At 38.6% G+C, this 144,179-nt stretch overlaps 2 protein-coding genes across 2 annotated transcripts; one reads left to right on the top strand and one right to left on the bottom strand.

Moving 5' to 3' along the window:
- Positions 1 to 36,079: 36,079 nt before the first annotated feature.
- PDHX (pyruvate dehydrogenase complex component X) lies at positions 36,080 to 107,857 on the bottom strand. The gene is made up of 11 exons (XM_043909162.1): positions 107,609 to 107,857; positions 87,869 to 87,949; positions 72,337 to 72,437; positions 61,924 to 62,123; positions 60,321 to 60,419; positions 52,454 to 52,628; positions 50,697 to 50,844; positions 46,254 to 46,312; positions 44,763 to 44,921; positions 39,756 to 39,820; positions 36,080 to 37,140 (listed from the first exon to the last, which is right to left on the bottom strand). Exons 1-11 carry the CDS (start codon positions 107,766 to 107,768, stop codon positions 36,882 to 36,884), a joined length of 1,506 nt encoding a protein of 501 aa, XP_043765097.1. The 5' UTR covers positions 107,769 to 107,857; the 3' UTR covers positions 36,080 to 36,881.
- Positions 107,858 to 107,921: 64 nt separating this feature from the next.
- LOC122698320 (APAF1 interacting protein) lies at positions 107,922 to 133,499 on the top strand. Its single transcript, XM_043909176.1, has 7 exons — positions 107,922 to 108,169; positions 120,634 to 120,734; positions 126,259 to 126,307; positions 127,418 to 127,535; positions 129,216 to 129,351; positions 132,465 to 132,632; positions 133,197 to 133,499. Exons 1-7 carry the CDS (start codon positions 108,113 to 108,115, stop codon positions 133,294 to 133,296), a joined length of 729 nt encoding a protein of 242 aa, XP_043765111.1. The 5' UTR covers positions 107,922 to 108,112; the 3' UTR covers positions 133,297 to 133,499.
- Positions 133,500 to 144,179: the final 10,680 nt, after the last annotated feature.

Genomic DNA, 144,179 nt, shown 5'->3' with positions numbered 1-144,179 from the left:
CAGTATAAACCCAAAGAGTTCCATACCGGACGCATTGTAGTTAAAATGACAAAAATTAAAGATAATCTTAAAAGCAGTAAGGGAAAAGCAACTAATTATGCACAAGGGAACTCCCTTAAATCTATCATTAGACTTTTCAGCAGAAACTCTGCAGGCCAGAAGGGAGTGCCACAGTATATTTAAAGTGATAAAAGAAAAAACCTGCAACTAAAATTACTCTACCCAGCAAAGCTATTATTCATATTTTATGGAAAGACATAGTTTTACAGTCAAGCAAAATCTAAAAGAGTTCAGCACCACCAACTCAGCTTTACAAGAAGAGTTGAAGGGATTTCTCTAGGCAGAAAAGAAAAAGTGACTACTAGATATATAAAAATTACTAAAGAAAAAAATCTCATTGGTAAAGGCAAATATATAGTAAAGGTAGTAGATGAGCCACTTATAAAGCCAGCAGGCAGGTTAAAAAGCAAAAGTAGTAAATATTATCTATATCCACAATAAGTAGTTAAGGAATACACACACACACACACACACACACACACACACAGTATGTAAAATATGACATCAGAAATATTAAATGTGGGGATGAGGAAGTGAAAATGCAAGGTTGTTGAAATGTATTGAAATTTAAGAGATCAGAAACTTAAAACACACTCACACCTCATGGTAACACAAACTAGAAATCTATCATAGATACACAGACAAAAAAGAGAAAGGAATCCAAATACAACACTAAAGATAGTAATAAAATCACAAGCGAAAAGAGCAAAAGAAGAAGAAACAGAAAAGAACTATAAAAATCATTCCAAAACAATTAACAAAATGGCAAGAATTATATACCTGTCAATAATAAATTTAAATGTAAATGAACTAAATGCTACAATCAAAAGGGGCAGAGTAGCTGAGTAAGATCCATCTATACAGTGTCTACAAGAAAGTCACTTCAGATCTAGAGACACACAAAGACTGAAAGTGATAGGGTGGAACAAGGTATTCCATGCAAATGGAAACAAAAAGAAAGAGGGGATGGCAGACTTATATCAGACAAAACAGACTAAAATAAAAACTGTAAGAAGAGACAAAGAAAGACATTACATAATTATCAAGGGATCAATTCAAGAAGAAGATAAAACAATTAAAAATATATATGCACCCAAGATAGAACCTTCTAAATACATGAAGCAAATATTTACAGACATAAAAGAAGAAATTGACATTAACACAATAATAATATGGGACTTTAACACCCCACTCATATCAATGGACAGATCATCCAGACATAAAATCACTGACCTTAAACAACACATTAGACCAATGAGCTTAGTAGACATAGATCATTCCATCCCCAAACAGCAGAAGACACATTCTTTTCAAGTGCACGTGGAACATTCCCCGTCCTTCACTATCTCCTGGACTTTGCCCAGACTCATGTCCATTGAGTCAATTATGCCATTCAATCATCTCATCCTCTGTTGCCCTTTCTTCTTCTGCCTTCAATCTTCCCCAGCATCAGAGTCTTTACCAAGGAGTCAGCTCTTTGCATCAGGTAGCCAAAATGTTACAGCTTCAGCTTCAGTCCTTCTAATGAGTATTCAGTGTTGATTTCCTTTAGGTGACTGATTTGATCTCCTTGCTGTCCAGAGGACTCTCAAGAGTCTTCTCCAACAACACAGTTCAAAAGCATCAATTCTTTGGCACTCTACCTTCTTTATGGCCCAACTCTCACATCCATGCATAACTAATGGAAAGACCATAGACTTGACTGTACCGACCTTTGTTGGCAAAGTGATGTCTTTGCTTTTTAATACACTGTCTAGGTTTGTAATAGCTTTCCTGCCAAGAGGCAATTGTCTTCTAATTTCATGGCTGCAGTCACCATCCGCAGTGATTTTAGAGCCCAAGAAGAGGATATCTGTTACTGCTTCCAACTTTCCCCCCCCATTTGCCATGAAGTGATGGGACCGGATGCCATGACCTTATTTTTTTTAATATTGAGTTTTAAACCGACTTTTTCCACTCTCCTCTTTCACCCTCATCAAGAAGCTCTTTAGTTCTTCTCCACTTTCTGCCATTAGGGTGGTGTCATTTGCATATCTGAGGTTGTTGCTATTTCTCCCAGCAATCTTGATTCCAGTTTGTAACTCATCCAGCCTGGCATTTCCCATGATGCGTTCTGCATATAAGCTAAATAAGCAGGGTGACAGTATACCACCTTGTTATATTCCTTTCTCAATTTTGAACTGTCTGTTGTTCCATGTAAGGTTCTAACTGTTGCTTCTTGATCCACATACAGGTTTCTCAGGAGTGCTAAGTCACATGTGTTAGGCCACAAAACAACCCTCAGTAAATTTAAGGAAATTGAAACCATATCAAGCATCTTTTCTAACCATAAAACTGTGAGAGTAGAAATCAACTACAGGAAAAAGAAACTTCAAAAAACACAAACGCATAGAAGCCAAACAAAATGCTACTAAACAACTAAAGGGTCGTTGAACACATCAAAGAAGGAGTTTAAAAAAATACCTAGAGACGAAAATAAAAACACAATGATACAAAACGTGTGGGGCACAACAAAAGTTCTAAAAGGAAAGTTTATAGTGATGCAAGCTTGCCTCAGGAAACAGGAAAATGTTCAAATGAAAGAAATGAGTGGAAGAACAAGTGGAAAAAATTAAGTGGGAATCAGTGATTTAAGACAAATCATGATCGTGACACATCTGAGATCCAGCTGCAGGAGATGCTGCCAACACATGGAGGTCAGAGGCTTTGTGCCAGTGGAAGTGTGACTTGGAGCAAAAGGCTGAGGAGAATGGTCAGGTAACAGTCCTGCTGGCTCAGAAAATGACCAACAGCCCATGCCCATCTGCAGACTTGACTGAACAACACTTGAGGCTAACTGGAGAGGGTTTTGCTTTTCTCTCTTTTTTTTTCCTAAGAAAAAATAGTCTTCAGGAAAATATTCTTCTGATAACTTTCATCACTGAGCTTACTAAATTGACCTTAAAATTTCAAATAGAAAAGTAATAAGGATTTCCAGATTTGGGCAGAGAACCCATAATGTGAACTTTTCATTATAATAAATATGAAGAGAATAATACCCAGCAGTTTCAGATTGGAGGTTACTTGGGATGGGATAGAGTGATAAAGAACCTGTCTACACTTAAGACTTCAGCTGGCTTGGTTTTTAAAGTGTTCCGTGGAAGGATAACCCTACACACTTATTTTGATGTTTGGAATATATCATAATAAATTTCCATTTGTTTAGGATTAATTCACATGCAGAAAAGCACAAAAATCTTAGCTGGCCAGATTGGTGAATTTCTATATAGGTGTACCCCAGTGTAATCCACTCATATTAAAATATAGAACATTTTCAACTCCAAAAAAGGAGAAAATTATCCCCAAATCACTTACAAAAATCAGTTTTGTTTCTATACACTAAAAATAAATTCAAAAGAAAAGAAAATAATTTCATTTGCAATAGCATTGAAAACAATAAAATACTTAGGAATAAACTTAACCAAGGAGGCCAAAGATTTATACACTGAAAATTACAAAATGTTACTGAAAGAAATTAAAGACACAAGTAAATAAAAAGACAGTGTTCACAGATTAGAAGATTTAACATTGTTAAGATGTCAATACTATCCAAACCAATCTATAAATGCAATGAAATCACTCTTAAAACCCCAATGATATATTTTCCAGAAGGAGAAAAATCCATCTTAAAAAAAAAAAAAAATTCCTATGGAATCTCAAAGGACCCTAGAGAGCTGAAACAAATTTGGAAAAGAACAATGCTAGAGGCGTCACAATTCCTGATTTCAAACTCAGTAATCAACAGTGTGGTTCAGGGATACAGACAGATGGCCAATTTAATAGAGTACAAATATGTCAAATGACTTTTGACAAGTGTACCCAGACCATATAGGGGGAGAAGAACAGTGTTTTCAATACACGGTACTGGGAAAACTAGGTTTCCACATGCAAAAGAATTAAGTTCCACCTTTTCTTACGTCACCTATTAAAAAAAAACCTCAAAATGATATATGATCTATATATAATAAATATAAGAGAAAACTATAAAGCTCTTAGAACAAAACATAGAAGAAAATCTTCTTGACATTGGGTTTGATTTCTTAGATACAACACTAAAGCCACAGACAACAAAAGAAAAAAACAAATTGGACTACATCCAAATTTAAAACTTCTGTGCATCAAAGGACACAGAGTGAGAAGGCAGCTCTCAGGATGGGAGACAATATTTGTAAATCATATACCAGATAAGGGGTTAAGATGCAGAATATAGGAAAAAAGCCTACAATTCAATAACAAACAATCCAATTAAAAGAATAGGCAGAGGACTTGAATAGATATTTCTCTAAAGAAGATACAAAAATGGCCAATAAGTACATGAAAAGATGTTCAAAATCACAAGTATCATTGGGCAAATGTAAATTAAAACCACAATGAGATACCACTTCACATCCACTAGGATGCTACTACGAAATTAAAACAAAATAGAAAATAACAACTGTTGGCAAGGATGTGGAGACATTGCAACCCTGTGGGCTGTTGGTGGGAATGTAAAATGGTGCAGCCACTCTGGAATCTGTCATGGCAGTTCCTCAAAAAGTTAAACACAGAATTACCATAAGATCTAGTGATTTCACTTCTGGGTACATACCTAAAACAATTGAAAGCAGGGGCTCAACAAGATATTTGCACCCCCATGTTCATAGCAACATTATTATTGAGAGGGTAACAGGCAGGAAGGCCAGGGGTCTCCAAATGGAGGAAATAGGCTGCAAGTACCAGACATTTTTATCTCTCTTAAGCGGCAGGAGGAAACAAACTAGCGATATTTTTTTCCTTCTCTATACAAATTTAAAAAGGAGGTTTCTCTTAAAATACTGTGTTGTCATGACACCTAGTTTCACCTGAGGCTAACTATTCTCAAACCTTGAGTTAACCAATACATTTTTTTCTTATGGAAATGTTTGTCTTAAGCTATGTTAATGTGCTATGCATTTACCCCAGACTCTGTCTTCAAGTTGGTTCCGCCAACCTACTTGACAAATCAGTATGTTATACTCAGATATTGTTCACCTAATCTATGTAAATGAAACTATTAGTATGGTAAACTGCCCTTCTACAAGATTCAAGTCAATCATTTTATGGCCTGGGATGAATTATCTGGTGCCATTCTGAGTTTTAAGACATTCCTTTCTTTCATTAACAGACTGCTAGTGACTATGTAACACCCAGCTGAAGACTAGCAGGGGGTGCTCTTTCTGCCCCCTTCTGATGCCTATGTCAGAAGCTTCCTCTATCTCCTTTATACTTTAATAAACTTTATTACACAAAAGCTCTGAGCGATCCAGCCTCGTCTCTGGCCCCGGATTGAATTCGTATCCTCTGGAGGCCAAGAATCCCGGCGTCTTAGTGTTCAGCAAAAACCTTTCATTATCAAGTCAAAAGATGGAAGCAATGTGTTCATGGATGAATGAACTGATAACAAAAAAAAGTGATATAACATGCAATAGAATACCATTCAGTCTTAACAAAGGAAGGAAATTCTGACACACGCTACAACAGAAATGAACCTTGGAGACATTACGTTGAGTGAAATAAGTCAGTCAGAAAAGGACAAATACTATATGAATCCATTTATATGAGCTATTTTGAGTATTCAAAATGCACAGAGACATAAAGCAGAATGATGGTTGCAAAAAGCTGGAGAAAGAGAGGGGAACAGGGAGTTGTTTAATCAGTATAGAGTTTCAGTTTTGCACACTGAAAAGCATTCTGAAGATGGATGATGGTGATGGTTGCACAACAATGAAAATGTACTTAATATCATTGAACAGTACACTTAAAATGGTTAAAACGAAAAAAAAAATGGTTAAAACGGTAATTTTTATGTTATGTGTATTTTACCATCATTTGAAAAAATGTCCAATATACTCCACAGAAATGTCATTCAAGAGGTGTTTTGTTTGCTTTTATTAAAAGTATTTAATAAAGAACATCTTTGAAAACTTAGAGCATGGCACAAGAAATAGATGTTCATTGTAGAAAAAATTTTAAAATATGGGCAAAATAAGAAAATATATTTAAAAATCACCCATAATTTACCATCCAAAGATAACTATGGCTAACTTTTTGGTGTATATCCTTTAAATACATGTATCATATGCATATGTATATGCTTGATATATATATATATATATATATTTATTTATATATGTGTTACACAGAGAGAACAAAAATTTTATTTATCATAAGATATTCATTTATAAAATGAAAAGATATCACAGGATCTACCAACACTGGTCCTGACACTCTACTTATAATCACAGTAATGTAATATTGCCTACATTTATACTGACATCCACACATATTCATAAACAGTATTACCAGTGAGAATTGTTGTCTGTGGATACTGATAGGATTGAACAGATGAAAGTGACCCTTTCTACTACTGTACACAGGTAGGCTGTTTTTTCCCTCATTTTACTATGAACACTTTCAAACAAACAGTAAATTTGAAATAATTTCCTAGTGAACACTGTGTTATCTACCACCTAGGTTCTACCATTGACATTTTGCTATGCTTAGTTTATCCCATCCATCTATCTATCTTATTTTGTAAACTGCACATGCCAAAACATTGTTGTTGTTCAGTCACCCAGTTGTGTCTGACTCTTTGCGACCCCATGGACTGCAGCACGCCAGGCTCCCTGTCCCTCACCATCTCCCAGAGTTAGCCCAAGTTCATGTTTATTGCACTGGTGATGCAATCTCATCCTCTGAAGCCCTCTTCTCCTTTTGCCCTCAATCTTTCCCAGCATCAGGGACTTTTCCAATGAGTTGTCTGTTTGCATTGGATGACCAAAATACTGCAGTTTCAGTTTTAACACCAGTCCTTCCAATGAATATTCAGGGTTGATTTCCCTTAAGACTAACACGGACATTCACTGAGATTTGACAAATGAAATACAACTATTTAATCCAAACCTACCAGGCTGTAGTATATTAACATCACCCCAGAAAATTTCCTCATGCCTCGTCCCAATCACCTCTGTCCACACTCCCCGCGGGCAACAAATGCTCTGATCTTTTTTCATGAAATTTGTAGAATTTCATGCAAGTGGGATCATGCTTCCACTCAGCATATTTAAGCCTCTTACTCATGAGCTCAGATAGAAGAATTTGGGAACAATTTACTTCCTTCTGGTCTCCAGTGTGATGAGTCACTCATTTGCTGCTGCCGCCACCCTGCCGGCCACTTGATGTAGCGATCCTTTCTTTAATTGCCATCACCTTCCTCTCCTGCAGGTTATTTCCCTCCTGGCCTCAGATTTCCCCAAGTAGGGGCTCATTTGCATTTCCTTATGCAGTTCATGCTAGTGGACACACAACGGTGAGTCTGCAGGCAAATTTAACAAACTGGCGGGAGAATTTATTCCAGATTCTTCTGGAGTAGCCTGGTAGAGTAGGGTATTTTATTCGCTGCTAAATCCGTGCAAACACTAGCAGCTAGTTTTGTGTGGTCTTGCCACAGTCTGTGAAATTGATGATAATGCCAGGCCACCATTCACTGGGGTCAGAGGAAAATGGAAACCATAGGCTAGGTATTTATGAAATGCATGCAGAAAACAAACATGGCCCAATCCTACTGGAGAGTACACAGGGAGAAGTCAAAATAGGCTTGCCCTGTGGTTTTTGTTGTCACTCAGTATAAATCTATGACCATCTTATTTTGTACTTATATTACAATAAATCTTGTAGGCAACAATGAGCCAATTTTTTTTCAAAACTAAACTGAAAGTATACATTTAGTGAACAATTAAATACTATGCTTCTATGTCTCAAGAGAATTGATAAGTATAACGTACACAAATATGTTTGGCAAATACTATCAAATCCCTCATTCAGTTCAGTTCAGTTGCTCAGTTGAGTCCGACTTTTGGAGACCCCATGAACCGCAGCACGCAAGGCCTCCCTGTCCATTACCAACTCCTGGAGTTCATCCAAACTCATGTCCATTGAGGCGGTGATGCCATCCAACCATCTCATCCTCTGTCGTCCCCTTCTCCTCCTGCCCTCAATCTTTCCCAGCATCAGGGTTTTTTCAAATGAGTCAGCTCTTCACATCAGGTGGCCAAAGTATTGCAGTTTCAGCTTTAATATCAGGCCTTCCAGTGAACATTCAGGACTGATTTCCTTTAGGATGGACTGGTTGGATCTCCTTGCAGTCCAAGGGACTCTTAAGAGTCTTCTCCAAAACCACAGTTCAAAACCATCAATTCTTCTGCGCTCAGCTTTCTTTATAGTCCAACTCTCACATTCATATATGACTACTGGAAAAACCATAACCTTGATTAGACAGACCTTTGTTGACAATCCTCACTACTAAGGGTAATATCCCTTTTAATTAGGGTGTCATAGTGATATCACAATTACTTGAAAACCAGAAGGTACAAATCTGCTGCAGAAGAACCATCGTTACCTACTTAATCATAAGTGGATATTTTTAAAATTTTTAATGGGAGGATAATTGCTTTACAATTCTGTGTTGGTTTCTGCCATACAACAATGTGACTCAGTTATAACCATATATTCCCTCCCTCTTGTGCTAAGTGGATATTTAAACCATGTGTCTGTAGATAATGACTGCAGCTACAGAATGTACATTTATACATCACTTTATGAAGCATGGCTTTTCCACTTAAATCAATTGAATATTTTTCTAAATTAATTTCACTTATTTTTATTTTCAGATTTCTTATGCACATTTAAAATTAGTGTTTTGAAACTGTAAGGGGAAAAGTGGGAACTTTGCAAACAGTTAAATAATTCCAATTTTACCCACCACTGTCACTTGATACTTCATATAGAGAATCAGTTGTTTTCTGATATTAATTTGCTTTTTGAAATCTAAATTTCCTGGTGGCTCAGCTGGTAAAGAATCCACCTGCAATGCTGGAGACCTGGGTTCAATCCCTGAGTTGGAAAGATCCCCTGGAAAAGGGAATGGCTACCCACTCCAGTATTCTGGCCTGGAGAATTCCACGGACTGTATAGTCAATGGGGTTGCAAAGAGTTGGACTTTCACTTACAAGGAAAGTTTTGGAAGTTTATCCTGTTCATAGTGAAACACTTAAGGTTTTTTTGAATGTTTCTATAAATTCAAGTGAAATGTTTACCAGTGATGAAAAATTTATTTGCTTTTCCATTAATATAAAAGCAAATTTTGGTGAAGCATAGTCATATAGTAAAAACAGTGTTCTTATTAAATAAAAACAGCTTATAGAGTCAAATCACAACTTATGGGTAAACACATAAGCCATAATTTTATACAAACAAGTCACAGTATTTTACCAATTAAAAAAAAAAGAAGCTAGAGCTGTCAAACTATATGTACACACATACAAAAACTAAACTATCAAATTTTGTGACAAGTTTAATGTTGAAAATGAAAAAAAACCTCAAACATTGGCACAGTAATATGAGCTTTACTTCCTTGCTGCTCATAATCAATCAGATATAAAACATTTTTAGGTCTTTCAATTTCTATTTTGTTTATCAACCTGTGTGTGCTGTGTGCGCTCAGTCGCTAAGTCATGTCTGGTTCCTTGCGACCCTATGGACTGTAGCCTGCCAGGCTCCTCTGTTCATGGGATTTTCCAGGCAAGAATACTGGAGTGGGATGTCATTTCCTCCTCTGGGGGATCTTCTCCATCCATGGACTGAACCCATGTCGCCTGCCTGCATGTCCTGCAAGACATTGGCAGACAGATTCTTTATCACTTGAGCCACCTGGGAAACCCAAAAGAGAACAGTATTTAGCTCTTTTTCAAAGAGCTATTAATATTGGAAAGCAAATGGAATGAGTCCTCCAAAATTTGGATGTTGAAACCAAACCCCCTAATATTACAGAATTAAGAAGTAGGATATTTTGATGGTGATTAAGACTAGTGTCCAAAAATACATCAAACTTCTGTTTATTTATTAAGAAATGAGAGCTCTAAAACTTGGTTGAATTTCATTTAAAATCAGTTGGAAATCTTTAAAGTATGCAATGAATGGAAAGCCTTTAAAGTGCAGTTTTTGGAATTTGGGGGGAACTGCCATGAATAAGGTAAAGCTTGCCAACAAGGAGATATTGAAATATCTTCTTATTAAAAGAAAGATGGAACTAAACTAGTAAAATAATGAGCATTCAAACAGTATATGAGATTTGATTTGGAAAATTGGTAACCAAGTTTGGAGTATCTCAACGTGTAGGAAGAATAATTTGATGGAGCATCTATTTTTTCTTAGATAATTTGATAATGTGTGCTGGAGTGAAGTAAAAGTAAAAACCATATGATTTTTCACCATTTAAATTTGATGAAGCATTAAAAATAATAATAAATATAGGCAAAGTTTTTTAAAAAGATATTTATTTTTATTTACTTATATATTTATTTGGCTGCACCAGGTCTTAGCTGCAGCATGTGGGATCTAGTTCCCTGAGCAGGGGTTGAACTCAGGCCCCCTGTATTGAGAGTGGGGAGTCTTAGCTACTGGACCATCAGGGAAGTCCTAATAAAAGCAATCTTTATGGTAAATTTTGTCTTTAAAAAGATTTGTAGAAAAAAGTTACTTCAAATTGAAGCTGAAAGATAGTATCTAAAGTATTCAAGCTGAAATATTTAGCTATTTCAATATAGAAAAATAGTTTTGAGAATATCCTTCATCTAACATAAATCATCCCGATCTTACCGGCATCTGTATCTTATTTTCTCAATTAAAAAAAATTTTTTTTTACTACAAATAAGAGTCAATTGAATACGTCAAGAATTTTAAATTAGCCAGAAATTACAATTTGACAATCTCAGAAATTTTAAGGAAAAAAATCCACACAAAAATAGAAATATACTAAAAAATTCTTTGGAAAAATAATAGTGACACCATTTTAGAGTTAAAAATGGCTAACGAAGAGGTGGAGCACAGATGATTTTTAGGGACGTGAAAATACTCTGCCTGATACTATAATGATGAATACATGTCATTACACAGTTGTCCAAACACATAGAATGTACACGACCAAGAATGAACCCAAATATAAACTATAGACTAGGTGGTAATGGTGTGTCAGTTCAATAAATGTACCACTCTGGTGGGAGATGTTGTCAATGGGGGAATGTGTGCATATTGGGGGGAAGGAGGTGTAAGGACAATCTCTACACTTTCAGCTCAGTTTTGCTGTGAATATTACTCAGTCATGAAAAAGAATGAAAAATTTGCCATCTACTACAACATAATACCCTCCAGGGTCAAAGACAAATTCTCCATATTTTTGATTATATGTGAAATCTAAAAAGTTAAAACAAATGAATGACTAAAACAAAACAGAAATACTCACAGACAGAGAACAAAGCAGTGGTTACCAGAGGGGACAGGAGTGAGGGGGTGGGGCAAGGCAGAGGAAGGGGGTCAAGAGGTACACACTATTAGGTATAAAATAAATAAAATACAAAGATATAATGTGCAGTGCAGGGAATATAACCAATATTTTATAATAATTTTAAAGGAAGCATAATCTATAAAAGTATCAAATCACTACATTACACACTTGAGAGTAATATAATGTTATAAATCAAATATACTTCAACAGAAATTTATATTTTAAAGGATAAAAGCTACTAAGAAACTGAAGAACAAGGGTGAGTACCAGGATTAACTATTCTAATTGCTATTTTTTAATGGTCATATAATCAGTATCTAAACATTTAAAGTTTTTGCACATATATATGTTACATTCAGTTTATTAGAAATAATTTTTGAAAATGTTTTTGAATAAAACAGGAGTTTTTGTCATTCTGTCAATGTAACAAAACCTTTCTCAGTCAATAAATACTTCAAAAATATATAACGAATTACTTTAGCACTCCTTTCTCCTCTGTAAAGTGTGTTGCCATCATACTTTTGAGGGTAGTTAAAAGAATGCCTCGTGTTCTGAAAGCAGTTCTAAAAAGTGAGTCACAGCGATATTTTCAGCAAAGGCAATGGGATAGCCATGGCACTTCTGAAGGAAGACACTTGATGAAGGACAACAATTGCGTAGAATACCTAGCATAAAACAAAGAAAAACTCAGTTCCATTGACTCAGTTCTCCTGTCTGTAAAAGGAAACTTTGTCTTACAGTAGATCCTACAAACCAGAGTGTAGGAATCAGCTGGAATGCTTTAAACACTGAACCCATATCTCCCTGAGTGATGAAGAAAATGCAGAAAGCTGAATTTTCAAAAGCTCCCAGGAGATGCTGAACTGGCTGGCTGGCACATCTGAGTGACTTTCTGTGAATCCATAAATATCTGCTCTACAGTGTCTTGGAAGAGCCAGGACGCCGCTGCCGTTCAGCTCTGCTGAGCCCCTGCTCTGCGTGAGATGTTTTACCAACTACACTTCGTCCTGCCCTTATGCTGCTCGAGGCAAGGGGTAGGAGACTTGCCTGTGGACAGCTGCCCTTTCCTCCTGAAGCTTCCACTCCTCAAAGCCTTCCTTGGGGAGGAAGATTGGTCTAGACTCTTCACTGCAGAAGCTGCAGGACAGCCAGAAGTCACTCCTGACCACCTCAGTGGCTGTTCTCAGAGAGGTGTTGTGCTCCTCATTTGTAAATTAAGCAATGAAACCTGAGACATTCCATCACTAGAAATGGTCCAGCTGTCACATGTAGGTGTGTATCCATTTTTCTTTTCCTCTTGACCCTTAAACATTGGTGTATATTCATTTTCTTTTACTCTTGATCCTGAAACATTTATTGTATTTTATTCTCCTGGCAGTCTAGGGATTAAGACTTCACCTTCTAACGTAAGGGGTGTGGGTTCGATCCCTGGTTGAGGAGCAAAGATCCCACATGTCTGTGACCAAAGAAAACAAAACAAGGGCTTCCCTTGTGGCTCAGCTGATAAAGAATCCACCTGCAATGTGGGAGACCTGGGTTTGATGCCTGGTTTGGAAAGATCCCCTGGAGGAGGGCATGGCAACCCACTCCAGTATTCTTGCCTGGAGAAGCCCCATGAACAGAGGAGCCTGGCGGGCTATAGTCCATGGAGTAGCAAAGAGTCAGACAGTTGCTCAGACTGAGCAACTTTCACTTCTCATTCTAAACTGGTTATATAGGCTTGATACAGAGAAGTAAGAAAACACAGAAAAGTAAAATCTAATAAAAGTAATCTAAAATACTATCTTCAAGAGAAAATTAGTGATTATGAATATTCTGGTTTGTATATTCTTCTGGTGTTAATTGCATTTATACATTTTGTTTTAGATAAAAGTGGGATTATATTACAGTGTTGATTTTGTAAAAATAAACATGGTGAATGTGTACAAGGAGTGTTTCTTCAGCTGCCCTTTCTGTTGCCACTTCTCCTGGAGATTAAAGTCTCAAAGTAGACGTATTAATTTAGCAGAGGGAGAGTTAAGATGTCTCATTAAACCTTGGATGAACTCCCTCGGTCATAGCTTATTTATGTAAGTAGCTTTCTTAAATGGAGGAGGAAATGGCAACCACCCCAGTACTCTTGCCTGGAGAATCCCATGGACAGAGGAGCCTAGCAGGCCACAGTCCATGGGGTCACAAGAGTTGGACATGACTTGAAAGACTAAACGATGATGATGAGCTTTCTTAAAATCAACGGCTCTCACTAACAAGACATCCACATTAATGTCCCATAGCCATTTAAATAGCTGCCCCTTCATTATGTGTGTGTGTATATATATAATATATGTATATTTTATATGTATAAAAATATATAATATTTTTCCTAATATTGGTAATTTGTGTGGCTTTTTTCCCTTGATAAATCTTGCTAGGGGATTAAAAATCTTATTCATCTTTCAAAAAACTGATTTATTTTATTCATTTTCCCTATTTACTTTGTATTTTATTGGTTTCTGCACTCAAGTATTTCCTTTCTGTTACTCCTTTTGGCTTTAATTGACTCTTTCCTCCCTTATATTTTGCACATACAACAAACATTGGCTGAGATGTGTCAGCTGCTCTGAAGGGCAAGATTAAAAAATTAAACTTCATTTATAATTTCCATGAACCCCCAAAGAGAAAAAAAAATCAAAGCACAACCATCCGTGTCACATTGAACTTGGAAGGAAGTATAAATAAAATATGCTTTGAACAAAAGCTGCTGGAATATGGAAAAATCTTTCCTAGCCAAGGATCGCCTTTGAGGTTCACTCCAAAACCAGGCAACCACTAGAGATAGTTGGTCCATAATTTTGAGTGTCTAAAGTGCAGCAATTCCAGTTCATGAGTTCATAATTTGTGAAAACAACGCATGCATCACTGGCATCAAACTCAAAGCTTAACAAGATCTCTCTTCTCCCGGAGTGTATTGTTGGCTGATTGCTCTCAGTCATTAAGTTGGAAGAGACAGGGAGGATGTTTTGGAGGAGCACACAGAACCAGGTGATTTAATTATTTCTCACATTTCTCTCTTCTTGGTAGCTAATTAGCAAACATTCCTTTCTCTCCCTTATCTCTTTTGAGGTTGTACCAGCAATTATCGTCCTCCAGTTCATGCAAAAACTACCTGAAGAGCTCACAATGCAGAACTTATCCGCTTTCTTCCATTTCCTTTTGTCCAAGAATGATTAATAATGAAATATTTCAAACATACAGCAAAATAGAGAGGTCAATAAAACCACCCAGATTTAACAGCTGGTAATGCTCCACTGCACATACTTAATACATGCTTAATAAAGTTCTTCAGTCATCCCTGCCACGTTTACAAGAATATTTGGCCTTTTGCTATAACATGTCTTAGGCACACATCTTTGTGCATCTCTCTCTGAAGCAGCCTCAGAGCTGTCAGCTCCACGGTCTTTATTGTTGTAGAATGGCCAGCTCCACAGGGCAGGGTTGAGACACAGCGGTGCGGTGGTTGCAGTATAGTTTGGGGGCCGTACAGATCTGAGTTCCAAACCCTGTCAACTAGCCGAGTGAATGTGGACAAATGTCTGTACCTAGTTTCTCATTTGTAAAACAGGAATAACGATACCTCCTTGTAGAGATGTTGGAAGGTGATGTAAGTAAAGCATTAGAAGAGTACGCAGCACGTGGTTAAGTGGTTGTTATCAGCTTATCTGTTGTATACGTACTGAACAATCCTCATAAAGCTTGCGTCCATATCCAACTGAGACTATATTTACCAGGAACTAGCCAACCACTATCCAGATAATTAACAATTCCTTACCTGCAGACTAATACATGTCACCTTGGCATGTGAGGCCAGATACAGCCCAGTGAAATGGCACTCTTTTCCTGTAATAGATGGAGGTGGCTTTTTCCCATGCTTTTGATTTCAATAACAAAATAGAATTTTATAGTTTTACAGCACTTACTTTGATGTAAAGTCAAATTAGCCCACGAGATAAGGCGGAAGATTATAAAAGGTGCCTTATGATCATGGACAGTATTTCATTGTCTTTTTTAAAATTTATTTTATTTTTTAATTGAAGGGTAACTGCTTTACATTTGGTTGTTTCTATTTCTATAAGATCTCCTATTTGTATCCTTAGGCTTTTTTAAAATTATTTGTCATTAAAGTAAATTACCCTTAAAAAAAAAAACAACTACATTTTTAAACTCAGTTTCTCAACAACGGCTGAGGCTCAAAGGCACCTGTTATCCATCCCAAAGTCCCCACCCAAGACACACTGGGACTCTCTGGGAGTGATGAGGGTGGGGAGAATAAGATGGATGGGATTAATGTTCCATTCAAGCAAAGCTGTTGTAGACCCAGAATTGAGAATTGCACTGGGTTGACTACTTGAAATGGTACCTATCTGAAGGGCAGCATTAGATTTTGGAATTAATCAGAAAAATCCTTCTATTTTTTTTCCTTCAATAGCTCAGCAAGGATGCTGCTATCCCGTCTTCTGTTGCAACTCACGTCCTCCATAGGAATGAAGGGCATGCACGGTCCATCCAGGCACAGCGTAAATCAAAACACATGTCAATCTCTGGAACAAAAGTGTTCGGACCATTTAACTGGATTCCACTAGAATGAGTCTAGTGGAAGTTCAATTACGCTGAAGTAATTGAAAACCAACCCCTCTTTAGGATAGCCAAAACATACAAAAAACTGGATTTAACTCAATTTTCAAAAAGAAATTGCTTCTAATTGCATAATGCACATATCATATCCTTCTGCAAACAAAAACACACCAAATGTCAGAACCTGGCCTGAGAGTACACTGGTTTCCAGCCCTGAATGTGTTGCCTATTCCTGCCAAAGCTCACCTTTCCTCTCCCCCTTCTTTATTCCCATGAGCTGCATGCTCTGAGGTAATCGGACAGAAAAGTACATCTGAAGATGGAGACCATTAAGAAATCACGCTTCTCTTTATTTATTACAGTCTCCATGGCAAGAGCAAAATAAAAGAAAACTGTGTTTCAAAGCAACAACAATAAAGGAAGTAGCGTCTCTCTCAGGCAGGCAAATCTCAGAAACTACACTGCTGGGTGGCAGACGATGCCACGTGCCCTGCCCCACATGGAGATGCATGACTTCCCGTGGGGCTGGCCTTGTGTAGACACACAAACTCCAGAGACCCAGAACCCACAATACTGTCTCTGGGGATCGGGTTGCTAAGCTTCTCTTTCAACTGACTTCCAGATATCAGATGTGAAATCTCTGGGGCTTTCCAGGCCACCTAATTCAAAGTAATCAGGAACTTGAGTAGGGTCAGAATGCTGGCTGACCTCTTTGAACAAACAGGGACCTAGACTTTGGGCTGCTGAGGCAGCGACTTCTATAGCTCTGGCCAAGAGTCAGCAGATAACATGTTTTCTAATGCTTGAGGCAGGCAACTCCAAAGCTTGGCCCTCTCCCTCTAAGAAATTGGGGCCACCAGACTTTTTAGTAACGCAGTAGTATGCTCCCGCAGTGCAGTCTCACCCTTATTGTGTCACTTTGGCCGTGTCTTCAAGTCCTTTGACCCATATCAATTGCAGCAAGTTGCTTCCCCTTTAATAAAGGCTCTGAGTAGCTAATCATGAATTTCCTGAACCATCTAACCCAGTGACAGTATTCTCCCTGGTTAGCTTCCAAGAGTCCCCACCGCCTCTCCACTCTACCCCAGAAGAAAGTGGAAAAATAGGCACAGAGAGAATGGTGAATGCAGTAGTTTCTAATAGTTTGCTTGCTTTTTTTCTTTTTTTAAAGGGAGGAAATTCCCTTTGTGGATTTACTTAGAGCAAAAATGCTATCTCGGCTTTGGACTTGCCCCTACATTCATTAATGTTGGTACTTTTTATTCAGTTTTGTAGGTTCCCTTTGCTTAAAAACCCAGGGGAAAAAACCCAACTCTTTAATTTACTCACATCCTGCTGGGCTTTCTCAGGCTAATCATTTTCACACCAGCATTAACTGCAACATCCTAGTTAGAAGGAAAGGGGGAGACAGGTCTACTGGAGGTGGCCAGACCTCAGAGGGAAGGAGGTCCGTGCCTCTTGCCGGAAGCCAACACCAGGGCCACCCTCAACTATTTCAAAGGTCAGCAGGCGCAGTCCTAAAAGAAAACACTATACTTACTTCTCAACCTGCAGGGCTCAGGGAGGCATAAAGATTCCATTAAGTAAATTAACTGACAGCATGTGGTACCTGCCAGTTCCTGAGAACCCAAGAGATAAACAGTAAGTTATCCTCACCCTTCAGGTGATTGAAGAATCTATCTTGATGCAACAAAAATAATTACTTTACAACATTGTGATGGTTTTTGCCATACATCAATATGAATCAGCCATAGGTATACATGTGTCCACCCATTCTGAAACCCGCTCCCACCGCCCTCCCCACCCAATCTGTCTAGGTTGTCACAGAGCACTGGCTTTGGGTGCCCCGCACCATACAGCAAACTCACACTGGTCATCTCTTTTACATATGGTAATGTATATGTTGCAACGCTATTCACTCAAATCATCCCACCCTCTCCTTCTCCCACTGAGTCCAAAAGTCTGTTTTAAATAAATAAAATTTTTTTAAAAGAATAGGAAAAAATAAAGGAAGCGTGTGCTCTGCAGACTTGGAGAGGAGCTCTCCTCCTCGTCCTGGGGTGTGACCCTGTGTCCCTGGCTCTGGGAGACCACTTGACCAGCCAGCAAGGTTGCCAGCTGCCCCCTACCCTGCTCACCCCTACACAAAAGCATACCCTTTGTAACCATGGCAATGTAAGCCTGTGGACTAGTTTTATCCAAAGGGTGACTTTTCTTTCCTTCCTATCATGGCAGTTCACACTGCCTCATCCTGATCTTTAGGCTGAGGTTCAGGCACAATGAAATGGACGTTAAGGGTGGTCAAGAAGGAGCCAATGGGGGAAGATAGCAGAAGAGGCAGTCCAGAGGGGCCCTGCTCTGGTTGATAAGGACGGTTAGGATCTTGGGCAAGAGATGGTAAGAATATTATGTTAGTACTGTGTGAGAGAGGATTAGATAATAAAAGATGCCCATTTTACTGCCTGGTTGCCCAACTGAATAGGTTTATGAACCACAGGTCTCTTTTCTAAGTCCTGGCTGGCAAATCCACCTTCCCCTCCTCCTGTGCAGCCCCCCTTGGTCCCCATAAAGTCATCAGTTCCCACCAGAGTCCCAGGGCCCTCTAAGTAGGGGTCTTCTGGCCCCTGGCTATTTGTAATTTCGTCCTCCGAAATCCTTGTGTCTCCTCCTGAGTTTGCACACTGACTCGGGCATTATATTCTTAACCTATAAAGTCGTCCCCTTTATGCCCATTCAGAAAGCCTAAGCAGATAAGTCTAGTTCATCTGAGAAATAGCCAACTTGCTATATGGAAATCTGATCCTCTCACTGCCCACAAACCATGGGCCACTAAAAAGATGCCTCAGTTGGCAGGGCTCAAATGCTTGACTTCCCTCTATCCCTAACAGCCATGTGACTTTGGGAAAAGTTTTGCCTTTTCTTTGGATTTAAGTTTTCTCCTTTATTAAAAACGGGGAACAACCAGCCCTACCTCTTTCAGCTATAAATTCTACGTTTGGAACTGCAAGGGTGAAGAGCTGAGAATCTGCATGCCAAATGGGCTTAAAAATAACAGTACCTAACACTCAAGTACTTTACAAATATTAAGTCATTTAATCCTCTCCAGAACACAATGAGGAAGGTATAGTGGTGACCCCAGGTTTTCCAGATGGGAACAAGTCAGAGAGGTTGAGCAGCTTGCCCTGTCACACAGCAGTGGTGGAGTAAGGGTAGGAACTCGGGCAGTCTGGCTCGAAGGTAAGTGCTTGTAACCACCACGGATACAGGGTAACAAGCAGATCGGAGGTCTCAACTTCCTCTTCACATGCTTAGCTGAGAGAGGAAGTGTGAAGATGACAGTTTACCTGAAAGTCAACAGCATGAACAAAGAGCCAAGAGGAAAGGTAGCCAGTGCCTGCTCTCTCTGCCTACCACCTGCAAGATTTCCCTGCATTATTTAGTGTACACATCACCATAGACAAACAAGCACTTCACGGCAATGGTGTAAATTAGGATGATCCTGGCAGTAAAGCCTAAAATCATTAAAAAAAAAAAAAAAAAAAACCACAAAACATCGATCAGCTTGGAATCTCTTTGCCACCTACCAGTGCATTGAAATAGTCAAATGATATGGATGAGGGAACACAAGAGGCCAGACCAAAGAGAGCCGCTTTCAAGACTAGTTTAGAAAAATAAGCTGTCTCTAGAGGTCTTTCAAACAAAGCCACTGAGGTTCTGACTGCCCTATTCTGAACTCCCAGCTTTAGGTTCCTCAAAAGCAAGTGCCTTTCACTGAGCCCAACACCAGTCCAGCAATATCTTTGCAGAGGAAAAGACAACATGCTTGACCATTTATAAAAACAGGCACAGTAAGAACCCCAAACCCTACAAGACTCTCTACCAGGAAAGTTCTTGCCAAGTCACTGCAGAATGATACTGATGAGAATTCATAATACCATCTTGATTCTAAGCTTATAGCACTGCGGCCCGAGATCCTGAATTCAGCCTCTTTTCAATGCTTAATGACTACAGAACAGTTTCATTAAAATGAGTGTTGTTTGGTTCTGTGCCCTTCAGGTTTTTTCCATCATTAATCCTTTTGGAGCAGGGTGGGGCTGGGCTGGGAACAACACATAACTCTGGTTGCAGCTGTCCTTATGCAACATAGCACATCCACGAGCTACACATGACCTTTTGGGGGAAACCAACACAACTATGCTGTTTTATGCAGCTTTAGGCTGCTAAGTGGTCCTTGATATGTACTACCATCAACTTGGAAAGTATATTGATACTTTCTTTGACCTTATCAACCAAATGGCTGTGTGGCATATGTGCTGTCAAGCTGAATGAAACACCTCTCTTCCCCTGAGCTAAAGGCACACTGTATTAAGAAGCTGCAGATTCTTTACTACCACGTCATTGATTTACCTACTGGACTTTGTTAACCCAGGAGAGCTATGAATCACCCTTCTTACCTTTCCATTTAATAAAATAGGTTTCCTTTTGATACAATCTCTTCTTTATCTAGATTTATTTGTTCTGAATCCTGAGGCATTCTTATGGCATTATTTCTTACCAAAGACAGCTCTCCCTCAGTGTTTGTTTAACCATAATTTTTATTTCAAGCTCTTCCTGACTGGTATGTTTGCCCTCTCTCAAGGCTTTATATTCCTAGGAATACTTGAGTCACATGTTGTTGGACTGCCAGCCCACATCAATCATAGGCGGGGGTCACTCACACAGGTCACAGGATGGTGTTAGAATTCTTTAAGAGTTGAGCTGAGAGACAATCTTTTTTCTTTCTTTTCTCTTTTCATATTCATTAATTTTAATTCCCAGGCATGCAACAGGTCATTCATTCATTCAACCACTAGCTGAGGAATTACTATGTGTCAGGCATTTTTGTTGGGTGCGGGAGACAGAGTTGAACAAACATGGTCTGCTTTTAGAAAGCTCACAATATGGCAAATAAGAAAGGTCATGATTAGATAAAGCTAGAAGTGTCCTAAGGAAAGATCCACAAGGCATTTATAGGTGTGCAGAGGGCTGTTTGACTCTACCTAGGAGATTCCAGAATACATCCCAAAGCCAAGAAGTGATGCTTGACCTGAACTTTATTTTAAAAGGCAAGCAGTGGTCATTTTAGGGGAGGCCAAACAACAGATGGATCCACGTGGATGCATAAGAGGGACACGATTAAGGGAGAGGCTGGAGAGTCATGGCCAGGTCAGGAAGGGCTCTGTTTCTTGAAAAGTCAGATTCTGTGCCCATTAGCTCCATCTGGCATTGCTTCTTGGCCCCAGGGACAGCATACAGAGTATGCAGAGGCTAGTCAGGGGTTAGTGCCAGTGCAGGGCATCAGCCTACTCCTCCAAGGGACCTACAGCAGTGACCTTAGGCTCAGCGGTGCTTGTTCTGTAGTCTGGTCTGCAGACGGCTACAGGCTGGTGATCATCCCGGAAGCCTCCCTGGAACAGGATCTCTTTGCAAAACGTCATGATATGAGGGGTTCAGGTGGCAAAGAGCAATGTAAATGGCACTTGTAGACAGGAAGATAGTGGGTGCCCAGGGGCAGAGACACGGGTCAGTAAGCCTCACATGTGACCCGTCAGGTAGACGGGTAGGGGAAGGGGTGTGTGCATGCTGCGTGCTAAGTTGCTTCAGTGATGTCCGACTCCACAACCCCATGGACTGGGGCCCATCAGCCTCCTCTGGCCATTGGATTCTCCAGACAAGAATACTGGAGCAGGTTGCTATGCCTTCCTCTGGATATCTTCCCGACCCAGGGATGGAACCTGGGTCTCTTACGACTCCTGCATTGGTAGGCGGGTTCTCTACCACTAGCGCCATCTGGGAAGCCCAGGGGAGGAGGTAGGGGTCAGATCTGCTGGATCCCTTTGTGCCATGAGCATGCTGCTGCACAGATTATTACAGGTTTCCAAGTCAGAGCAGCTAAGGTAGAAGAAAACAAGAGTAAATGGTCTTGGCACAGACGTGAAGCACTACTAGAAAATTAGTAAAACAAATCTCCTGGTTTGCTTGCTTCTCTTTCCAATCTCTGTTCTCCATGTCCAACAGCAGCCTGCCTGTCATATCAAGTTAGACATTCTCTCTTTGAAATTATACATTCATACAGCTTAAGGAAGCTTTTAGATAGCAATGTCATTACTTAAAAAAGATAAAAATAAAAACTCAAGTAATGCCCTAATCATCTCCTATTTTTGCTTCTATCTGTAGCATAGCTCATATGCACTAATGTACTTAATGCTTGTCAGGAGACTTGGAAATTGCTCAGGAAAATGATCTGACTTCTAATGAACCCTGAAAGATCCCCACCTCCATCCCCAGGCACTGGCTTTTTAAATTCTCCATGAGAAATTCTGGGTAAAATGATTAAATAAACAATAGAATTTTATGAGTCTATGCAATTTTAGGTTTATCTGATTTCATGCATTGGCCTCTCTGCTCCACAACCCATAAATTTTTCCCCTATATATATGCTTTATGATGGATATTTCAAGAATTTAAAACTTTCACTCAAGCTAAGGTTCCTTAATTCTCATGAGTAATTTCATTGGCCAGGATGTGTTATAGGGACAAAAAAGCAGTTTCAAAATTGCTGGCTCACTCCTGTTGCCTGCAAATTACTCTCAGTCTAGCAAAGAAAAAGGTTATAGTGTTTTGACTGTTGCCAAAGACACTTAGGATAGTATGTAATTCCCCAATTCTCTCCCCAGCTCTGTCCCAATTGGCCCATATTTTCTATTGCACAGTTATAAGAAGATAGGGGCTTCCCAGGCGGTGCTAATGGTGAAAGAATCCACCTGCCAGTGTAGAGAGACATGAGAGGCAGGTTCAATCCCTGGGTTGAGAAGATCCCCTGGAGCAGGAAATGGCAACCCACTCCAGTATTCTTATCTGGAAAATCTCATGGACAGAGGAGCCCAGAGGGCTACAACTCATGGGATTGCAGAGTCGTACATGACTGAATGTGCACACACACACAAGAAGACAGGTTCTGGGTACTGCACAATGAATATAGGTTTAGTCTGTTTAATGCAATAGGAGTATTTCTACTATTACATATATCAGGGAGGATTTTGCAAGCACCATTTAAAATTATCTGAAGGGTATTTTTTAGGTGACTTTCTGTTTTTCATAAAGCAAAAGTCCTGTTGAAAAGATGACATCATTCCCCACCTCCTATGTTCTAATTTCAGGTTTTCATGAATTAATTTCAAAAAAAGGATGGAGGCTACTGTTCTCTTACATTTGTTGAACAGCCTACACACCAACACAAGAGCCAATCAAGCTTTGCTGCTAAGGTTTACTAAACAAAGACATGAAACTATGGGCTACAGGCGATAGAACTTACCCATGAGTCAGTAGCCAGCCAAAGATCTTAGTTCCAACTAATTAGCCCACAGCCTTTCATATCTGGTTCTGCTTTTTCAGTATTTTCTAAGAGTCTGATTTCTAGTCAGGAACTGAGAAAGTGGGGTAGATTCTACTTCTGTAGGATCCACAGGGGTGCTAGCCAAGATTCCCTGTGTTAACAGTGGTAGGAAAAGTGGCTGGGCCCCAGGATCCTAAACACGAGACCTCATTCTCCTCGGCCTCCATGCTTTCTCTTCTCTCCACCACAAGATTCTGAAGGGACATAATACACGAGCAGAGAACAAGGCGAGGCAAAGGCAGACACGACTGTTAATGGGACTCCTGCTGCAAACCCTGACCTGATGGATCCTGGTGAGCTGGCTTGAACTGTAAGCACTCTTGCCAGAAGAACGGTTCTTAAATGTGGTCACACATCACAATCACCCAGGGAGGTATGGCTTCATTCTATAGTTTCAAGTCTCATCTCAGACTTATCTCCAGGGGTGGGGCCCTGGACTCTACTTTAAAAAGCATGGTGTACCGGCATGTCTTCTCCTGTTCCCAGCATTCTTAGTATTAGGGAACCACTGATTTGAGTTGTAAAGTGTAAGGTCAGTGGTGTGTTGAAGATGGCTTGTATCAGCTCACCAAGGCCGACTGTTTATTACTAAATGTGTGTGTGCTCAGTCGTATCTGACTCTTTGCGACCCCATGGATGCCATGGGACTTCCCAGGCAAGAACACTGGAGCGAGTTGCCATTTCATACACCAGGGGATCTTCCCGACCCAGAGAGTGAACCCGTGTCTCTTGGGTCTCCTGCACTGGCAGGTGGACGTTTTTTTTTTTTTTAAACACTGAGCCACCAGTAAATTATATCAAAACCAAAGCTAATATGCAAAGTTCATTATGTCCTAATCACTTACTACATTTAACTGTTCTCTACGTTCTTGAGATTTTTACATCTGTTGTCTATACACTGGTGGGAAATGCAATCAAACGGCGCAGAGCCATGCATCTCTTCCCAACGCCACTGTCAGTGACAACACATTGGTGGCTGGAGATTAGAACATTTTATCGTGGAGATCAGCAAATGCTAGAAAACTGGAAATTGATATATTGCTGTCTCTAGACTTAAGAAAGTGAGAGAAAAATGCAAATAATGCAGATTAAACTTAAAAGTGTCATGCTTGTAGCTGGTACATTGTGAAAAAGCACAAAATTTGAGGAAATGTTAATAAGTATTTAACTGTCTGATTTTAGAAAACATGTTACTCTCTTTATTGACAAATTCCAAAATATGACATCTTTGTTGTTTTAACTATCATCTTAACTTTTTTTTTTTTTTGGCCATGCCATGTGGCATGTGAGATCACACATACCCCCTGCAGTGGAAGCATGGAGTTTTATCCACTGGACTACCAGGGAAGTCCTTTACCTTACTCTTTCATGTTAAGAAAAACATCAATCAACATTCATGTTGGGAACCACTTACTCATCAACTGCATTCAACGAAAGCATTCTTTGAGAATCAGTGAGCTATATAAAATTCACAATAAAGAGTACTGTATGTTCTGTGTGTAAACTGTATACTTTTATTGAATTCTTACTGTATTTATACATGTACTGTATTTGAAGCACAAGCTGGAATCAAGGGGAGAAATATCAATAACCTCAGATGTGCAGATGACACCACCCTTATGGCAGAAAGTGAAGAGGAACTAAAGAGCATCTTGATGAAAGTGAAAGAGGAGAGTGAGAAAGTTGGATTAAAACTCAACATTCAAAAAATGAAGATCACGGCATCCAGTCCCATCACTTCATGGCAAATAGATGGGGAAACAATGCAAACAGTGACAGACTTTATTTTCGTGGTCTCCAAAATCACTACAGATGGTGAATGCAGCCATGAAATTAAAAGACACTTGCTCCTTGGAATAAAAGCTATGACTCACCTAGACAGCACATTAAAAAGCAGAGACATTACTTTGCCAACAAAGGTCCGTCTAGTCAATGCTATGGTTTTTCCAGTAGTCATGTATGGATGTGAGTTGGACCATAAAGAAAGCTGAGTGATAAAGAATTGATGCTTTTGAACTGTGATGTTGAAGACTCTTGAGATTCTCTTGGACTGCAAGGAGATCCAACCAGTCAATTCTAAAGGAAATCAGGCCTGAATGTTCATTGGAAGGACTGATGCTGAAGCTGAAACTCCAATACTTTGGCCACCTGATGTGAAAAACTGACTCATTAGAAAAGACCCTGATGCTGGGAAAGATTGAAGGCAGGAGAAAGGAACAACAGAGAATGAGATGGTTAGATGGCATCACTGACACAATGGACATGAATTTGAGCAAGCTCCAGGAGTTGGTGATGGACAGGGAGGCCTGGCATGCTGCATTCCATGGGGCTGCAAAGAGTCGGATACAACTGAGTGACTGAACTGAACTGCATTTGTATTTAATGGCATTGTATATTCTATTAAATTTGCAAATTGTATATATTATCTTTTGTGTATCAGTAACATTTCTAATAGACTCAGTTTTGATTATATATGTATATACATTTGTTTTCCAGAGAGCTGACTGTTCAAACATTTGCCAGCGCACTGTGGCCTAAGTCAAGAGCAAAAGCAGGTTGAACGGCTTTTGTGCGTTCTCTCCTACAGGCCCACACCCTTATCTCAGCCCTTCAGTTTACCATTCCCCAGCCAAGAAGTACACAGTGAATTGTCCAAGAACACAAGTCAAAAGCAAATGAGATTCTCCCAAAGATGCAAAGCAGATAACTGAATCTGCCTAATTCAGCCCTTCCTAAGGAGGCTGTCATCCAAGTAGAGACAGCTTTAGGCTGACCTGACCACACCTGCCATGTGGAAAAATAAGGGAGAATTCTAACTGATGGCAGGCAGTCTGGACACCATGGCCTAACAAACGTCCTTCCCCTTGAATCCACATCAATGTCTCATTGGGAGCAGAGGACAGGTGGGTAGAGGTGTTGAAGTAGTAAATCAAGAGTTTGATCTTTTTGTCAACACATTTGGTACACAAGGGTCAGTGAGCATCTTCACCGTTCACCAAGAAAAGTGTACACGAACATCATCACTTCTTATACATTTTGTCACTGCTTATGGTTTAAACATGTCTTTCTAAAGGTGAAATAAAATGCAATTATCAAACCAAGCTGGCGCTAGTGATAAAGAACCTGCCTGCCAATGCAGGAGACCTAAGAGATGTGGGGTTTCATCCCTGGGTTGGAAAGATCCTCTGGAGTAGGGAGTGGCAACCTACTCCAGTATTCTTGCTTGGAGAATCCCCATGGACAGATGACTGTAACTGGAGGGTTATAGTCCATGGGGTCACAAAGAGTCGTACACGACTAAAGCGACTCATGTAGCACTCATGCATCAAAAAGATGTATAGAAATTTTAAAAATTCTGTTGCTTGGTAATCTGATTGTTTTGAAACTTCAGGCCAATGCCAACAGCCAACACTCACCACTAAGGAGTTTCCTTCAGTGCTGAGGGGAAACTGCAACGAAACGTTAAAGTTTTCTTTTAACAAAATTTGTTCCTAATCGAATCAGATTTCTGACTGTCCATGTTACTTGTGTGTCCTAGTCCACTAATCTATTCAATACACGAGTACTTTTCCATTTGTCACAATCTTATCCTCCCTCTAACTTCTTAATTTTTCTTTAAATACAAAGAAGCAAAAGTCCAACAAATATCTGTTATTTTTATGAGTACCAGGTGGCAGAAACTTCTGCTAAAGAGTCATTCAATTAAAGTGTAATTTTTTAATTATTCAAAAAACACAACTGATGCAGATAAGAGGTCTTCAGGTAAACTGCTTTTGAATGTCTTGCGATGTTGAAAATATAAAAGCACAAAAAGACCTTTCTGACCTCCTAATTAAAGATGAGTCAATGCTACCATCACAAAAATGTTCACATATTTACCCACCATAAAAGGGAAACTGGCCTCAGAACATCTTAGAGAAAACACAATGTTATGGGCTAGTCCCGACAAATGGTAATATTTTCACTTAATCGGTATGTTCTTGAAACCTAGGTACAGAACTGCTCCAACAAGATTCCCCAGGTCCTTAACAGAGGAATGTGTTTGGTAGGTAAAGGTCAGACTGAACGCTGAGGGATGGCGAGGGATGAAGAGTGGGAGAATCTCAACCAGCCTGACACCCTACAAGATATGAGCCTCGTGTTATATTTTACAAATTAATAACTGCATTGGTGATGGTAAGGATGAAGGGTGGAGAGGCGATACATGTCAAGGAAAAACACATTCAAGATACACCTGCAAAACAAGCTGGGGAAGATCAAGGAGCTATTTCTACATACCAAGCTCTGGTATCTGCACAGAAAGAACATGTACTTTCAACCACAAAGACATTTATTAAGTTAAAAAAATTATTAGACATTTCTTTTTCCATAGCTTATTATCTCATAGCAAAACTAAAGAATTTTTTTTGGTCCTCAGCTAATAACTTGCCCTCTAACTAAGAACCTGAGGTGTTTTTCTGGTGGACCCTTAATTATTAATCCACACCATCTACCACCACTCATGAATCAGAACGTTAAAGGAATAGATCATTCATTACTTTCATTACTGTTCAAATCCAGAGGACAGTAAGATTGCTGTGGCTTTGGCTACAGACTTATTTCTGTAATATTCTTACTTCTATAGTCCTGCAGCAGGTGCTACCTGGAAGTTCAACCAGTCGTTTTCACTACGTTAACAGGCGTTTTCCCAACTCATAAGTCTTTAATGTGCTAACCTCCAGGATTTACTGCTAAGTTGGTATTTTTTGAGAGAGGAATCTCTTAAGAGGCTCTGGGACCAAGCTGCCTGTCTTGAATCCTGTCACTGAAGTTACTCAACATGTCTTTAGTGAAATGGTGATAATATGAATACTGACCTTACGAGATTGTGATGAAACTTAACAATATTTACATTTAAAAACTGAGAACAATGACTGAAACACAATAAGCTAGCTATTAAATAGCTCAGGGTGAGCATATGTATAGTTTGAAGAAAAGGTCTGTATCTTAACGGGAATGAAATTAACTAGGTAATTAGAAAATTATATTGAAGTATCTACCTAGAAAATAGGCTTCCCCTGTGGCTCCGCTGGTAAAGAATCCGCCTGCAATGCGGGAGGCCTGGGTTCAATCCCTGAGTTGGGAAGATCCCCTGGAGAAGGGAAAGGCTATGCACTCCAGTATCCTGGCCTGGAGAATTCCATGGACTATACTGTCCATGGAGTCACAAAGAGTCGGACACCACTGAGAGGCTTTCAGTTCACTTTGCCTAGAAAATAAGAGTCCTGTAGAGACTTTCTCAAATGATACTTTTAAAACATGGTTTATTTTTTACCAGTTTTTCCATTTTTAAGGCTTTTTAGGAAGCCATTCCTCCTAATACTTTCCAAAGTTGTGGTGACTCATTCCGGAAACAAGAAAATACACAAAAGACCTGTACGCGCTGAATACTAAGTTTCCAGTTTTGCCCCATTCATAGGCTCATATACGCTCAGCTGAAAGGAATAATGACTCTAAGTTTTTTCTAAAAAAATGACTAAAATTGAAAAATTTTAAAAGGCAGAGTTTGCTCTCAAGAGCAGCTACATTTATAAATCCTAGCGTCCATTTCCATTCTGAAGCTGCACGAAAGCATAGTATAAAGAGAATACCTTGGAACTCTTATTCTGCTTAGTATTTATTTAACAGTTGAGATAAAGTATATTCTTGCTAATTCAACAATAGATAATAATTTAATTTTGGTGTCAAAATGATATACCCACAAATAGTATGTTATTTAATAAGGAATGAAACCTAGTTAACTCTGAGAGCTGTGTAACATGGGAAGAGCTACATGGTGCTGGAAGATGAAGAGTTGGCCTCAGCTTTGCTAACATTCATTTTGAACACTGAAAGGACAAACTAACTTGATATTTGGCATTAGAAATACCAAACTGTAAAAGTAAAACTTGATTTTTACCTGCTCCTATAGTTTTGCTGTCTGCTGGAGAGCAACTATTGCAAATGTAAAATGGTTATCTGAATACAGAACTATCCCAGCTGCAACAACACACCTAGAAAGTTATATACTGCAGTGTGGGGAGCTTGAATTTTGGCACTGCAAAGACCTAGGTTCAAATCCCAGCTGTGGCACTTCTGAGCTGCGTGCCACAAACAACATAATCCCTGAGTTTGTTCCCCTGGTCTGCCTTGCGATGATGGTTGTAAAGTAGCATACACCTACCTCATAAAACTGAGATTAAGCAAGATAAATAACTGTAAATGTGATTCATTTTCCCTCTTATTTCTTCATTTTATAAGTAAGAGAATACTGAGGCACAGAAAAGAGGTTTTTTTTTTTTTACCAAAAGCACAGTAATTTACAGATCAAGTTGAAACTAGGCTTAAAATATTCTTGATTTAAGGATGCAAATGTGGGAAATGATGTACTAAAGACCAGTAGCTCCGCTGAGAAGGATGGTAATTTAATAAGTACCATCTTCTCTGGTGGCTCAAACGGTAAAGAATCCGCCTGCAATGCGGGAGACCTGGGTTGGATCCCTGGGTTGGGAAGATCCCCTGGAGAAGGAAATGGCAACCCACTGCAGTATTCTTGCCTGGAGAATCCCCATGGACAGAGGAGCCTGGCAGGCTGCAGACCACAGGGTTGCAAAGCGTCCAACACGACTGAGCGACTAAGCACACACACCTTACAGCTAAAATGCCATTTGAAGTGTAGAACAAGTGTAATTCATGTGGTTAAAAATTTAACATGTTTATATAATACTCTATGCTTTATAAAGTGCTATGACTAATATAACTTAACCTGACCACAACAGCCTTGTCTTTTAAAGACCCATTTTTTTTTTAGTTATAGGAGTAGTAATTTCATAAACTAAGAAATCTCAGAAAAAATAAATTACTCTAGGTGTGAATAAAGAAAAATCAGGAATAAGCAATGATTTTGCTAATAGTTTCTCAACTTTTAATAAAAACCCAAGTTTCTCTTAACTGTATATACCATATATGTTATATGTATATATGTATATACCATATATGTTAAATTAGAGGTTTAAAAAGTAGCTATTGACACTTTGCTAGGAAGGAAAAGCCTGCTTGGATTTGTTGCAAAAAATATAGATAAGGAACTTCCCTAGTTGTCCAGTGGCTAAAAGTCCAAGCTCCCAGTGCAGGGTTCAAACCCTGGTCAGGGAACTAGATCCCACTTCCGCAATTAAGAGTTTGCATGCTGCGACCACAGATACTGCCTGCGGCAATGAAGATCAAAGATCCCATGCGCTGCAGCTAACACTGGCACGGACAAAAAAAAAAAAAAAAAAAAATTGGTAAGTGATAAAATGTCAAAGTAAATTTTATATGATCAAAGAAATAAAAGATTGCTACTAATAGAAGCTAATGGTTTTTCAAAATACATCTTTATACCTTAGATTTCAATTAAACAGTGTCTTCAATATTACAAGTAGCCAAACCATGCTTCCCTTAAAACCCAGCTGTTCCCTTCTCTTGAAATCAATACAGATGCTAGAAAACAAATTTTAAAAATCCACAAAAGTATTTTAAATGATTTTAATAGAAGATTGCTGCACTTCCCATTTATAAAAAGTCAACATGTCTCCTGAAACATAGTATTTGCTGTACGTAACTTATCAGAATCTTAACCATTTGTACACTGGTGATGAGGGCCATAGAAGATTCTGTTTTGGACTGGGAAACTGCATCCTGGTTACTGCATTACTTGACAGCACACACCCACCCCACCTGTTCATAATGCTGTTACTGTTTAGTCACTAAGTCATGTCTGACTTTGCAACCCCATGGACTGCAGCACACCAGGCTTCCCTGTCTCCTAGGGCTTGCTCAAACTCATGTCCATTGAGTCAGTGATGCCATCCAGCCATCTCATCCTGTCAGCCCCTTCTCCTCTTGCCCTCAATTCTTCCCAGCATCAGGGTCTTTTCCAATGAGTTGGCTCATGCATCAGGTGGCCAAAGTATTGGAGCTTTAGCATCAGCTCTTACAACGAATATTCAGGGTTGATTTCCTTTAGGAAATATTCGTAACATCCCACCGCAAATGAACATGTCGAATATTCTTAAGTTCTCCGTTCGTTAAAGCCCCTGACCTGGCAGAAAATCTAATCAATGGATCTTATATATTATGGCCAAATTAACTTGAAAGTGATTCGGCACTGTTACTTCCTTTTCCAAAAGTCAACAAGTTTCCTATTAATAGCGTCACATTTAAAATAATGGCTAATTCTTAGATGAATGGATAAGGAAGCTGTGGTACATATACACCATGGAATATTACTCAGCCATTAAAAAGAATTCATTTGAACCAGTCCTAATGAGATGGATGAAACTGGAGCCCATTTTACAGAGTGAAGTAAGCCAGAAAGATAAAGAACATTACAGCATACTAACACATATATATGGAATTTAGAAAGGTGATAACGATAACCCTATATGCAAAACAGAAAAAGAGACACAGAAATACAGAACAGACTTTTGAACTTTGTGGGAGAATGTGAGGGTGGGATATTTCAAAAGAACAGCATGTATACTATCTATGGTGAAACAGATCACCAGCCCAGGTGGGATGCATGAGACAAGTGCTCCGGCCTGGTGCACTGGGAAGAGCCAGAGGAATCGGGTGGAGAGGGAGGTGGGAGGGGGGATCGGGATTGGGAATACATGTAAATCCATGGCTGATTCATATCAATGTATGACAAAACCCACTGGAAAAAAATATAAAAAAAATAAATAAATAAAAAAAAATAATAAAATAATGGCTAATTCTTACCTGCAACACACTTCATTCTTTTATTTCATCACTTCATTTGATCACGATGCAATGTGTAATGAGGACAAATTTTCCTTGAAAACTAAGAATGGTAATTTTTATTTTTCTCCCACACTCTCAGTACAATATATTAACTCACAGCACCACCTATCTTTGAATAAAGGTTAGGAAACTAGTTTTACTTTTAGCATAATGCCCAAATATCTGGCCTTTACAATTTAGGGTGAAATTAAGTCCAAAATGCCAAAAGAAAAAAAAAAAAATCTAAAAACAGAAGTTCCATTTGACATGTACACTCAGACCAGTACATATCAATTTCTTAGCAATGTTTCAAAGGAGTCTGGCCAGCAGCATACTAAATTAGATTTTAATCTGCTACAAAATAGTCAGTGAGCAAACTGTGCCTGAAAATGTTAAGTACAAGTTTAAGTCAGGGAGAAGCAGGGCCATTTTGACTTATCAATTCTAATACTCACTGATATTTTCATGCCCAAGTGTTAACTAGAATTTGTGTTGCCTTTTCCTTAGCAGTCTTCTCAACATTTTGGTCATTTCCCTTATTTAAATTAGAAAGGAAAAAAAAAACAACACAGGTATAAAGTTTCATTTTCACATCCTGTCAGTACTATAAATAAATTTAAAATGTGAAAGATAGCCTGCTCTTATAGCACACAGTTCATTCTCTGTAACCATCCCAATCAAGGACACCATACCTCTTTCTCAAATTAGTATTATTCTCTGACCCTTCATTTTTTTTTTTTACACTTTTTTTTTTATTATTATTTTTTTTTTCCAGTGGGTTTTGTCATACATTGATATGAATCAGCCATGGATTTACATGTATTCCCAATCCCGATCCCCCCTCCCACCTCCCTCTCCACCCGATTCCTCTGGCTCTTCCCAGTGCACCAGGCCCGAGCACTTGTCTCATGCATCCCACCTGGGCTGGTGATCTGTTTCACCATAGATAGTATACATGCTGTTCTTTTGAAATATCCCACCCTCACATTCTCCCACAAAGTTCAAAAGTCTGTTCTGTATTTCTGTGTCTCTTTTTCTGTTTTGCATATAGGGTTATCGTTATCACCTTTCTAAATTCCATATATATGTGTTAGTATGCTGTAATGTTCTTTATCTTTCTGGCTTACTTCACTCTGTATAATGGGCTCCAGTTTCATCCATCTCATTAGGACTGGTTCAAATGAATTCTTTTTAATGGCTGAGTAATATTCCATGGTGTATATGTACCACAGCTTCCTTATCCATTCACCTGCTGATGGGCATCTAGGTTGCTTCCATGTCCTGGCTATTATAAACAGTGCTGCGATGAACATTGGGGTGCACGTGTCTCTTTCAGATCTGGTTTCCTCAGTGTGTATGCCCAGAAGTGGGATTGCTGGGTCATATGGCAGTTCTATTTCCAGTTTTTTAAGAAATCTCCACACTGTTTTCCATAGCGGCTGTACTAGTTTGCATTCCCACCAACAGTGTAAGAGGGTTCCCTTTTCTCCACACCCTCTCCAGCATTTATTGCTTGTAGACTTTTGGATAGCAGCCATCCTGACTGGCGTGTAATGGTACCTCATTGTGGTTTTGATTTGCATTTCTCTAATAATGAGTGATGGATTGGAAGAATCAATATTGTCAAAATGGCTATTCTACCCAAAGCAGTCTATAGATTCAATGCAATCCCTATCAAGCTACCAACGGTATTTTTCACAGAACTAGACCAAAGAATTTCACAATTTGTATGGAAATACAAAAAACCTCGAATAGCCAAAATAAGCTTGAGAAAGAAGAATGGAACTGGAGGAATCAACCTGCCTGACTTCAGACTCTACTACAAAGCCACAGTCATCAAGACAGTATGGTACTGGCACAAAGACAGAAATATAGATCAATGGAACAGAATAGAAAGCCCAGAGATAAATCCACGAACCTATGGACACCTTATCTTCGACAAAGGAGGCAAGGATATACAATGGAAAAAAGACAACCTCTTTAACAAGTGGTGCTGGGAAAACTGGTCAACCACTTGTAAAAGAATGAAACTAGAACACTTTCTAACACCATACACAAAAATAAACTCAAAATGGATTAAAGATCTAAATGTAAGACCAGAAACTATAAAACTCCTAGAGGAGAACATAGGCAAAACACTCTCCGACATAAATCACAGCAAGATCCTCTATGACCCACCTCCCAGAATATTGGAAATAAAAGCAAAACTAAACAAATGGGACCTAATGAAACTTAAAAGCTTTTGCACTACAAAGGAAACTATAAGTAAGGTGAAAAGACAGCCCTCAGATTGGGAGAAAATAATAGCAAATGAAGAAACAGACAAAGGATTAATCTCAAAAATATACAAGCAACTCCTGCAGCTCAATTCCAGAAAAATAAATGACCCAATCAAAAAATGGGCCAAAGAACTAAACAGACATTTCTCCAAAGAAGACATACAGATGGCTAACAAACACATGAAAAGATTCTCTGACCCTTCAATAAACCTAGGCAGTAGAGATATATTAGAGAAAACACTGTTAGTCAGAATGAATGAGCATCTATACCAACAGCTGAGAACTCAAGCCATGAGAAGCAACTGATTGTAGGAAAAGCTTGGCTATGATGTCCATGAAGAATTAAAATGTCTTCAATTTATGGAGCATCTCTTCTGTGAAGGCAGGACAGCTCTGAAAGGCAGGCGGGGCCAAGTATCATCACCCACTTCACCTACCAGGAAAGAGACATGACTACAGATCAGTGTAGTGACTACTTGATCAGACGTGACTACAGAAGAGTGTCAGTCCACTGGCAAAGCAGAACTCCAGGCCAAGGGTGACTTATGGCTGCCTCATGAGCCATTCCTCAGATATAAAAATTAGAAGAAAAAAAAAATTCAGTTAAAATGAACTGAAAATAATGTGACTTATGAAAGTTATTTTGAAAATAGCATTTGGTTACAATTTTTAGTATAACTGTTAAAATGACAAAAGTTTTGAAGACTATTTTTAAAGAATGACTGAGTAACTGAATTAAGCATCTTAGCAATTGATACAATGGGGCTCTAATTATTTTAGAAAGCTCTTTTGTTATAGCATAAGTAGTTCATCACGTCATAGCATACAGCTTATACCACAGGTAACTGGTAGTCACTGGTAAATTAAATCCATCCAATTCCAGTTACAGTTAATTTGTCAACTGTAGCAGAGTTGTTAAAAGAAGTTCTTCTAATCTTTACAAGAAGTAGTCAAACTTTCATATTACCAATGGAATAAAAAGGATAGTTCTTACTTGCTTGACACGTCTTCTCTTCTACTCTTTCTGAAGTTTTACATCCACATCCATTATTTTCCTAATGTTGTTTTACAGGTGACCCCAGAACAACATGAGTTTGAACTGTGCATGTCCACTTAACATATGGAATTTTTTCAGTAAGTACCTACTATAGTACTACCCAATCCCCATTTGGTTGAATTCCCGGATGCAGAACCAGGGATACGAGGATAGACTGTAAACTTAAACACCGATTTTCAACTGCATGGGCCATAATTACCTACCTTGGGTTGTTCAAGGGTTAACTGTAATTTTAAATTCCCTTTCTCCTTCTGTAGGATCTCGTTGAAGCCATTCCAGGGAAATTACTAATCTATTTCAAGGTACTAAACTTATGTGCCCTAACGTTTAAAATACAATAGAAATATTTATATTTTCTTATATTTTATTGCATAATATAAACTTGATTAAAATGTATTAACAACACATTGTGTTCAAATCAACACTAAATTAAAATGTTTGGCAGGAAATCACATGATTTATTTTAATATATTCCAACTCAGTACGAAGGTGAGCGAGCAGTTTATTTCTGAAGTTTTAGGTATTTTAACTATAATTCATTATCAAAACAAATATTTTGGTCTCTTTCTTCATCTTTAATTTTTTAAAAAATTCTTCTTAAGTTCACAGTGTCATGGAAGTGTAAAATAAGATGGATAAAAACCACTTTAAAACATATGGCTTTATATACATAAAAAATTCAATAATGTTGCCACAACCCCTAATGCAGTGCGATTCTTATTTATTTACTAGTATCCAGAATAAACTTCTGTACATATTAAATTGTTCAAGTATATCTAGAGCAGTGCTTGTAAAAATGAGGTCCCACTGCAACAATAATGGGTATCTCTTTGAAGACCACTTCTAATTCCAACACAGTTAAGGTAGAGTTCTAAAATTTTTTGATTTTACAGTTTATCATACATCCTCAAATATCCTAAAATGCTCCACTGAGCCAAACACTAATTTAATTTACATCTAGTTTAACATCCCTTTAGTACAGCACCAGTGGTTAAACTAAAAATGCATGTGACTAACCAAATGTTTTCATTCTTCTATTAGTTACAGTTTGTTATTTACTTCCATAACATCAAACCCAAATGAAAATGAAGACAACTCAGGTCAAACTCCTTCACCTTAAATAAATACACATTTCATCCACTTCATACTTAAATACCTAATTGTTTTCCTATAGTGTATGTTTCTCAGTAACAGCAATACAATTAACTAAGCCAAAGACCAACTTCTTATCTTTGAGGATCAGGCAAGTCGGAGAGGATTCTCCAGGTTTGCTTTAAAACTTTCCAGAAACCTGGTGGCCAGTTCATCGTCTACCACCCGGCTGTCACTGGACATGGTGACCGTTATGAGCTGACGCTGCTGCAGCTGGGCATTCCCCTCTTCATCCTGAGTGAGCTTCAGCACAGGTCGGAATCTCCCTACAGCCAAAATGCAGGCCTGAGGAGGGTTGATCACGGCAGTAAATTCATCGATGCCAAACATCCCCAAGTTGGAAATACTAGGGGAAAACAAAAAGCTCTGAAGGCAGTATGTCTTTAACCAAAGAACCCTTTCCCTGAGTCATACATTTTTACTTTGCTGAAAAACTGTGCCCAGTTACCCAAAGACCAAAGACAAAGAATACCATTTACTATAGTATCAAAAAGAAACCAGGTAACAACACACAAATACTGTATCTAATATAAACGTATATTCAGCATTGAACTGTAAACCCCAGGCAGAGAAATATGGCAAGAAAAAGAAATAGAAAAAAAAAAAAGGAAATAGAAGAGTATAAGGGTTAGAAAAAAGAAATAAAACTTTGTTGGCAGATGAACTGACTGTGTACAAAGAAAATCTAAGCATCTACAGATAAACGAGTAAGATAAGTGAATTTAGTTAAACCACTAGATAAGTCAATGTAAAAATCTGTATCTATATACAAGTTGCTTTCATTAGAAAAAACTAAAATAATATCATTTATAATAGTATAAAAAAATCTAAATCTAATAAAACATATATATGATCCCTAAACAAAAAATTACAAAACAGAGCTGAAAGAAATCAAAGAACTAAGTGAACAATGGTTTATACCATGTTCATTCACTGGAAGACTCAATGCTATAAGGATGTCAATTCTCCCTAAACTTAAATCGATCAAACAATTCAGTGCTATCCCAACAAAATCCCAGCAAGATCACTGCCATGTGTGTATGAAAAAAGACAAGCTGATTTAAAAATTTATTTGGAAATATAAAGCCAGGAAAGACAATCTTGATGGTGAACAAAACTGGAAGACTTTCACTGTCATAGATCAAAAATTATAGTTAGTTTGTATTAAGCAAGCAAAGGACAAACAGACCAACTGAAAAGGAGATAGAATACAGAAAAGAACCAAACATGGTTACCTTCTCAGTGCTATAGAGCAGTAATGGTATCAATAACTGACATTTAGTCAATTAATTATCCAGATGGGGGAAAAAAAGAGAACTTTGACCTTTACCTCCATATCACAGACAAAATCTGATTTCAGATAGATAGTAATTTACATGAGAGAAATTATAAAGCTCTGAAGATAACACAGAAGAATAAAACTTCATGAATCTGGGATAGACAATAATTCCTAGTAGGAAAAAAAAAAGTACTAACAACAAAGAAAAATACTGATAAATAGGATTTTATTAACTCAGAACTTCTGTTCATTAAAAAACACCATCAGAAAAGTTTCAAAGGCAAGGTACAAAGTGGGAAAAGTATTTGAAACAATATATATCCTAAAAAGCCTGTGTATCGGGAAAAAGAAACTCCTATAAAACATTTTAAAAAACAGTCACAAACTTCAGCAGGTGTTTTACCTGATAAGTAACCAGATACCCAAATGGCTGACAGATAAATGAAGACAGTATTCAACATCATTAATTTTCATTTCCCTTGGGCTTCCCAGGTGGTGTCAGTGGTAAAGAACCTGCCCGCCAAAGCAGGAGATGTATGAGACACAGGTTCAATCCCTGGGTCGGGAAGATTCCCTGGAGGAGGGCATGGCAACCCACTTCAGTATTCTTGCCTGGAGAATCCCTTGGACAGAGGAGCCTGGTGGGCTACAACCCCAAGACTCACTAAAACCTAATAATACCAAGAGTTAACAAGAATACAAAGCAACAAAAATTCTCATACACTGTTGATGGAAGCAAAAAATGGTAGAACCATTTTGAAAAGCTATCTGGCAGCATCTAGTAAAGATATAAACCCAGCAATTCTACTTTCAGGTTTATAAAAAAAAAAATACATATATATAACCACAATAAGACACTGATAAGAATGTTCATGGCATCAGCACCAGCATTTGTAAGAGCACTAAACTGTAAACAACACAAATGCCCACCAATAGTGAAATGGACACTAGCGTATTTATACAGAATACTACAAAATGCTACAGTGCAATAATAAGTAAATGACTTTCACACAACATAGTTCATCTCACAGACATTAATGCTAAATGAAAGAAGTCAGACACTGAAGAATATGTATTTATATAAAGATCAAAGTTGGCAAAACAAAAACATTGGTAATAACTTTCAGAATTGTGGTTACCCTCTAGGGGGTCAGAATTAGGAGGGATAAAGGGAGGCTTATGACATGGAGGTAATGTTCATAGTCTCGCTTTCTCGCTTTGGTCGGTTACACAGATTTCTTCACTTTGTAAAACATTCCAGCTACATTCAGTGTACTTTACTGTATGTACGTTACACTTAAGCAAGAATAGAGCTGATGATAACTCAAGAGTCACAGTGTTAATATTTTACCCCGAGGGACCTAACCCCAACGGACCTTAAAATAAATCACAAGTAGAAAAAAAAATAGTTGAGGTTTATAAACCTACTTACTATACGTCAGAACCTGAATGTCATTCTATGAACATCTGAATGGGCTAACCAGCTAACCCTAATGGCTTTCTACTAGCTTTGATACGAAAGCTTAACTAGTCTGAAGAACATTTTCACATATTCTCTTGTCTAAAGTACGATATTTAGCTTAAATTTTAAAAAAAGTTTCAGAAAATAAAACAGGTTGACAAGTACTTTATAAATCTTATGTCTGTTTCATGCTGCCAATAATTAAGAGTTTAAATTTTACCTAAAAGATCCTCCTTGATATTCTTCAGGTAACAATTTTCCATCTCTGGCTTTCTTTGATAGAGCCTGAGAAAAATATAAACAGAGCATGATAACCAATACTACATTATATAGCTGATTTTGTCACTTTAAATATTTTTATAGGGTACACTCTCATCTTTTATAGGCCTTGACTTTATGAGAGTATACGTACATATACATGTACATATACATTTAAAAATTATATATGTATAATTTTCTCTAACACACTTAAAAATGAGTAAGTTAGAGCACAGTTAATCCAAGAAGCTATAAATCTGTGAATCAAAACTCTAGAAAAATCATCTCCCTTTAAAAACTGTTCAAATATTGGAATTATCTTGTATGCTATGCAGAATGTTTCACTGTTCTTTATACATACAATGCAACTTTCTGCTTTGCCTATAAACTTTTTTTCTTGCAAGACGAAGTATTAGAAGAGCCCTTTTTGTTAATCTAGTACCTTTTAAATAAAGTATTCAATGGCAACAATCTCAAAACCAGCGCATCAATTTTCATCTTTCAGCATTTGCTTCTCTTTTACCCATAACAGACTAATTTCAAATAGTTGTTAAAAAAAACCAGAATTTTATATTTACTTCACAATATTATAAGCAGCTTCAGTGTTGTTACTCCTTATAACTGATTTTTTAAATGTCTGTTTAACATTCTAAAGATTGCATCTGCCACAATTCAGTCATTTTCCTAGTCAGATAATTTGGTTAATTTGTTTCTTTTGAATTATTTCATATGATTTCTCAGAAGTGGAATGACAAAGCCCTAGAAAATGGACTTTTTGTTGTCGTTTTTGATCCTATAGCTAAAGCATTTCTGGAATGAGCTAGTCTATTCTACGCTGCTACAATGGATGTAAAAATGTAGTCATTTCATATCACCCTAAAGCTGATGTCTAAAAACTTACAGAAGGAAAGACAGACAATACTCTGAGAACGAAAAGCAGTTGAATTTTCCTCTACTTGTACTTGCAATTAATCATACTTCTCTTAATTTTTATTTTTCAATGCTTCAAAAGCAAGGGGACATAGACTGAATCATTGCATATGAATAATAAAGAATTATTTTAGAGAGTAGGGATAAATGAAGCTATTGTCATTGGGTAGATGATACAAATCTAGGGCTTATTCAATATGATGTATTATATAGATAACAAAGGTATATTTATAATTATCACTGATAACTATTTAATTTTAAATCATGGATGATTGAATTTTTGAAAAATAAAACATTCTTTAAAAATCTAAAAATGATCTCATTGTGACTTACTGCCAAATGCATCAATTACAGATTTATATTATTAGCATACAGTTACTTACAAAACTATATAGATCTGGAATGAAAAATTAAGAGATGAATTTAGACTTGTACTTGGAATACCAAAAATAGAACAATATTTTTTCCTGCCTTAAGCAATATAACTTCACATGATCTGAACAACAAGCACATATCATATGAACTTTAAAAGCTTTTCTCTAAAGGCACATGATCACAGCACATCCTGATGAGTTACCAGGCTAAAAGAAACAAAAAACATTTATTATTAAAAAAAAAAAAAAAGACTGCAGCATACATAATATACTTTAAAAAAATCTCTATAAACCCAAAACATATCAGTAGGATATTCATATCAATGAACTCAAGAGACAGCACGGAGTAAGGATAGATTCTGATGAGGATCACTGGTTCTAAAAGTAACTAATTCTCATTGGGATTTCCCGGTAATGTGAACTTAAAAATCAAAGCACGTGTTCCTTGAACCATCAAGTTGACAGGATATAATACAAGCTAACTAGCAACTATTTCTAAAATTACCTCCTGCATGCATGCTAATTTGCTTCAGTCATGTCTGACTCTTTGTGACCCTATGGACTGTAGTCCACCAGGCTCTTCTGTCCAAGTGGATTCTCCTGGCAAGAATACTGGAGTGGGTTGCCATGCCCTTCTTCAGGGGATCTTCCCAACTCAGGGATCGAACCCGTGTCTGCTGCATTGCAGGAGGATTCTTTACTGCTAAGCCACCAGGGAAGCTCAAAATATATCACATGCCTTACTAATTCATTCAAAAAATTTACTGGCTACTAATGAGGTAAACTTTGCTTCTGTCTCTTAAAACTATTGTAATTAATGAAGAATAGCATGGAATTTAAGCCTTGTTACTGTATTACTTTATTTAGGAAATATAAACCTGAACTTTGCTGAGGCAGGCCTTCAGTCCCACACACTGACAACCTCGCGATTCTTAAGCGTCAAGAAGTACTTAGAGCAGGCATTCTTAACTTGGAATCCATGGGTAGACAGTCACAGTCTAACAAATTCCTTGAAAAACTACTTCCAACAGAATAGTTTTTATTGAAAACTTTTTTTTAAATAAATTCACTGAGCAACTAGTATCTTCTAAGCACCATCCAGAATTAGATATACGGCAATGAACAAGACAGTCAACATCAGAGTGTCCGGAACATACAGGGGTCGACAAATAAATAAACAAGGTAAATTCAAAGACTTATAAACCATACAAAGACAATAAACAGGGTAATTGTTTATTTAGGAACCTACCTTAGCTATGGAAGCCACAGAAGGCCTAAGAAAGTGGCATCTGAACTGAGAAATGCCTGGGTTTAAACAAACAACTTCTAGTGCTTTCTAGATGCAACACTGTGGGCAAATTTCTTAAAGTTTGTGCTAAATCTCAGTTTCTTCAATTTGAAGTTAAGGTTCCAACTATGATATAAAGCTATTAAGATTGAGTGAAGTGCTTAGCCTATTGTCTGGTACATTATAAGATAAGATAAGGAAGTGATAAGTCTCAGTCGTGTCCAAGTCTTAGAGACCCCACGGACTATAGAGTCCATGAAATTCTCCAGGCCAGAACATTGGAGTGGGTAGCCTATCCCTTCTCCAGGGGATATTCCTGACCCAGGGATCGAACCGGGGTCTCCTGCACTGCAGGCAGATTCTTTACCAACTGAGCTATGAGGGAAGCCTTAGTGGAGTGTTAATCAGCGACCTTGAAGCAGGAGAGAGGCAGGCAGAATGGGAAGCTCAGAAAGTAGCCAGAGCGAACAGACCCAGGAGCTGCTGGGAGTTACAGGAAATGCTCAAGGATCACCAGAAGCCCTGGGATATTCCCGAGGGCTGGGAGGGCCCTTCCCACTGCTGGGAGGCGTGTGACACCGCTTCCTCACCACCTCAACTTAGTTTCTCTTAGGATGCAAGGAACAGCGAATGCTAACATAGCTGCTTTAAGAATCATATTATAGGGCTAAAATTGATAAACTGGTTAGAATCAAGGAAACTTCCCTGTAACAGTTAATTTTTAACTCTATACGTGGAAGTGGAGTTGCTCAGTCGTGTCCGACTCTCTGCGACCCCATGGACTGTAGCCTACCAGGCTCCTCCAGGCAAGAGTACTGGAGTGGGTTGCCATTTCCTTCTCCAGGGGATCTTCCCGACCCAGAGATTGAACCCAGGTCTCCTGCATTGTAGACAGATGCTTTACCATCTGAGCCACCTATAGTTAAAGGAAATTCTAACTCTGTTTAATCTAATCTCATATGAACACCACAAAAACACTAAAATTACATGTATTTCACTGCTGCTGAAAACTGTTCATGAAAAAAAGGTGTGCAGCATCTAAGTAATCCAACCTTTATTACTTTAACTTTTGAATACCACCCTTCAATTTAAAAAAAGTTCCTTTTTTATATATATAAACACTCTGCAAATCTTTCCAAAGAGGAGGGAAAAAGATCTAAGTATGCAAATTCCACTAAGGTCACCTTTAATTATATTTAATTCAAGATCCAAAACTATGCATTTTAAAGTAGATTACCTTCCATTCACTGGGGCTTCACTGGGAGCTCAACTGGTAAAGAATCCGCCTGCAATGCAGGAGACCCTCGTTCAAGCCCTGGGTTGGGAACATCTGCTGGAGAAGGGATAGGCTACCCGCTCTAGTATTCTTGGGCTTCCCTGGTGGCTCAGCTGGTAAAGAATCTGTTTGCAATGCAGGAGACCTGGGTTCCATCCCTGGGTTGGGAAGATCCCCTGGAGAAGGGAAAGGCTACCCACTCTAGTATTCTGGACTGGAGAATTCCATGGGTTGCAAAGAGCTGGGCATGACTGAGCAACTTTCACTTTCCATTCATTTATTTATCTGGGATAAGTAGGTCTACATACAGCTCCATAAAGAAGTCTTACATTCTACTTTTTAATCCCCCTTATAACTTGTTTTACATATATATATATATATATATATAATTTATTTATTTACTTATTCATCCATTTATCCTTGATAAATGGAAAAAGAATCACTTATCTAAATGAATCTGAAATTTTCAAAGGTAACACCCTCAAGCCCTGGGATACTTCTGCCAAAAATTACCCTTGGAAATTAATTGAGGCTATCAAAGCTGACCTATTGTGTATGTTCCTGCCTATTCAATGCAGTAATTTTGGTGAGAGCTGATGCTTACATATTAGAGCCCAGGGGGAAAAAACAAAAATTTTGCTTCTGGAATACTAAGTACTTTCAGTGGTCTCAACCCTAGAGAGGAAATGAATAAACTTTTAAGAATAAAGTGCTGTGAAAAGTGAGCACTTTAATAAAAATACAGTTTCAGCTTTAACTTTAAAATCTATCTAAGATATCATATTTAGGGTCAAATTACGGACTTTGGGAAATAAAGCAGTCATCTGTAGCTTGAATGCAGCTGGCCCTAAATATGCATGTTATTTCTGAATGTTTGAATGCAAAATAATCTTAAAATATATTTGGATCAAAACTTAAAAACATATATGCATAATTGATAATCATTTCAAAATACCAAAAATCTCTCTAGCTTTCTCTCTCTCTCACACACACACATACACACACACACATATCTATCTCACAATGTGACCAGATCATGTCAAGTCTTTTCCAGAAAGTAAATTCCAACATTTTGCGAGTATAGTATCGCTTAAGACCTACCTTTACAGAGTCAGCAATCTCCTGTAGACCCTTAGCAGCAGCATCTTTTATGACTGGTGTAATTAGACCTCTATCTGTTGCCACAGCCACTGAAATGTCAATACAGGGCAGTTGCTTTGCACCCTCTCCATCCCAGCTTGCATTAACACTAGGCATTTGCTAGAAGGCACAAGTAGAAAAAACATGTTATTCAAGAAGGAGCTTTAGACTAAGGTTATTAGAGAAAAATAACTAATGCTATGCATTTTTTAAAGTGAATATAGCTAGACTGAAGGAAAGAAAGAAAAATTTGATTTGAAAAAAGTGGTTTGGACTTCTATATTAAATAACTTTTATGTTTGGGAAGAATAAACACTATCTTTTTTGAAGCAAGCGTAAGGAAATTCTGATGATTTATACATGTTTTGATCTCTTTATATCATGGTTAAGAAAAAGACTTTTGTTCTTAAACCTAATTGCTAGGGAGTATTTAATATTTGTGAGCCTTCCTGCCTCATATGATGACTGACATGACTTGGAGGAGAAGAGAAGAGGGTAGAGGGGTAGTGACATTCAACCGCATTATTCCTGTGGCGTAAAGAAACCTGACTTCTCAGTGGAGCCCTGGGAGATATTAGCAGACCCTTAATAAATGACTTCCTATTTAACAGAGATTTCCTAGGCTTCATTAACATACGCTACATACTATATATGGGGCTTCGCTGGTGGCTCAGGGTAAAGAATCTGCCTGCTAATGAAGGAGACATGGGTTTGATCCCTGGGTCGGGAAGATCCCCTGGAGAAGGAAATGGTAATGTAGCAACCCACTCCAGTATTCTTGCCTGGGAAATCCCATGGACAGAGGAGTCTGGCAGGCTACAGTCCATTGGGTCACAAAGAGCCAGACATGACTTAGCAACTAAAACAGCAACATATACTATATATGAGCATGTACATATTTAATATACACACAGCTACACTGAGGATGAAAAAAAACAGAAAAAATTACCAAATGCCTGGAAACAGTGTGTATTGATAATATTGTCAACTATCGCAAGAGGAAATGATGCTGAAAATGGATATCAACAACTAATTTCTTTTAAAAATTCATTGCTTTCTGCCAAGTTTGATCCAAGCCTCCCAGCACGTCATTTAAGGACAGCAATCCACAATTTGATTCCACCCAATCTCTCTAATTTTATTCCTGACCACTCTCCTAAGATGAATTTTCACTTAGGTTTCTCACAGTTATGCTACACTGATTTCCATTTCATCACTGTTCAACTACTCATTTCACTTCTCCATCTTTCAAGGCTCAACTCTTTTATTCAACAATGCCACTATGTCCAAATAATAAAGTCTCAACCCCCAGAGGATTTTAAATTCTTCAGAGATAATAATGAAATGAAAGAAGAAAATAAATCAAAACAAATCCTCACAAATGAAAAATGTCTGACCCCAAAAATTAGAGACTACTTTAGAAGCCAAAATTATCTGGGCTTTACTACTTACTTTAAGTGTAACAGCTGCTGCCTTGATAATAAAATCGTTTACTGATACTTTAATGTCATCTGAAAGAAAAATAAGCATATGATAGTTAATATTCAAAATAAAACTTTAAAATGAACAATTATGATTTCAAACTTAAATTATGAACTGTACTGACAAACAATGGCAAAAAAATACTACAGGTCTTTGCTTAGTCATAAGGTTTCCTTGAGTAGAAAAATTTGTGTTATATGAGGTCTTGGATAAATAATATTAACCATGAATGTAAATGTTTACTCCTAGTCCTGATTACAATTCTTCTAAATTGCTCAGATATCATACACAAGTACTTGAAAGATACATGACAACCATAATCAGAAAAAAAAAGAAGCAAGTCCTGTGTCTCTAAAAAGAAAAATGGTCTGTCCACAGCATGTATAGTCAGGAAGTTTACAAGACGATTCATTTTCTTCCAAATCCTTTTCAAATGTCTGTATCCTGTGTACTCTTTATAATATACTGATTATATTGAACAATCACCTTAAAAAAACAAGTATATATATAAACACACACATATATATAAACACACACACACACACAGGCAGGGGGCTGGAGTTTTCAGAAATTTCTTTTTACTAACAAGGCATGCAATGAAAAAATTTTAAATTACTACATTAAATAAGAGCTGACTTTTAATTTAACCAAACAGGACATAGTAAATGCCAAAGATGAAGCAATGCTGGCATGGATCCTAATGCAATGAATGATATGAGGTCTCTCACTAGTTTTATGGTGAATTCAATTAAATCAATGTTCTTCCAGTATACATAATGATTTTAAGATAAAGCTGGGGTCCCCTCCCTTCCCAAAGGGCTGATCATAACAAAAGCATTGGGTTTATACCTCTGCTTTACCAGTGCGTATGAAAGTGTTGGAAAATGGAAACTATATTTGATTCTTTATTGCATGGGCTTCTAGAAAAAGACTTTAAGATCAATATCTAGTCATGGTATGTGGAGGATACACAAATCCAGTTACTATAGTATCATGGAATTTTACATGCACAACAGTTCATTCCAAAGGCATGCTAAGATTTCAGAAAGGGATTAGATGTATTACCATAAACCGAAGTACTGCCAAACTGTCACAGTAACTGTCAGCTGCTTTTCTAATACACAGCTCTTATAATTCAGATTTCCAGAAATACAGACATCTTTGTTTAAAACTCCTTTAGGAGCAGAAAAATAAATGGATTTCCAGTGCTGAGAGACTTTTATCAACTCACTGTGCTTATCTCTCATGTATCTCAGCATCCTTCCAATTTTACCTACTATTCATAGGTGTCCCCAGTGAAGACTTCCCAAATCACCTACCAGCTGATGATTTCCAAATCTAGGGCCCTAGTGGGCAGTCTTCACATGATTCCCCACCCTCATCATACTCCTATATTTCACCACTTTCTTCATCTTGAAACACGTTCTCTTTCTGGTATCTGTGTTACAGACTCTCCTGGTTTTATTCCACAATCTGCTCACTCTCTTTCAGTCAGATACCATTTATATGACAATGAGTCCTTCAAATTCTATCGTAAATCCTTCCGTATCTGGAGTTTCAGTCTCAAACACACACTTTCTCACATGACATTTTCACTTATATTTCCGATAGGCATCCCAAACCTAGTATGTGGAAAGATGTTTTCCCCAAATTCCTTTCAAACATATGGAAAGGATACCACTGCTAACATTTTATTAAGAACAGAGTAGGACATAACTGGAAAATTCTTAAAGAGATGGGAATACCATACCACCTGACCTGCCTCTTGAGAAATCTGTATGCAGGTCAAGAAACAACAGTTAGAACTGGACATGGAACAACAGATTGGCTCCAAATTGGGAAAGGAGTATGTCAAGGCTGTATACTGTCACCCTGCTTATTTAACTTATTTGCAGAGTACATCATGTGAAATGCCAGACTGTTTGAAACAAAATGGAATCAAGATTGCCGGGAGATGGAGGAGGAAATGGCAACCCACTCCAGTATTCTTGCCTGGAAAAGTCCATAGACAGAGGAGCCTGGCAGGCTGCAGTCCATGGGGTTACATGACTGAGCATGTGTGCATGAGGGTGGAGGGAGATGGGTTGGTAGCAATAAAGTGGTAGAACTAAAAAAAAAAAGAAAAAAAGATTGCCGGGAGAAGTATCAATAACCTCAGATATGCAGATGACACCACCCTTACAGCAGAAAGTGAAGAACTAAAGAGCCTCTTGATGAAAGTGAAAGAGGAGAGTAAAAAAGTTGGCTTAAAACTCAACATTCAGAAAACTAAGATCATGGCATCTGGTCCCATCACTTCATGGCCAATAGATGGGGAAAAGATGGAAACAGTGAGAGACTTCATTTTTTTGGGCTCCAAAATCACTGCAGATGGTGACTGCAGCCATGAAATTAAGACGCTTACTCCTTGGAAGAAAAGCTATGACCAACCTAATCAGCATATTAAAAAGAGACATACTTTGCCAATAAACGTCCGTCTAGTCAAAGCTATGGTTTTTCCAGTGGTCATGTATGGATGTGAGAGTTGGACTATAAAGAAAGCTGAGTGCCGAAGAATTGATGCTTCTGAACTGTGGTGTTGGAGAAGACTCTTGAGAGTCCCTTCGACTGCAAGGAGATCAAACCAGTCCATCCTAAAGGAAATCAGTCCTGAGTATTCATTAGAAGGACTGATGCTGAAACTGAAACTCCAATACTTTGGCCACCTGATGTGAAGAACTGATGCACTGGAAAAGACCCTGATGGTGGGAAAGACTGAAGGCAGGAGGAGAAGGGGACGACAGAGGGTGAGATGGTTGGATGGCGTCACCGACTCAATGGACATGAGTTTGAGTAAACTCCAGGAGCTGGTGATGGACAGGGAGGCCTGGCGTGCTGCAGTCCATGAGGTCTCAAAGAGTCGGACCCTACTGAGCAACTGAACTGAACTGAGTTGGACACAGACTGTGAGGGAATATCAAATACTCTCATTTGCATATTGTTACAAAACAAAGTGTGAAACATGCTTATAGAATGTTATAGATTGTAACTTCATATAAGAAAGAGGAGTAGAGATGCATGGATAATGTGGGCTTTTTGAAGACTCAACAGAAAATCCCTAATTGAAAGGAAAAACCACATCTGGGCAATGCAGATACTATATGAATCCATACCTCCACTGAAATAGTACTGCTTCCTATCTCATGAGAGGAAGGAACTAGGAAAATTATTTCCACAATAACCTCTACGTCATACAAAACTAAGCAAGTTTGATTTGAGACCAAGGGGAGCTTCCAGGGTTAACTTTCTGACTATTGATCACTCTGTCTAAAATAGCTTTCCATTTGGTTCCTTGGACTGTTAGAATCTGTCAGGTTTGAAAGTCCATACCTAAACTGATTTACCAGTCCTGCTTTCATTTAGGATGTAGAAAGCCATAAGAGAAAGCTGTGCCCTTCAGGGTGAGAGGCAAAGCAAGATAAACTACAAAATCGTAACTTTCTTGAGCCCAGTAGGGAACTGAGGTTATATCTAAGCTTTAGAATTATGTCTATAATTATATGTCTATAATTGTTTATATATGTTTATATATATGTTTATAATTAGAGCTCAAAGGAGAAAAAAATATGAAGCAGAAGATATAGTTACAAATAACTGTATCTAGAAGTTTTCAAAATTAATTAAAGACACAAACCACAAAACAGATAAGCTAAGAGAAACCCAGACAGGATAAATGCAGTAAGTCAAAAAAAAAAAGGGAAATAAAAATCTTTAAGCACGTAATAGTCATACTGCTAAAACATCACATATATAGGATAACAAAGAAAAAGAATGGCAGCCAATATTCTGTAAGTCAGAAGATAATAGAATGATATCTTTAAAATTACTGAAAAAACAAAAACAAAATTAAAAAACCATACCTGTTTATTTAAAATTCTACACCCAGCAAAAATATCTTTCAAAAATGAAGGAGATACACCCATAAAATGACTACTATCAAAAACACAGAAAATAACATTAGTTTATACTAAAAAGTTTATGTCTCTCAGCAACCTTAGTTTTAGTTGATTTGGGAGAGAAACAATACAAATTTAAAACCATGAAAGTACATTTTAAATATGAACTAAAAAATTAAAACATATAAAGAAGAGTGATATCTTAAGATATCTTTAAAATATTCTTAAATCAGTTTTGGATATTTTTATGTTCTAAAATGTTAAGAATTGCTTCTTCAGATATTCCAAAAAGTATGATGTATTCAATACTATGGAATCAATTTATTTCTTATAGGAAAAGAGAATTCTTTTCTAATACTAAAATATGTCCAGATGATGAAACTGAAGTTAAGAAGATACACAATGTACATTTTATAAACAAAGGATATCATATTAGTTTAGCATGTTTATGACATTAAATAAACTCAGTTTTACTAACCTTTGACCAGATTTTGTCTAGCTTTTAGGACAGCTCCAAGGTCACAGTCAGTAGTAGCATATGCATGAGGTATAGTACTTTTAGATTCAGTTAATCTCTTGGCAATAACCCTTCTAATATTGCTAGCTGGGATTTCAGTGAATGTGCCCTGCAAAGAATGATAACATGTCCATTAAATCATAAACAGAACTGAAAAAAACAAGCAAATAAACTGTATAACAGAAATCTGATCTCAATGACCTAACTTAAGAAAATAAAGTTTAATACAGGAAAGCCTGTGTGCCACAACAGAGAGACCTTGAGCTGCAATGAAGACACAGCCCAGCCAAAAGTGGCTGTCAGGAATAAAGACCACACTTTCTTAAAAAAAAATAAAGGAAACATACCAAATCATAAATAATTCCCTAATGGGTGTGCTTACCGAGATATTACCTATAAGCTTGTAAGTAGCTTTTGTTACAAACATCACTTCTTAAAACTCAAAGAAATCAATATATCAACAAAACAACTACAGGGAATTCTTACTTATTAAAATGGCATACATGAGAAAAAGATAATCCAAAATACTAGATAATCTCCCAAATTATTTCTATTTTGGTTTGTAATTAAGAATAAAACAAAAAAAAACAAACAAACAAAAAAAAAAACAAAAACAAAAAAAAGAATAAAACAAATCACATGAGATCTTATTTTCAATAAACTCATAAAGTATGAATGAAATGAGAAAGTCTTCCTATAACTTTACTGTTGCTTTTCAATTCTGTTCCTTGAACCTCTAACAAAAACATGATGGGCCTTAAATTATGGCTAATTTCTTTTTTGTCCGTCATTCTGGGGCAGGATTACAATCACTTAGGATAATAAAAAAAAGTCAAAAGTACAGCTGATTTTTTTTTACAAATGCTTTCTAAGAGAATCAAACATTTTATGCTAGCAAAACACTTGATCAAATAAAATAAATAATGTTTATATCCTGAAAGAATTTTAAAGTTTATCTGCCAAATTTGAATAACTTATTTTTTAAAGAAATAAGATCTGATTACTCATAAACTGCTGTGTATGTAGACATGAATCATTAACATACATTTCAAAAATCTGTTTCTCATGAAACTTGTACTGTTTCTAATTCTTTGACAATATTACATTTGAATATATTTCTCCATCAGAAAAGGCACTGTAGGTTTATTTTTTTCAGTGCCCATTCAACTTTAAACAAACATGATTATCCTGCATTTCTTCTGATGGGAAGCAAATGACATAAAAGGTACTAACAAAGGGAGACAGAGAGGTAAAACGGAGTAATTTGAAAACAGAAAAGGGCATGTATCCAAGAGGGCGAGAACAACTAGCTATACAATTTCTACAGGTTTTTCACTGTAAGCCTATCAACACTGTTAGTCAAAAAATAAAACATATCTACAGAAGGGAGCTGCTGTCAGCTATTGGTAACTAGTAGCACACCCAAGGGAAAAAGACATGGAAAGTATCATTATTATAGGGCAGATACATGGCACGTACACTGTGGAACTTGTGGCAAATTTAAATTGAATCATAATTCTATTTGGAAGTTAGCACTGTATATACAAATTTTGTTTACAGAAATGTGCAAAACAGAGTGTTTCTGTCTTTATCACTTTGAGCACTACTAGTAGCTCATAACAGACTAGTAAAAGAACCCATTAAATGTTAAGAGTAATGGTTCTTATTTTTTCTCTCAGTTAAATCTGAAAAATAAAAATCTATTCAGATGACATTACCTCTACATTAGGTTGTCCGGGAGTGGATACAGGAGGGATCATTGGCCGGGGATAAGATGGAGTGGCTGCAGCCTGTGGGGGCAAAGGCGCTGTGGGAGTGGTTGGCAGGGCTGGGGTGGGTCTGGGTTCAGTGATCTTGCCCGTCTGTTTCAACTGGACCAGTTTGAGAGCATCCCTGGAGATAAAAAGGGAGTTAGATAACCATGATTAGCAACCAGGACTATAAGAAGGTTCAGAAAATGGAGGCTACATGTGAAGGGAAGATAGAGGAAATGAGTATTTTTTTCGGGAGGGAGGTGTCTTTTGGCAGATGAGCAATTCATAAAGTAAGCCATACCCTCATTCTTGGTACTTGTGAAATAATTTTCACATAGCATTCAGAGAGTGTTAAGCTTATTGTACTTATGACTTTCATTAGGAAGTATTGGTGCAAATTCAACTATTTATGGCCATGAAATCATACCACTTAAAATTATGCTCAAATGCTATCAGCACAATCTAATGTAATAAATCTAACCCATAAAAGCATTTAGAATGAAAAATAACTAAACAAGTAACAGATTTGCCTTTGTATTATTCTGCAAAACAAAGGTGTCTTTGTTTATTAAAAGGATATAATTAGACTACCATGTCAAGCTCTCAATCCATTCTAAGTTATAGTGGCATAAAGTCATGTATTTCCTTATACAAAACAGCTTTTTTGAAAATTTTAATCTGACAATTCAAAAGTACTTAAAAATGTCTTACATTAAAAATGTTTTAAACCTAATTTTTTTTAAATAAAAAAGATTTTACATAATCTAAAAATGACTTGAGGGTGATACAAATCCAAAGGCAAATTATAATTCTGAAATTTCTTAAATGCAGTTAGTGATCTGGTATTATCACATGGTAGGAAGAGTGTTAACTCTGAGACAGCCCAATGTTGCTGTTCCTGGTGTATACATCCCACATCATCTCTCTTGAGTGTAGCTGGGCCTGTATACATGATGGATGTCACTCCCATGATTAGGTTGCCTTTGAGGACAAAGTGATGGATTTTGTAGACATATCCATTAAGGTCCTAAATCAGTGACACTGAGTTAATCAAAAGGCAACCTATCCAAGGTTCAGACATATCAGGTAAATTCTTTAAAAGGAAGAGAAAATTCCTAAAAGAAATCCTAATGGAGAAAAATTCTTTTATTTGCCTTGGAGAAACAAACAGGCATTTAGGAACCGTCTATGGAGATGACCATATAGAAAAGATTTGAAGGAGGCCTCCAAGAGGTGAGAGCAATCCCTGGATGAGAGCTAGCAAATAAACAAAGGTAAGAGTTCTACTACCCAAGGACCTGAATTCTGCTAACAACCATGTGAGCCTGGAAGAGGGCTCCAACCTGCAGATGAGACCCTACTCCTGGCTGACACCTTGATTTCAGTCTTGTGAGACCATGGTTCAGAACCCCAGCCATGCTGGGTCAGGATTTCTGATCCACAGCACTGTCAGACAGTAAGTAGGTGTTGTTTTAAACAGCTACTAAGTTTGTTGCAATTTGTCATGCAGCAATAGAAAAGTGACACAGATAGGAATGCTCCAGCCTGGGGGACATCACGGGAGGGATCTCCCGAAGTGTACATGAACATTTTTAAGGAAGGAGAGGCCATTCTTTTTACATCAGGTCCAGAAAGGGATACATGAACTTAACATTAAGTGCAAGTAACTTACTTGCTTCAAAGTTAAAGAGTTGACATTTAAGATAATCGGTCAGACTGATAAAGAAATTTCAAATCATCCTCAACCTTTAGGTTAGGAAAGAGGGAATAAAAGTGGCAAAATGAGCCTCCTGTGTAGGTAGTGTGGTTATGTTAATTACGTAACCCTACACCACCCATGTGAGAGGATATTACTCCCAATCTATAAATAAGTAAGTAGGTTCAAAGAGGTTATAGCACAGGGAACTCTACTGTAACGGACTATGTGGGAGAGGAGTCTAAAAAAAACTAGATATGTGTGTATGTCTAACTGACTGACCTTGGTGTACACCTGAAACTAACACAGTACTGTAAATCCACTATGCTCCAATAAAAACTAGAACAAACAGCTTCCATTCCATTTCTAAGTCAGTACTTGTCAAGCACCTACTATTATCCTAGGTGTTGAAAATACATGGACGCGTCACATCAAGGAGCGTTATTCTATAGGAGAGTCAACATTAATCAAGTAAACAAATGAATAAGATAGTAAGTGAAGAAAATAAAGCAGAGCAATGAGGTTGAAAGTCATGGGTGAGAGGAGGTGTTATTTTAAAACAGGGTGGTCAGGGAAGGCCTGAGGACATATTACTTCTGTGAAGGACATGAAGGAACAAGTCTCAAGAATAGCTGGGAAAAGCATGTTTCGAGGCAGAGAACAGCCAAGTGCAAAGGCAGGGAAATTAGGGCTTCTCAGAACAGACAAAACCCAGTGTAGAAGGAGTGCAACGAACACAGTGGAGAAGCTTTACAGAAGAAGCTGAAGAGGCAGGCAGCTAGGAGCTGCCAGGGCTGGGACCAAACCTTGGTATGACCAACTCCAAAGCCTCTGTATTTTCCACTACTTTTCTAGTATCTATGCAGAGTATGCCAACTAAACTAAGGCAGAGTCAGAACAAATTTTTCTCATAAGAAAAGACTAGACTAGAATGAAATAAGCCTACCTCAGACTGGCAGCAATTCTGGGACTGAGGAGCCTGCGGGCCACAGACCATAGGGTTGTAAAGAGTCAGACACGACTAGTGACTGAGCATGCATGTGTGCTGGGACTGAATGAAGAAATGTTTTTTATCTACCTCGTCTATATATGGAGCTAAAAGTAGGCCTTTGTCACTCCTGACAAAGGCCCTCCATCCGTCACACGAAATTAACAGGAACATAACTGGAGGCAATGCTGGTGCTCCAAGGTTGAGCCACACCATGGTGGTGATGACAGAAAGACTGAGCGTCCCAGGGAATGAGCTTATGTACTCTTAAGGCTTTTGACCACAAGCTTACTCTTTGTGTTTAGAAGTTAACTTTTAATTTACCCTGATAGGTCAGTTGGTAAAGAATCCGCCTGCAATGCAGGAGACCCTGGTTCAATTCCTGGGTCAGGAAGATCCACTGGAGAAGGGATAGGCTACCCACTCCAGTATTCTTGGGCTGCCCTGGTGGCTCAGCTGGTAAAGAATCTGCTGGCAATGTGAGAGACCTGGGTTCCATCCTTGGGTTGGGAAGATCCCCTGGAGAAGGGAAAGGCTACCCACTCCAGTATTCTGTCCTGGAGAATTCCAGGCTGTATGGTCCATGGGGTTGCAAAGAGTCGGACAAGACTAAAGGACTTTCACTCACTTTAACTTACTTATGATATTTATAACCAGAAGTGCCATTTTTCCAGTTAATTGTGACAGTTTATATGTGAAATAAATGACTGCCCTATATTTGCTAGGGATATATGTCATGAACCAAAACTTTGGCCACATAGATGAAAGTGTGAGCACTGATATAAAAGAAGACCTTTTATTGATTTAAAAAAATGCCTTTAACAAAAGATATTTTGCTTTTAAGAGTTCTTACAAGTCACAGTCTAACATTACTAGTCCCTTTTCATCACCTAAGGTAATTAAATACGTCTCTCTAACAAAATCTATTATTAATCTGGGTTTTAAAGTTCAGCATCAGAATAGCATATATAAAACACACTGATTTTCTCATTCAGGGATCACTAGTGCACTCTCAGGAATCAGTTAAAAACAAACAAAGCAACAATAACAACAAAAAAACATGAATACTTGAGGAAACTAAAAAAATCTAAAATAATGCCTAAATACATCTACTTAAAAAAAAGGTTGGTCAGACTAGATAGATACACTTTTATTTCACTATCAGCATAACTATTACTATTATTTTTTCAAGAAAAGGCAGTTTAGGTTCATCTATAAGAGTCATTAATCATAAACAAGTAGCAGAAAACCAATTCTGGCCACAGGCTCACAGTAAACTTTTGTTGCTAATTTTATACTTATAAACCTGATAAAGTATGAATGGTAATCATTGGTTAATAACAGCCAATAATTAAGTTTCTGTCATGCAGAGAATTACTTTAATGATTTCTATCCATTAAATAATCAGTCTAAGCTTGAAGAATTAGGTGGACATTAAAAAAATTAAGAGAAAAACTGATACATCACCCACTTCTGCAGAAAGGCAGAGGAAGCTTAGGGCATTCACTTAGGGTAGAACCTTCTCTGCTTCTCTACCAGATCCCTTAAGTCTTCTGGGTGTGCTAAGAATTAGTTCTAAAAAGAAATATCACTGAAAACATACAACATGAGTGTCATGCCTACTATACTGTATCTGTGACGCTGACATGAATATAAGCATTAGCTGCCACTATGATTTAAGACACAGATGCCCCAAAGAAGCTAGGCTGCAGGCCAAGACTAAGTGTGTTCTGCCTCCAGCAGCGTCCTTGGCACTTGTTTTCTTAAAATTATGTTACATGTGTAGGCAAAGTCAAGTCTATATGCTTTTGCACAATACATATTCTGAGCAATATGTTTGCTTAATGCAACATTAAAACAGCAACCATGACACTTTGATTTTCTTCATAAACACAACGGATCAGAAGTAACTCCTTCTTTTCTCCTCTATTTGAATTTTTAGTTGACAAAGTAAGGAGAAAGGATGCCCCTCACTATTTCAACAATGTGTAATAAGATATTTGGGGGGCAGCTTATGCCAAAGCCTGCAATTTCTCAGTCTTACCAGAAGATAACCTTTCTGAAGATGACATGAAGACAAAATTTTTTCCAAAGCTCACCTCAGTGTTTAACTCAAAACATAGGCATCTTTAGTGGTATACAAGCATGCTTTAAGGATCCATTTTTCTCATAAAATCCTTTGTAATATGTCACAGTTTGAAGACTGAAGGTTTTGAGTTTCTTATGGTAGAGAGTTAAAGAATAAGGGCAAGGAAAGGATCAGGTAATAAGACAAAGATGGCAAAGATATAAAAAACATAACTCTGCAATAGTGCTTCCTTCAGGGTACCCAATAAGATAACACCATTCTATCCTCCTTAGGAAATGTCAGACCTACTATGATGACTTTCAACTTGGGTTTAAAAAAGATCTTTATTCATCATTTATATATTAAACACACACGGAGAGAAGGGAAAGAGGAAGAAAACTCTACTTCTTTATCCCACTGCTCTCACCCACTCATCTGCCCTCTAAAAGTTCACTAATCACCAACTTCAAGAGCCTTTTCTCCCTTCCTCCTTGACTTACATTCATCTCCTAGATGCCCTCCAACACAGAAATCTGTGCCTTTTAAAATGTTTCCCAACTGATTATCTCAGTCATAACTTTATCACTTTATTATCAAACCTACATCTCTAGTCCCGAACTGTCTCCCGAGACGCATCTTCACCTCAACGACCCTGATATCTACAATCTGGCTTGTCAGCACTGACAATAAACTTCAAACCAAACACATTATTCATCAGTTACTCCATCAAGACAAGTGGTTCCACCAATCCCTTATTTCTATTTATGGGGCCAAGACATCCCCTGGCCCAGGATCCTAAGCACACTCCTTGAGTCGTTGCTCTCCCGCTCCATTCTCTACAGGCTTCTGGATTTTCTCCTTGTAATGCTGTCTCCATCACTGACATTCTCATCTGTGTTCAGGGACTCATTCTCTCCTACCTGGACCACTTTATGAGCCTATTAACTTATCTCCTTACCTCAAGTCTTCTTCTGTTCCCGTTTATCTTTCACAAATTTGCAAAATTGATTTCTCTATGGTACACCTATTACTACTTGGCATTTCATCAAGTCTTCAATATTTGATGAATTAATATAGACTCTTTATCTTCTTCAGATATACAGGTAAGTGTATCATGTTATAAAGAAAGCTGTTTTGACCCATTTTTACAGAGACTTTTTACTAAGGCATAGGTTGGTAGAAGATTAACAAAATTAACATACAAGTAGCAGATATTAAATAAGGATTGATGTGGGGAAAGACCTAGGCTTAACTACCTATCAGGATTCTTTAATTTTTAATGGTTAAGTGAAACTTGTTAGTTGTTTAACTAACGATTTACTGTTGCCTTTCAGGCAGGGGTCAGAACAGCTGATTTCCAACTCATGTATGAGTATGGCACAAACTTCACATTATGTGCTTAAGAAACCAATCAGTAAGGCTGACGTACAGATAACAGGATATCTGAGAACGAAAGCCATACAGCTTTCATTAAAAGAAATATCCATCAATAAACTGCTTCAATGAAGAGTAAAATAATCCAATGAAAAGAAAGAAAAGTCACCTGATCAGGCAATGCCACTTAATAATTTAATAACTTTGCTCTATCTCAACTTGTAACAAGTTTTAGCCAACATTACTGATCATTTCTTATCAAATATTAGATAAACTGAGAAGAGTTTATTGCTTCAAAATGCTAACTCAATTTGAAAATTTAATATTACTCTAATAGAAATGTGGCATACACTACTATGGCAATTTCACATTAGTTCATATGCCTATTTGATTAATCCTTGTCTTCCCCACTAGACTAATTTTCAATAGAGCAGGTGCCATCTAGTTCAATATATTCTTGAAAGATACAAAACTTAAAATTAATCTAAAATATGATATAGTCCCAATAAAAATATCATAGTCTTCCTGCCCAACCCCGCCAGTGGGGCTAGATAAATTATTTAAAAACCATTTGGAAGAACATAAAGAAAAAAAACAAGAAAACTGGTTTATTGAAAAATAAGAGAAAGGATAGCGCTATCAGATTTTGTTTTTTTGGGCTCCAAAATCACTGCAGATGGTGATTGCAGCCATGAAATTAAAAGACGCTTACTCCTTGGAAGGAAAGTTATGACCAACCTAGACAGCATATTCAAAAGCGGAGATATTACTTTGTCAACAAAGATCTGTCTAGTCAAGGCTATGGTTTTTTCAGTCGTCATGTATGGAAGTGAGAGTTGGACATAAAGAAAGCTGAGCACCGAAGAATTGATGTTTTTGAACTGTGGTGTTGGAGAAGAGTCCTGAGAGCCCCTTGGACTGCAAGGAGATCCAACCAGTCCATCCTAAAGGAAATCAGTCCTGGGTGTTCATTGGAAGGACTGATGTTGAAGCTGAAACTCCAATACTTTGGCCACCTGATGTGAAGAACTGACTCATTGGAAAAGATCCCAATACTGGGAAGGATTGAAGGCAGGAGGAGAAGGGGATGACAGAGGATGAGATGGTTGGATGGCATCACCGACTCAATGGACATGAGTTTGAGCAAGCTCCGGGAGTTGGTGATGGACAGGGAAGCCTGGTGTGCTGCAGTCCTTGGGGTCACAAAGAGTCAGACACAACTGAGCAACTGAACTGAACTGATCAGATTTTAAAGCTTACTGTAAAATATTTCTAATTAAGAGTGTGGTTCAAAAAAACAAAAATGAGGTACTAATTCATGGATAGACTGATCAATGGAATAGAAAAGAAAATCTAAAATGAGATGGAAATTGCTTTGATCATACACATGTGATTGCATCATTAGCTCACATGAACTTAATACAAAGATTCACCACTCTGCTCACTAATTTTCTCAATTTATCCTCATTTCTAAGGTTCTGGCTTAGCTATCAAATTAGAACTGTTCTTCAGTAATGCTGCAATTATTCAAAAAAACAACCCTTGCATAAAATACTATTTTATGCTGACAAAAGCAATTAAAAGTACAAAAGAGCAGTGAATTTCCTTTTAAATCTTACACTGAATAAGTCCTTCTTTAAACACTTTCAAAAATAGATGATCATATAAATACTGGAACTGGGTATTACAAAAAGCACACACATACTCTTTAGTGAATATCCCTCGAGGGCCAGTGGCTGTGCCCTGGTTAGCATCCAGTGCGTGCTTTTCCAGAATATTGCGGGCAGCTGGACTTAAACGGAACCTAAGAAGAAAATATAAAATCAAAGGAACCAATTAACACTTACATTTGATTCTAAATGTCAACAGCTTTGCTGATAATTAGAAAAATAAAAATGTATAATGAAGCTAAAACAACTCCTACAGACAGTGACAGTCAAATAAGTTAATCTGTACTAACCTGGTTTATTTTACTAATAAGACATTTTCACACAAATTTAATTACTATTCTAAAATATGATAAGAAACTATATTGTTCCTTCATGTACTTTTTATTATAGTAAGATATGTGTAAAATTTATCATTTGAAGCATTTTTAGGTGTTTTTATTGAGTGGATTAAGTAGAGTAACAACAGTCTGCAGCCATCACCACCATCCATCTCCAGAACTTTATCATCCTCCCAAAATGAAACTGCACACCAATTAATAACTCCCCATTCCTTCCTTCCACCAGCCCCTGGCAACCATCACGGCACTCTCTGTCTTTACTAATTTGACTACTCTAGGTAACTTGTAAGTGAAATCATTCATTATTTGTCTTTTTGTGATTGGTTTATTTTACCTACACATCTTCAAGATTCATCCATATTATGTGTCAGCATTTCTTCCCTTGTTAATACTAATATTCCATTGTGTGTATATATATGTGTACAATACACATATATATTGTATATCGAGCTCTAATACCTGCCAGAAACTCAAATGCAGGGTAGTTAGAAATGTGTGTTAGAATTCTAATTCCATTTTATATCAGTTATACATTTGAAATTGGAATTCACATTACAGTAATTAGGATTCCATAAATAGGAACACAATATGAAGTTTGGTACACTGAATTCCATTCTGGAATCTTAAAACCTAACTCAGGAATTCAATGCAGACACTAAATATTTGCTTTGCTCTCCACAGGATGTATAGGGTCTTCACAGTACTTGGAATATTTAGGTATTCAATACTATTTGTCTGTGGAATAAACAATGATGGTAAAATTCCTAGATCTCAGTCTCCTAAGAGAAGAAAGGGAAGATCAGCAACTTCTTACTTAATCTACGAAGATGTTTTAAATAGGATAATGATTAAAATATTCCAAAAGTTATATAATCTTTAAAAAAAAAATTATTCAAATAAGTGTCCCTTGTGGCTCAGATGGTAAAGAATCTGCCTGCAATGTAGGAGACCTGGGTTCAATCCCTGAGTTAGGAAGATTCCCTGGAAAAGGAAATGGCTACCCACTCTAGTATTCTTTCCTGGAGAATCCCATGGACAGAGTAGCCTGGTGGGCTACAGTCCATGATGTCATAGAGTCGGACACGACTGAGCAACGAATACTTACCATGTTCACATTTAGATCAGAAAACAGATTTAAGAAAGTACCATTTTGGAGAAAGGAATGGCAACCCAGTCCAGTATTTTTGCCTGGAGAGTTCCATGGACAGAGGAGCATGGCAGGCTATAGTTCATGGAGTCTCTAAGAGTTGGACACGACTGAGTGAATTTCACTGTCATTTATTCAAATAAACATACTCACTGCAGTTTTCCTGGTGTGTGTTCCTTCTTGACAGGGGTAGAAATCTGTGGTTCCAGTGAGGGGGGAGGCACTGATGGTTTTGCAGCTGGTGGTGGAGGACCTACATCTTTAGGAATTTCAACATGTTTCCAATCTTCTCCTTCTTCAACTAGCAAACCAATCAGTGAACCCAACCGTATATTTTTAGATCCTTCTGCCACCTATATTTAAAAAAGAAAATAATTGCAGAGAAAGATTCATGATTTCGTGAAGTAGTTTATTCTTTGGATAATTCTGTACCTGTTAGAAATCTCTCTTAAAATGAGCTAAAACTGATATCTGAGCTAGCCTACCTCCTCCCTTCCACTTACCATGTTCCTTGCCTATGTTCCCTCACTTACCCCTTCCTTCACCACTCTCCTCCTTCGTTACTAATGCTAACTCCTGAAATTAAAAAAAAAAAACAGAGAAACTCTCCTCTTTCTGACAGGCTTCAAATACATAAGAGCTACCATTACTATCTTCCTTTTGATGTCATTCAGTACAAATCTAAAATAAGAGTTGTAGTTACATATCTTAACTATTTGTCTTTCCCAATAGTTTCCACAATGGCTTAGGAATTCCAACACCTCATAAGGGATTAACTCCTTCAAATAAGTTATATGCACTAAAATTAAAGTGAAATCTTTTCAGTAAACTTAGTCTTTGAAAAAAAGTGTCCCATTGTATGGATGGAATTGGTTATTTACTTTGGTTAACAGTAAGTGTGTGTGTGTGTGTGTGTGTGTGTGTGTGTGCGCGCGCGCGCACGTGTGCGCTTAGTCTCTCAGCTGAGCCCAACTCTCTGCGACCCCATGGACTGTAGCCCATCACGCTTCTCTGCCCATGGAATTCTCCACGCCAGACTACTGGAGTGGGTTGCCATTCCCTTCTCCAGTGGATCTTCCTAACCCAGGGATCAAACCCAGGTCTCCTGCATTACAGGCAGATTCTTTATCATCTGAGCCACCAGGGAAGTCCATAATAAGTGTCCTTTCCACATTTCTCTTTCCCTTGTATGTATAATTACAAAAGCTAAGACATAAAGTAAAACCTCATGGATTTTCTGTAAGTGTATGAGAAACATGGTAATGTCTTAGCTAACCATTCTTTCATAGATAATGTCAATTAAATGCGTAAAGAAAGACAAGATGATTTTTTAATGCAAATATATTTTAAGCATTGTGGCAGGATTAATTTATAAAGAAAAGGTTGCTTCTTATTTAATTATTAAAAGAAGTCCCTAAGAATCTTCAGATGATATTATACATTCAGTACTGGAAGAAAATGTCATTCCTTTAAAATGTTCTATTATTCTCTTTCAATTACTTTAAATAAGGTTCATTAGAGACATACTTTAATGAATAATATACTGTAGGATGTTCACTAATATAGTAATTATAAATAAAAGTGTAACAGAATGGGGTTGACATTTCTAAGTAACACTAATTTTCATGCTTATTAGTATGTGCACTATTAAAATAATAAGTTTTGAGAGTTAGGAAGCTTCCTAAACTTACTAATTACTGATGGAGCAAAATACATATAAAAAACTGGTATATAAAACTAAATAAAGATGTTTAATGAATAGCAGCTGAGGAAAAATGATAAACAATCTAAGAACAATTTGTTTGTCACATACTAAAAAGTTTTACTTCTTTGGACTGCTCATTTTTTTAAACTATGTCAAAAAGATGAGTTAAGATTATTAATAGGTTAACATTTTTTCTTATTTTAAAAATGTCTATTTGTTTGCTTATGAACTGCTAACTCAAAATCACAAAGTAAAATGACCAATTTTCTTAAAAAATTGATAGAAGAAAGTATTAAGTGATATGAAGTCCATCTGATGTTCATTCCTATCAAAACTGAACAAGAAACAGGATCAATATCCAAGTTCAAAGAACATCACTCAAATAAAAAGCATGTTTAAAAAAAGGGGAAGGTTTATCCTAGAGATATCAACAGGTTTCTGAAATCAGATATTATACTGAATCTGAAACTGACACCTCACCTTCTGCTTCGTTTATTGCAATAAATCATAAAAATGATTCTGTACATACCCTACCAATTTATATCTTCAGAAGTAGGCAATGATGAGCATTTAGTATCATTTTTCTTTTCACCATATCTAAGTATTAAGTAAATTTTATTTTTAAGTACTCATATTTTTCCATTAAAAAATGACATGATGGAACATGAAACACTAAATGCAATGAATAATGGTATACTACCACACAACTTGAATATATTAATAGAAGGTCAAATAAAACAATGTCTATTATAGTTCCACTTAAAGCCACACTAAAGTTACTACACAAACTTAAAGATCACTTCTCTTTTTCTGTTCCCTTAGTGCAGTAAGAGATCTTTTAGAGGTGTGCTAGTTTCCTGTAGATATTTGCTGACGTTGTAGTCAGCAAATATTTAAAATTGATGAAGACTCAGTAACAAAAGAATAAATTATGCTCTTTTCAAAGCTGTGTTGAGAAACCAAATGAGTCTTTGTTACTGCTCCCTGAGTTAGGACTGTGGATGTGCTCTGCTCTATGACAGAATCTGGAGTTTAATGACACCTCGGAGGCCCAGGTCTTTTCCCAGGCACTTGACTTACTTGATCAAAACTCTCTCCTACTCTTGTGTCACTGATTTCTTAATACTAAAAGAAAGAGTTTTACACTTAGTTCTGCTAAAACAGCTCAATAATGCTCAAATATTGGATCTAGAGTCTGTCATTTAAATTAATAGGCTCCCCTCATAATTTTTTACAGGTTCCTTGGGTTTCAATGCTGGCTCTGCTACTGACGAGTTATGTGACCTTGGTGAGGTTTATCTCACCCTGCCTGCTTCTTCATCTGTAAAATGGAAATAATAATAGTAACTACTTCACAAAGTTATTATATGAAGTAAATGAGTTATATATAAGACACTTAGAATAGTACTAGACATCTAGGAAATGCTACATAGATGGGAAAGATGCTATTATTATGATTACAGTGATGTCTTTCTCCAAGTTTTTTTTTTTTGTATAACATATATATATATATGTATTTAAATTCATACCTTATGTACATATAGATGGACATACTTATTTATTTCTCTCCATTTTTTTTTCAACTTATTGCCCTCAAGGTCTATCTGTGTTGTTACAAATGGCAAGATTTCATTCTTTTTTAATGGCCAAATAGTATTCCATTGTGTATTTATACTCCAGTTGCTTTATCCATTCACTCATTGATGGACACTTAGGTAGTTTCTGTATCTTGGCTGTTGTAAATAATCCTGGAGGAAACATGGGACTGCAGATATCTTTTTGAGTTAGTGTTTTCTTTTTCTTTGGGTAAATATCAGAAGTGGAATTGCTGGATCACATGATAGTTCTATTTTAAAATTTTAGGAACCTCCATACTGCTTCCCACAGTGGCTGCACCACCAACAGTTTACATTCCCACCAACAGTATACAGGAGTCTCCTTTTCTCCACATCCTCACCAATACTCGTTTCTTATCTTTTTGATAACAGCTATTCTAACAGTTGTGAGGTAATACCTCATTGTGGTTAGGTTTGCATTTCTCTGATGATTAATGATGTTGAGCATCTTTTCATGTAACTGTTGGCTGTCTGCATGTCTTCTTTGAAAAAATGTCTATTCAGATCTTCTGCCCATTTTTAAATTGGATTGCTTGCTTTTTTTTTTTTCTATTGAGTTGTATGACTTCTTTATGTATTTTGGATATCAGCCCCTTATCAGATACATGCCTTACATATATTCTCTCCCATTTTGTGGGCTGCCTTTGCATTTTGCTGCTGGTTTTCTTTGCTGTAGAGAGCTTTCTGTTTGATGTAAGCCCAACTTGTTCATTTTTGCTTTTGTCGCTTTCACTTTTTTGTGTCAAAAAATCATAGCTGAGACCTATGTTAAGGACCTTACCAAGTTAGGGTTAGGGTTATTTTAAAACAAAAAATATACTCAACATGGATCAAGCAGGAACTACAGGGAAGTGCCCCTCATTGCTAAAGGTTGGAAATTCATACAAAAAGGCCCAGCCATGAGGCTGGCCACACTAGAGTGTAAACAGCAGCATGTGAGACACAGAGGTGGTGATATGTATTTCTCAATAAACATACATACACAGAGTCTGAATTCCATCCCTAGGCCCAGACCCCTAGTATGAGTTCTCTTTACCAGAGACATCCCCACAAGCTGAAATGTATTATCTGCAAAAGTGTTAAAAAGACAGCCCCTCTGGTAAGCTCACCAGTATACCCAAGGATATGAGATACTGAAGACACAAAATACCTAGAGCAGTACTTGCCAGGAGAGAAATTATCTGAGGGGATTCATGCCATTAAAGGTGCTCATAAGTACTGCCTATTTTGATTCTGACATTAAAAAATAATCAGTAAGTTAAGAAATTATTTAAATAGTTTTCTTCTTTAAAACAGAACAGCTTGAGAGTTGCTAAGTGAGGACTGAAGGAGCACACACAATGGTTAGCAGAAATGAGTTGAGTCACATGACTGACTTAAAAGCTGGTTTAAAACCAGTCCAGATTTTCCCATCATAGTTTGAACCATTATACAGTTTGAAATTTTTGTTCTTTAATATATATATTTAACTTATATACATAATGAAGAGTGGTTTAAAAGGAAGATACGTAAGAAACAATGAAGCAGAAAACAAATCAACGACAATCTAAGATGCAGAGCGGAGAAGAAACACTTAAGTCCTTGAATACCAGTTTGCCTGGCACTCAAGCTGGGCACTGTTCTTACACAGTATTAACTCATTTAATGCTCTTAAAAACCTTTTGAAGTGCTATTATTATTCCCACATATAGATAAGGAACTGAGGCTGAGAAGGAAAGGCTAAATAACTTGCTCAAGATCCCAGGGCTAGTAAGTCAGGAGTCAGATGCAGTGTGACAATAGAGACAACATTCAATATGATCAATGCCGTGTCTGTAAATTATATTCACATGATCAAAACGATCACATAGCACCTCAAGACAGTGCTATTTTTACAAGGAAGCTTAAAAAAGAATAGTAGATGATAAATGATTTAGTTTTTAGTTCATGGGAAACACAGACTCATTTACCACTTTAATGTCATTTATCCATTTCAATATTAAAAAATTTAGAACTGAGACTATGTCCCATTTAGTAGAATTTGCTCTGAGCTTTGAGAGGGTATTTTCTCAGTTAAAAATACAGTCTATGAAGAAGAATCAACTGAAAGGTTTCACAACTTCAAATTTCAACTGATAATTTTCAAACTACAAAAAGTAATTTTGAAGAAGATTGCAAGCAACTTAATAAAAAATAAGGGAGGGTAGGAGGGAATCTAACAGTAAAATAAAACCATGGTGAAAAAATCCATGGTTTTTCTTTAGAAAACACCAGTGACACAGTACTGGAGGGAGATATAGCGAAGACATTGATTGAATTAGAGGAACAGTACCAAAAATAATTATGGTCTGTTGTTGTTTTTCTAATAGGTTTCCCAGGTGGTACGAGTGTAAAGAATCCACCTGCCAATGCAGGAGATGCAAGAGACACAGGTTCAGTCTCTTGGTGGGGAAGACCCCCTGCAGTAGGAAATGGCAACCCACTCCAGTACTCTTGCCTAGGAAATGCCAAGGACAAGAGAAGCCTGGCAGGCCACACAGTCCATGGGGCCACAGAGAGTTGGACACGACTGAGCACTACTTTTTGCAATGTTCAGATAATCAATAAAGGAATTAAAAAAATCTGTTTTAATATATATAGATGTTAAAATTTAGAAAGAATTCTATTTTTGAAAATTGTTTTGAAGAGTAAGAGCCTACCCCAAAATAAAAATCAATAACTGTATTGCCAGTCAATAAACTAAAATTTTAAAAAATTATGTTTAAATATATCCTAACATCTTACATCTTCTTCACCCTCAAAAGCATCCTGACTTGTATGACAAATTATATAGTAACCCTAAATATATTTGAAGCCAATCTTAAACTCTTCAAAAAAAGTCATCTTAATATTCTATTTTATTGTTATTTAATCACTAAGTCATGTTCAACTCTTCGTGACCCCGTAGACTGTAGCCCGCCAGGCTCCTCTGTCTACAGGATTTCCTAGGCAAGAATACTGGAGTGGGTTGCCATTTCCTTCTCCAGGGAACCTTTCCAACCCAGGGATCGAACCTGTGTCTCCTGCATTAGCAAGCAGATTCTTTACCAATGAGCCACCAGGGAATCCCCTCATTTTATTACTTTACCATTTAAAACATCTGCTATCTAATTTGCTGAATAATAAATTTAAGACTAAACTTATGAACTGATACATGTGTAACAGTTTAAGGTTTTTACATGACAATTTACCAGTGTGATTAAATGAGAATTTAATAACTCTCCCATTAACTTAATTGGAAATAAATCATAAAATTATCTATACTGGCAGCAGTTATTCTTTATTAATATTATTAAGAGTGTCTAAGCTTGTTTTCTGGCTCTAAATGAGCCACCAGGACTTCCCTGGTGGCTTAGATGGTAAAGCATCTGCTTACAATGCGGGAGACCTGGGTTCAATCCCTGGGTTGGGAAGATCTCCTGGAGAAGGAAACGGCAACCCATTTTCCATCAAGAATAAGAACACAGTATTCTTGCCTGAAAATCCCATGGACGAAGGAGCCTAGTAGGCTACAGTCCACGGGGTCGCAAAGAGTCGGACATGACTGAGCGACTTCACTTTTCTTTTCAAGCTTTTTTTCTGGCTCTAAATGAAATATAATAATTAATATTTTATATTTAAAATGGAACTCAGATGTAAAAATTATGAGTACTAAGAAAAGAATCAAATCGGGGTTGGGGAGAAAATAAAAAACTCTCGAAGACTATGGAATAAATCCCTATGAAGAGCAAAACAGGTTGTAATTCCTAATCTTTCAAACATGTGGGCAAACTAAAAACTGGAGTTTTATATCATCAGTTCAGTTCAGTTCAGCTGCTCAGTTGTGTCCGACTCTTTGTGACCCCATGAACCGCAGCAGGCCAGGCCTCCCTGTCCATCACCAACTCCCAGAGTCCACCCAAACCCATGTCCATCGAGTCGATGATGCCATCCAACCATCTCATCCTCTATAGTCCCCTTCTCCTCCTGCCCTCAAGCTTTCCCAGCATCAGGGTCTTTTCCAATGAGTCAGCTCTTCGCATCAGGTGGCCAAAGTATTGGAGTTTCAGCTTCAACATCAGTTCCTATGCAATATTGCTCTTTACAGCATCGAATCTTGCTTCTATCACCAGTCCCATTCACAACTGGGTGTTGTTTTTGCTTTGGCTCCATCCCTTCATCCTTTCATATCATCACCTGCCTTTTAATAAGCTCAATTAACCAATTCCTTGATTCTGAAAGTAAGATTCTCTTACATGTACTCCTATAAAAATCATCTTATTATGGGTGCTAATACGAGAATTATTCCAGAATGAAAGACAAAGTTCTAACTTGCGAATGGAAGGTTAAGAAAGGAGGGGGGTAAAAGGCTTTTAAAAATATCAGTAATACCACCTTAACTTCCCTCCATTTTTCCCCCTATAAAATTGCACACTGTGATATGAATATACTCCCATTTCTATTATCCAAAATGCATGTGGAATAATAATAAAGCCACAGAGCTCTAAAGCACATACACACAGCCTTTGGCAAGCAAATAGCTATTTGTACAACTAAAGCTGTTATCAATCATACCGCCTCACACCACCTTTTCAGAGCTTTCGGGCCCAGGTGAACAGGTACTCCTGACCTAAGACATCATTATTAATCTGAAATGTATTACTAAGCACCTGAGTGAAAAATATTATCAATTCTGGAAGACTTCCATAGCCAAACAATCCAGAACTGAGGCCAAAGACACAGCTTGCCAAAAGTACACACAGCTGGGCTTATTACATGTGCTAATTTAAACAACGTTTTTCCTTTTCAAAATGCAGCGTAAATTAGTGAAAGAAACTATTTTTGGTAAGAACATTTACTTTTTTCTAGTTAAAAAGGTACAGAACTTTTTAGTCTTGCATTCATATTTCCTCTTAGGAAGTATTTTCAATAATGTGTTTTAACATGGCTATCAATAGGGAAGACGACAATTGAAAGGAATTTTGACAAATTAGAATGCAAAAAATAAAATATTAAGTATGACATCCCAAAGTACAGTCTCTGGACACAATGTACGAAAGAAGGCATTATATCCATGGTCAAAGTGGAGGTGAGCTGGTGGCTCAGAAGAGAGACCACATAAAGGGACTACTAAGAGATGTGCAGCGTGTCTGTGTAAACCACGCTACAGAGGCACGAGTGGATGCTTAATGTCCAGTCACAGAAACCAACACAAATTATGAGACAAATATACAGGCTGAAATGGGGGTAGGGTCACCAAGACTGATCGAATAAGTGTAATAATAATGGGAACGGTGATGTTTACCAACACTTGGTGGGTGACAGGCCTTGTAATGGGAGACGGAAATGGCAACCCACTCGTGTTCCTGCCTGGAGAATCCCAGGGACAGAGGAGCCTAGTGGGCTGCCGTCTATGGGGTCGCATAGAGTTGGACACGACTGAAGCGACTTAGCAGCAGCAGCAGCAGCAGGCCTTGTAATGAGCATATATGCATTATCTCAATCTCTACTATTACCCCATAACCTACAGTATTACAGCTACCTCCACTTTACTAGAACGCTAAAGAATTTGCCAATCATGACATAACTAATAACTAGCAGAATTGGTCATCTATATGAATCGGGTAACAGTGTGATTCCAGAGCCTGTAATCTTAGCTTCTATACCACACTATCCATTTACTGTCCTAGAAGGTCAGAAACAAACACGCCCTATCAGTGAGTATACCATGTAACCAGAGACAGGCTTTATGCATTTTATTTCACTTACTTTTCATATAAACTCTAACATTCCACTATTTAAAAAAATGCCTATTATAGAAAATTAAGAATAGAGAGAAAAACAGAAAAAAAGAGCAGGAGAATCATTTAGGTCTACTACCCAAAGACAAACCTCAAATTTTTATAACACTTCATTCTAATCTTGTTTATATTTGTATTTTTATTTAAAGTTCTATAAGACTGTAATCACCATCTATATATAATTATAAAAGTGTTTTTCCAAAATTTTTTGAATTTTTGTTAACTTATAATGAAATCACATTTTTTCCTAGGAATTATTTTTTAATGGCTACATGATATTTCCTTCTGTTAATTAAGTAACCTCTCTTGTATTGCTACACATTTTTCTTGAAGGGCTATACTAACTTCAGCATTTAATAATACAACTAAAGTTTTCCAAGTAACAGCTTCATATTTTTAATTAGTTATAAAGCAAAGACTGTTCAGAGAAGTTTTCAAAATTACTACAGCATATTAAAACTTAGATCTAAAAGGAAATGACTTTGGTTTTACTAGACCCACAGCATATTTTCTTTTGCTCATGTAACAGAAAATATGCTATCAAAAGATATGACTGTCAACAACATGCAGTGAAATATTCCACATACATATCTTTTTAGGGCTTCCCAGGTAGCTCAGTGGTAAAGAATCTACCTGCCCAGGCAGGAGAGACAGGTTTGATCCCTACGTCGGGAAAATCCCCTGGAAGAGGAAATGGCAACTCACTTCAGTATTCTTGACTGGAAAATCCCATAGACAGAGGAACCTGGTGGATTACAGTCCATGGGGTCACAAAGACTCAGACACGACTGAGCACATAATCACAGATACATTTTTATGCAATTACATTTTAAACAATTGTAAAAATATAAAGGATGAATAGAACTGTAAGGATGAGGAGGTATCAGGAAACTTAGTGTGGCTATGAAACCCACACGCAAGACTCTGCATAGGACAACTTCACACATTCTTGTCTAGTGGAAGGAGATGAGCTGACTTTATACACTTTCCAGGCCTGGAAGTCCTGAGGATAGACGAAGATAAGATTTCTCGTTTTCATGAGATTGCAGTACAACATTTCTTTAAAAAAAAAATTTACCAATTACAAACTTGGAAACTGCAAGCTCAAGCTTTAACTATTGTTCTCTTTGTCTTTAAATTTCACCTTGAGCACTTCTCTCATCCCTCAGGTCAGAATGCTTCTCACTTTCCACTAGAGAACCCAAAATACTGAGCATCTTTATCACAGATGAAATAGTTCTATGTTGTCTGATCATCACTGATTATTATTAGACATCACACTGAAATATTTTAAACATCTGGATTTAAAATGTATATGCAGATAAAATACAACACACAACCATAACAACATAAACAAAGAGGTACAAATAAACACTAACTCAATTTCAAAGAACTTGACAGTTAAGAAACCTTCACCCTGTTGAAGACAATGAAAATAAAAACTTACCACTATTCTGGCCAAGATGCCATCGTCGCTCGCATCTAGGGTAACCACAGCTTTGTCAGTCTCTATCTCACATAAGGCATCTCCAGCACTCACAGCTTCCCCTACAAAACAAGACTGGGTTGGTTTTGTTTTTTAAATATGAGTACTAGTTATGAGAGTTGGTGGGTGTAAAGTGTTTAAAACATGATAATAAGTATCAAAATACTCAACAGCTATTTCTGGGCTGTGGACTGACAAGTAATTCTCATACTGTGTGTATGTTTCTGTGTGTTTCCGTTTATGTGTATATGTATGATTTGTCACATTTTCCAAAAGCCCAATAATGACATAAGTTATATCTCTTATAATAAAAAGTGATTACAGAGATTGTTGAGCAAATATTAAATCACATTTTATGGAGAATAGTAGGGGATGCATATCCTCCTCTGAACAAATCAATTCCAGACCCCACAGTCCTTCCTTTTGAATATATTTTGACTATTATTCCTTAAGAAAACAGTTTTACCATTAATTGTACCTCTTTAACATCTTAAGCCAGTTCAGAAACCCTGCTGGCACAGAGCAAAAATGAATAAAAACATATGAAGCATGATGAGAGAAAATCAAAGCCACAGCTAAGGTCAAATAAGAAACGTTTCTGTGCCACAGAAATGGTATGGATATTCAAACATGCTGAGCAGAAACTGACCTGCTGGCTTCTGGATCTAGAAGCAGGTGGTACAGAGGAAGGGTGATGTATAGTGGTTTTCTCTGGCGCAAAGGGAACTAAAAGCAGGGATCGATTCTCACATCAATTCTCTCCTTAAGGCTAGGGCTGGATCATGGCTCTACTTGTAACAGGAGACTGATCAAACAAGGAACCCAAACCTCTGACTAGAACTATGGCTTTAAATCAGAAGTGTGGGTCTGATAAGGTACTAACAAGGGAACGAAAACTACCTAAAAACCAGGAACAGAGCCAAGCCACCCTCTGGTTCCATTAGTGCATCTGCCAGTATACCAAATAACAACAAAATCCCTAGATTGAGGGTGGGAAGGGGAGACTCAGGGAACAGGTGGGAAGACATTGAAACTAAAACAAAAACATTCTCGTCAAAAGTAAATGGCAAAACAAAGTTCCAAAACATGAAGAAATTTAATGCCAAGAAGGAAAACCACAGAAATCAGGAACTGACTCAGAAATTCATTTCAGATGCAATCCGTTTAGTGCAACCCACCAAAGATTTTAAAATAAGAATCTTAAGGATGTTCAGAAACAGAAACAAAGGTATAAGATCCATCACATGAACAAGAGATTAAAAAAGAAAATTAATGTACAGAAACAAAACATTATCAGGTTGAAAGGGGAAAAAAAACTAAACTGGAAATTTAAGGTATGAAAAATAGAGTGAATGAAATCTTATTAAAAAAAAAACAGTTAATTGATATATTCTACAGGTGAGGTAGTGAAAGAATGATTTAGTAAATTAAAGATAGCTTCAATGAACTACCTGGACCTTAATATGAGCAGACAAAAACTTAAGTAGAAAAGAGCAGTTGTGGACATAAATTGAGGCTGCAACGTTTGTCCAAGGAGTTCCAAGGGAAGAGATGGAAGAGAATAGTGGAGAAACAGTAACTGAAGAGATAATTGCTGAGAACTTCCTAGAACTGAAAAGAGACATGTATCTTCAAAATGAAAGAATACTGAATGAGTTTACAGTGTGGTGATCTATGATGTATTGACTAGGAGGGGACACAGGGAGTCTTGGAACTTGCTGGAAATATTCTGCATTGTGACTAGGTGTTGGTAACCTGGATACATGTGCATATAAAAATTAACTGAGTTTACACTTTGTGCAGGTAATACCTTGATAAAGAGAATTACTGCATACACATGACTCCACATTGTAGATACACTGTATCGAAGTTGCATACAGTCAACAATAGAAACACAATCTTAAAAGCTATCAGAGGGAAAAAAAAGAGATTACCTCAAGGAATGGCAGACTGAGAGCACACTTCTCAGCAGCTGCAATAGAGATCGGAACACAATGGAGTAATATCTTCAAAAAGCTGAGGAAAAACAACTGTCTAGAATTTTATATGCAGCCAAACCACCATTCAAGAATGAAGGGAAAGTATTCTTTAGATACACAGAGGCTAAGAAAATTTACCACTTATTGATGAGCTACTACAAAATGCAGTTTATCAAAAAGAAAAGTAGACAGAGGGGACTCATGGTCTATGCAAAACAAGTTAGCACAGGAGAGGATAAACTGTTAACTACTAATCATTTAAAAGGTAATTTCTGAGGGGTTAAAAAAGTTTACAATTCAAACACTAAAAAAATAGTAAGATGGATAAGGTTATTTTTGGCTTGATAAAACATACAGAACTTTGATATAGACAGGAGAAAAAGATACTGGATAACTCTACATTCCACTGGCAAAATAGAATTAAATATGTATCCTAAAAACGTGTATGCCAAAAAATATAAAAATGGAAATACAACCTACAGCATTCATAAAAGCAGGAAATATAGAAAATAACAGAATGTATTATCTAATTAAAGGCAGATGCATGAAAAGAAAAAAGCAAAGAATAAAAATAGAAAACACAAAAATGGCAGAAGTTCAAACATACCAGTAATTGCAATTAATACAAATGGATTAAAGCCACCTACTCAAAGTAAGATTATCAAAACAAATTAAAAAAACAAAATCTGTGTAAATGTTGCTTATAAGAAACAGACCTAAAACAAAAATAGAATAAAAGGAGAAAGAAAAATATAAAACAGAAACACACCCCCTTGCACACACACCAAAAATAGCTGGCATAGCAATATGAATAGGCATTCTCAATAAAAGAACATGAAGGAAAATCTAAAATGCTGAAATAACAAATATGCTCTAGAAGTTCACTGTACTAAAACTCCTTCACTGTATACCAAGATTTTCACATAGATGGTTATAATATAACTCAGTTAAAATAGTTCAGAACAACCAATACAAACTATTTTAATGAAATAAACTGTTAGGTATTTACTGAACACCTAATTGGCGCTCTTTGTCTAACCCCAGAGAGATTTTCCTACTTAACCAATATTTATTGAAAACATATTACGGCACTGAGGATTCAACAGTGAGGGGAAAATAAAAAACAAAATGGTTAAGATTTCTGACCTCATGAAGCTTCCTTACTATCTTGTGACAAATTAAGTGGAAATTACAGTGGGATTAGGGGAAGTCAGGATGCTATGGTAACAAGAGGGGCATCTAATTCAGTTTTTGGTAGGTGAGAGAAGGCTTTCTTTAAAAAAAAAAAAAAAAATCTGAGCCTGAAAAGATGAGGAGGAGGCAATCCAGTAATGGGGCAAGTGATCCTGGCAGAAGGCACAGCAGACCCAAAGCCCCTGAGGCAAAAGAGAACAGGGAACTTCTAAGGATCTGGCTAACAGTACCTGAGAGAAGCAACAAGAGGTGAGGCTGGTGAAGTAAGCAGGAATCAGACCCAAAAAGCAATCTTGTCTGTCACTCAGAGAAAGCTACTGTGCCAGATTATACAATCTCACATTACTTCTTTATCTGACACATTTCAGGGTAGTTAGGACAGGTTACATTGCAAAAGGAAAGGAATCACATCCTAATACATTTCTGTTGTAACCATGGAAAAAACAACTAAAAGAGCAACCTAGCAGTTAAATCCTTCTTTTAGACACCTAGGAAAGAAATTCTTCCCATAGGAAAACTATAAAATAGTGTTTAGTCATTTGCGCTTGCCTGTTTCAAATTCCAAACACCCTTTGAAAATCGTTCACAAATTGTATCTCAGCCATATATCAACCTAGATCATTTTGTTCCTATTCCTGAATCCCTAGAGTAGTTGTAATTAATCACAAGTTGCACTATGAAATGTTATGTTCCTGCTATTAATTATTTTTTAAAAATGGGTTTTCCTCTATTTATCAAACTATGAACTTCACAATAGGAATAGGACGCACCTCAGGTGTTTCATACTCTGCCTCATTTCCTAGGACTCCAGGTAGTGCCTCATACATAATGAGTGTGAGATTAAAACATGTCAGGAAAAAATTGAAGTATTATCACAATTCCTCATTTCCTTATAAGGTATTCATCAATCTGTCCTTTAAACAAAGATGAACAGTTTCTTTCAGTTCTACATTTGATTTGTAGCATGTTTCTGACATTTAAAAACTTATGTATCCTGTCTCCTTTTTATTTTAATTAAATGTACACCCATTCACAAAAAACAGACATATATATTAGCTCTATGAGAGTCCTGAGAGGGAGATAAAATTTAAAGAAACACAGAGAGAAGCATCTAATTATGTGGTGAACTTTCCCCAGGAACCACAGCAAGGTATAAAACATTGTATTATTATGTAAGGCATATTACCCCTAATATCACACAACTAAGGTTCAACATACACATCAATAATCAAAGATAAAGTGAATGCCAAAGAAAGATTTTGAGCCATGAGGATTCCAAATATACTCAGTTTCAGCCTTGGTCAACAATTTAGTGCTATAACTCGAGAGCCGGCAAGGCACAGGAGTTACACAGAGCTCTTCCAACACAGACACAGGTTTATTCCAAGCCCTGACACTTACTGGTAATTTTGACCAAGTTACTTATTCATCTCTCTCTGACTCTAAGGAAGATTTTGAATGTACAGCCATTAGGAAAAAAAAAGTCATGAAACTGCCAATGTTAACTCTTCACATAACCTCTTCAAAAAGCACTTCACAACATCTTTAGATTAAGAAGTTAGATATGTTATGAACGACCATTGGAACCAAAATTCATTCCAGCTCCCTACTGTGTGCGTACTGTTATCATTTCAGACAGATCGTTCAACACACATTTAGTACATAAGGCATTCATCAGTAAGCAAGGGGTGTAAACGCAGCAGAAAGATGTGGCTCTGTCCACACGAGTTCAGGGTCTGGAGAAGCCTGAGAGGCTAGTACAGAGCATCACGGCCGGCGCCAGGCGACAGAGGCTCCTCAGCTGCCGCGAGGAGGAGGCTGACTGTGGACGGAGCCGGCAGCCTCGCGTGTTCCTGCGTGTCCCTGCGCCATCGCCTCGCCGCGCGGGTCAGCAGCCGAGGTGGAGCGGGCCCGGAGCGAGAGTGCGGGCCCCAGGAGGGGCCAGAGCAGAGGCCCGCCCGGGGGCCGCTCCCCAGCACCGACGCCAGCATGGTCATCATGCTGAGCCTGTGTCCCGGTGGGCGGCTGAGGACTGGAGTACACGCAGGCGTCCCTTTCTCTCTCAGATTCTGGGTGTGTCCAGACCAGACAGTTACCGGTGATCTGTATCAACTAAGCACATTCTGTGACTTTGGCAACGTAATGCTGTTCGCCGAATGTTAAGAAAAGGCGTGTGTGGTGGTAGCGGTGGGAGCCCGCGTAAGTCACATCTACATGAACATTAAAGAAAACACCTCGCCTTAGTGTTAAATTGAACCATGATGACAACTATGATGAGAGACAAAAATAATTGTTTATCAACACAAATATTTACTAGCTGCCCCTATGGGAATGACACTGCGCAAGGCCTGATGGTAAATAATAATAAAACAGACCTGCTTTAAGAAGTTTCTAGTCTGACTGAGGAAGAAGACTAACAAGCAGGCCACGAAGTCCCACCCAGTCAGTGCCCAGGCAGCGCAGGAGGACGGAGAAGGGGCCCCTCCTCAGGGTTTGCCAACTCTTTCCATCACACGTGAAAAGACACCATTTGTATGCCCCAGGACCCCGGCCACTCAGCTCCTAGGCCATCTGAAGTCCTACTCTGAGGGCTTGAAGGCATGCCTAGTTGTTTGAGAAGGAAACTGCTAGGCAAAGCTAACCTCCCTTACATCCCCTGGCTCTTCCATTGTACTGCAATGCCCATCACACATGTGGCTAGTGGCTATTACACTGGACACTGCAGACACACAACACTTCCATCACCACAGAAAGCTCTGTTGAATAACATAATCTGTAATTCCACTCACCAACTCTAGAAGTCTGACATAACAGAAATATTAACTATAAATGTGAAATGCTATTCATAATGATGAAATGTGATTCAGCAATAAAAGGAATGAATTGCTGATACATGCTACAACATGGATGAACTGCAAATTCACGCTAAATCGAAGAAGCCAGTCACAAAAGGCTTCATAAAACATGATTCTATTTACATTAAATGCCCAGAGAAGGCAAATTTTTAGAGACAAAAGCAGATCAAGATAGTGATAAGAGAAAGAAGTGACTGCAGTCAAGCATTAGGGAGTTTTTTGGGGTGATAGAAATGCTCTAAAACTGGATTTTGATGACGGTTTCAGAACTCTATATATTCACTAAAAATCACTGAATTATGCATTTAAAATAGGTGAAGACTACAATGTGTATATTATACCTCAAAAGCTGTTAAAATAGTAGTATATTGAAACAACAGTTATTTGTGAAACACATATTTAAAAAATTTTCCATTTTAGCATCCAAACATGTATACAAATCCCCAGAAAAAAACAGAAACCAAAGCCATCTACAATAAAAGCCAGAGACCCATTTAACTTTCCAGTAGCACCTGGTAATAACAATTCAGTGATCAACTCATCCAAGACAGTTTTATTTCTGAATTCTATACACTATATTAGTTAGGTACAGTCTAAGTTCTGCTCAAAAATTGTTTGAAATATTCAGGATTCCCAGTCACATGACAGAAGGAAAGCCCACATAAAATGACAGTTTCTGACAGATAACAAGCACCAAGAGCGGCAGCAGTACCATGGCGGATGAAGCAAGTTCTACGTGGGTTCCAGATGCGGCCAAGTATCTCACCCAAGTGTTAGTATCTCAGCCTAGTTTTGTTCCAGTGTTTCAGGATATGCTCTTAAATATCTCAAGAAAGAAAACAATGCTTTTCATACCCTTAAATATGCTCTCACAAGAGGAGGGAACAAGATTTTCCTCCTTTGCTGTTTTAACAGACTTGACCAGTTCAGTTCTATTCAGTCGCTCAGTCATGTTCAACTCTTTGCAACCCCATGATTTGACTTTTAAATTGATGAAAAAATAATCTACATACACTTTAAATAAAAATATCTGATGCACACTTCCCCCATCAAATAACAAGCTTGTAATAAAAATGTGGAATTGCAGTACAATTCACCTTTCAGCAGATTTTTGACCTTTAAATTGATGAAAAAATAATCTACATACACTTTAAATAAAAATATCTGATGCACACTTCCCCCATCAAATAACAAGCTTGTAATAAAAATGTGGAATTGCAGTACAATTCACCTTTCAGCAGATTTTGAAATTGTACATGTTACCTAGCACTTTTGAACTGTTTTCTCTACTAACTTAATGATGCATATTCTTTACTTAATCCTCAGACTGAAATTAAGTATTGTAATATTCATTATGAAACTACTTTTCTAACACTCATTAGACCAACAAAGTGGGAATAATTTATATGCGGTATTATTGCATGTTTCCATGTGATGATAGTGGTTATCAGGAGGCTGTGACCACTTGGCTGTACAAGAGTGAACAGAAGTCCCTCACCCACTCCCTGTCCGTGAAATGTGCACTCTGCTTGCCTTCCCAGCCCTAGAAGTGCCCACAGACATAGCCATGAGATAGAATTCTGGTGCTGAGATCACCTGGACAGTGTATGTGACTGAGCCCAGTCAAGGCCTCTGTATACTTTTAAGATTCTTGCTGGTGGTGTGGGATTCAACCCAGCCTGTGGCCTCTCATGAAAGTCCCCTTGCTTATTAAACTTGCCACGTTATCAACCTGGAGCCTCTTTCTTCCATTTCTTCCTACCCTTCATGTATGAAGCTGATTTCAGATGGCATTCAGGAAACTCCTGAAAAGGTTATGAAACACTATGACTTCAAAAAAGAAAAGGAAACTGAGTTATCACAGAACTCTGAAGTCAAGGATTTATCTTAGATATCATCTAGTTCAACTCACTCCCAGATATTTCATGGCAGAGTGGGAACCCCAAAGGACAAAAGGACAAATCCAGGCCAGAGTTTTTTCCATTGCACCCTTATTGCCTTGGTTTACCACACACACACACACACACACACACACGCACGCACATAACAGTTGTGAATGACAGAGTCTCCGATTTTCAAGAAATGCCAGTTTGTAAGACCCAACTGCCATCCACAAAAGGTTATCAGATCATTAGCCTTAGCTTAAAAATAAACTAGATTCAAAATTACATACATTATTCTTTTTCATGAAAAAAAAATTCAATCCTCTTAAATGTCTGAAAGTTTAAATGTGTTTTAATTAACAGTAGTCATACAATAAAGATCTCAATATAAAAATTTTTCTAAAGGTAGCTAGTAAGAAAAAAGTATATAAAGTTTTCTTACAGAATATAAATGCTTTTAATACATAATGATAGAACCAAGTTGTGTATCAAGCACTAAACACTATATATAGTGTTATATAATCCATATATAATCCTACCCATGTGTACAATACATATGTATAATGTAAAAGCCATATATAATCCTACCCATGTGTACAATACATAAAGAACTAAATTATGCTCACACACACCAAAAAAAATTCACAAAGGTGATGAACTTAAAAAGAAGCCAGTGAATTACGGAGAACCAAGGATTTAGACTTCTATTACTTATGTGTACTGGTAAACATTTTTCCTCAGTTGGCAGAACACAGAATTTTAAAAGCAACCATCAAGGAAAACAGCCTCCAAGGGCTTCAAGTACATCCTGGCTTGTCCCATATGAAAACAGCACGTGTAACCAAAATTAAAAAAGAACAGAATGATGAAACCATTGTCTCCTGGCTCTTCATCATACTCACCATATTCTAATGGCTGTGAAATCAGCTGAAAGACCAAGAGATAAATGTGGTCCAAAGAACCCTCTTATCTATTAATACTTGCCCCTCAGGTCTCCAAGTGTGAAGAAATTTAATCTTTTTATAATAATCTTAAAAGGCTGGTCTGTGTCTGAATCATTATTTAATGACACCAACACTCTGTCATGCTGAATATGGAAATAGCCAAAGCTCTGTAATTCATCAGGAAAAAAGAAAGTTAAAAATAGATTCCAACTGACTGCATTATTAATAAAGGTGGAACTTTCTTAGACACTGATAATTATTCTAAAAGGTGGCAGCAACCCTGCAGAGCCAATGGCTCAAAATACTTCCTAATGAAGCACTGGTTCTTTCATTTACATGACATTTGTCTTTCTCAAATTCCAGAAAAGTCTCTCAGTTTTTTTTTGGTTATTACCTCTTCCTTTCTCTTTTTGTCCATGTGGAATTCTTCCTATTGGGTTAGTAGAGGATTCTCATTCTATTCTTCATGTCTCAGCTTCTCTTTTATATTTTCTACTGCTTTATCTCATTGCTGCATGCAGAATAATTTCATCAGGTTGGACTTCATGAAACCTTTGGTCAATCACGTCTACACTTTAACCCAAACCTGAGTTTTACATTTTCTAATTTTGGAGACAATATTTTTCATTCCTAGAAGTTCTACTTGTCCTTTTCAAATCTGTCTGGGTTGTGTTTGTCTTTTTTCATAGTTTCAATTCCTTCTCTTACAAGTTTCATCATTTCAAACATATGTTTTGATATATGCAGTAATTCCAATTAACTGAAGTTCTTGGAGGTCTAATTCTGCTGCTTGTTATGTCTAATAATTTTTGCTCCTAAAAGGCAGCTTCCATGTCAATTACTAAATTTGGAATTGTGAATTTGTGGTTAAAGTGGGACTTTATCTGGGAATCTTGTGTGAACTGGCTTAGAGACTATGTTTTCCAGAACAATGGCATCTGCTAAGTAACCCAGGAAGATTATCAGTCCAGGATTGCTTCACCTCTACTTGTGTGTTCCCAGAAAATGCAAATACTACAAATCTGAACCCCCAAAGCCTCATGAGAAGAGGCCTATGAGAGAACATTTTCAACAGAGTAGGCATTTTAATTCCAAGTCAAACAAATATATTTGTCTGTTAGCATATGGCTTTAAAGGGCTTCCCAGGTGGCTCGGTGGTAAGGAATTTGCAGGAGACCTGGGTTCTCAAGCTGGGTTGGGAAGATGCCCTGGAGAAGGAACTGGCAATCTACTCCAGTAGGCTTGCATGGGAAACCTCATGGACAGTGGAGCCTAGCAGGCTGCAGTCCATGAGGTCACAAAAGAGCCTCCTTGTGTCATACCTCCCATCTCCTATACTGGCCCAATCCACAGATCCAAACTCCTGCTGCAAGGCCCATTCTATCATTTATCTTATTGCCTTTCTAGCACCCCAGTCCTGCCCCTTACCCACAAAAACTGGGTACTTTTCTCTCGTACTTCCAAGCTTGTACTTCCACTTGCAGCCTTCTTCCCAACCCCAACACTTGCCATCACTGCCATGAATGGCTCATTTCCTGGAATCGCAGCACAGCCCTGTCATACTCTGAACTCCTGCCCACCGCCTAAACTCTCTCTATACCACTTCATAAGCACTAGGCTGGACCATTCAATACCAGCATTTGTCTGGGTGACATCTGTGCCCACTGAATCACACAGGGACCCCAGAAGTCGTTTCAGGGCTACTCTCTGGGGTCAGTCCTCCCAGACCATGTCCTTCATTCTCGGCTCACTCTTTCCTCTTCTCTTTCCATGTTTAATGCTTGGTTTATCATTTCTCAATCTGAGGCATAATAATGGCCATGAGGAACTCATTTGGTCAATATCTCTATACATCTGTTCAACACACCCTAGTGGAAATTCAACTCCCCAGAAGTTTACTATGTTGCAGGAGTCAAGCACAGGGAGATGGCTAAAAGAAGCCATCCCACAGTCAGTACCTGGTACATGGCAATGACAACAGAAAGGAAAAAGGAAAGAGACCAGCTGCCAGAAAAATAAAAAGTCTCCTTCTCCAACTTCCTCCACAGTAATTTCTCCTCTGTTCTTTTGTACCATGAGCACTGCAGCATCCTCATCTCTTTGGCCTTCATATACTTAGTCTTCTTTTTTTAAGCACCATACTAAGTATTTAAAATCTGGCAAAATAAGTATTTACAATAATTATTGTAATACTTAAGTTGTATGAAAACAACCTATGTGATCATCAACAGATAAATGGATAAAGATGTGAGATATATACTTAAATACATTATTTAATGGAATACTACTCAGTCATAAAAAAGATGAAAATTTTGCTATTTGCAACAGCATGGATGGACCTTGAGGGTATTATGCTAAACGAAATAATTCAAAGAAAAATAAATACTGTATGATTTCACTCATACACAAAATATAACAAACAAAACAAATAAATCAACAGATCAAAACAAACACACAGCCACAGACAACAGAGTAGTGGTTACCTAGTAATCAGGGGAAAGGGGACGGGAAGGAGGAGAAGGCAAAATGGGTAAAGAGGATCAACCACATGGTGACAGATGGAAACAAGTTTTTGGTGGTGAGCACACTGCAGCATATAGAGAAGAAATGTGAGTTTGTACGCATGAAATATACAATGTTATAAATCAGTGTTACTTCAGTAAACAAATTTTAAAAATTCTGGTAAAATGGTTGCTATAAGTAAAAGATTAATACAGCTTCGGTAGTATTATAACAAATATTCTCTTACTAACAAGATTTGAAATTCACACTGAGCTTATAAAAAGCTGAGGCAAGAGTAGTTTCTCACTCCAAGTTATATCCCAAAGGCTACAGATTGTACAACTTTAGAAAAGATTAGCACAAAAATCTCAGAAGTGATGTAGAGAGTTAATAAGCCAACTTAGAAACTTTTATAACTGTCAATTGACTCATGAACAACTTTACTCATCCTCCCACCAGAGGTATTTTGAAGTTAATGCCAGACATACTGTCATTTCATACATAAATATTTCAACTCGTATCTCTTAGACATAAAATTTTCAAAATGATTATTACTGTATCATTAAACCTCTAAAATGATTAATGACTTAATCTCATTAAACATGTAATTTTCAAATGTCCCCAAATGTTTTAGTTACTTTAATCATAAATAAAATAAGGTCCCTACATTGGAACTGGATTATGCTGATATACTCCTCATGGTGCCACTGAATACATCCTCTGTATCTCCTGGAAATTGGTGTTAGAACTATAAGCTTGATCACATTTGGCTCAAGTTTCTTGCAAGACAATCTTAGAGCTGGTGGGGTGTACTAGCTGGTTTTCACTCTTTTTGTGATAATAGCACACCATTGATGATCACTGGCAATATCCTTTAATTCATTAGAGTTTGCAAAACTGTGATACAGTGACATTCTATCATTCCTCCATCTTTTAAGAATTGGGAAATATGCCACTAATTAGAAATTTCTTTGCACCAACTACATGGTTACTTTGAGCTACAATTCATAGAAGAAAGGCAAGGACAATATTTGAGTCTTTCCACTTATCATCACTTTTTCAAAATGAGTTACTTTATTGGCATTCCCTACAGGAGACCAACTACTAGTGTTTTTCTTTAGTATTATTGAAAGCTTTGAATTCAAATATATTTAATGTGTTTCAAAATACACCATAGATACTATTCTTACTGATCCTCAAATTGGCCCATTTTTGAGTCCTGAGTCCATTAAGATGCCCTCAGGAGTTTTTGGGGAACTTAGCTTGAAAGGTTTCCCCAGTGGCTCAGACAGTAAAGAGTCTGTCTGCAGTGTGGGAGAACAAAGTTCAATCCTTGGGTCGGGAAGATCCCCTGATGAAGGAAATGGCAAACCACTCCAGTATTCTTCCCTGGAAAATTCCATGGACAGAGGAGCCTGGGAGGTTACAGTCCATGGGGTCACAAAGAGTCAGAGACGACTGAGTGACTTCACTTTCAGGAGTTTTTGATGACTGCTTTGCCTTCTAAATTGACAGTAAGTTCAAGCAGGAGATCCCAGTTCGATTCCTGGGTAGGGAAGATTCACTGGAGAAGGGATAGGCTACCCACTCCAGTATTCTCGGGCTTCCCTGGTGGCTCAGCTGGTAAAGAATCTGCCTGCCATGCGGGAGACCTGGGTTCAATCCCTGGGTTGGGTAGATCCCCTGGAGAAGAGAACTTTAGTGCTCTGGCCTAGAGAATTCCATGGACTGTAGAGTCCATGGGGTCGCAAAGAGTTGGACATGACTGAGTGACTTTCACTTTCATGTTCCATCTTGTACGCTGCCTGCCACAGACCTGGAAGCAGCTATTTTCCAAGAAGATCTGGTTAACTTTAGTAGGAAATGGCATTTAGAGACTATAGTCTCACTGTTAGGGGTGCTCATTGCTAGCAGGTTTGTCGTTTTTCCAGGCCCTGCCACGGAAAAGAGCTAGAAAATTAGTCATCACAGGATGTTTCCTTAACCCTACCTATCTTTCCTATGTTTTCCTTTAAAACACACCCAAAGGCTGGGTTCCCAATAGTATCAGCTTAATCACTCAACTGCTTTATCCCATAAAACACATTTTAAAAAACCTTAGAGTAGCAAAGATAACCAACATGACCACTATAATACAATTACTCTAAACAGTTTATATTTTTAGAGATGTCATTGTCTTTCAATTACAATTCAGTAGGTATATATAGTCACATTTACTGACATTTGAAATAGCCCCTCTCTGCACGGTTGTTGTATCAGTTAGTCAGTATATAATTAGGCCCTTCTGCTTCATCTGGTTTCCAAGGTTAGGAGTCTTTTAAAATTAAATTGTGTTAAAATTATGCAAAATACGTGTATATTCTAAAGTTAAGAAGACAAACAAGATACATTCAGAGAAATCTAGCTTCTACTTTCTCTCTCCACTCACCACACTGTTTCCTCAACTGCACTACAGATAACCACTTTTTTTGTTAATTTTTTTTTGTTTTAAAATTTCCAAATATTAGTACTCCTATCTCTTTTTTTAGTGAATGATACATATTATATCTACCAGTTTCCACCTTGCTTTTCTGCCCTGAAGATCACGCTACAATAGTATAGAGAGATACTCTTCATTCCTTTTATAGCTGTGGATATAGTATATGTTATTCATCAAACTCTGTGTTGACCACAGCTGGACTGTTTCTACCTTTTGCTATTACAAACACTGCTATAATAAATAGCCTCACATGTGTGTCTTTTCTTAGTTTTGCCTTGAGATAGGGTCCCTAGAAATAGAACTGCCTGGCGAAAGGGTAAATATAAATGTGATTTTTCTAGGTATTGACAAATTTTCTTCCCTGGCATCATCGACTTAATGGACATGAGTTTGAGCAAACTCCAGGAGACAGAGAAGGACAGGGAAGCCTGGTGTGCTGCAGTCCATGGGGGTCGCAAAGAGTCAGACATGACTGAGCAACTGAACAAGGACTTATACCGTTTCGCATTTCCTCCAGCAGTGTTTGAGAGTGCCTGCTTCCTCCCATTCCCTTTAGTCTCATCAACAGGATAACTTATCAAACTTTTAAATTTCTATTAAAAAAAGTGATTGGTAAGAAATAATAAATCAGTGTAGTATTAGTTTGTGTATTTATTAACACAAAATATTAAGTAGCTTTTCACGTGTTTTAAAGGCAATTTATAATTCTTTTTCTGAAAATCATCTACTCCTATATCTTGTCCATTTTCTTGCTGAGCTGATAGTTTTCTTATTCTATACTTTTTAGAAATATTAATCCTCTGTGGTTAAAAACTGCAACACCCTTCTCCGATTTGTCACTTTTTTACTCTATTTATTATGTTTTCAGCTATACTAAAGTTATTATTTTCACTATCAAATTATCTGTAGCTCCTTTATTGCATCTGGAGTTTGAGTTGTAGTTAGGGTAATTATCTACTTCCAGAGGAATTCACCAGCTTTTTTCTCCTAGTACTTGTCTGGTTTCATTTTTGTAGATTAAGTGACTGAGTCATTTGTAATTTATCACTGACACAGCACAAGGACTAAATCTAGTATCATCTTCCTTCACTATTTAAACATTAAATAATGGTGTGCATCTGTGTCTATTTCCTCATTTTCTATTCAGTTCTAGTAGTACGTCTTTTTATGCACCAATACTACAGTTTTAATTATAAAGGCTTAATAATGTGTTTCAAAATCTAGTAGGTCTACAACTCTCCTCTGCTGCTTATAAGTTTTTTTTTTTAGTATTTTTACTTATGTGTTCCTTCCAATGAAGTTTGTAATCAGATTGCCTAGCTACAGGAAAACACACATACACAGAGCTGTTATAAAGTAACAAACTAACTTGAGGGAATTGACAATTTTATGATGCTGAAACTAAAGGAAGTGTTAAGAACTAAAACTTGCAAAAAAGCCTTAAAATAGCTGATCATTCTCTGCTTGCTTGTGAAAAGATACAGGCTAACCCCATAAAACCTCTGCTACATTACCACAAGAAGTTTTTATTTAAACAGTAGAGGTTAACAAGCATAAGAACGGATCATTTTATGTACATCATGTACTGTGTAAACCAGCAGATTAGGGAAAACAAAAACGATCCAGTAACACAGGCATTAGTGATGCACTTACTCACCTTCCTTCTTCAGCCACTTCACAATGTTCCCTTCCTCCATTGTAGGAGACAGTGACGGCATTAGGATCTTAATAGGGTCAGCTGGAATTGAAAAAAGGAAAGATCAAACACAAAGAGTAATACACCTCATGAGGCATCAGCAAAAAGTTCAAGTAAATTAATATGAAATTCAATCTGAGGAAAAAAATATTCCAGTCTGAAAGACACCCAACTGGTCAAACTAAGTGTTCAGTAATCTTTTCCAGAATATTTTCGATTCCTTTTTCATCGTTCCCCGAAGTCCTCTATGCATATTTTCAAGCCATGTGCTTACAAGATTAAAAAAAAAAAAAAAGTTGACTTTTGTTTCATCTTTTTCTCCTTCCCCTTTTGTCACTACCAAAAAATATTTACAGGTAAAACAACCAAAGGAAAAGACAAATAAAAAGAAAAGAAACTGGTTTCTGATAACCTACAACACAATAATTAAGATTAGATTTACAAGAGAATAATCAAGATTAAACTTTAAGAAACTGGTTGTGTTTTTACTTTCATCTAACATTATATACTGGAGAAGGCAATGGCACCCCACTCCAGTACTCTTGCCTGGGAAATCCCGGGGACGGAGGAGCCTGGTAAGCCATGGGGTCGCTAAGAGTCAGACACAACTGAGCAACTTCACTTTCACTCTTCACTTTCACGCACTGGAGAAGGAAACAGCAACCCACTCCAGTATTCTTGCCTGGAGAATCCCAGGGACGGGAGCCTGGTGGGCTGCCGTCTATGGGGTCGCACAGAGTCGGACATGACTGACGTGACTCAGCAGCAGCAGTAGCAGCAACATTATATACTATTCAAGAATCAAGGGTTCAAAAAAAAAAAAAAGAATCAAGGGTTCTTGCTGCTAAGTGTGAAAAGGAGAGGTTTGCCTTATTGTGGATGATCTGGCAAGAGAACTTATTTAGTTAGAATAATCTGAGATTGTGTTCTATACCAGAATTCAATTAAGGATCCAAAAAGATGGACTCAAGCCAGGGGGACCTCTCAATAAAGCAGAGCTACTTTTCCCTCAGGTATCAAAAAAGAAGACACTTCATGTATTTGCCAGATGTGCTTCCCAAGAGTTCCACTTTCCAGGACCAGGGCACACAGTTGTTACATTACAATCTACAGGAAGTTTATACTAATAAATAGTTACCCACTCCAGTGCTTATTTAGCAGCAGCCACACTCACAAACTACATTCCCTGAAATCTTCCACAAAACTTATTCTCTTCCTAAGATTATTCAACTCGCTGACATAAAAAAGCAAAACATATCACATCTAGCATATTTCAAATGTGGCAAAGAGTAGACCAGGACTTTTTCTCCCCATTGATGTTTTGGGGTTTAATACTAAATGTTAAATGAAGTTAAACATTTTCTTTGGGAAACAAATAATTTTAATGTAATTTCAAATGGGGAGTTCCTATGGCTTCATGGTAAAGGAGTTCCGTCTCTGAAATATTTGAAAGGAAGTCTCTGTCCTCCCTCCAGTTTTCATTCACGCCCCTCTACAGGACTGGGGAAAGGATCTGAACAGACACCTGCCTCAGTCTTCCTCATTGTAAGACCTGCCTGCCTACTGGGAGCCTTCATTTTCCCTTCAGTTCTCCTAGGCACTAGGCGTAAAGGGACCTGCCCTTCAAAGCAGAGAGGAAGTCCAGCTCTCTCTGTCCGTGTCAGCAGGCCCAGTGGGTGCTAGGAAGTTACTCAGGATGTGTAGTTTATATACACAAACTCTCTCTCTCAAACAAAAGCCCGAAGTCTACACAGGGGCTGTACTGAGGAGTCCAACTGTAGTAGGCCACAGACTTAAGTCACATTTTCCAACTGAACAAACTCATCAGCATTAAAACTGTTACGCTGATCTCCATCCGTCTGACTTTTTGCCTCTTTCTCAACTGGTACTAAACTATAAGGAAACAAATGTAGAATCATCACTCTTAATACCCCGACAACGACAGAGCCCAAACCAAATTCTAAGTCAACACACCCATTTCATCAATGAGGAAAATACAGCCCCTGGTCGAGGGATCTGAATTCTGCCTAACTCTCAAGGCTGTACTCTCCTACACTCTATTACCACTCATCAATAATTGATGATCCTTAACAATATGGACCACCAATTAATTAATCATCAGTTACTTATAGCCTATTCACTCAGAAATTCAAACGTGAGTATTCTTCATGTGTCTAATCAAATAGCCTAACAATCCCTCTCTATTAAAAGTTCAAGCCTGACATTATGTGATGGAATACTTCACAATCACATACATAGCAAATTTATACATCAAACAGAGTTTCAATACAAGGAGGCAAACTAAATGAACTGCAATGATTCTATGTCCAGATTCTGATGTATGACAAACACGAACTCGATTTTCTCAAAACAAAGTCTCTCTTCAATGTTTTTATACCTTGGTTCTAGGTGCCATGACACAACTAATATTTATTTTACGATTCTCTCCTATTATAATCTCTCACCTATGAGACTATCACATTTTCCATTATTTCTGACATTAAGTACTTTATTATGAAAATTTCACATTATTTTATGAATTCCCACATCAAGAACCACAAAAATTTTCATATTTTAAAAGTAAAACATCATTCCTCATACAGCCACCCTTCATGGGTGAACTGGAATTGCTTCTCTGAATAATGACAATAAAACATAAAAATTCTGTAATAGATCATGATCCTTCTCTGAAATGAAGGTGAGAAAAAAACAAAGACATTCTGGACATTTCCATTATTCAGTACTATCTCCTGATTGATTATACCAACTTATGGAGCGTAAAATGTGCAATGTGTTTTCTGATTAATCTGACCAATCTATCCTCAGACTCTCATGCTAGAAAATCATTTTAAAAAGGAAGTATTATTAATGAAAATGAATATTTCGTTCTAGTATATCCTCGTTCTCCCTGAATATAACACACATCTTTTCCAAATATATTTTTTTCAGTGGGAAGGTAATTATATAATCAAAATACCAGTTTTGAATGAAGGGCTGCACATAACTAATATCTGATGGCTGCCGTCAATTCTTTTGAGGACAGTATGGGCTTTTCTAGACTCCTTGAATTTTAACCTATACATAACATTGCTTAACTCCATTAGAAGCTATGTATCACTTCCCTTCTCATTTCAATAAGCAGTACATTCTACCTTTCTCCTAGCAAACTGAGGCGGCCTTGAAATGGGCAACAACTACAGTTCCTATTTATAAACGGGCACAACTATAGCAATAATAAAGGAAATGTGGTTTTTTATTCCCCTGGTCATACAGGTTATTTCAATTAGTACTCAAAAGATGCCCCATATTTTGTTAACTTTAACCCTCTTGTAGTCATTTTAGTGTTATTTCTTTTTATCAAGCTGAAAACTATACCTATTGGCTGATAAGTCTGCCCTTCTGTAGCAGTTAAAGACAATATTTAAAATATTTTAAGGTAACTAGAGTAATGCACATTTCCAGGTTATATTTAAATATACTGATTTTAGAGTCTCATCAAGCCATCACAATTGTTTTAATCTTTTTCTGCCTCAATAGAATGGCACTGTCATTTCTTAGTATATTTCATATTTTTAGAGCACATTTCTTCTTAGTATATTGCTGCTTTACCCTCTTCATCAGGCATTCGAGCCTACGAGCAATCAATCACTCACTGACTCTATAGCAGTTTTTCTAAACAATTCCTAATTTCTTCAAACCTGATCTTCCAATCTTTCTAAAGCATAATTCAGTTTTCAACTTCAAATATAGTGCATTAATCTGATTTCTTATTCTCTAAAGCATGTCTTTAATTTTAAAACACTCACAGATCAGCAAAACCTATTAAAAAAAAGTTTTAAATTGAAGATCTACACATCAATTCTAAAAGGTCTCTAGATTTAAAAAAAAAGATTAATATAAGCAAACTCTTAAAATACAAAGGCAGAACAAATAGCTTGGTGGCTAATATGAAGCAGATCTAAGCTCCATTACTCTAACAATTAAGGAAATTCCACAATTTACATATGGTACTGCTTGAGGGTCATGCTCTGTTCCATTAATACGACTATAATCCAAACACAAAAATCATGAAGTGAAGATAGACAAATTGAAGAAATAAATTACCCAATACTTCATTAGCACAGCTCTCTGTTCTTTACATTAATTTGCTTATTTCCTAATAGAAAGCTTTTCATTTAATCACTTCTCTTTCTAACGCAAGAACTCATTAAATAAAATTGACCTTTAAAATTTCTGCTTAAATAAAGCAATTCTGCCACCTGCAGGCTGGATGAAAAAAGGCCATATGAAGTACAAATAATTTCAAAATCAGTACCACGGCACAAAGTACTATTAACACTGCAGTTTTGAATAAAGAAAGGTAAAGATGTCACATGGGTCTTTGTTCAAATACTTATTTTGATATAAGAATAGATTGAAAATGTCAATGAGCAACAACAGAAAACATATGCATAATAGTTTGTGGGAATATAGTATTTAAAGTAACAAACATAATGAAAGACGTCCCTCAAACAGTACACGTACACATGGCAGAGTAAAGGGCAGGGAAGCAGTGCTGCAGGCCATGGGGCTGCAGAGTCAGACACAACTTAGCAACTGCACGCACACGCGCACACGTGTGCACACACACACACACACACACACACGGCATAATCCAAGTTCTACCCATTTACTTGTATGTACACAAAGACTGAAAGGACTCACTCCAAAATGACAACAGTACCTGTCTTTAGTTGATGGCTTTTTTATACATGCTTTTTGTTTGTTTCTTTTTACTTTCAGACATAAACCCATAAGAACAGGGAGAAAAGAAAGAACACCAGAACACACTCTGGAAGCAGAAAAGTGAATAATGTAGATAGGAAGACAAATGATTGACTAAGAGAGTCTAAGAAAGCTGAATGCTAAACCAGAAGTGGAAAAAACTGAGATAATCAACCTGGTTTATATGAGAATTTCCCAAAGGTCCAAGAACTGGCAGTACTGAAGACCTTTGGAAATGCTGGCCCTTTGAAGACTTGGGTGAATGCTATTTAAGTTCTGAGTAACACCACCATCCTTCAACAGAAGACTTGAGGTTGTTTCCTCTGTAGAGGTAAAACAGAAGACCTTTGGGAGACAGGTTGAACCTACACACCTAGAGAAATACAGAAACTACAAAAGTATATTAACTGAGAAAACAGCTGATGTGACTGACAATGCCAGAAACTGTGTCAGGTAGGTATTAGATGGTGTGGGACAAACAGGCAAGTTAAAGAAAAAAGTATAAAGGCAAAGATTTGAAAAAATGCAGAAAAAGGTCAGTTCAACTCAGTTCAGTTCAGTTCCTCAGTAGTGTCAGACTCTTTGCAACCCCATGGAATGCCGCACGCCAGGCCTCCCTGTCTATCACCAGCTCCCAGAGCTCACACAAACTCATGTCCATCAAGTCTGTGATGTCATCCAACCATCTCATCCTCTGTTGTCCTTCTCTTCCTGCCTTCAATCTTTACCAACATGAAGGTCTTTTCAAATGAGTCAGTTCTTTGAATCAGGTGGCCAAAGTATTGGAGTTTCAGCTTTAGCATCAGTCCTTCCAATGAATATTCAGGACTGACTTCCTTTAGGATTGACTGGTTGGATCTCCTTGCAGTCCAAGGGACTCTCAAGAGTCTTCTCCAACACCACAGTTCAAAAGCACCAATTCTTTGGTCTTTAGCTTTCTTTATAGTCCAACTCTCACATTCACACATGACTACTGGAAAAATCACAGCTTTAACTAGACAGACCTTTGTTGGCAAAGTAATGTCTCTGCTTTTTAATATGCTGTCTAGGTTGGTCATAGCTTTTCTTCCAAGGAACAAGTGTCTTTTAATTTCATGGCTGCCGTCACCATCTGCAGTGATTTTGGAGCCAAAGAAACTAAAGTCTCTCACTGTTTCCAGTGTTTCCCCATCTATTTGCCTTGAAGTTATGGGACTGGAAGCCATGATCTTAGTTTTCTGAATATTTAGTTTTAAGCCAACTTTTTCACTCTCCTCTTTCACTTTCATCAAGAGGCTCATTAGTTCCTATTCACTTTCTGCCATAAGAGAGGTGTCATCTACATATCTGAGGTTATTGGTATTTCTCCCAGCAATCTTGATTCCAGCTTGTGCTTTATCCAGCCTGGCATTTTGCATGATGTACTCTGTATATAAGTTAAATAAGCAAGGTGACAATATACAGCCTTGATGTACTCCTTCCCCAATTTGTAACCAGTCTGTTCTTCCATGTCCAGTTCTAGCTGTTGCTTCCTGACCTGCATACAGATTTCTCAGGAGGCAGGTCAGGTGGTCTAGTATTCTCATCTCTTAAAGAATTTTCCAGTTTGTTGTGATCCACTCAAAGGCTTTGGCATAGTCAATAAAGCAGAAGTAGACGTTTTTCTGGAACTCTTGCTTTTTCAATGACCCAACGGATGTGGCAATTTGATCTCTGGTTCCTCTGCCTTTTGTAAATCCAGCTTGAACATCTGGAAGTTCACGGTTCATACACTGTTGAAGCCTGGCTTGGAGAATTGTGAGCATTACTTTGCTAGCACTGAAACAGCTCAATAGCTATTGAATAGCATTGCAATAACTCTGACCAGGAATGCAAGAAGCTGAAGTTGAACAGTTCTATGAAGATCTACAATACCTTCTAGAACTAACACCCAAAAAAGATGTCCTTTTCATTATAGGGGACTCGAATGCAAAAGTAGGAAGTCAAGAGATACCTGGAGTAACAGGCATATTTGGCCTTTGAGTACAAAACGAAGCAGCTCAAAGGCTTAGAGTTTTGCCAAGAGAACACACTGGTCACAGCAAACACCCTCTTCCAACAACACAAGAGAAGACTCTACACACGGACGTCACCAGATGGTCAATACTGAGATCAGACTGATTTTATTCTTTGCAGCCAAAGATGGAGAAGCTCTACACAGTCAGGAAAAACAAGATCGGGAGCTGACTGTGGCTCAGATCATGAACTCCTTATTGCCAAATTCAGACTTATATTGAAGAAAGTAGGGAAAACCACTAGACCACTCAGGTACGACCTAAATCAAATCCCTATGATTATACAGTGGAAATGACAAATAGATTCAAAGGATTAGATCTGATAGAGTGCGTGAAGAACTATGGATGGAGGAGTTTCATGACATTGTACAAGAGGCAGTGATTAAGACCATCCCCAAGAAAAAGAAATGCAAAAAGGCTAAATGGTTCTCTGATGAGGCCTTACAAATAGCTGAGAAAAGAAGAGAAGCTAAAGGCAAGGAGAAAAGGAAAGACAAACCCATTTGAAAGGAGAGTTCCAAAGAATAGCAAGGAGAGATAAGAAAGCCTTCCTCAGTGATCAATGCAAAGAAATAGGGAAAATAATAGAAAGGGAAAGACTAAAGATCTCTTCAAGAAAATTAGAGATACCAAGGGAACATTTCATGCAAAGAGGGGCTCAATAAAGGACAGAAATGGTATGGACTGAACAAAAGTAGAAGATATTAAGAAGAGGTGGCAAGAATACACAGAAGAACTATACAAAAAAAGTTCTTCATGACCCAGATAACCACGATGGTGTGATCACTCACCTAGAGCCAGACATCCTGGAACGCGAAGTCAAGTGGGCCTTAGGAAGCATCACTATGAACAAAGCTAGCGGAGATGATGGAATTCCAGTTGAGCTATTTCAAATCCTAAAAGACAATGCTGTGAAAGTGCTGCACTCAATATGGAAGCAAATTTGGACCACAGGGCTGGAAAAGGTCAGCTTTCGTTCCAATCCCAAAGAAAGGCAATGCCAAAGAATGCTCAAACTGCAGCACGATTGCACTCACCTCACACGCTCGCCAAGTTAGAAAGGTGACAGTCATAATATGGGATGATACACACCAATTCTCAGTTAAGCATACTTGGCTGGTGTAAACACTAAATATAGATTTAATTAAGAATTGAAAAATAACTACATTGGGAGAATGGGGGAGAAAACAGGGGGATGACTGATCAGAAGTCATCCATAGATAATATATAACATAGAGAGATGAGCAAATGCCACAGGACAGTGTTGCTTCTAAGGAGGAAGATGACTAGGGAAGTAGGAAAAGATGGGTCAGAGATCCACTGTGTTGCCATAAGCTTTTTAGTACCATTTGCCTATTTAAATCATACACACATACTACTGTATTAAAATAAGCTATTATTTAATAAAAAAAGGTCTAAATGAGGTTATACATGTCAAGTCATTACAATGGGGCCTGGCAAAAAGTTAAGTTTCAAAAAATGTTAGCTGTTAATAGGCAGCACAGTGATGGTTAAGAGGATAAACTCTGAAGGCATGCAGTTGGCTAGCTATATGATGGTGTCCTGGGCTTCATAGGTGGTTAGTGGTAAAGAATCTGCCTGCCAATGCAGAGACATGAGAGCCACAGGTTCGATCTCTGGGTTGGGAGGAGGACATGGCAACCCACTCCAGTATTCTTGCCTGGAGAGTCCCATGGACAGAGGAGCCTGGTGGTCTATAGTCCATAGAGTTGCAAAGAGTTCGACATGACTGAAGCGACCCCCGCGCGCACGCACACACACACACACACACACACACACACATAATCTTACTTCACAATTCATTCAGGTAAGGAAAGACAGATTCACAGGTTCCTCTCACCTTCCCAACCTAAACTTGAAGGCTTCCTTTCTACTCTTTACCTTATCCGGCCTTGTCCTCATTGCTAAAGCACACTAACTCTTTAACTCTACTGCACATTTGAAACCCTAATTCTCATGAACGTCACTGGCAAATGTACCTCCTGTGGTGCTCTCATAATACTGCCTACTAAAGCGAAAGGCAAATGAGGCATTCAACAAATGCTTACAGAGCTCCTGCTGTCCTAGCCCTCAACCCATGGAAGACCAGAATCCTGACCTCAAAGGATTATAGTTTAAATGGGAAGTCAAGACAAACACAAGTGCTAGAGGGTAGCAGATAACCGTGCTGTCAGAACTCCAAAGGGCTGAGAGACCAGATTCTAGCTGATCAGGAAAGGAAATCTTGATTTGTGTGCTAGTACCGCTTCATCCTCGTTAGAATGGCTATTATCAAAAACACAGAAAACAAGTGTTGGCACGATGTGGAGAAATTAAGAGCCCTTGTGCACTACCGGAGGGAAGGTAAAACAATGCAGTTTCTGTGGAAAAACAACCCAATGGTTCCTCAAAACATTAAACATTGAATGATCATTTATTAGATGAGGCAATCTCACTTCTGGCTATATACCCGAAAGAAATGAAAGCAGGAACAGGAATAGGTGTTTGCACAACCATGTTCATAGCAGCACTATTCACAGCGGCCAAAAAGTGCAAATCACCGAAGTGTCCACTGATACATGAATGGATAAACAAAATGTGGTATATACAGCCAATAAGATGTGATTCGGCCTCCAAACAGATGAAATTCAGATACCTGAAATAACCTGGATGAAACTTGAAAACATACTAAGTGAAATAAACCAGATACAAAAAGACAAATATTTTATGATTCCATTTTTAATGAGATACCTACCTAAACAGGCAAATTCAGAGAGGAGGTAGAACAGTGGTTACCAAGGGCTGGGTAGAGAGGGAATGGGGAGTTACTGTTTAATGGGTACAGAGTTTCAGTTTGGGATGATGAAAAAGTTTTGGAGACCACAGTAATGGCCATTCAACAGTGTGATCGCTCTCAATGCCCTGGAAACATACATTTAAAAATAGTTAAAATAGTAAATTTTATATATTTTTTTACAATTAAAAAATAACATTTAATTTAAAAAAATCTGCCAGGCAAAGAAAACATGGTGAGGGACCAACAGAGATATTCCAGGTTAGGGAAACATCATATGCAAACCAAGAAGAAGAAAACATAGCTTAGTTTGGCTAAAGAGTAGGACATAATGAAAATGAAAAGTGAGTCAAGTAAGTTCAAAAAACTATGCTGGGACTAGTACCTAATAGTACATAGCCATAGTACCTTCCAGTACACTTTAATACATGGTTAATGGGTTTGACATTATATAAATAACAATGAAAAGGCATGAAAATAAAAATTTTAAGTGAGTAAAATAAACAAACACAATAAAAAATTGAACTTGTTTGCAGTGCCAAAGGCATAGCTATGTTCACAAGGATATAATGACAAAAAAGAAAAGAAAAACTGCACATGCTTTGAGATGGTCTCAACTATAAAGCTAAAATAATGGGATTTTAAATACAAAGTGAAGATATCCATGAACATGTTACCTGTTCTCCTTTACTGACTTAGAATACTTGTCCTGAGACTGAAAAGGCATGTAAAGGACCAGATCCTTCCGAGAAAACGAAGGTAGGTAAGGGGAACCAGTTGCAGGGGAGGAACTATTTTCCTGGTTCATCAGAGAAGCCTTCCTCTGACAAAGTGAGCAGAACTGAATGGAAGAAGCCATGCAAATCTCTGACGGAAGGGCCTTCTAGACAGAGGAAAGTGCAAGCACAAGAATGAGCTGAGAGCATACTTGGTATGTTCAGAATTCACCAAGGGAGCCGTGTGCCAGAGTGGACTCAGCGTGAGGAGAGGCACGGCCAGAGCTGAAGTCATACAGGTGGGGGGTGTGTATCATATTGGGCCTTGGAAACCACAGTCAGGACTTCAGATTTTCTTCCGAGATTAATGAGAAGCTCTTGGAGGGTTTTCAGCAGAAGAGTAACATGATCTGGTTTATAATTTAAAAGGGACACTCTGAAAGCTGCAGGGAGAACAGTCCGTACTGGGCCAAGGGTGTGGCGGGGACATCTTCTGGGACACTCCTGCAATAAACTGGATTAGAGGTGGTGGTAGCCTGGGCCAGGCTAGTTGGTGGAACAAGCGGGGAGGAGTGGTCAGATTACATTTAAAAGGTAGAGCCAATGAGAATTTCTGGTAGTTCAGATGTGGCATGCGAAAGTTAGGAATCAAGGATGACTTGATTTAGGCGTACCAGTTAAAAAAAAACAACAACACAGAAATCCAAATTAGATGCCTCTGCTCCAAAAACAACATCCTTCTTCCTATAAAAAGTGCCCTAAAAGCCTACATAGCTTTGATTCCTATTCAGTTCTTCAAATGTAGACAGAAAAATCCTATTAAAAATCAGGTCAGTTATGAAGAGCCTGTGCTTGCTCTTGGCAAAGCATTGGCCCAGGGAAACAGTCCAAGGAAGCCTCGTGTGGTTTTTCCAAGTGTAGAAACTATACTCACTCTCTTCCCCTCTTAGCATGAGACCTGCCATACACATACACATGAGCCGTACTTGATGGCATCAGTGTTAAACCTGAGGGATAAAGTGTAATGACTAATGGGTGTAAGTCAGGTGGGCCTGCAAGGCGTCTCCCATCTGCCCTCACAGATCACTCGTCAACCCCGCAACACCACTAAACAGGTTACACTAACAGGCTTCCTTGCTTTGGCCTCCAGCTGGGTTCCACCAACAGGAAGCATAAGGAGACTGAAAAGGAGAGAGGAGAGTGAGCTCAGATTATTTCCTCAGCTCCCTCCTTGTGGGGTCACCTGACCTGGCTGGATCCTTTAACTGAAGGGCACAGCTCCATCAGAGGTCACAAAGGCTCCCCACTTCCCAGTTCAGGAAGTGCTCCTTGTCCATGCCTCTTCAAGCTGAGGGTGATCACAGCACCTTACTCAAAAAGCCCCTTAGTACTGTGCCACCTCTATACCCTAAGTTCACAAAAATGGTCACTTATTAAACTCCAGTCAAATTACCCATTTTTGGAGTGTCATCCATTCCCTGACAGGACTGTATAAGAAGATTTAGGAGGGTGGCATTAAGTAACAAGAAAATTGTCAAACCACAGGCAGGTTACTCCATTTGAACGAACAGCATGAGCAGAGAGGGGCTTTCCTGGTAGCTCAGCTGGTAAAGAATCTGCTTGCAATGCAGGAGACCCTGGTTTGATTCCTGGATTGGGAAGATCCCCTGGAGAAGGGATAGGCTACCCACTCCAGTATTCTGGGTTTCCGTGGGGGCTCAGTCAGTAAGGAATCCACTTGCAATGTGGGGGACCTGGGTTCAATCCCTGGGTCATGAAGATGCCCAGGAGAAGGCCATGGCAACCCACTCCAGTATTCTTGCTTAACACCTTTCTTGTTCTCAGATATGGTAAATACCCTTGCAAAGTAGCACAATTATTTTCTATAGGAAATAACCAAAATGTTCATGGTAACAGGTCGGAGACCAGGTGGCATTATAGATAAATTACAGGGAGATCTACAAGTTCCCTGGAATCACATACAAAATTTTGCATTTTTCTGAAGAAGTGATAAGAGTTTTTCAGTTTTCAAATAGATTTATGCCCCTCTAAAAAAAAATCAGTGCTAAGAGATTCCCAAAGAAATGCTCCTGAATTATAAATTTACCAACCTTAATTCTTCCTTAGAAATGTTTTGCTAATACAAGAAAGACCATGATTGTAGGAAAATATCTAGTAGACCACCAGCTACACTAAATGGACTGCTTACCAAATACAAAAAATAAAGAGGCAGGATACATCCCCCTTTGTTTACAGAACCTGTTGGTTCCTCCATACACTTAGTACCCACTCAGTGATCCGACGGTATGTCAGTATGGCTGCAGAACTATTTCCTGAGCGAAATAAACCAAACACTTCAGAAGAGGTTTCAGCTTGCAGCACTGGTCTTCCTGGTATTAAACTAGAAAATTTAAGTTCTACATGAATCCCAGTTAATTTTGCAATCCTGGAACAAAGGCAAAAAGAAATCACCACTCCAGAGTGTAGTGGAAGAATGAACATATGACTAATAGTTTGGGGATTTACACATTTTGTCAAAAAGGCAAATGATGCTCAAGATAACAATAAGGTATATTCAAGAGTGGATCATCTTAGAAACTTACAGAGAGGACACTGACATATACTTTAACTTTTGAATGGTCCTAATTCCTTTATACACAATCTAGAAGGTTAGTATCTTACATTATTTAAAATAACTTAAGACATCACAGCTGCTGCTGAAATAACATTTCACAATGTAGATATTACTCAAATGCCTCACTTTAAAAAAAAAAAAGCAGGTGTTCGCTAAAACATACAGAGTGAACAAACCTTCAGCACGCTGACAGTGTTCTGCTGATGTCTACAGTCAAGTTATTACTTGGCAATGAAGAAGGCTGTGGTTAGGGAAAGAACCAGCTTTGGTGTCAAGCAGCCTGGGCTGAAACTAGATTTCTATCACCCAAGCATAGCACTAGTTGTCATAAGCACAGAGGGAATTCACACAAAGGGCTGAGAAAGGGGAATGGTACATGGTAAGCTCTCAATAAATGCTACGTGTTGTTCCCAAACCCACTTTTCCAACTTCTTCTGGCTGGCGGAGACCCGATTCTGTTCGGCTGTAACCCTCTCTTGTGAACACGGGCCCTGAGTTGATGATCCCACTGCCCAGTGCCTGAGTCCATGCGGACTGCTATGAGAAAATACCTGAGACTGGCGGCTTAGAAACAACATTTATTTCTCACGGTCTGGAGGCCGGAGAGTCCAAGATCATGATCCTGGCCAATTGGTATGGTGGCTGATGCGGGCCCACTTCCTGGTTCACAGAGCACATCTTCTTGTGGTGTCTTCCCATGGTGGAAGGGGTGAGGCAGCTCTTTGGAGTCTCTTTTATAAGGGTACTAAATCCCACTCATGAGGGCTCCTCTCACTCCGACCCAGGCCCCTGCCAAAGGCCACCACCTAATACCCTCTCATTGCCCATCAGGTTACAATGTATGAATTTGGGGAGGACACAAATATTCAGTCTACAGTTCCCAACTTCATGATTAGTCAGTCAGTCTACTCCAAGATATCCAACAAGCAAGGACCTCTGTTCTTCCTCTGTATAGTATCATGTGCATAGTTCCAAGGTAGTCATTCACTTACTAACCTTGGACAAACCACTAAACCTCACGGACTATCTCTTCACCCATAAAACACAACTAACCTTTGCAAGGTTCTTATGATTAGAAGTGACAGAGGTAAAGAATCTTTTTTTTTCAGGCCACACGGTGTGGCCTGTAGGGTCTTCGTTCTCCAATCAGGGATCGAACCTGTGCTTCCTGCATTGGTGTGCAGAGCGTTAACCACCAAACCACCAGGGAAGTTCGAAAAGAATCTAAAATGAAGCCCGGCAAATAGGGAATGTTCAGTATGTAATGGCTCCTTGGAATATCCCACTTACGTATTGCGAATGAAAAGTTTTAAAGCAATGAGTAGAACTAAGTACTTCCTGATAATCCAAATCTTACCAGATTCTCCTGCTGCTGCTTCTAAGATCTCATTAATCCCCTTTCTGTTTTCCTTAGATGACCACAGATCTCAACTACTGAGTAGCCTATTCTGACTTGCTTAATTGATCATCCATTTTCTCTAGTCAATACTTAACCCCAAAACAATTAAAACGAAGGACTTCACTACTCTACTCTAATCAAGTGGTCAGAATAACAGACGTCATTGATTCCCAACTCACACTTCCCTTTTAAAGGAAATGTCCGAACTGCAGTCTTTGATTTAATCAACCCTGTGTTCTATACCACAGCTGACCTACAGCTTCTCTGACCAGGGAATCTGGAATTAGATCACAAAAATGGTGGTGTGTGCTTGAACTAAACTGAAAGAGCAACGAGTGTAAGGACCTGCATCAGCATTAAGGCAAAGCAAGTTGACATGATAGAAAAAGAAAAACCATGAGTAGATTGGCGAGTGTGGAGAAAACCAACGTAAATCAGAGAAAAGACAGCAGACTTTTGGGAGCCCTACAAGAAATGGATATGGCCCAGACACTCTAGTGTTCTACCCTTCTAAGAAATCCTATATCTTTATTTCAGCAAGTCTGTATGTTTCTGTTTCCATGGTTAAAGAACTCAAAGAACAGTAATAGTCTCAACAATATCAGTGTAGAAAGATTTAATTAGAGCCAGGCCTAAAACAGTATTTATGCTTTGATTAAAAATAACTGTGAAAATTAATAAACAGAAACTTCAATTAAATAGAGTTGGGAGACCAGAAGGGGGATCTCTCACACCCTGTAATAACTGCAAAGCCCAACAGGAAGAAGACTGATTCCTCTCCTTTCCTGGTGAGGACTCAGCCAGTGGAAAGCCGTGGACACTTTGCTTACTGTAGCCTCCCACCTTCCTCTGCCCCTCTGTATTAAGTGTTCTCCCTCCCGAGCTTGTGGGGATTAGCATGTGGCTCCCCATGGTTGCAGACCCCAAACTGCTCTTCTCCGCAGATCCCGAATAAACCCATCTTTGCTCAAGAAATGTCTGGAAGTCTGTTATAGGTCAACATGCCACACCATTGACTCTTTAACAAAGACATCCTCTCCTTGTTATAGAACCACCATCAAAAACTCAGATGCTTAGAGGAAACAGGAGAAAGTGGGTTAGCAGCACCTTTTGAGTTTCTTCAGATTCAGTCATGCTTCATTTTCATATTAAATCTATAATAAATTTCTTCCTTTATACACACACTCACACACTCCTTTCTCCCATTTTTCCTAACCTATCTCCCGTTTTCTGCTTTCCATAGAGATAAGAGTACAAGAAAAGAACAACAACTAGAGGTGATGACAAATTTCAAAGGACATTCAGTCTTGCTGGCTGAGAGGTAACAAAGAGAAAATGGTCAACTAGAAAGTATGTAATTTCCTACCTGAAGAGAACAGTCATTACTCAGTCTCAATCGTCTGTCACCATATAGGTCCTAACTTTAAATTTTCAAAGGAAGACAAAAATTTAGACTGTTTAGATAAACAGTTCCTAGTTTTTAAAGTTGTCAATAAATTTTCTCCTAAAATGACACAGACTGGTTCACTGGCTGCAAACATGCAATACTGTAGACCCGTTTTTTTAAAATAACTTTCAAGATTTTTAGCTTCCCCAGATATGTTTATTTAACATCTACAAATGCAAGGCCTATAGTCAGATACTGGGCAAAGCACTACAAAGACTGAACCTCATTTATTTTCCTCCTCTCATGTTATTTCACATTCAACATGTTATTCCTCAGAGACAACTTAAAACCAACAATATTAACATCTAATTAATTAATAATCAATAACTAATTATTAATTAATTCCAAACTAAGCCATTTTCTCTGAAAGGGCAGCGATGGAAACTCTTCAAAGTTAAATGCCTAGGGTGTGATGAAAAATGGTTTACAAATGCTTTGCCACTTCTGTAAAGATACAGCTAGCCTTTGGGCCTTTATGTCTGCTACTCTTTCAGCCTGAAAGGGCTGCCACCTCCAGGAAGCCTTCTTAAGTTCTCCCTTATCATCCTGAACTTAGCCCCTCAGAGCTCACTACACATACTACTGAAACCACACTGCTGTTGTTTACCTCCCCATACTTTAAGGATAAAGCCTAGACAGAACACAGCATTCCATCTCCAGAAGCATGACTAGATGGGCCATGTGCCTGAATACACAGAACCTGTTCCTTCAGCAGGCCAACCACTTTCTTAGCAGCTACCAGGTACCTTGCAACTAGGGCTCATTTCTTCACTCAGTAATAGTATGGTGAATAAGTCTCTACCCTCTCAATACACACTGCATTGCAGTTCAGAGAATGAAACAATTAAGGATTTGTTAAACACAGAGTAAAAAATACATGGCTCCTTTTCAGTTCATTACCATTATAGTTGTGTGGCTTTGGAAGTACCACTTAATTTCTCTGAGCCTTAGTATCTTCTGCCCAATAAAAATGCAGATAATGCCAACTTTACTAGGTGGTTGTGAGAAGTGAATAAGGAATTCTAAGAAGGGCTAAGCACATGGCATATGCTATAAGTTCATAATTATGCTGCCAACAAACACCTTTTAAAGAAACCTAAATTCCAAGTGACTTCACAACTGACTGATTTTTAAATCCTTGACAGTTAAGTGAAAGATGAAATAATTCAGTAATTGTGTCAAATTCATAGTCTATAGACTACCAAATAGTTGTTTAGTTTTATGAAACTGTAATTTCTACCAAGCTTGAGAAAAACCAACAAACACCTCGTAATCCACGCTCTGTAAAGCAAATAGTTCAAGGATTGTCATGTATATTTATCATGGCAAAACAAAAGCCTGTATGTGAAAAGTCAAGAGACAAATTTTGGCTTAGCATTAGGAAAAAAATCTAAGATTTCCAAATAAGCTACAGCTATCCAATAACATACAATAATCAGCTTTCGTGTAGACAGACTAATGCCTGTGTCCCACCACACCCAAGATGTCCTAACCCCAGAACCTATGAATATGTTATGTTACATGGCAAGAGGGAATTAAAAGTTGAAAAAGAGATTAGAACTGCTAAACAGTTGACCTTTATTCAAAAAAATTTAAATGACTTTGGCATATTTTTTTATTCATTTATTTTTTGGTCGTACTGCACAGCATGTGGGATCTTAGTTCCCTGACCAGGGATCGAACCCACACCCTGTGCAGTGGAAGTGTGATCTAAACTACTGGTTAGTGTGAGTGTGTGGATGCTAAGTCGCTTCAGTCGTGTCCAACTTTTTGTGACCCTATGGACTGTAGCCCACCAGGCTCCTCTATCTGTGGGATTCTCCAGGCAAGAATACTGGAATGGGTTGCCATGACCTCCTCCAGAGGATCTTCCCGACCCAGGGATCGAACCTGTGTCTTCTGCAGCTCCTGCGCTGCAGGTAGATTCTTTACCACTGAGCCATGAGCGAAGTCCTTTAACCACCGGCTCACCAGGTAAACTCCTGAGGACCACCACTGAAAAACTGATCTTGAAATAGGGAAAGAATCCTAGATCACTGAGGCGGGCCCAATATAATCACCAGCGTCCTGTATACATCAAAGAGGGAAGCATCAGGAAGCTAACACAGCTTTCCTAGGATTCCTTACAGATGAAGTTCAAGCAGACAGAGAAGTTGTTCGCAGTGTGTTGAGGGGTAGGTAAAATGTCATGATGTCTCAGGTAAGGACTGTCAAGTTGAGTCTAAGCAAAACCCCTGAAATGGCATGCACATTTTTGAGTATGCAACACTTGCCCCCTTTCTCAGTAGAGAGGGTTTAAAATGTTCAAAGATTCTCAAAAGTATCTGTTTAATAAGAACATTCTTTCTCAGTTATTCCTAACAGTAAGCTTTTAAAGTTCCATGATTTTCTAAGAGAGCAAATCTCAAAGTGTAGCCCATCAAACACCAAATGTTGATATTTTGTACATGAAAATTCACCAAAGGTTGTTTGTAAAATGTAGATTGCTGAGTTCCACCCCAGACAGAATCTCTGGCAGCTGTAGGAAAGTTCATTATTTAACAAACTGGGGGAAGAGAAGACAGGGAATGCTATGAAACATTAGGCTGAAGAAGTTAAATTGTTCCCTTAAATCTTAAAATCTCAGTGCACTCACCATGCCATTAACTTCATGTAACATCCCCGCCCCAGGCCTCAAGTAGCTCAGAGTATGATGAATTGTAATATAAAAACTTTAGCATAGGCGATGCCCACGCCAAACTTTTTATATTACAATTCATCACATGGAGGGACTGAATGATCGGCAGGTAATAATGATACATCACACATATGCACTCGCCCCTCTTGTAAAGGAAAATAATGGCTGGCACACTACATTGCAAACTATTAAATACTGGGAGAATCGTGTTGTGTTTAATGACAACTTTCTATAATAAATTTTGTGAAGAAAAAGGAATTTCAAGGACTGCCCAGTTCCACAAGGATTAATTCACAACTCACAGCAGTTGCCAAGCAACAGTGAGACCTGAGAGGAATTCAAGATGAAGCACTCTGCTTTGGATAAACAGGCTGTAAGATAGTTCAAAGGACATCTCAGGAATTATTTAAATAACCCTAGATTCTTACATCTCCCCATCCATAGAAAAACACTAAGATAATAAATATTAAACTCATTAACATGACATATCTGTTATGGTCGGCAGTAATCTTTGCTAAGATATACGCTTGACTGCATGTTTCCTAGCCAAAAAAATTCATATGCAATCTGGCTTACCCCCCGCCCCCACCCCTGCAGAGTAGCTGCTCAGAGCTGAGTCGCTGTCTCCCGGGCTATAAAACTCAGTAAGACCTCGAATAAAACTTAAACTCACAGCTCTTACGTTGTGTCTTTAAGTCGACACCTTCCTAAGACTCCCCTCCTAAATTTTCACTCTTTCAAGCTCATGTTTTGCTTAAAACATTCTTCCGGACCTATGTCTGATGATGTCTTGACATTTACAAATGGGATCCTTCACCAGTCCTTGCCTAGAGCAATCCCAGTGGCCTCGAAGTTCTCCTGAGACGGGCCAGGAGAATGAATAAAAGCAGCTAACGATGACGTCTGAATGTCAGCAAACTTGGGCAAGTAGCCAACTCTAAAGACACCTGAAATATGACTGGGAAGCGGCCTGAGACAGGCCTCAGAACCCAAATTCCAAGGCAAGGTCACGAAGAAGCCAGGCGGCCAGGGATGGAGTCAAGTTCTCCTAGCTTCCAAAAAAGCCCTTTGCGGCATGCACTAGACCGCGTCAGCAGACCCTCTCCCAGAAAAAAGGATTAGGGAACGGTGAGCTCCGGGCGCCGCCACACCCAGATTCAGGCCCTCGATCAAAAAGCCCCTGCCCCAGGCCCATTGCTCAGGTACAGAGAAGCTGAGCAAGCCCCGGCCACTCACCCCGCAGCCACTGCGTACTGTGAAACCATCTCCAACTAGCTCCACGGCCGACAGACCACCTAGCAGCCCCCTTAACCAGCTCTGAGCTTCTGCGACTACCAAAGCCCAGAAGGCAACGCAGCAGCCGAGGGTCACAGCCTAGCCTCCAGGAGGCCGCCATCTTCCCGGCCTTCTCCTGGGCTGCCCTCAGCACAGCCTGATCGCCCAGTCATCAAAGCCCGCCCATGCCCCGCCTCCCATTCGGGGACACGCCCCCTAGAGGCCTGCGCGCCTCTGAGTCAAGTTCTAGCCCCGCCTCCAACCGGGTTGGCCTCCCGGCCAGGCGGCTGCGCGGTTGGGTCAGAGAGGCCCTCGCAGACCCGCCTTTCATCTTGTTCGCTCCGCCTCCAGGCTGCCCTCAGAGCCGCCTGATTGCAGCTCGGGCCTCGTCGCGTGGGCCCAGGCGGAGCTCCAGGAGCAGAGGCGTGCGAAAGTTGCAAGGCGCGGGTACCGCTAGTCCCGGCCATGTCTGGCTCTCACGCTCCAGAGGGAGACTGTTGCTCACGGCAGTGCCGCGCGCAGGTAGGGGCGGGGCCGCCGGTGCCCTCTATTCCCAGGAGGCGAGGCGCCGGCCGGGTGGGGCTTTGCGCCAGACTGGACGCGACCACCGTGCGCCGCCTCTTGCCCCGCGTGTGGACCTGAGGCCCCGGCCTACGCGGCGAGCTGTGCTTCCAGTGCTGGGGTTTTTCGGCGGCGAGGGCTGGGCACCAAACGTTGAAAAGGGAAAAATAACTGAGGGGGAGCATTGGGCGTCTTTAAAGTGTGTTTCAAAACCATTTAACATAAAGACAGGCCTTTGGGGAAACGCGAAGCTCTGGAGTGGAATTGGAGCTAGGACTGTGCTCTGCTGCTGTTTTCCTGCGCCCTGGCGACCATCCATCCCTTCGTTTGCCGCTCAGTAGGCAGTGGGAACATCCGCGGAGCCATCTCTTCTGACTGTAGCCAGCAGTTTTACTCTGTGCAGTTGTTCTGTGACTACCTCGGTTTAGATTGATTATGGAATGATCTTTAAAAGGATTTTTCTTTAAGCAGAAAAGGAAAATCCACCCTTGGGCTTCGCATACCGTTTCATTCTGGAACACCCACGTGCTCAGAGTGATGATTAAGGGCTTGGCCTTGGGTATGGAGGAGAACTAGAGGAATAAACAGTTACAACGTGAGAAGCCTTCCTTAATTAAGAGGCAGAGAGGGAAAGCCCCCCCGAAACTCACTTCTTTATTTCTCCTGTTATTATCTCTTGGGGCTGAAGGTCCCAATTAAAAAGTAGTAATGTGGCAGGTTTTATTGGGAAATTCTTGGCAGCCACTATTATTGTGTGAATAAGTGACATAACAGATTAGCAAAGTCTCTTATTTGTTTTCCTCTTCCCACGTACTACAGTTTGTTTATTCCTCATTTCACCACCATTTAAAAACTCGCCCACTGTCTGCCTCTGCAAGGGTTAGGTCAGTACCTGCTGGAGTTACTGACTTTCAACACACCCTGAAAGGAGTTGAGAGAGGAGATCAGGAATGAGATACTCTAGGAAAAACTGGCAGAGCAGGCTGTCCGACAGTTGTTTTCAAGAGACTATTTTATGAGTCTTAATTTTTTGCATTTTTCTCCTATCTAGAAAAGCACTAAAAGAATTAACGGAGACGTCTGTTCCTCGTGACTAGCATCAATCTTCTGGTGATTAACATCAACCTTTGGCCAAAATGTGGGCTTGATTCCATGTAACTCCCCTTCACTAAAATAATTTACCTACTAACCTCCCTTCTCACCACTTTGGATCAGTTCCTCAGTACTGAGAGCCTGTCTCCCTGCCTATAGTCCTCATTTTGCCCCCAATTAAACTTAACTTTGAGGTTGTGCCTTTTATTTTTTTCAGTCAACATGGCTTTTTAAAAACTATCCCCTGGAGTAAAAATTCCGTTAATGCAGTGACTTTGTTTTGTTCATGGCTGAATTCCCAGAAGTGCTTCATGCATGGTAGACAGGCAAGGAATACTTAAAACTGGTACCACTATCCACTTAGCAACTCAGCCAACTGAAAACTTAGAATTTCTTGAAGCCTGTGTTTTTTAGGTTTTCTTACCCAAAGCCTATCCTTTTTAACTTATTTATCTTTCAAATCCATCTCCACCATCACACTTTAAGATTTATTTTTGAACTGTTTTGCACAGCTGTCTGGTCTGGTCTTTTGCTTCCTTGGTCCTCCTTCAGCCTTTTCTCTTTACTACCCCTATAGAAATGTTTCAAAAACAAGATGTGATCCAACCATCTTCTACTTAAAACAACTCAGCAGTTATCAACCATCTGTAACATAAAGTCCAAACTCCAGTGCATGGCATGAAAGATCCTTACAGTCTTTATCCCTACCTGCCTCCATCCCACAGAACCTAATTCTGGTTGCGGGTACTTAAGTTCTCTCTGACTGAAATGCCCTTTCTCCTCTTCACATACCTGCGTACTCCACCACATCCTTTATTAAAACTTAGCCCAGTATCCCTTCCTCTGTGGTCTTTCCCAACTCCTGCTCCCTCCCACCAGTAGCTTCTACTCCCATAATGCACTGGACCATCTTGTTATATATTGTTTTGTGATTTCACAACTTTTACTAGAGTTTGAGCCCCCAAGGTAAGGATTTCATCTTACTCATTTTTATTTCTTCAGGGTCTTCAGTAAAGGTTTGTTAAGTGAATGAGAAGGCTATTCAATAGGTACACAAAAAAGGTATAAAGGGCAATTGCCATGACACAGAGTTTGAGGAAGAATCACTTCTGTCTGAGAAGATGAGAGAAGGAATCGTGGGAAGTGGGTGTGAAGGCTGATAAGCAAGAATTTGACAGCTAGAATTGGGATAATTGGAGATCCAGCATGAGCAATAAGAGTGCAAAGAGAAAAGTTGTATTCTTGGCTGTCAAGATAATGTGTCTTAGTCATCTGTTGCTGCATAGCAGGTATTCCAAAACTTAGGCATAACACACAATCATTGTCTCACACAGTTTCTGACAATTAGGAATGCAAGAGAATTTAGCTCAGGGTTCTGTCTTAAAGTTTCTCGTGAGATGGCAGTGAAGCTGTCAACTAGAGCTTCAGATATTCAAACCTTGACTGCAGCTGGGATGTGCTTCCAAGCTCAAAAAGTTACTGGCAGCCCTCTGTTCCTCCCATTTTATTGGCCGAAGCCTCAGTTCTTCCCTGTATGGTCTTCTGCATAGGTAATACCCTGTAACATGGCAGCTGGTGATCCAAAGGAGAGCACAGAAGACAGAAGCTGTAGTCTTTAGTAACCTGATATCGGAAGTGACATACTATCACTTCTCAGTCTGTCTTAACACAGACTAGCCCCATACAATTTGGGATGGAACTCTACACCAGGATGTGGAAACCAGGAAACTGGGGTCATCATTAAGGGCCATCCTGGAGGTTGATAACTACATAGGTGGACTAGAACTGAGAGAGTCATGTGTAAAAATGAAAATATTTGAAAGTTAAATTGGAGCAAAAAAGCAGAAGGACTTAAATAACAGATCCAGGACATGGTATCTGAGCATTAAATGACTTGAGGAAAGTTTAAGTGATCAAAGTAGTGTATTATATTAGTACTAAAAATAGAGTGAAGGGTAAGCTGGCAGGAAATGGAGAAGTGGTAGCAAAGAGGGCAAATAAGATAACGTTCATCCTCACCAAATATAAGTCTGTGAGAGCTTTACACTCTACTATTATAAAGTAAGAAAAGCTAGGATGATGGGAAAGTGAATTCCACAAAATTAACTGCATTCAATTTAAAGGACTACCTTTTATTCTGACATTATACATCCTACTCTTTTTTATGTTAAACGTGCACTTTGTTTTTTGAAGAATGTGATAGTAGACGATTACATATTATGTCGTAACTTGGCAATCTTATGTCAGTCCCTAAAATTTAAAGAACAACAGCATCAAAAGCCACTGATAGTGAAATTCAGAAGTCTAGGAATCACTCATCCAGATTATTAATAGAAGGAACTCGATACCCAGAACGAGTCACTGACTTGCCATAGGGCACTTGGCTAGTGGATATCAGAATTAAAGCCAGGCTCCTTGTGTCATCAAGTCCAAGCTTGCTCTGTTCCCTGCACAATAGGCCAATGGATCGAGAGACAAGGTGTTGAGGCAAGGAAGAAACTTTAATTGGGGAGCCAGCAGACTGAGAAGATGGCATGCTAGCACCTCAAAATAACCATCTTATTGGGGTCTGGATGCCAGGTTCTTTTATAGTTTAGAGAGAAAGAAGCAAGGAAGAACTAAAGTCGAAAGGCAGAATGGAGAGGGAGATGCAGTGGGGACGTAAAGTGAATGGGTCTTCAGTCTTGCAAAAATCTCCAAAGAAATGTCCAGCCTTCAGAAGGAGTGTGTTAATCTCTTCAATGAGATGCTTCTAACAGTAAGTGAACCAATACCTTCCAGATGTTCAAGCTGGACATGGAAAAGGCAGAGGAATGGGAAATCAAATTGCCAACATCTGTTGAATCAAAAGGCAAGAGAGTTCCAGAAAAACATCTATTTCTCCTTTATTGACTATGTCAAAGCATTTGACTGTGTGGATCACAACAAAGTGTGGAAAATTCTTCAAGAGATAGAAATAACAGACAGCCTTATCTGCCTCCTGAGAAATCTATGCAAGTCAAGAAGCAACAGTTAGAACCGGACATGGAACAGTGAACTGGCTCCAAATTGGGAAAGGAGTATGTCAAGGCTGTATATTGTCACCTTGCTTATTTAACTTATATTTAGAGTACATCATGCGAAATGCCAAGCTGGATAAAGCACAAGCTGGAATCAAGGTTGCCAGGAGAAATATCAATAACCTCAGATACGCATATGATAACCACCCTTATGGCAGGAAGCGAAGGGGAACTAAAAAGCCTCTTAATGAAAGTAAAAGAGGAAAGTGACAAAGTTGACTTAAAACTCAACATTCGAAAAACAAAGATCATGACATCCAGTTCCATCACTTCGTGGCAAATAGATGGGGAAACAGTGGAAACAGTGAGATCCTTTATTTTCTTTGGCTCCAAAATCACTGCAGATGGTGATTGCAGCCGTGAAATTAAAAGACACTTGCTCCTTGGAAGAAAAGCTATGACCAACCTAGACAGCATATTAAAAAGCAGAGAAATTACTTTGCCAACAAAGATCTGTCTAATCAAAGCTATGGTTTTTTCACTAGTCATGTGTGGATATGAGTGTTGGACCATAAAGAAGGCTGAGCACTGAAGAATTGATGCTTTTGAACTGTGGTGTTGGAGAAGACTCTTGAGAGTCTCTTGGACTGCAAGGAGATCCAACCAGTCCATCCTAAAAGGAAACCAGTCCTGATTATTCATTGGAAGGACTGATGCTAAAGCTGAAACTCCAATACTTTGGCCACCTGATATGAAGAACTGACTGATTTGAAAAGACCCTGATGCTGGGAAAGATTGAGGGCAGGAGGAGAAGGGGACTATAGAGGATGAGATGGTTGGATGGCATCACCGACTCAATGGACATGAGTTTGAGTAAGCTCCAGGAGTTGGTGATGAACAGCGAAGCCTGGCGTGCTGCAGTCCATGGGGTCTCAGAGTCGGGACACGACTGAGTGACTGAACTGAACTGATAGAGATTCAATTTATTGCTGTAGTGGATATTGTCCAGTTTCTCTTTATTATTTATTTGTAAATCCAGGATCCTGATTATTTTCATGTGTATGTGTTTTGAGTTCTCTTTGGTAAACAAAGTTGTATGATCTTTTTGATTCCCTCATTAGTTGATGGGCTAAAAAGCCTTACACAGGTGTTCATTTTACGATTGTAAGAGAGTCCCCGCCAGGAAAACCTCTGAGAAACACATACCTCTATTATGCTTAAATTGAAAGAAAGGGTGGAGGAGATTAGAGCCATGGCTGGCTGTGAGCAGGTATCTCAGTGACATTCGAGGCTGGTTTCCTTAAAATAACTGTCGTGGTCTGGGCTTGGGTTAGAAAAGAATTTTCAGACATGAGACAGCATGAGAGGGAAATAAAGTTTATTAGAGTGGGAGATGCTGTTTAGAACAGCCGGCCAGCTCAAGGGAGAACTGACGTTGAACAGGGTCCTTAGTCCACTTTTATACCCAGGTTACAAGGAGTGGGATAGGGGTCTTGTGGGTCATTTGCTGATTGGATGAAGCACATATACTGGGTGGGGAGAAAAGTAAGGCAAATACCTTCTTCCTATGGGGTCAGAGGGGAGACAGGTTATACTGCTCAGGAGGACCTGAAATCCATTAATAGTTAAAACACAGGGGAGGGAAGTATGATAAGGGTCTGGTTTTTCTGTTCCTGCATTTCAAGACCCTCCATGATTTTATCTGCTCTTTCATTCTTGGGTCACAACAATAACTAGATTGAAAATTTGGGGAAATGAAATATAGATTCAAAAACTGTTTAGGCCTTAGTTTTTAATATATACCAAATAACCCAGATGGATGGGGTGGGGAGGGAGGTGAGAGGGGAGTTTAGGGTGGGGAGGGGGGACACATGTACACCCATGGCTGATTCATGTCAATGTGTGGCAAAAACCACCACAATATTGTAAAACAACCTTCAATTAAATTAAAACATGTATCAATTCAGTTCAGTTCAGTCGCTCAGTTGTGTCCGACTCCTTGCAAGCCCATGAACCGCAGCAAACCAGGCCTCCATGTCCATCACCAACTCCCGGAGTCCATCCAAACCCATGTCCATGGAGTCGGTGATGCCATCCAGCCATCTCATCTGCTGTCGTCCCCTTCTCCTCCTGCCCTCAAGCTTTCCCAGCATCAGGGTCTTTTCAAATGAGTCAGCTCTTCACATCACGTGGCCAAAGTATTGGAGTTTCAGCTTCAACATCAGTCCCTCCAATGAACATCCAGGACTAATCTCCTTTAGGATGGACTGGCTGGATCTCCTTGCAGTCCAAGGGACTCTCAAGAGTCTTCTCCAACACCACAGTTCAAAAGCATCAATTCTTCAGTGCTCAGCTTTCGTTATAGTCCAACTCTCACATCCATACATGACTACTGGAAAACCATAGCCTTGACTAGATGGACCTTTGTTGTCAAAGTAATGTCTCTGCTTTTTAATATACTGTCTAGGTTGGTCATAACTTTCCTTCCAAGGAGCAAGTGTCTTTTAATGTCATGGCTATAATTACCATCTGCAGTGATTTTGGAGCCCAGAAAAATGAAGTCAGCCACTGTTTCCATTGTTTCCCCATCTATTTGCCATGAAGTGAAGAACATGTACATATATATACAAAATACTGTTAAATGTTCCCCCCAATTGTATGGAACCTGTACTGTAAGAAGTTGATTGCATGCTAACTTTAGATATATCTTTCAAAATCCTTATCCTAAGTGAAAAATCAGACTTAACAATAACAAACAAATAATACTATTGGATCATCGAAAAAGCAAGAGAGTTCCAGAAAAACATCTATTTCTGCTTTATTGACTATGCCAAAGCCTTTGACTGTGTGGATCACAATTAACTGTGGAAAATTCTGAAAGAGATTGGAATACCAGACCACCTGACCTGTCTCTTTGAGAAACCTGCATGCAGGTCAGGAAGCAACAGTTAGAACTGGACACAGAACAACAGACTGGTTCCAATTAGGGAAAGGAGTACGTCAAGGCTGTATATTGTCATCTGCTTGTTTAACTTATATGCAGAGTGTACATCATGAGAAATGCTGGGCTGGAGGAAGCACAAGCTGGAATCAAGATTGCCAAGAAAAATATCATTAACCTCAAATATGCAGATAACACCACCCTTAGGGCAGAAAGTGAAGAAGAACTAAAGAGCCTCTTGATGAAAGTGTAAGAGGAGAATGAAAAAGTTGGCTTAAAGCTCAACATTCAGAAAACTAAGATCATGGCATCCAGTCCCATCACTTCATGGCAAATAGATGGGGAAACTGGCTGACTTTATTTTTGGGGGCTCCAAAATCACTTCAAATGGTAACTGCAGCCATGAAATTAAAAGATGTTTACTCCATGGAAGGAAAGTTATGACCAACCTAGACAGTATATTAAAAATCAGAGACATTACTTTGCCAACAAAAGTCCATCTAGTCAAGGCTATGGTTTTTCCAGTGGTCATGTATGGATGTGAGAGTTGGACTATGAAGAAAGCTGAGCACCAAAGAATTGATGCTTTTGAACTGTGGTGTTAGAAAAGACTCTTGAGAGTCCCTTGGACTGCAAGGAGATCCAACCAGTCCATCCTAAAGGAGGTCAGTCCTGGGTGTTCATTGGAAGGAGTGATGTTGAAGCTGAAACTCCAATACTTTGGCCACGAGATGTGAAGAGCTGACTCATTTGAAAAGACCCTGATGCTGGGAAAGATTGAGGGCAGGAGGGGAAGGGGACTACAGCAGATGAGATGGCTGGATGGCATCACCAACTCGATGGACATGCGTTTAGGTGGACTCTGGGAGTTGGTGATGGACAGGGAGGCCTGGTGTGCTACAGTTCATGGGGTCACAGAAAGTCGGATGACTGAGCGACTGAACTGAACTGAACTGAATACTGTTGACATTCAGGGGAAAGGTAAATACTAACTAAATCTTTCTTATCGATTCTTACAAAGTAGGTATTCTGATTTTTACTTTTCTCACCATTCTGGGCAACTTAAATGACTGCATTTTTAGTAAATATACCTCTCTTGGTTCTTGCTGCGAAGTGATTATTTTTTTTGAAATTGTAATTTTGTGGGTTTGAATGAAACTTTACTAACAACAGCTGCCTTATCATTGTTACTCCTGTAACAGGAAGCTGGCTAATGATTCTAATACGTCAGTATTGGAAAGACAAAAGAGAAACAGGAGGCCCTTAATAACAGGCTATTACCTATAATGTTTGCAACTTGCTGTCCAAATTGATGGTTTTAAGGATTGAAAGCTGCAGGAGACTTCTCATTGACTGCATTTTAGTATGTAATTAAAATATCATTTATATTCCTAAAAAAAGGAAATAGCAAGTTATACAAGGCATCAGCAATTTTGACTAGATTTAAAAAGGAAAAAATTAGAAAAACCAACATAGCTTTATTATTCACTTTAACTCAGAAATTTTTCATTTATTAAAGTGGAGAGGAAATTAACATTGAGATACACATTGTGCTGCCTGTCTTATATCCATTATCAGTTCAGTTCAGTCACTCAGTCGTGTCTGACTCTTTGCGACCTCATGGGTTGCAGCACGCCAGGCTTCCCTGTCCATCACCAACTCCCGGAGCTTACTCAAACTCATGTCCATTGAGTCGGTGATGACATCCATCTCATCCTCTGTCACCCCCTTCTCATCACGCCTTCAATCTTTCCCAGCATCAGGGTCTTTTCAAATGAGTCAGTTTTTCACATCAGGTGGCCAAAGTATTGGAGTTTCAGCTTCAGCATCAGTCCTTCCAATGAATACCCAGGACTGATCTCCTTTAGGATGGACTGCTTGGATCTCCTTGCAGTCCAAGAGACTCTCAAGAGCCTTCTCCAACGCCACAGTTCAAAAGCATTCTTTGGTGCTCAGCTTACTTGATAGTCCAACTCTCACATCCATACATGACTACTGGAAAAACCATAGCTTTGATAGCTTATGGTGAACGATGTTGGATTCGTGATCTCCAAAGAAGATTTAGCTTCGGGACCAGGGATCAGGCTTGATCACTCAAGAGCTTTTGTGTAGCAGAGTTTTATTAAAGTATAAAAAGGGACAGAGAAAGCTTCTGACACAGACATCAGAAGGGGGATGGAGAGTGCCCCCCTCGCTAGTGTTAGCAAGGGAGTTATATACTTTAATGAGTCATTACAATAAATCAAAAGAATGTCTCAAGATTGTAAAGATCTTAATAGACCCACTCCCATAATTTACATTTTAAAATAACAGGATTAGCCAGGAAGTTTTCAGGAAGGAGAAACTGTCCTCAAGCAGGATACATTGTGGTTATATAATCCCTAGTACAGGAAAAAAAAAAAAACAACAACCAAAGTTTGTCCTTTCCTCCTCCTTGAGAATTCCAGACCCCTCTCCTCAGGGACCCTTGGACTTCATATCAATCTGCCTAGGAATTGACTCTCAGTTTTGACCAGATGGACCTTTGTTGGCAAAGTATTGTCTCTGCTTTTTAATATGCTGTCTAGGTTTGTCAGCTTTTCTTCCAAGGAACAAGCATCTGTTGATTTCATGGCTGCAGTCACCATCTTCAGTGATTGTGGAGTCCAAGAAGATAAAGTCTGTCACTGTTTCCATTGTTTCCCCATCTATTTGCCATGAAGTGATGGGACCGGATGCCATGATCTGAGTTCTCTGAATGTTGTTTTAAGCCAACTTTATCACTCTTCTCTCTCACTTTCATCAAGAGGCTTTTAGCTCCTCCTGGCTTTCTGCCATAAGGGTGGTGCATATCTAAGGTTATTGATAATTCTCCCAGTAATCTTGATTCCAGCTTGTGCTTCACCCAGCCCGACATTTTGCATGATGTACTCTGCATATAAGTTAAATAAGCAGGGTGACAATATACAGCCTTGACGTATTCCTTTCCCAATTTGGAACCAGTCTGTTGTTCCATGTCCAGTTCTAACTGTTGCTTCTTAACCTGCATACAGATTTCTCAAGAGGCAGGTCAGGTGGTCTGGTATTCCCATCTCTTTAAGAATTTCCCATAGTTTGTTGTGATCTGTGCAGTCAAAGGCTTTGGCATAGTCAATAAAGCAGAAGTAGATGTTTTTCTGGAACTCTCTTGCTTTTTCGATGATCCAACAGATGTTGGCAATTTGATCACTGGTTCCTCTGCCTTTTCTAAATCCAGCTTGAACATCTGGAAGTTCACGGTTCACATACTGTTGAAACCTGGTTGGGAGAATTTTGAGCATTACTTTGCTAGCATGTGAGATGAGTGCAGTTGTGTGGTGGTTTGAACATTCTTTGGCATTGTCTTTCTTTGGGATTGGATATATCCATTATATGTCATTTTAATCCTCAACATGTTCTTATTTAATGGATGAGTAAACTGAGGCCTGGGCTTCCCTGCTGGCTCAGTGGTAAAGAATCCATCTGCCAATGCAGGAGACACTGTTTCGATCTCTGGGTAGGGACGATCCCCTGGAGAAGGAAATGGCAACCTACTCCAGTATTCTTGCTTGGAGAATCCCATGGACAGAGCAGCCTAGTAGGCTACAGTGCAGGGGGGTCACAGAAGAGCCAGACACGACTGAGCAACTAAACAACAACAGCAACAAAACCGAGGCCCGAGGTCATGTAAGCGATTGACCCCGAAGCCTGTGCTGAATCAGAACTTTAAAAAATGTCAACTTTCCCATATCCTTAATTTTATATTCTTAAGTCTGCTCCATCAAATTATCATTAGCAATACTTATCTAAAATATGTATGTATAATATTAACAGTGAATATGGGAAAATACCATAATTTCGGATACTCATATAAGAAGCTGAAAATGTTGTCGGTTCAATAATAACCCCTCTTTGGACTCAGATAGTGCTCGCTTCGGCAGCACATATACTAAAATTGGACTCAGATATTTTTTCCCCTTTACCCAGTGCTGAGATGTCTATAGGCAGGTTTTCTGACTGTGATTTGTTGCACAGTGCATCTATTTCTTGTTCACTTTAATCTGGAGAGTATAGTCCCTTGGGGTCCCATGTGTATGTAGGAATTTTCTATTGGATGCCCCGCTTGGAGCACACCTTAGGTTTTATCTTGTGCATCTAGTGACTTTTGTAGCTATCAAAATTGAAGCACTAGGTCACCGGAGTTTTGCAGATGCCTTCAAGGAAGTTTAAGAGCCTACTTCCCTCCCAGGTAGACTCACTCTTTTCTTTAATGGCCCTTGTGAAACTTTATTTTCCAGCCAGCTAAGCAGCATATTTTGAAATATTATTCAAAATAATTTATTCAGCTGTTTTAGTTGTTTTCAAGGTAAGGATTGTAAATCATTACTGCCAAAATGGAATTCATGGTATTTCTTTATTATTGTTTTTGTTTTCATTCATTTTAGCTTTACCAAAGAGGAGGGAATGCTTTATTTTCTTTTTCTAAACAAATAATCACCAGACATATATAAAAGTGGGGCTTTTATTTCAGTTAGATTTATGGTACTGATTATTTCACCATCTATATAAATGTGGAATCATCATGTTGTACATCTGAAACATAATGTTATATGTCAATTACATCTCATATATTACTTACATAACATCTTAAACAGTAAGATGTTATCCCAACATATATCTTCATAGAATGGGGCCTAGAAACTATTAATTATGATTGCTTCTGAGTGCTTTTTATGTCATTTTCTTGACTTATATTCCGTAATGAGTATACATTGATTTTGTAATAATAGAAAACAGTATAATTACTATGGGAAAAGGACATTTTTCTAGAAAAATAAATAAAATTGAACCAACACAGAGAAGATGAACAAATAACTATCATAGTATATATCATGTACATCATGCCTTAATGAGGTGTTTTGAATAAGACGTTTTGTTTAAAGAAATCTTCTGGGTAGACTGAAGTGTACCTCTTTCAGCACTAGATTCTATTTTATTTCAACCATTCCAGTAAGACCCTTTGTAATATAATCTGGCATTTCCCCACCTCATTGTTATAACTTGTTCCTTAGTACTGGACTATGTGGCCCTTAACTGAATGATTCTAGGTTGCCAAACAATATGGTAGATCCACTTTCCAAACATTAAAAACAAAGTATATTTTGTAATAATTTTCTCTCTCATGGTACCCTCTTTATGGTAGATTTTCTTAAACTTCCTTAAATTGGTTTTTTACTAGAGATATCTACTATATAGTAAGTATATACTATATAGTATATATTATAGTAAGTATGTAATTATATGTTATATATGTTATAGTAAGATATCAAGTAACTTATTGTAATAGTTACTTAATAAAATAATGTCTATTTAGAAGTCATTATCTTCTTTTCAAGGACAAGGAACATCCAAGATACCTGATCCCAGAGCTTTGCAAGCAGTTCTACCATTTGGGCTGGGTCACTGGGACCGGAGGAGGAATTAGCTTGAAGCATGGGTAAGTTCCCGGCTGATTCTCCATATAAGCAGACCACCAAGAGCCTAACGTGTATTATGTCAAAGAACAGCTGATGATCAGTTTCTTATGGTGCTCAAGGTATTTAGTTTCTAAATAGAGAAATAGGTATTTGCATTACCAAATGGAGTAAGTGTGCTCTAGATGTTGCATATATAGTAAACACCTGTGGACTTAAGAATCACAATTTGTAATCCAGATAATTTGGTCCTCAGTCTTTGGAGTACCAAAGTTAACGAACATGCTGCTGGATGTGTTCATGTCTGGAACTATGAAGGATCCCCTCTGGGTAGACAGGATTTGTTTCAAAGGTTCAGAAACGAATTTCAGAGTCACTTAGATACCGATTGTTAACCATCCAAAAATCCTAAAAGTTACATTTTGAGTAAAAAAAGGCAATATGCCTTCCTAACTACATGTATCGTTATTAATGGACTTAATACCTGCAGGTCCATGTTGCTCACAGGACAAAACAAAAGGTATTTAACTTGAAGTAGAAGGAATAAATAGTATTTAATTGTTCATTAGATTTATTCAGTGTCATTCCTTTAAGAGGATGAAAAAATAAGTAACCTACTTACAATGAAAGCAAAGGTTGTAGAATCTCATTCCCTTAAGTGTTTCTGGAACAGGATTAATATTTTTCCTCTTGAAATGTTTTAGGAATACTAATTGTCTGGAGGCTGAATATTAAATTGAGTAATTTGATTTATTTCTTTATCCTAATTCACTTTCTTTAACAAAATTGGACTACTACAATATTTATGTGATATTGAATATATAGAGTAACACCTCCAAGGAGGCTGCATTGTTTAGAAAAGAATGGAATGTAAAATGTAATCAGTAAAGATTTTTTTTTTTTTGGCCTCGCAACATGCAGTATCTTAGTTCCCCAGCTAGGAATTGAGCTCTCGCCCCTTGCATTGGAAGCACGGCTTCTTAATCACTGAACCACCAGGGGAGTTTCCATAATCAGAACATTTTGGACAAAAGGGACTTTATGGCATACCACAAAATGATGCCACTGAAACTTCATGTGCTTCAAATTACCAAGAAACTCAAGAAATATAAAACTGTAGGAAACGGCAGGAGAGGCCTTACTCAACAGCTGTCAGAGTTCATGTGTAGGGAGGCTCTTGGTCTGCAAAGGTCCTGTTGCACGTAGTACGTGGTACCTCCGTTACATGGGTCTGCTTACCATCAGCCCAGTGCTCATGTGTCAGTCAGTATTTCACAGGTTTTCAGAGTATTTTGCCAAAACTTTCAGGTTGACCTGTTCACAACAAAGTCCTACAACAACACTTGTTGTTACTATAGTTGTTTCATTTTTTCATTTAGGAGTTGAGTACTAGTAATTTTGTTTTTGAGCTGTATTATTTATAATAAATCATATTCTAAACCTTGCTGTTAGTAACCTGCTTTTTAATTGCGTTGACAGAAACGCTAGTTTGTACGTGTACAAATAAGGGCTTCCCAGATGGCACAGTGGTGAAGAATCCACTTGCCAATGCATGAGACTCAGGTTCGATCCCTGGGTCGAGAGGATCCCCTGGAGTAGGAAATGGCAACCCACTCCAGTATTTCTTGCCTGAAAATTTCATAGACAGAAGAGCCTGGCAGACTGCAGTCCACAAATTCCATGGACAGAGGAGCCTGGCAGGCTGCAGTCCATGGGCCCACAAAGAGTTGGACGTGACTGAGCGTGCACACACATACACAGGCAGTGCGGTGGTAAAAAAAAAATCCACCTGCCAATTCAGGAGACACAGTAGATACGGGTTAGATCCCTGGGTCAGGAAGATCCCCACTAATAGGAAATGGCAACCCACTCCAGTATTCTTGCCTGGAAAATTCCGTGGACAGAGGAGCCTGGTGGGCTACAGTCCATGGGGTCACAAAGAGTCAGACACAACTAAACACATACACACACACGTACATATGTAAGAAACAAAGATTTCTACCAAACTGAATTAAAATAACTTTTTTAAATTGACTCTTAAAAAAAATAGCAAAATTGAAAATAGAATGTAGCAAGGGGCCATTGCAGATCTCAAGAGGAAATTTTTTTTATCATAAAAATATGAAAGACTATGTATTTAAAATGTAGAACCAGTCACTAAAATTGTGTGTGGTTATGCTAAAGCACTGAGGGGGCGCATTTTAAAATGAATTGACTTTGTAGCATTGCAGTCAATCTGTAGGGAAGTTGCATTGTATTTGTAAAATGTTTGTTATTAGATTCTTAATTGGTGAGGAGTGCCGCCTGGAGGTCACAGGTGAAAACAGCCGCGATGGTATGTCAGTGCATTTAGGATCTTACTAAATTTGTGCTTTATAGAGTAATTTGTAGTAAAATGTTGAATTTTATCCCTAATATTTAAATGACTTTGTAGACCCATATCAATAATTTTATCAATGATATTAATATTTTCACATTAGTGAAAGTTTTTTTCTGATGCTTCAGAGCAGATATATTTGGAATGAAGCACAAACCCAATAGATGATGTTTCCATAGTAAGTGTGGCAATAAGCCGTTCGGAGAAAATGAAATTACTTACATTTCCAAGGTTGGGCTGCTATCAGTCCAGTTTATATGCTCCTGATGTGTGGTGCCACATGAGAAAAGACAGCTTAAGACACAGATGAGTGTTAAATCAGAAGAAGTGGAGGACCAAGAAGATAACAGTAGTCAAGGCTATTCCAGGATACGTAGCAGCCGTTGTGTTTAGGTTGGGCTCCTGCCTTTAACATTTCACATTTCCTGTTTTCACAGCATAATGTTTTATCTGTCAGAAACATTAATCCTGTTGTAAGCTACTAGAATTAGAATTAATAAACCCATATTGTAGATAAGGTAATTGAAGCATAATAAGATTTAAAGGATTTTTTTTAAGTAAATAAGAGTAGAAGCAGTACATGTACATGTATTATGAACTCTTGCGTTTTGTCCCCCTGCTCACCACATAGTGAAAGAGCAGGGAGTGTGGAGAAAATAAATTCCCAAATGTGATACCTTGAAACTCAACATGCTTTCCATTTGTGGCTTACAGTCCCAAGAAATACTTTACTTTTAGTCTTTAGCATGTGTCCTTCCCAAAATAAAAGCTCTATCATCTTTGTATTTTTATCCGGATATCTCCTTCCTTGTAGGTGTAAATATATTTTTTTCTAAAATCTATTCAGCTAATCTTTTAATCAAAATTGACCAAACTCTAAACTGATGTCTCTTTTACAAAGGTAGTAATAAAAACAGATTTAGCATACCAGGGAATTCCCTGGTGATCCAGTGGTTAGGATTCCATGCTTTCACTACTGAGGGCTTATTGACAGCAGACTGTTGTGAACTTTATCTGGATCTCTTCCCGGGGCTGCATAAATACTTTCCTGCAGGAGAAGACCTACAAGTCCACTTACCAGCAGGGGTGATTGGGCTATGTACCAATCATGTTCTTCATGTTACATGAGGACAGAAGATTTGGATCTCTGGTATTTATAAGGGGTCCTTTTTAACAATATGATCCCTATGCATTGCCACTGGTTCTAGAGGAATGCCACTCTATGATTTTCTTAGGCAACAAAATTATAAAGCAGTAACTACTTTGTGAAAATGAATGCTTGAACAAAGCTTACTGTGTTTTGGATTTCACTCTCTTTATCAGACATTTTGGGCTTCCCTGGTGACTCAGATGGTAAAGAGTTAGCCTGCAATGCTGAAGACCTGGGTTTGATCCGTGGGTCGAGAAGATTCCCCTGGAGAAGGGAATGGCTACCCACTCCAGTATTGTCTGGAAAATTACATGGACAGAGGAGCCTGGTGGACTACAGTTTCATGGGATCACAAAGAGTCGGACACGACTGAACGACTAACACTTTCACTTTCTTATCCGGCATTTATTTTCTAGACCTTAATTTATGAGTAGACCTTAAAGGAACTTCCATACATTTTGTCAGTTCCAAGTCTATAGGTTTATTTGTAACCCCAGCTTCAGCAGCTTGATGCAGTATAGCCAGTCATCCTCATTTTCTATGGGAAACAGTTGATATTTTTTTAACTCTTTATTTTGTATTGGAGTATAGCCAATTAACAGTGTTGAAATAGTTTCAGGTAGACAGCAGATAGACTCATCCATACATACACATGTATCCAGTCTCCTTCAAAGTCCCCTCCCATCCAGGCTGCCACATAGTACTGAGCAGAGTTCCATGTGCTATACAGTAGGTTCTTGTTGGTTATCCATTTTAAATACAGTAGTATGTACATGTCCAAACTCCCTAACTGTCCCTTCCCCCACCCTTCCCCCCGGCAACTGTAAGTTCGTTCTCTAAGTCTGTGAGTCTCTTGTGTGTGTTCCTGCCAAGTTGCTTCAGTCCTGTCCGATCCTTTGCAACCCTGTGGGCTGTAGCCCGCCAGGCTCCTCTATCCATGGGATTCTCTAGGTAAGAATACTGGAGTGGGTTGCCATGCCTTCCTCCAGGGGAATCTTCCCTACCCAGGGATTGAACCCGTGGCTCATACATCTCCTGCATTGGCAGGTGGGTTCTTTACCACTAGCGCCACCTGGGAAGCCCTAGGAGTCTCCTTCAGAAACAGTTAACACTGATTTAGTGTCCCTAGTCCATGCCTCAGTGGCAGAAGCTGGAGCATGCAGTTCTGATATTTCCTTCGTTTGCATTATTAACACCCTCTAGCAGCAACTGAAACTGATACATGAGCCAGAGGATCTTTGTTGAGGGTGGAGAGAATTCAGAGAAGATTTTGAAATTAATTTCCAAATCCAATTTGAAAGCAAGTTGTGGTAATGCACCCTCCCTTAGCACAAGTGCTGTATAACAGAGATCTCCAGATGTAAGCACGCACTTTACATTTTTAACTTTCTGCAATTGTTTTAGCTTTGTTACCATGTATTTTCACAAGATGGAAGTGTTTTTCAACTAGGAAGCATACTGTTCCACCCAAAAAAGTAGCCCAGGGTTAAAGCTGTAATTTAACCAGCCATCCAGCAGAGGTCTCTGAACTTCATGTTTTGTAGTAAGAGCATTTCAGACAACAAAATTAAACCTGATTCCTTGCAAGACTTTGAGTGAGCATATTTTCCTCTGATTGGATTTTAGAAATACTGTGTTCCATGTCTAGCAAGATCAGCTCTGCTTATTGATGTTTAAAGATGCTAAAGACTTGTGTTTTCAGATTTGTATTTATCCTAACTAGATGAAAGCCTGGTTACCATTAATTTTGCACCATAAAAAGAAATAAAGAACTTTACATGAAAATGTAGAAGACAGAAGCAACTATCAACATTTTACTGTGTCACCAGCGTTATAAAGACATTAAAGTAGCTTGCTGTTCTTTCTGTACAGCCTATTCCATTAATGAATAAAGCTGCTATTTGTATGACTTGATTTATAAAGATGATTAACGATTGGACTGCAAGGATACACTTTTCTTTTTGCAAAAGCAAAACAATAGAGTTAAATAAATACCAATTTCTATATTTTGTACCACCAGCAATGAAATCTACATTGCTCCTTCAGGAGTGCAAAAGGAACGGATTCAGGTATGGTAAAGGGATCCTTCTTAAAACTAAATGTCTGCTCTTCTCTACCTGATTATTGTTTTGTAAAATGGAATTAATATTAAAAGAAATATTAGTTTTGAAGGGATATTATATTGTGATAATTTAAATAACTAATCAACAAACATTTGTTCAGTAACTACTAAATTTTTTTGAGGTGGTAATGATCCTGCATGTCACCAGGTGTTCTAAATTTTCTTTCAGCCTCTAGAGGGCAAAAGTGAATAGTGTAGTCTTAAATCATAATAAAAAATGATTGTAACTGCAGCATTGTAACACCATCTTTATCAGGCTAATAGGTTAATCAGATTGGACCAAATGGACCAAATTGACTCGTATTTAATAATGGCAAAGCTCTTCCAAAGTTATAAAACTTTGTTTCAAAATTTTGAGAGGACCCCTTCTGTATTAACGCTCGAGTAATGCCCAGAATAGAGTTAAAACAAGTACAAATACTTAATTCTCTCTAAGGCATAATGCTTCATTAGTAAATAATTTATATTGTAGTTTATAATAAACCCTGGCAAATGAAAGTTACAAGTCAGAAATATGCATGTATTACTAGGGAAAACCTGTGGATCTACATAATTCCTTAGAACTTAAAAAATAATGTGCCTCATCAAGATTAGCATTTCTGAGTACCAGGTAAGATTCTCAAGGAATAAGAAAATTTTATTCTCTATTTTTCCTCTTATATTATGAAATATGAAAAAAATATATAATACCCATTCTAAAATAGTGATTATATAAGTCTCTCTGAAATATAGTTGTGAAGTTACATGGCAAAACTGAGAAATTAAATCAATGAAATGATAACCTCATACTTGCATATTAAATTTTCCATATCAATTTTTTCTTCAAATTCTAAAGGTGGATTTTTTTAACTCTTTTGAGATGATTTTGGCTAGTTGAAAACATTTTTTTATTTCTCAAAATGGCTACATATTTTTGAGGGAGAATCTATAATTATATAAATATTTAAAATGAGTTACACATATATCAACACTGTATATGTACACTATTGACAAACAAGAAAGAAGATATTTCTCATTGATATTTTATGAAGTTTTTTCTTTTCACTTCTCTAAATAGCCTGAAGACATGTTTGTTTGTGACATCAATGAAAAGGACATAAGTGGACCTCCGCCATCTAAGAATCTTAAAAAAAGCCAGTGTACTCCTCTTTTCATGAATGCTTACACAATGAGAGGTTGGTGGAGAATGTACTCAACATAAAGAATATTTGCAGAGTAGACTCCCCTAAATGGGCTTCCCTGGTTGGCTCAGTGAAAAAGAATCCTCCTCTTATGCAGGAGATACATGGGTAGGGAAGATCCCCTGGAGAGGGAAATGGCAACCCACTCCAGTATTCTTCCCTGGAAAACCTCATGGACTATAATCCTGGCAGGCTATAATCCATGGGACTGTAAAAGAGTCAGACATGTCTTAGTGACTAAACAATAGAACTGCCCCCTAAATAATGGCAATTATTGTTGTAATCCAAATTTCTTAAATACCTGCTATGTGCAAGAATTCTAAACGTGTTAATTGATTCAGTCCTCACATCAGCCTTTGTGGAAGGTCCATTAATACTTCGTTTTATACATGAGAGGACAGAGGCTCTGGGAAGATTTTCCCAAAATAAACAGCTAGTGAGTATTGGGGCCAGAATTCCAATCTAGATGAGTATGACTCCACTAGATTGTCAAATTAACCAACTAACTATTATATATACAGTCCAATTCCTACTCTTAGTTTAGAGTTATACCTCTGCGAACTTGTGGTAGAAATTAATCAAACTACAAAGGAGGGAAAATCATGGTCTTTTCTTCACTTCAATGGGAGTGGTTCTCTCTTTTTTGAAAAATTTACTGTATGACAAAAGTATGACTCATTTTATTAGTAATTCCCAGAAATTGTGGTAGAAAACTAACCTAGAAAGGTTGAACCTAAAGGACAATATAAAAACAAGAAAGTATAACTGAAGTACTGACTTAGTCAGTACTGAGTACTTAGTCAGTGCAATGAAGTCATAAAGACCATGCTTTAGTATAGCCCCTGGATGAAATCAGTATACAGTGAATAATCATGCTATGGTCTGTTCCCAGACATTACCAGCTACTATTGACAGGATGAAACTTCAGCAGCACATTCTGCCAGCCTGAAAAATCTTTACTAGCAAAAAAGTTATAAATAAACTTCCAGTTGCAAAAATAGACATTACTGAGTTTTATAGCATACAAATTCTTTTTTAGGTAAACCCATTGCATCTATATCTTAAAATCCCAATCATCCCTTATGTCACCAAGATGTGGCCTACACCACTATAAAGCCTATCTTGATCAAGGGTCAGACTGACCTGGGTTCAAATCCAAGTTTTCAACTACTGTCTAAAGTTGGACAGTGTATTTAAATTACCATGGACAAGTTATTTAGCAATCTCTGAGCCTCAAAGCCTTGACCGTTAAATGGGAGAGATGGTTGTTGTGATGATACAAAGAGAAAACATCTTTAAAGGAGACATAGGAATCCCTAGTTGAGTGGTCATAGTATTATGATAATGATCTCCATTATTATAATAGCTGTACTTCAGACCATCTAAAAAATGTTTTTGAGCATGTATAAAGTATTGCGCGCGTTGTCCACTTGCTGGATACAGTTTAATGTTTCTTCTTTTCGCTTTCTGACTCTTCTATTAGTATTTCCCTTTCCTACCTCCCTTCCTCCTCTCCTACCCACTGCCAACTTATTATTCCAGGCCAAAAAAAAAAACCAAGTCCATAACCATATATAAATATGTGTGTGTGTGTGTATGTATAAACTCTTTAAAAAGGGTAATTTACTTTTCACTGAGCATGTGACTATATTCTTCCCCCCACCCCCACCCCAGGAGCAGGTGCTGTGATCCATACCCACTCTAAAGCTGCTGTCATGGCCACCCTTGTCTTCCCAGGAAAGGAGTTTAAAATTACACATCAAGAGATGATCAAAGGAATAAAGAAATGTACCTCGGGAGGGTATTACAGGTATTTCCAATCCCCCCTTTTTTTTTGCTTAAATAAATTGAACAGTATTTCTCCTTCTTGTGATAAACGGGATCCTGATGTTTGTATGTATTTAATGCGATGTTATGGATCTGTGTTAGTTAATACCCCACTTAATATTATACTTCCAGATCTATTCTCGGTGACACAAATCAGATGCCTCCCTTCCTTCTCCCCATTCCCAAACCAGCCTTGGTAAATAATTGCCAACATGAATAACGAAATGTTTGTTGGAGTAAAAAGAAAAGGCTGGGCTGAGATTTCTGTAGAGATGGAAAGACTGTGTTCCTCTATTGAAACAACCCGAGAATAAGCACTCCTCACCTTCACTTTGTCTTCAGGAAGTTTTAGCTCTGACTCAAGTTTATGCTTCGTTTGGATTTCATGTATTTCTGGAAATACATTTCTGGAAAATTTTCATTCGAAAAAATTTTTATAATTATTTTAATTTAGATCTCTATATGCTTATAATTTTCAGTGTGGAAAGGGACATAGAACAGAGGCCCTTTAGACAAAATTAGCTAAATCTACCAGCCCACAAAAATGTAGCCATTATTCATCAATCTAGAATATAGTGACATGAAGAAGCATGTTCCTGGGACTCAGGGACAGGCTCAGCATTTCATCTAAATGTTTGGGCATTCTTGTTCCTGGACCTTCACCTTTCTTAATTTCCTAGAGGGGCTGAATCCACTTTTTCTTGTTGAGGGGAAAAGGGTGCCAGTTCCACCCAAGTGTTCTTATGGCAGTATGTTACTGTTGCGGCACGTAGTAGATAGTACGTGTGTAAACTAGTGTGCTGAGAAGTTCGTTTGACTTGATTTTAGTTCATATTTATTGTGTGCCTAAAGCATTCCTCAGCACTGGGAAACACCTACTTACAGAAGTTAAATATTTAAATTATGAAAGTGTACATACTAAAGCATAGCCGCATACTGCCTTTTCCACGTCTGGGTCTTGAAGGAGAGGCATTTGTGTGTTAGCAATTTCATCGGCATTTGATTGCTTCAGTGAAGAAATAAAAATAGGTCAGAAGAACGTGTGAAACGGTGGGTAGAGGAGCAGAGCACAGCAGAGAGCCTTTGGAATTTGTGGAAAAAAGAATGACGCAAATGCAAAGATGCAATTTGTTATGCATCACAGTGTATATACTTTTTATATATTATGTTGACTGTTTTGGAACTTAAAGAGTACAAAGTTTTTTGAGATGTTTTTGCAATTCTGGTTGAGCCTGGCTGGGAAATCAGTAACGGTCATTATCACAGCTCCTGGGCAGTGGTACTTCATCGGGTTTTGGGTAGAATCCTAAGTATCCGGTCAAAAGAAGTGGCAAAAAAAGCTGGATGAAGTAGGAAAAAGGAGGGAGTTTTTACATTTTCTACTCTACTTTAAAAAAATTTTAAGTGCATCTTAAAAATAATGATAACTTTCAAATGTCTAATTCTTATTGGGGAGGTAACCATGTTAAATATAACTGTCCTCCCTTTTGAAGGCGAATGCCTATGGAAGGGTGAAAAGAAAGCTCTTTGGTTGGAGGACTACCCCCGGCTCTGCTCCTGTAAAAGGAGTAGATCGGACTGGATTAGCTTTCAGGTCTTCTTTTATTGTGGAATTATTTTGCACCTGGAGCTATTTCTGACTGTTGGGTGTATGGTAGAGGAAAATATAAGTTTGTGGTTTTCATGGCCAATACTAGGAAAGACTTGGGACTAGCAATTTTTCCTTCCACATTTAAGGATATTTCATAATTACCTCTGTTTTACTTAAGTGAAATAATGGGCAACCTCATTCTGTTAATGATAATGATTGGCCAAGTTCTTTATTACATGACTGCTATTTATTCTGTACCTTCCCTAAAGTAGTAATTTCTGATAGTTTATTGATAGAACTTATTTTGGTTAAATTTAGCCATTACAGAGGGGGTGAAAAAGCAGATGATACATTAACAAGGCAAGAGAAGTTCATGTTTAAAGGAAAATATGTCTGAGTTTTGATTGGTTGTAAATGACTTCAGAAATAGTTGTAACTTTACCAGTGACAAATTATTTGCTTAAGTATTATTACAGAAACAAAAAACGAAAAATGCATATTTTGATTTCATCACATGTACTTACTAAAAATAAGGTAAAAATAAGTTATAACATCACAGATTTGAGAACATTCTAAAAATGTTATCATACCCTTAATGGTTCTCTCCAAAGGTTTTTGCTATCCCAGGAATATAACCACACATGTATTTATTTATTTGCCTATCCAAGACACTTTGGGGGTCCTGCAGAGGTAGAATAAAATGATTTCGTACTGTTGGGAAATTCCTGCTTTAAGTAGTTCAGTTGTTAATCCTTCCTATGTTCAAAACATTATGATTCTCTATGCTTCACTGAAATACTTGTATGATCTTGATAATTTCTTTGTTAGGTTTTGGTATCCTGTACAAATTTCTGCCACTTCTACTTAGGATTAGAACAATGCCTGCCAGATTCCCAAGGCGTCTTTTGATATAGTTGTTCATGCAGGATACACAGACTAACATGCAACATCTTGTTCATAATTTGGAGTGGCTTCTCTGATATAAAGAGAATGTCTAACTTATTATTTGAAAAAGTTATGAGTTTTAGATATGAATCAGTTCAGTTCTGTTCAGTTGCTCAGTCATGTCCGACTCTTTGCGACCCCATGAACCGCAGCACACCAGGCCTCCCTGTCCATCACCAGCTCCTGGAGTTTACCCAAACCCATGTCCATTGAATCGGTGATGCCATCCAACCATCTCATCCTCTGTCGTCCCCTTCTCCTCCTGCCCTCAAGCTTTCCCAGCATCAGGGTCTTTTCCAATGAGTCAGCTCTTCGCATCAGGTGGCCAAAGTATTGGAGTTTCAGCTTCAACATCAGTCCTTCCAATGAACACCCAGGACTGATCTCCTTCAGGATGGACTGGTTGGATCTCCTTGCAGTCCAAGGTTCTCTCCAAAAGTCTTCTCCAACACCACAGTTCAAAAGCATCAATTCTTTGGCGCTCAGCTTTCTTTATAGTCCAACTCTCACATCCATACATGTTTTAAAAAGGAGAACAAATGGCATGTTTTGTCTTACAGATATGATGATGTGTTAGTAGTACCTATTATTGAGAATACACCTGAGGAGAAAGACCTCAAAGAGCGCATGGCTGAGGCAATGAATGATTACCCAGACTCCTGCGCAGTGCTAGTCAGACGGCATGGAGTCTACGTCTGGGGAGAGACGTGGGAGAAGGCTAAAACCATGTAAGTGTAAACCAGAGAACATCAGGGCCAGACACCACACTTTAAAGAAGTATGGTTTCTTTGCTGTCACTGGTCAAATTGGTTTAATCTGAATTTAAACCAATTTGATAGTTTATCATTATTATTTCCAGATATTTTATTTGTATTATATATTATTTTGTTACGAAATAATTTTCAGATCAGCTGTTATTTGGCAAGGCACTGTGCTCTTTGATATAAAGAAGGAGCAACTGCTCTTGTTCTCTCAGTTGAGGGCTAGAATGGTTTGCTACATTTATTTACAAAAATGGCACATAATAAAAAATTTAAATTTAGGTAAGTAGTATATTTTAAACTCTCTTTTATTTCCTGAGACGTATATAGTATGGTGGCATAATACGGTATGATTCCTTTTTTTAATAATGTTAGAGACAAAATAAGAAACCCTTTGCATATAATTGAGAGGGGGAGCGGAAATTACCAGGGACAGGGTTCACTTGATGCAGAGGAAAAATACGATTATTAGAAGTAGAGAACTCTGACTAAACACTTTTAATGCTTTTTGCTTTTTATTTTTCTAAACAGGTGTGAGTGTTACGACTATTTGTTTGATGTTGCCGTATCAATGAAGCAAGTAGGACTGGACCCTACACAGCTTCCCGCTGGAGAAAATGAACTTGTATAAGTCAAGTGGAAGTTTACTATATAAAGAGATAAAGTTTATCTTAATTATTACATAAATGACATGACTTTTTAAATGAATTGAAAATGTCTATGAAACTATTGATTTGTCACTAAACACTGCAGATTTTCTGACACTGGGTGATATTTCCTTACATTCTTATAATTTTAAATGACAATGCAATGGAATAAAATTTTTATAATGAATGTGTTTTGGGTTTTTTGGCTGCGCTGTCCTGCATATGGGGTCCTAGTTCACCAATCAGGGATCAAACCCGTGCCCCCTAGAGTGGAGGCGAGGAATCTGAACTACACAAGAAGTCCCATGAATGTTTTTTATGTTTATTTCTAAACCCCTTAATAGCAAAATATTTCCCTTTGATTTAATCTTTTTTGGTATATACTCCCAGAGAATTCCTATTACTCTTTAAAGTTGTTGATGATAATAGAATCCATTGGAAAAATTTCCGCTAAATTACAGAATAAGCATTTTTTAATTTTAATATTGGTAACATAAATTTACATGAAAAGTTAAGACCAGATGTACCACTCAATGCTGATGTCAGATCACTTTTATAGATTTCCTCTATATGCTGTACAGATTTCCCTATATTGTGATGTAGAGCAGTCATGTTATATTAGTTGTAAAGTTCAAGTGATATTAACTCAAACTCTCCCGATGAAATAAACCGTGACCAACCCAGAGATGTAATCAGAAAATGCTTTTTTTAATGTAGCCAAAAGCAACATCATCTTGATCATAAGGTTTTATTTGGTTAATACTTTTAATTGGGAGAGAAAATAACGCACCATCTCCAAAATCATCTTCACCCATTCGAGTTCATTTACCCCAGTTCTTTCTCTCCAGCAAGTCTTTAGCCTCATCTAGACTTCCAGTCCCTTGATCCTACCATTTATCATTGTCCATGACTCCTTTCATATCCTTGCTTCCTTCCTCATGAAGCATAGATGATGGCATTTGCACCACATTATTGGAAACATCCTAACCCGTGTATTTTGTCCCCTCCATCATACCTGTCAAAACCCTCGGTCTTTGAGACCCACTTTCTTGGCACCTCTACCCAAGCAGCAAGGCCTGGTGGGAAGAAGTGCACAAGTATGTTGACTGACTTCAGATTTTTGACCACACCTCTCAGGTGGGCACTTGCTGCTGCCAAACAGGCTAATTCCCTGGTGGTAGTTTAGTTTCTGAGTTGCATTCGACTCTTTTGCGACCCCATGGATGGTAGCCCGTCAGATTCCTTTCTGTGGGATTTCCCAGGCAAGACTACTGGAGTGGGTTGCCATTTCCTACTCCAGGGATCGAACCCTTGTCTCCTGTCTCCTGCATTGCAAGCAGATACTTTTATCGCTAAACCACCTGGGATGCCCTGTAAATCCCTAATAGGTTCACTTTCTCTGGTGACTATTTCTCACCAGATGTCACTTACCTGACATCAAATACCCAACCTTCCCACATCACCTCTCAGATGATAACCTCATTAGACTTTTAGAGATAAATAGATTCACAGAACTAACTAATCTCCCCATTTCACATTTCTGCCAGCCTTCCTGCCTGCAGCCTTCTTTGCCACTTTCCTTCTACTGAATTCTAAGGTCGGTTCTTCCACTTATGCCTTGGATCCCAGCACCAGCTGACCTCAGGGCTTTGCCCCTGCAAAGATTGCCACATTTTACTCCCTTTCTTTCTTGCATTGCCCTCTTTCATTGGTATAAAAGTGTGCTGTGATACCTTTCATCTCAAACACACAAACTTTGCCTTCAATCATTTGGCTAACTCCAGCACCTTACTGGTAACTCAGCTGGTAAAGAATCTGCCTGCAATGCATGAGACTCCAGTTCGATTCCTGGGTCAGGAAGATCCCCTAGAGAAGGGATAGGCTACCTACTGCAGTATTCTTGCCTGGAGAATCCTTAAGGACAAAGGAGCCTGGTGGGCTGCAGTCCATGGGGTCGGTCACAAAGAGTTGGGACATGACTGAGCAACTAAGCGCATGCACAGTACCTTTCCCGCAGAGCTTTTCAGAAGCGCTATCCACTCTTCTGTCAGCTTCTATTTTCTCACCTGCTCCTTGACCCACCCACTCCAATCCAGTTGCACCACAGTCACTGAAACAGCTTTATTTACCAAGAGTAAGAAATCCCCCCAATACTCATCCTTTCGAAAGCTTCGTTTTGCTCTAAGTGAAACCTGTCTCTCCCTTGGGGACGCAATTTCCCCTGAAGCTCTCAGTGACTGTTTTCACTTCTGCTCTTACCCCAGCATTGCCGGGAGTGACTCCCTTGAACACTCAATGTCCTTCCCCTCCTCTTGTTCCATTGTACTCTGCACCCCATCAATCACAGTTCATTCCAGCTCTCTTCTGACTCCAGACCCATACTTGTGCGCCTTAATGTGGCTGAAGGAAAACACAACCGTGCTGAGATCAAGTGGGCCCTTAATGCTGCCCATGAATTTTAATTTATTACAGTAGTCTTTCTCTTCATTCCCCTCCTCCCCTTGACAACTGTTTCTGTCTTCACACTTGAAACACCTCCCTGCATATTCATTCTTGATTGATGACCTTGATTGCTATTTCACCGGAAGAAAAAAAATTAGAAACTACCAGGAGAGAACTTGCTTCCCCCTGCCCGCATGTACTTGAGATGAACTGTCTGTGCCTCCGCTAAGGCCAGCCTCTTCCTTGAAGCAGTAGATTTCCCAGTTTCCAAACCAGAATTTCGTGGTGTCTCCCCAACTCAATGGTAACTCCATCGTTCCAGTAACTCAGGCAGATGATTGCGGCATCCTGCTTGAGTTTATCTGCAGGCTTACATCCAGCTAATCAGCAAGTCCCATCAGCTTCACTTTGAGAACAGTCTCTGCACTTCTCACTGCATTCAGTTATTAACACCTCCTGTCCCAAGCCCTAGCACTCCTCACCTGTGTGCATCATCTCTCAGTTACATCCAACTCTTTGCGATCCTATGGACTGTAACCCACCAGGCTCCTCTGTCCATGGAATCTTCCAGGCAAGAATACTGGAGTGCAATTGCCATTTCCTTCTCCAGGGGATCTTCCCCACCCAGGGATCGAACCCGTGTCTCCTGTGTCTCCTGCATTGCAGGCAGATTCTTTACCTGCTGCTAAATTATAGCTATTGCCTCCTAACTAATTACTTTGGACTTTGCTCCCCACCTCTTCCCTGGCCCCCACAGCGTCTGCTCAATATGGGAACACCTGTGAGGTGCTCCTCAGCCCAAAACCTGGGCTTCCTGTCTCACAATGAAGGCTCCACTCCCCTCTTTCCCCATTCAGTCACCCTCTTCCTCACTTACTCTGTGGCAGCCACTCTGGCCTCCTTCTGAATCTTTAAAGTTGCCAGGCATTTTGACACGTGTTCTTCCCTCTTTAAATGCTCTTTCTCCAGCCGCCTGCATCGCTCATTCCCTCTGCTCATTCAAGGTTTCACAAGTCACCTCTGCACTGTTATTTTACTTTAATTTTCCTTCTTTCTTTAATCCCTGCCGGCTCTAGCCTCAGAGCCGCTGTCCTTGATGCACCCTCTTCCTGGGATGCCCTACCCATGTGCAGCTCCCCGGCTATCTTCTGAAGGTCTTCCTTGTATGTGCTCCTCCTCCAGCTGCCAGCAATGGACGACTAGGAGGGCTAGTTCTCCCAACACTATAGGGAATATTCCATTTGCTAAGGCTGAATCTTCAAGTAGGGCTTCAGCAAGGTCCTTCGTCCCAGTGTCCTTCATATCAGTTGAACAAGACCGAGTCGGGTTCAGAAGCAAAGGAAAGCGTCATTATTAATGGAATAATGGACAGGCTCCGGGCCTAGAGCCTGATTACTCTTATTTTAAATTGCAACCCTGCCCTCCACACCTGGGGCTCTCTCTCCTGCTATTCTTTGTTGTTGTTCAGTCACCAAGTTGTGTCCAACTCTTTGAGACTGAAAAAGTCCTGCTTGGGCTTCCCTGGTAGCTCAGCAGGTAAAGAATCTGCCAGCAATGCAGGAGACCCCAATTCAACTCCTAGGTGGGGAAGTTCCCCTGGAGAAAGGACAGACTGTTCACTCCAGTATTCTTGGGTTTCCATGGTGACTCAGATGATAAAGAATCCTCCTACAATGTGGGAGACGTGGGTTCAATCCTTGGGTTTGGAAGAGCCCCTGGAGGAGGCCATGGCCACCCACTCCACTATTCTTGCCTGGGGAACCCCATGTACAGAGGAGCCTGGTGGGCTACAGTCTATGGGGTCACAAAGAGTCGGACATGGCTGAGCGACTAAGCACAGCTTATTTAGTTTTCTTTTAAGTACTCAGAATCAGCTAGCATACCATAATTTATCTTTTTCCCCCTCATAGATTGTGGATCCCATGAGGACGAGGATTTCCCCCTGTTTTGTAAACAGGTGTAGCCCTAGTCCCTTGAACAGTACCTAGTGTGGAGTTGGTACTCAATATGCATCTGCTCAATGAAAGACCACTTTTGTGCCAAAACTGGTGGTCAGTTCTCTAAATTTCATGTGAATTTACAATAACTTCACTGGTGGTGACTCCCTCCTTGAAACATTTTTCTCTAGGCTTCCATGACCCTGGACTCATGTGATTTTCTACTTGCCTCATTGGTCACTTCTGCGGTTCTTGACTATTTCTCCTCTGTCAGATGTCTAAATGCTGGAGAACAGGCTTCTCCATCTACACTTTTTTCTCAGGAAATCTCATTCGGCACCACCATAGCTTTGAAATATTACCTATAGGCTGATGATTCACAGTATTTTATCTCTAGCCCGAATGTCTGCCTTACATTCCAGACGTGTCTCTCCACCTCCTACACTTCACACCTTGGATGTCTAACAGGCCTCTTAAACCTTCCATGGCCCAAAGCGGTGCCATTGAATTTTATTCTATGTGAGCCATTGTCCCACCCCCACCTCCAAACAGTTTCTGGGTAGTTACACCAAAAGCTCTTTGAGACAGACCTGTCTTGTTCACTGCAACCAAGAAAAATGCCTGACCATTGTAAGCACTTCATATGTATTTGTACTCTTGGTTCGTGATGAAGATTCTTCCACTGGGGAGAAATAGTTTTGGTCTCTTCTGTTTAACCTCATTTTCCTCATTCTTAAAATGGAGCTAAAGAGCTAGATGAAGTACGTGAAGGAACAAACTGCAGGGCTCGACCCATAGGAAAGAGTTGGCCAAAAATTTCATTCAGGGTTTTCTGTAACATTGTGTGGAAAATCTCAAATGAACTTTTTGGCCAACCCAGTAAATATTTAATAAATATCAATTACCATCATTTTAAAAAATATTTACTTGACTGTGTTGGATCTTAGTTGTGGCACGTGGCATCTTTGGTTGTGGCATGTGGGATCTAGTTTCCTGACCAGTATCAAACCCAGGCCCCCTGCATTGGGAACACAGAGTTTTAGCCACTAGACCACAGGGAAGCCCCAAATTACCCTCCTTTCTATAAGATGCTTCATCCGTGGAAGGAAAGCTATGACAAACCTAGACAGCATATTAAAAAGCAGAGACTTCACTTTGTCGACAAATGTCCATATAGTCAAAGCTATGGTTTTTCCAGTAGCCATCTACAGATGTGACAGTTGGACCATATAGAAGGCTGAGCACCAAAGAAATGATGCTTTTGAACTGTGGTACTGGAGAAGACTCTGGAGAGTCCCTTGGAAAGAAAGGAAATCAAACCAGTCAATCCTAAAGGAAATCAACCCTGAATATTCGTTGGAAAGGCTGATGCTGAAGCTGAAGCTCCAATACTTTGGCCACCTAATTCGAAGAGCTGATTCACTGGGAAAGACTCTGTTGCTGTGAAAGATGAAGGGCAGGAGGAGAAAAGGGCAAGAGGATGAGGCATTTGCATGGCATCACCAACTCAATGGACATGAGTTTGAGCAAACTCTGGGAAATAGTGAAGGACAAGGAAGTCTGGCATGCTGCAGTCCATGGAATCTCAAAGAGTCAGATATTAGCCACTTACAACAACTATAAGTCTCATTTAATTCTCCTGAGAGGATTTTGAAGTATTATCCCATTTTTTTTTAACATGTCAAAATTGAGCTCAGATAGGAATAATAAATACGTATAAGTTAAGATAAAAAATATAAACTTTTTACAGCAATGCCTGTCATATACTAGGAATGCATTCAAACCATAAAGATCTTTTTCTAAACACCCCTCACTTAGTTACCCTCAAGACAATTGTAATGAAGTAAGTCATTGAAACGATACTATGGTATGGCACGTCTCTGATCATGTCCTCTCCCCCGCCAGACATGTAGAAAGATGTGTAAAACCTCATTCAGAGGTCGGGGTGGGCGCGGGGAGGGGGGGCGGCACAGGCAGCTGGTGGAAGTTTGTATCTCTTAGTTAGTTGTTTTTAGTACTGTTTCTAAAGAAGAATATGATCCCTGCAAAGTGATTACAGGGGCTGAGGTCCAAAGGCGGTACACATACAGTGAAGGAAGAGCTTATTCTCAGCACCTGGCATACGGGTAACTCAGTGACTGTGGAGGGGAGCAGCAGGCATTCTTCACATGCCCTTGTGACTGTTTTTCTCTCAATTATCCCCACTTCTTTAAATAAGGAGGGGAAAGGTGGGTTATGAATGAAAGATTAAACTGGTAAGAGATCTAGATCAAACACTTTTATTTCACTAAGTGCAGGACATTCCATTCACTCCCAGATTGAATAAGGGATTAACATTTTAGTCAAGAGTATATTATTTGTTTCTCAAATGATTTTAGAGCCCTATGGTTCCACCCAGCTCTCTTTTGTAAGAAGCAACTCAAAATACTATAGTTCCCTAGAGAATGACCCAAACAATCAGAATGGTAAAGTCATAACATAACCTTAGGAAGAGTTTCATCTTATATTTCAGCTGGCTCAAATGCTTCCCTTTTGATGAAGAAAACTGCCGTGTTTCATCAGGAATTCCAGTCAGGGTAGTCAGATATGGGACTTCTAACACTGACATCACTTTCAAGAAGCAGTAAGAATTCTCCCACCAAAGTTCTTCAAAACAGGACTATAAGAGAAAGAGAATTTGGTTTTCATCTCACTGACCTGTAACCACTGAGTCACCATGCTTCTGAGTATCCTTTCGTGGTTATAAGTTATAAGCAGTGTTCATCTCCTTATCTGTCAGAGTTGTCTTTAATCATGTAATTTTATTTGAAAGTATATTTTCTGAAAATTACATAAACCTGACTAAATAAAAATTTGGGGGCTTCCCAGGTGGCGCTAGTGGTAAAGAATCTGCCTGCTGATGTAGGAGACATAAGAGACGCGGGTTCCACCCCTGGGTTGGAAAGATCCCCCTGGAAGAGGGCATGGCAACCCACTCCAGTATCCTTGCCTGGAGAATCCCATGGACAGAGGAGCCTGGCAGGCTATGTGCATTTCATAGGATCGCAAAGAGTTGAACATGAGAAAAAATATAGTTTTCCTCCATTTGTTTTCTCCTTGTTTAAAACTCTGTAACTTTTTATTATTGAAATTTTAGAAGCCAGAGAATAAGCAAGGTGATTAAATACTGTATTGATCTCCTCTATGATTGTTCTTGACACTTTATGATGTAGACATAAACGTCGTGGGGATAAAATTAATTTCTTCAAGTCACTAGAACACTGTGCAGTCCAGGCCAGTTGTAATAATCATAGCAGTCTTTTTGGAACTCTATCTTACTCAGCCATTAAAAAGAATTCATTTGAATCAGTTCTAATGAGATGGATGAAACTGGAGCCCATTATACAGAGTGAAGTAAGCCAGAAAGATAACATTACAGCATACTAACACATATATATGGAATTTAGAAAGATGGTAACGATAACCCCATATGCAAAACAGAAAAAGAGACACAGAAGTACAGAACAGACTTTTGAACTCTGTGGGAGAAGGTGAGGGTGGGATGTTTCAAAAGAACAGCTTGTATACTATCTATGGTGAAACAGGTCACCAGCCCAGGTGGGATGCATGAGACAAGTGCTCGGGCCTGGTGCACTGGGAAGACCCAGAGAAATCGGGTGGAGAGGGAGGTGGGAGGGGGGATCGGGATTGGGAATACATGTAACTCCATGGCTGATTCATATCAATGTATGACAAAACCCACTGAAATGTTGTGAAGTAATTAGCCTCCAACTAATAAAAAAAAAAAAAGTCACAGAGCTCCATTTTCTAGGAGCTCAGGCACTATGGTGCGTGCACGCTCAGTTGTTCGGTCGTGTCCAGCTCTTTGCGACCCCATAGACTGTAGCTTGCCAGGCTCCTCTGTTCATGAGGTTCTCCAGGGAAGAATACTGCAGAGGGTTGCCATGACCTCCTCCAGGGAATCTTCCCCACCCAGGGATGGAACTCAAGTCTCCTGCGGCTCCTGCATTGCTGGCAGATTCTTTGCCGCTGAGCCACCAGGGAAGCCCCAAGCACTGCACTAAGGAACTTTAAATATACTATGTCCAATTCTTATAATAACCTTTGAAGGCACTATTACCCCCATTTAATAGATGAACAGAGTTAAATTCGGAGGTTAAATTACCCAAGTAAAAAATTTACCAAGACCTCCCGGCAAGCCCTTTGCACTTCTCCACATCAGATCAATTTTATCTCATCGATATGATACTAATTACTTTTATGGGTGTAAAGAGAGTTTTCCTGTTTAAACATAGGTGGTTTCTAAGATAGGCATTAGGGACTTAGGAAAAGAAGCATTTTTGTCTTTACTGACCTAATAGTACCCAAAATTTCTTTGGGGACCATTTATTAATCTTGCTTTGGGTTTCCACTTACTATACAACTTGATGATTAAGTTTTATCCTTTAAAATATAAACTACTCTCTTCTATTATTTTACTTATACTTTTACTAAGTATCTTTTACTTTCATACTTGATATTATTTTTTATTCCAATGAGAGCTACATCTTTGCAAACAAAGCCAAGAAATTCTTGTGTTTTTGCTTTTGTTTTTTTGGTTTACTGCAGAGCTGCATATAAGGTTTGAAGGTCAATGAGTAAAGTGAAACTCTGCAACAGTCAAAATTACCTTAAAAAATCCTTTAAATCATCCGTATAGTCTATACGTGTGATTTGTGCATGTAACACAGCTTCTTTCATTTTTTTCAATAATAAGTGTTTATCTATGGCCCTCAATCACACTTTTTTCCTTTCTTAAGAATATTGATCAAGGCATCACCAACCATTTATCTACTACTTGAACAATGTGTCTTAAAATTACAAATGTTTCCATTGGTTTTGCAAATATTCATTCTTGGCTTCAGGTTTCATTGCTTCCATCACTTTTAATATAAGTAAGGAAAAGGGGGGATTGCTCTGGTATATGATCCCGTTAAGTCAACTTTAACATGATTGAACACCACAGTAACTGGAACTCATTAGCTAGCTAAGATTCGTTCTTTTCCCTTATGCATGGTGAAACTTTCTAATTAATAAACTTTTCTTTCCCATATTCCAAATACATATTATTTTATGAAAACTGGGTGAAAACCAAAATACTTATCCCAAGGAAATACAATATATTATGGTAGCAAGTATGCTCTTGAAGCAGGCAGTTGTGTTGGTGTCAAATATAAGTAGAAGCACTGATGACCATCTGTAAGCTTATCAGTTTGATGTAAATGATCTAAAAGAGGCCACAAGAAGATACTATGGACCACAGAATGCAATAGACATGCCCAGAGCACTGAATGCTCCTGCCCGAACGGGAAGCTGCTGCCTCTCAAATGATATTTCTGCTAACCTAGGATAATAAGTAGATGTCAAGAGATATTGAATGAATGACTCTGGGCCTCCCAGCAATATTAAAGTAGATGGGAATTAGGAGTAAGATGAAATGTCTGTCTCATCTCCTCCTCCCAATTCCACAAGGAAAGAATTGAGCCTGGAAAGAATAAATGTCATGTTAGTCCCTTTTTTTTAATTAATTGATTGATTATTTATTATTTTTGGCTGTGCTGGGTCTTTACTGCTGCACAAGGGCTTTCTCTAGTTGCAGTGAGCAGAGTCTACTCTTTGCTGCCGGACGTGGGCTTCTCATTGCAGTGGCTTCTATTGATGTGGAGCACGGGCTCTAGGCTGGTGGGCTCGGTAGTTTTGGCTCACAGTCTTAGTTGCCCCAACACATGTAGAATCCTCTTCAACCAGTGATCGAACCCATGTCCCCTAGCTTGGCAGGTGGATTCTTAGCCATTGGGCCACCAGGGAAGTCCAGCCATGTTAGCTTTTATATCATGGACATAGTTGGTCATGGTGATTAATGGAGTAGGACTGGGAAAGTCTTAAATCCCTGTCTGGAACAAAATTGAAAGGGGGAGTTATAAATAAACAAATCAGTATTATGTTATGTGCTGTGTGTTCTAAGTCACTTCATTCAAGTCCAATTCTTTACGACCCTATGGACTGTAGCCTGCCAGGCTCCTCTGTCCATGGGATTCTCCAGGCAAGAATACTGGGGTGGGTTGCCATTTCCTTCTCCAGAGGAATCTTCCTGACTCAGGGATCGAGCCCACATCTCTTATGTCTCCTACATTGGCAAGCAGGTTCTTTACCACTATCGCCACCTGGGAAGACTGTATTATATTACATCACAAAGGAAGAGGTTTGGAAGAATAGGATTATAAAATCTTGTGGAGGCAATAAAGCTTATCTAATATTTCATTATTAAATGTCTAATTTTTATGAGCTTTCCCATTAGCAAACTATGAATCATTTTATTCATTAATAACAATTGCATAAAATCTTATAGTTAAGCAAACACTTTCACTCTTCTTGTCATCTCAGCAATCCTGTGACTGCAGCGTTTTCACCATCTGCCAAAGAATACAAGCTTCTGGCAAACCACGGCC

This window comes from Cervus elaphus, chromosome 1 (assembly GCF_910594005.1).
Source record: "Cervus elaphus chromosome 1, mCerEla1.1, whole genome shotgun sequence".
In the NCBI taxonomy this organism is placed as follows: Eukaryota; Metazoa; Chordata; class Mammalia; order Artiodactyla; family Cervidae; genus Cervus; species Cervus elaphus.
Note: the sequence above shows the minus strand (reverse complement) of the source record. Positions and strands in the feature narration are given on the sequence as shown.

What these genes read in the sequence shown, in the direction of transcription:
- PDHX (XM_043909162.1), bottom strand. Translation starts at nt 107,768, where the DNA reads ATGGCGGCCTCCTGGAGGCTAGGCTGTGACCCTCGGCTGCTGCGTTGC. An exon ending in CAGCAGCTGTTACACTTAAA is followed by an intron (nt 44,922 to 46,253) that starts GTAAGTAGTAAA and finishes TGTGCCTTCTAG; the next exon opens with CAAATGCCTAGTGTTAATGC. An exon ending in TATCAAGGAGGATCTTTTAG is followed by an intron (nt 37,141 to 39,755) that starts GTAAAATTTAAA and finishes GTTTTCCCCTAG; the next exon opens with TATTTCCAACTTGGGGATGT.
- LOC122698320 (XM_043909176.1), top strand. Translation starts at nt 108,113, where the DNA reads ATGTCTGGCTCTCACGCTCCAGAGGGAGACTGTTGCTCACGGCAGTGC. An exon ending in TGCAAAAGGAACGGATTCAG is followed by an intron (nt 126,308 to 127,417) that starts GTATGGTAAAGG and finishes TTCTCTAAATAG; the next exon opens with CCTGAAGACATGTTTGTTTG. An exon ending in GAATGCTTACACAATGAGAG is followed by an intron (nt 127,536 to 129,215) that starts GTTGGTGGAGAA and finishes CCCCCACCCCAG; the next exon opens with GAGCAGGTGCTGTGATCCAT.